A 121,896-nucleotide genomic window follows, 5' to 3' on the forward strand; every position below is an offset into this window, starting at 1 on the left:
ATTCTTTTTTCTTAAGTCCGATCACCAGCCTTACAGATAAATTCACATGCTTTAAAACTCCTCTCCCAAAACAGGTCATCTATAAGCACAGTGAAGGATAGGAAAAAAAATAATTTCCTCCACTTACATATTCTGTTTTCTGTGTAGCTTTTGTAATGTGCAAACCATTCAAGTGAAATAGTTTCTTGGATCAAACTGAGCTGAAAAAGCATTAGTGACTGCCTAAAGCAACATAAATAAAAGAACTAAGTGATGAGGTTTTATTCAGTGTTTGACTTTTGTTCTTGTTTTCTTTTCCATTGCTGAACCACACTTCTCAGCAAAAAAAAAGACACTGAATGTTTGCAGGTCGCTTACATAATTTCACCTGGGGACTGCAAGCTTTAGTTCTCCAAAATCTACTCCAAACACAGTCGAAAACACAAACAAAAAGATCAACCACTTATAAGCACTAGGAAGCTTCCAATTTTGAATTCTGCTGTACAGAAAATAAAAATTTCAGCATATAGACATAAAGTCAACACCCTTGCAAATAAGTCTTTGAGACACCCATATCCTCAGATAAACACACAAGACTGCAATCATAAGGGAGAAGTAACGTGAGGAGACACGTGAGGAGGTAGCAGACTTTTAAGAGCAGGGACTTCTCAGCTAAGTTCTTTACACTGCCTATACACATACATCACCTGTAGCGCTCATGAAACAGAGGGATTTACAGATAATTTACAGGTCACTCATCTGAAAGTATGGTAGTGATTACCTGTCACCGCTTGCCAAGCAACAAGCAGACCACATTAGCAAGTTTGATTTTCATTTTCATCAGTGTAACCTCGAGCATGCCCTAGACCTGTGTAAACAGACATTCTGTTAAGTGTTATAATTCTTATTTAAATGAAGTGAAAAAGTAATAATTCCACACATTGCAAAGCAAAGTTAGTGATCTTATTGTCCCGTTGTGTTGCGTGCGTATTTGTTTATCGGCATGAAGCAGCTGCTTATCTCTTTTCCAAGCCCAAGGCAAACAAAGTTAACATTTAATTAGAAACCTCAGTTTCTAAACTTATCGACGTTGCTGCCTTACAGTGATCTCCCTGCTCACTGACAAACACCCAAACAGCACGACTTTCTAAACGCTTGTATCTACTGATGTGGGAGAAGTTGGTGTTAATATCGCTGATTACCTGTTCCTATGCAGACTGCTTTATTTAGGTGTTATCTGAAGAACCATTGAGCAGACCAGTGTCAATGGTTTAACCTGATAAACTAGCCACTAGTGGTTTAGCCCTGTGAATACATATGCAAATGGATGATGATGACTTTAATGGAAATTTTGCCTACATAAACATTGCCAACATTGCCGTCTAATGAGGGAGGGGGAACAAGAGTGACTCAGAATTTATATTTGGATCCTGTGGTTCATAAGCCTTTAAAAGGAACAGGCTTTATTGTGCTTTTATGTACTACTTTGATTAACCTTCCATCGCTTCGCAGAAATTGAGGCTTCAGGGATCTTCAGATCATGTAGGTTGATTTCCTGGATATCACAGACCATTTATTTTCACCCGGCAACCTTTTTATTAATACAAACAAAAAAAACCCCAAAACCAACTGTTTTATGTTAATGCATTTTGCCCCACAGAAGCTGGGGCTGTTGCACAAGCAGGGAAGCAGAGAAACTCAGGGTACAGCAGCACTTCAGGGCCCCAAAATAGCAGAGAACTAAACAGAGGATATACGCCCCAATAATCCTGCAGGTGCTCTCCGCTTCAGGTTGCCAAGGAGAAAAAAAAAGGAGGAACTCTGCAGCCCTGTGAATCTGAATGGCAAGAATATTTCTTTCCAACTCCAGCACTGACAGTTGTTCAGGCTATATTTTTCTGAGCACAAATGGTTGTTTTATTCCCCAGACAGGTGACGTGGTCCACTTCAGGGCACTGCCTTACGCTGTCTTGGTCACCTCTGAGGTAAGAGAGCTGAAAGCAAAAAAAAAAAATAATATATATATATATATGAAAACAAAATAGCTGCTTGATTGTGCCTAGAGGAAAACTTTCCTTCAAACCCTGGAGAAAATATTAGTATTGGTATTTTATAATCCATTTTGTCCAAATGCTGAGCTGCACTTCTTTGGGCAATATGAATGCTATCAGAAGGTGAATTAAAGCTTTTTGCTTTTATTTTTTTTTTTTTTTACTATCCAAACTCTGAACTATGGTGATTCCATCACCTCCCCAGTGTTTAATTACATGCACTGCAGGTCAAACTCATCTTACCTTAAGGCTGATTTTGTCTAACATTGACTTCCAGTCATTGAGGCCTGTTTTGACTTTTTCTAGGAATGGTAGAAAGTTTCCACACATCATATTCACTTATACATGAAATGATCTTTCAGCCTGCTTTTCAGTAAGCTCAATAGGTTGAGCACCTTAAGCTTCACACTGTTTTGCAATTCATAGATCATTTTGAGCGTCTTCCTTCAAGCTGTTACCATACAACCCCCTTAAATTACGGAAGCAGATGCAGTGGATTATCATTTCATCCTTGACAGTAGTGTGGCCAGAGGCAAGCTCATGACCCTGTTTCTACTGTTTACCTATACAAGGATCACATTAGCTCTTTTTGCCTCCAGCATTACACTGTGGAGGACATAGGGAGCTGGCTATTCCTGGTATCTTGAAACCCTATTTTCCAGGATTTACATTCTCCTCCTGTAGACTGTCTGTATTTCTTACCTAAACTAACTTATTTTTCCACATTAAAGTGCATTTTGTTGGCATCCGACCACTTACCTTGGCGATTTATATCCCTATATAAGAATACGCAGTCCACATTGACTATTCTTCCATCAATAGTCATGTCATGTCTGGATTTGCCTGGTAAGTTGCTTCACCATCATAAAGAAAATTGCTATATAAATAAATACTAAAATGTTAGTCCAAGGAAAGACTTCAGTTATTTGCAACAAATGAACAGTAAATCTAGAGATTTGCAGTAGACAAGCCTTTAACTCATCTGATTGAGTTCCTGTTATTTCTATAGGTCAAACTTTTTAATTAGTATGACATTGGATGGAATCATAGAATAGAATCATAGAATGATTTGGGTTGGAATAGACCTTAAAGACTACCTAGTTCCTACCCTTTCACTAGACCAGGTTGCTCAAAGCCCCATCCAGCCTGGCCTTGAACACTTCTCGGGATGGAGCATCGACAACTTCTCTGGGCAATTTGTTCCAGTGTCACCACCCTCATAGTGAAGTATTTCTTCCTTGTATCTAATCTAAATCTCCCCTCTTCCAGTTTAAAGCCATTACACCTCATCCTATCACTACATGCCCTTGGAAAAAGTCCCTTTCCGTGGTACCATAGTACACCACACAATCACCAATATAAATATACATAGTCCATCCAAAAGCAGTTCTTACTATGTGGTTATAATTATATTTTTAGACACTAAAATTCTTCACTAAGTTCCAAACCCAAATCATTTTTTTCTGAGGATCAATGTCCAGAAACTGTTCCAATTTATTTTTTTTAACTCTAAAAATCAGTCACAGCCATCCATTTCTTTCGAAGTTCCAATATTAATTGAAGCAATACTTTAATTAGTTAAAGAAACCTCCTTAAATAGTTCCTTTAATATTCTCACATTCAATATCTATCCCCATTGCTGTTGTTACAAACTTTTAATATCTATTCTACTGAGTACAAGGTGCTTCTTTTTAACTCATTTTAATACAAAACTTTCCAAATATATTAATTTTTCTTTTGTTATATCACTACTGGTGGTTTTATTATCTGCTATCAGATGAAGGTATGGTTTTAGAAAAGTCTATTCTGAAGATGTATCTAAATCCAAACAGTTGATATTCAAGGATTACCTTCTCCAAACTCAAGAACAGTCTATCCCAACCAAGCAAAGGCAGCAGAAGGTCTGCATGGAATTAAGAGATGCTGTCTGATTGTGCAGAAGTGGGGTTAAGAAAGCCAACATCCACCTCCACAAACAAGCTGGAGAAACATAAGTCCATGGGGCTGGACAGGTTGCACCCACAAGGTGACTGGGAGTAGTTGACAAGGATCCAAGGATCAACTTGTCCCCAGGTTGACAAAGGGGAAATCGTGTTTACCCAACCTTCTAAAATGAGGTGATTAGCTTGGGGAAGGAGCGGTGAGCAGTGGATGTTGTTTATCTTGACTTTAGCAAGGCTTTTGACACTGTTTCCCGCAATATCATCATAGAAAAGCTGACAAAGTATGGGTTAGATAAGTGGATAGAGAGATGTATTGAAAACAGGCTGAACATCTAGGCCCAGAGTTGTGATCAGTAGCACAAAGTCCTGCTGGAGGCCAATAACTAGTGGTGTACCCCAGGGATTGGAACTGGAGCCAATACTGCTTCACATCTAACCTGAATTCTGGGACAGGGTGCACCTTCAGCAACTTCACAGATGATACAAAACTGGAAGCAGTAGCTCATACACCATATGGTTGTGCTACCATTCAGAGGGACCAGGACAGATTGAAGAATTGGGCAGCAAGGAATCTCATTAGGTTCAACAAGGGGAAGTGAAAAGTCATGCACCTGAGGAGGAACAACCCCGCGCACCAATACATACCGGGGCCAACTGGCTGGAAAGCAGCTCTGCAGAGATGGACTTTGGGGTCCTAGACAGCAATTCGACTATAAGCCAGCAATGTAGCCTTTCAGCAGAGAAGGCCAAGAGCATCCTAGTCTGCATTAGAAAGAGTGCTGCTAGCACATGATTGAGGTGATCCTCTCTACTCATCACTGGTGAAGCCACATCTGGATTGTCCAGTGCTGGACTCTGCAGTATAAGAAAGATATGGACATGCTGGACCAAGTCCGGCATAGAGCTGGGAAGATGATTAAGTGTTTGGAGCATCTGACATATAAGGAGCATTTGACCTATAAAGAGAGGCTGAGAGAGCCGGGACTGTTGAGAGAAGGTTCAGGGGGAATCTTATCATTCTGTTTAAATACACGATGGGAGGGAACAAAGAATCTTCTCAGTAGTGCTCACTGGTAGAAAGAGAAGCAATGGACACAAACTGAAACACCTGAGATTACATCTGAGCGCAGTAAAACACATTTTTACTGTGAGGGCTGTCAAACACCAGAACAGGTTGCCTGAGGAGGTCGTAGAGTCTCGATTCTTGGTTGTATTCAAAACCTAACTGGTCATGGTCCTGGATAACCTGCTCTGGCCCTGTTTGAGCAGAAGGCTTGGAGTAGATGGTCTCCAGAGGTCCCTTCCAACCTCAACCATTTTGTGCTTCTGTGATTCCATAAACATGTCACACTACTTTAGTAGTCTTCAGTCTATCAGACTCCAATATTTCATTGAGTCTTTCAGTTTCTCTTTTCAGCAAATGACAATAATAATACATAACTTACCCGAATTACTATATCTGCTCGATTTTTTGCAGAAGCTGACATGTTTGTTCAGACTGACTGAATACTGACAGGAGCAGGGGCCTGCCAGCAGCAGGGTGAAACGTTCAAGACTGAGGCGATGGAAAGAATATTTTCTCAAAAATCCACAGGATACTGTTTGAGATTTTTTCAAGAAAGCCACCAATAAAAACTAGACTGGAAAGAAGACTAGGGGAAGGCATCTGACAAGAAAGGACACAATGAGCAGGAGACAAGTTTTCAAGATTTCTAATTAATCAGGATAGCCTATCATATCTGATTTTACCCAGGTTTAAAATTTACCTTGTTCCAGTTTAGTAGACTCTTAAAGTACTGATTTCAAGCTTGGAATACACTGACACCTTTTGGTGCATTCACTCTGAAGTTCAGCTCTGATCTCAGTGCATCCCGACATACTTTCACCTGCAGTTGTACTACAGTGATTTCAGGATGACTGGCAAACACCAAAGCATTCAACTTTTACACTTTTCAATTTTTAGAACTGGAGTAGAAGTTCTTTCATACTGTACCCAGCATCTCAATGTCCTCAACAGAAATGCAAACAGGATACTCTCACAGCAAGTTTTAAGATAACTATGTACTGGGTTGGCGTGCCCAGGCGCTGGCAGTGGGGGCTGCAGGGTGGCCTCTCCCCTCGCAGAGCATGGCTGAGCCCCGCAGCCATGGTGGTGCTGCCTCGGGGAAAGCTTATTTAAGAAAGGGCAAAAACCACTGCAGAGGCTGCGAGGGGTGAGGAGAAAAGTGAGAAAAACAACCCTGCAAGCTGGACACAAGAGGAGAAGGAGGGGAGGAGGTGCTCCAGGAACCAGAATAGGTGTTCCCAAAGGGACTGCAGCCATGGAGGACCTGCACAGGAGCAGAGGGAAAGAGTGAGAAGGATGGAATGGCAGAAAATAAACCAAAACGTACACACCACAACCCCCACCCTGTGCCACCCTGTTCCTTCATGGAGGGGACAGAGTGTACCTGCTGCGATAACAAGGGGGAGGAGAAGTGTCTGTTGAGATGGAGAAAGGCAGAGGGGGGTGTTTTCCCTGACTGTTTGTCCTGTTTTGAGGTAAACCAGGAACAGTTTTGCTCAGTTTAGTTCCTTCTAAACGCATAAGTCTCTTTCTCCTCCTCTGCCTCTCTCTTTGAAGAAGGGTAGAGGGGAGCATCTTTCAGTCCCATCTGGCATCCCCCACATCCCCAGTAGCCAATTTGGCCTAAACCACAACACTGTTTTAATGTTCATTTCTTGGTTTTGCGGTTATTTCCAATATCCAAATTAGCAATTAACTATCTATATTAACTGGCAATAAATTAAGTTAATTTCCCCAAGTCGAGTCTGTTTTTTCCTACAATGCTAATCGGCAAATGATCTCCCTGTCATTATTTCAACCCATGAGTTTTCGCACTCTTGTTTTTTCCATTTCTCCCCCTGTCCCATTGAGGGGAGAGAGCGAGTGGCTGCACGTGGGCCTTGGCTGTCAGCCGAGGCCAACTCGCCACAGACCAGAGGCTTCTGACACCAAACTAGATTCTTGAAACCTCACATCTCTTGAGAGCTGCAATAAGGGCACACATGATTTGTGTATTCACTGCAAACAGAGTTTGTTGAGGATAGTATCAGTAACGCTGTTAGGAGGCAGTCATATTTTGGGTTGAGGGTTTTTTTGTTTGTTTCTCAATATAGAAAATTGGTTCTCAAAAGTGTAACAAAACTCCAGCTGATGTTGCCTTTTGATAACGCAGTGCACATTAGCATAAATAACCCACGGGAAAGGCCTTGGATGGTAGATGTCTAGCTTCTCCGGAAAAGTAGACACAGTGTGGGGGGTTCAACAAGCCTCCCCAAATTATAGCTTAGTTTATGTTTGTATTTTATCTATAAACATTGTCTCCTTTTCTTCTCACAATACCATTCTAAGGATCAGTCTTCTACTTTCAGCTAAGCAGATAATCATGGGATATAAAGGGCAGGAAACCAGGAACAAGAAATCTGCTGCTTGTCGCTTAGCACTGTGGCGCTTAATGTTTAAGGAGTGGGGCTGGATGACTTGGAGGCAAAGATTTGCCTTCGACCATGACCTTCCCATCATCTCCTTGAACTGCTGGCATGGGTTAAGCTCAGAGGTTCTTGCCGTAGATTGCCTGTGGGTCTGGGCTTAAAGCTGACCTTTAATTTGAGTGCAAGAATTAGTGCGCATTGAAGCCTCAGGAATGCTAAAGAACTTTCTGAAAAGATTATTTATTAAAGTACTGTCTAGGCGAATGGAACAGCTAGCCTTTTTTGTTTTGCAGTGCATTTACAGAGAAATCACTGTTGTTATTATTCTTTGCTTGTGTTTCATTGGCTTCCAGAAGGAGTATAATAATCTAGTCCTCTATTTTACACAGTGTTCCTATGGGACAGAAATATAACTGCAAAACCAGAGAGGTCTCAAAGGTCCCAAGACTTACTGTCTTCAAAAATATTAAGACTCCTTGCACAGAAACAGCTCTTTCAATGTTTATTGACAGCTGCTGATTCAGAAACACATTCAATAAAACAGCTAGTCAACTCAAGAAAGTGACAATAACAAAAAATGAACACTCCATTAGGAATGAGAACACCTGGTCATCTTAAGATGTGGGGTAAAAACTATAGCGCTTCAGGCCAAGTTCCCATTGTCTTCTGAATATTTTATCATAAACATCCAAATTTACCCAGCTTTTTCTGTAATTAATATCAAAGAAAGTATTTCACAGGGCTTCGTCACAAGGCAAAATCACATAAGCAGGAAAGTGCATTAAGAGTGTAATATATGACTGAAATAATGACTATAAACTAAAAGTGGTACAAGCTCAAATGAGAATAAATACCTGATAATCAGACCTGTCCAACATTCTTAGGAAACCTAAGAAGACAAACGTATGTTCTTTATTCAAAAGGCTCCTATAAAACCAGTACATTCTACCACAAAAATAACACTGTACCTATGATGTTGCTAAAAGCAGAAAAAATGAATCAGGAAATATTGTCATATATTTAAAAGCATTGTGAAAATACTGTGTAATTCTGTATTGCTTCTATGAGGTATAGTGACTTGGTTTACCTGTTTAATTTGATGCAGGGGGTGGGGCGGAAAATGTAAGGAAATAATTTGATTCAACAGAGACTCCTTGCAAGTGGCAAATAGCATACACATGTTCTGTGCATCATATCAGCATATCTGTTTAGGCTGAGTAGGCTGTGAGGATTTACACATTTTTGAATACACCTACTGCGTAAATAAACATACACAAGAGAAGTAAAGCAAATTATTCTGTTCTTGTCCAAACTTGATCAAAAGATTAAAAGCAGATGAGCTTTGGTAAAATTAAGCTATCAGGATATCATCCACCACACATATTGCATGTGTGTACTAACATAGTCTATTTCTCATTTGAGAAGATTAGCCTTCATTTAGCTCTGTGTTATGCTGCCAAACTGCTTCCGAGCAGTTTGTTTTATCTATTCTTAATCCCTCAATTTAGACATCCCATAGAAACTAAACACGAGTGCAGACTTTAAAACCACAAAATTGGAAAAGGAACTATAAGACCATACTCTTGTGGCAGCGAAAATTTGATTCTATTATTCAATCAGCTATGAATGAACAAACACAAGTGGACAAATAGAAAAAAAGAGGAGGAGTGGCACTCTGTGAGTTTATGACTGATAGAGAAGGCACATTTAGGAAAAAACACTCTGGAAGGCTCAGACCATATGCCGGAGATTATTTCTACATGTTGGGTATAATAAGCAACATGTATAGGTGGTTTATTTCTTGTAGCTGGACCTACATCTCATTTGTGCCATCAAACTAGAGTAGTTTTCCTATAAACCTTTTGGCAGTCCTTCTGTTTTGTGGTTGTACTACAGACTGACCATGAACAGATTTGTTTTATGACAGATACCCACACAGCAGCCAAGGTGAGCATTGGCACGAGGCAGTAGGGTAGCTGGATCACAAAACTGAAGTGCTATGAAATCAGAGCCTGCAGAGCATGACAATGAGACCAAAGCAAGGGAAAGTTATAGAACCCACTTTGACCACAGGAACCACAACAGTCCTCCATAGGGAGACTCAATTACAGCAGATTTGTAAACATCAGAAATTTGGGGGTTGAGACTTTTAAACAAATCTGCCTGGTTCTGTGAAGGTTAAGCTGTAGGGGCAAGAACGTGCAGTATACATTAGTGTATACAGATACACAGATACATAGAAAAAAATATTTCTGAAATTAAAACCCCAGGAAAATCAGTGCTCTGTGGATATCCTTAGCAATCACATGGTTTTGGTACAATGGCATTAAATACTGAGGAAAACAGACAGCGTTTATCTATGATGAGAAATCACAGCCCTAGCAGAGAGGAAAGCAGAGGACTGAGAGTTTAGCTTGCCGTGACTGATTAGAATCAGTATATAAAATTATGCAGGAGTCATCCTCATTACTGTATTATCTTTCTTCAATTACTCTTTAAAGCTTTCCTTTGCCACGATGGCTACAAGAACCTAAACCACATGGGACCTATTTGTGTGCAGAGCTAACCAGGATTCTCTCATTGTCTCCTACACACCCATCTATTCGTGTCTCTCTGCTGACTCCGAATTGTTGATTCTGCAGCGTAAGGTTGACTATTCTGTGCCTTATTTGCACGTAGCGTCTGTTTTCATGCATTTGATTCCTTTATATTACAATATAAATGTATTACAGTATGAAACTATTCTTGCTTTTTATATTATGGCATATTGCAAAGATTTTCGTCTGTAAAGGGATTCACAGAAGGTAGGCAAGGATATGTGTTATTGTCAGCTTATGACTATATTTCCTATACCTCTACTAATCTAAAAATTTACATTTGATATTGTTATAATTAAAATCTGGTTTGCCAACACCTACTTTTACTGTGGTAGATTTATCAGGCTTTATACCAGAATCCAACCCCTATGAAAACAATTGAGATGGAACCAGGCTGCTCGTAGGTTTATTTTACCTCTTCTAATCAGCTCCAGGGTGTACTCTCTTCTGAGCAATTGACAAAGATGCAGAATACTCAGCAAATCAGTTTAAAAAATTAAACTCCAGCAATTATTCCCCTTACCATATCAATACAGCCAACAAAAATACATAATCCTGTAAAGAACAGAGGAACTGGCTTTTTTTTAAAAGCAAGTATTATGTTTCACTAAACAAATTTTACCAAGGCAGCAATGTTGTATTAATATCTGAATTGAGCCTTGGAAGAATGATCGCATGCTTTCTTTAACTTCATTTTAGACATCTTTAATGAAGAGAAGAATTCAAATAATTTTAATTATCCTGTAGGAATAAAAAAAGTCTGCATGTGAGCTATAGTAAATTCCATTAAACTTTTAATACCTTTTGAATGTGTTATTAGCTACATCATTCAAAAACTGAAAAGAAAAAAAGAAGTGAAAAAGCCAGTTTTATTTTTACCACATTTATGTATGATCACTAGCTGTAACCCAAGGCTTTTTTATAATGTAGGATATTCTTTTAATTTGTCCTTCACCAGGAAAATGTAATTAATTGTGTATACTTATTTCTATAGCTGTGATAGGAATGCATGTCATGACTGCAGTTTTTTGAATATTTCTACACCCCTAGCAACAAGAAGCTGCTGAGATGGTGGTATTTTGTTCAGTAGAATAGTTTCACACATTTTTTAATTCCCAATCATTGGATCTGTTATTTACACACGCAGAATGTTTGAGGTTGAAACGGGCCTTAGGAGGTCACCTAAGAGAGTTGGTTGCCCAGGACCGTGTCTAAACGGCTTTTGTGTATCTCCAAGGTGGGAGATTCCACAGCCTCTCCAGGCTACCTGTGCTGGTGCTCAGTCCAAACTTACATATGGGTTTCTTCAATTATTTGTGATACATGTGCATGTCTTATGTATACGTAACTAATTCACACTCAGAAGACCTATAGGAGATAGACATTATTCAAGAGATCCCAAATTTTCAAAGGTAGTGGTGGACCTCACATGGAATTCCTCTTATGTAGCCTCAGACACTGATATCTACACTTCTGTCCAGGACACAAATCATCTTCTTACAGTTTTTCTCCACAGAAAAGATGATCACTTCACTTAATCTGAAGCCTGCAGCTCAGACGTCTACACTTGAGATAGTCACCTGAAGCACCCATTACAGTCAAAGTAAAGAAATTAGCACTTTTTAATGCGCAAGCCATTTGATTGATAGCTTTAAAAGCAATGAAAGAGTTTATGATTAGCACGTCACAATAAAGTCATGTTTGTAGTATGACTACTTGTTAATCACAAGTATCACTAATAATTAAATGGAATATATAGAAAAGATCTACAAAAGTTTTCTTAAACTATATTGATTTGCTCAGTTAAAACCTCCATGTTAGAGGTGTTGGTACCACTGACTATAAAAAAAAAAAAAAAGAAGAAAAAAGCAGTGTTTGCCTTCCTACAGTTAGTGCCAAACAAATGCAAAGACTTTTCTTCTTTCCTCATCTTTCACTGTTTCTAATTGTCTTCTACTCTACTTTTGGTTTTCTGGAAGAGGTCTCTTGGGGCTTCTTTCAGTATCTTTCTGCTGCATTTTTTTTCCTCGCTCCAGCTCATTATGCAATGCTGTCTCTGCTCCACAGTCTCTAGATTCAACATAACAGACTTATTGCACAGTGTTACATATGGTGCATGATGATGCCTGAACTTATTTGGTGGATACCAGGAATATAAGTTATTTGTAACAGAAACCAGTGTATGAAAAATGAAGTCTTGGTCAGATATTAAATATATACTCTTAAAAAATAAGGCAGACTTTCTGCTTTGGAAATAAATATGTTGTGGTGATTTGCTTGAGCCAATAGCCTGTGAACAGCTTTTCAGTGGTGGAGAGAATGAATTGGATAGAGAACCACTGCCCCTTTACCCTAACAGTGAGCAAAGCCCTTCTGCTTTGCAAATAGCATCTTGAATAACAGCAGCCATGCTAGGCTTGTGTGAGTGGGATGACACACATCACTCTAAGGGAATGAAAGGGAACATCAGCAGGCAGCCTAAATGGCAGTGTATTTACTTCTGCACTATTCATATATTCACACCAGCTGAGGATCTGGCTCCTGAAGCTCTCTTTCAGTCCAAGAAAGCAAAGTGCCTCATCACAGAGCAACAAACTGCTCACAGTTGGCGCCATTCAAGATGCAGTTTGCAAAAGCAGTAGTGCTTTGGAAAAGCTGGAAAAAAAAGAAAGGACAGTGGTTTCACATCCAGTTCACTGAAATACTTTCTTCCCAGATTCAGGTGAATCACCAAAGCACTGTAAGATTTACTGCCAGTTCATAAACTACTGAGGAAGCAAAAAACCTGAGTAGTTACTGATGCTTATGTTTGAAAATTAATAACTCTTCTGTTAACATTTATATTGTGTCATAAAAATCATAGAGAGTGGTTTGTGGATATGAGGTTTTCTTGTTTTCATAATTCAGGAAACTCCCTTTCTCAAGTAGGCAAACCACCCACTCAAGTAAATGTATAAATCCAAAAGAGGCAGATCCCTTTAAGATGAATATAGTTCAACAGTGCAGAAAATACGCTTTGTTACAGAAAAATAATTCTCTAGCAAGGTATAGGAATGAGTAAAGTAATGATATTGGATTTCTCCGTATTTCTTTATCAGGAATTGATTTAATTTACAAGCTAAGGCCAGAAAATGCCTACAGAATAACATTGTTCAATTATATACTGTTCAAATTATGCTGTTTATTATTTTTCAGGATGAGTGAATTTCTTTTCCCTCATTTTCTGTGCACTCTTAAGCATCATGGGCCTAATTCATGCTACAGAGGGGATTTTGAGACAGGTTAGATTTTGGAAAGATGGCACTGAACAGAGAGTGACTACTCAGCACTATAGCCCAACAGCAGTTTTGCTGGCCCAAAGAGCAGCTGTGTTTAAGTAACAGCCTACCTCTATACTACCTCTGCATGCTGTGTACATGTGGAAGAGGAAAATATGCAGAACAGGAGAGAGAAGTCTGGCTGTGGTAAGTCCACATTTCGGCAATCCTCTCCCTTCGTAGCAGGCCAGCACAGTATCAGTCAGCTGCAATATGTGCTGCTGTGACCTGTGCCAGAAAACATTTCCGAACAGCAAAAATGCAGAAAGCCACTGAGGCAGGTGGCCTGTGGGCCAGTGTTCGGTGACACTGAGAAACTTGCATTTGCCTGCATCTCCTTGCCTTCTAGGACATCTGTGTATAAGAATTTGCCCTTGATTTCTACCCAGTTCCTTGGAAAACTCCCCTATTTTGTTTAAGAAATAAGGAAAAAAAAAAGATAAATGGCATAAAGGACACTGGAGAAATGCAGAAAAAGACAAAGACAGAGAGCTTGTAGAAAGCAACTGAAAGAGAGAGAGGAATCATATTTAGCTTTTTCTAAGGTAAGTTAACACTCAGCTTGGCAAACTCTTTTTCTAAGTCACCATCTTTCAAATGAGGGGCTGGGGGGATGGAAACGGGAGTAAAGTTTTCCCCAAAATGGAGAGATGAGTAATTGGTCTGTGTTAAAAACAAGCACGAGCTACAACTTTTCTGCCCAGCTGTTTCTCTGGCACCCCCTCCTACCATTGGTAGGCCCAACTATAGATGTGAGCAGCCCAAGAGATTGCTCAAAACCCCATGTTCCTGGGCTCCTGAGCTTAACCCATTACCCTTCTCCTCCATCATACCACCTAACGTCTTCTGCAAGCAATTTTGTTCGATCCGTTTTCCCCTGGGTCTGCTTTCACAAAACTCCAGGCAAACTTGTCTTACGTTAACCTGCAGGCAAGCCATTTCTGCAGAGCAAATGGAAGCTGTTCCTATTTGAAGAAGCAGGTTGAAGTTCCAAAGCCTTCCCTGGTCGAGCCTGTGTCAGGGTCTGCTTGTGCATGGGAGTGGGGATTCAAACAGCAGACTTAAAAGAAGGCGGAAAAGCAGGAGCTGGGGGAATGGGCAGCCTTATGGGACTGGCTGTAGGAAACTGAGACTGGCTAGTTGGTTTTTTTGGAAGGCCATCCTGGGCCCTGACTTTGCATCTTACCTTGAGCCTAAAATTTACATGTCACCATTATCATTATGTTCTCTGCTCTGCACTGGAACCGCCAGTCTGGATACACTTTCAAAAGCCATCTGTAGACTGTCTAGGTGGTCAACGTGCTTTCTGCATGACCAACATCTGTTCTTTATCAGCTGTAAAGAGTGGAAATAAAAATGATTAAATACCGTGCACTTATCTTTGCAGCCAAAATAATACATCATTGCCTGTGCATAACCCTTGCATTCACACTTTAAGGTACCAGCACAAACACGAAAGATGAAAACTTTCCATGTTCCTTGTTGCCATATGTTCAAAGGATAAAAATCTAGACAGAATCAATCATCTTCTATATAACCCAAGTATTAATTGGAGTGAGACTAATTAGTTGTCTACCTTTGATGAGAAATGAGATATCCTCCTCCTCTCTTTTTTTAAAGTGAGATTTACTACTCAATTTTAATGGCATTTTAAACGTTTCCTTCTCTTTTAATCTGTGGTACTAATTTAATACAGATACCTCTGCAGCAGAAAAGCTCTCTGCAAATACATAAGGTGAAGCAAGATCATTTTTCAGTAAATTGTAGGAGTCAACAGTAAGCTGAATATGATGCTCTGCTGCTGAGCTAAATTAATAAATTTGGACTATGGATTTAAACTGTCAATAGCTGATGTAAATTCTAATAAATTATATTATAATTAGTCTCTCTGACTATAAAATCTCCATTCCAATCTCTTTTGAAAGCAAACAAACTAATATACGTCACGATTTAGTGTGCTGACCCAGTAAAGTCATGCTAATTACCATGCAGTAATGAATATATGTATCATCAACAGTTTCAGTGCCTTAAAACAGCTGTAGTTTATGTAAACTATATATTAATGGGAAAAAAAAGCCTTTCTAGAAACAATTTATTAAGTTCTGCTGAATGTAAAAGAAAGAATTTAGTCTTTCCAGTGTCTGAGATTTGATGAATGATACTCACTGTTCTCACTGCTCATGGTATTGGCAGCAATAGCATAGCTAATACCATGTGCTGAAAGTATAAAACACTCATTATGGGAGTATTCTACTTTGGTAGAAGTTGATTTAAATAAGAAAGCTGAACCTTCTGAAAACTTTTCTATCAAGGAAATAAATATACAACAGTTCTCCCTCAGATCTTGCTGGATTTGGGAGGTTCTAACATAGCTATAAGTCTGTCGGTACATCTATTTTATCAGTTAATAGTGTCTTGGTTTGGGCTGGACTGGCCACCGAGGTGAGCAACAGATGCTCTCCCCTACCTCTCTTTTCAAGGAGAGGAGGGAGAGAGAGAGACTTATGAGTTTAGAAGGAATTAAACTACTTTAATGAAAATATTAATAATAAAATGAAAAGAAATAATGAAATATATACAAAACCGTATCAAGCTCCCAGGATGACAATCAATCACATCACCGGCTGACACCAGGGAAGTCCCAGACTGGACTCAGTGGCAGATGGGAACTGGGTTCCAGAATGCACAGGATCAAAGGCAGACAAACAGACAGAGTCCTCCTCGGATGCTGGCCATAGAAGAAAGATTGATCCCTCAGCTTTTATACTGAGCATGAGGCAGATGGGATGGAATACCCTGTTGGTCAGTTTTGGGTCACCTGTCCTGTCCGCTCCTCCCTGCAGGTGTAACCCCAGTATGCTTTTCCGCTTCTGACCCACCAACGGGGCAAATAACAAAGTTATCTGGCCTTGGGGGTTATAGCAGTAAGTTTAAGCAGAAGCCTCTCTGCATACCATGCCTGGGCATCACCTATAAACATAGGTATCATCACTCTGAGAGCGAACATTTTCTGCACAATATGCTGTTAATTTCAGTAGTTAGAAGAGTTAGTAAAGTTACTGAACAGAAAATTTGTTCTGTTTTACTTCAAACCAGGACAAATGCATGACAAATTCAAGAGAAAAAGCTTAACGCTTTCAAGAGAAAAAGCTTAAAGCTTCATGGACTACTTCAAGTCTCCTGAGGCTTACACAGAACAATTCTAATCTTTCATAGCATGCTTTAGTAAACTGCACCGGTTCCATGCATTTCCAGCACACTATGATTTAACTTAGAAATCAAAATGGAGCGTCATTATTTTGGCTAACAATGTGGTAGATAGATAGAATTTTATCAGCAAAGATTTACCAGGATTCAAATGCATGCTAAGGACCGTAGCCTGAATACTGATTTTCTATTGAGGAATTCACTTTCCCTTAATAATACATTCAAAGGTCATCAACCCTTTGGGGAAAAGCTTTCCTTACATTTTATATTTACAAGCAACAAAAATAATAGCCTTTCTCAATTTGTGTCTTCATAGTATTATATTATAGATTTTGTATAAAAATGTGATTTTCCTTACACATAATTTTATTTAATTGGAAACTTTTACAATGTTACATATGGGATGAAAATACTTCACAGGAAAAAAGACTTCTGAAATAAAAAATTCTTTATGGTGCACAATTGGACCCTTCTGCATATAGTATGTTATTACAGATTAACAATAATGTTTCTTTGCATTGCAGCTTTGTCCATAATATCTATATTGTAATCTCTGAAATACTCTACCTAGTGTATATTACTACTTAGGGAAATATGGCAATGCTGAACTTTCTCAGAGAGTGTGATTTCAGTGGAAGCGCATGGTTCTGTGTTAGCTCCGGATCTGGGTCTACACTGTTTTCACAATGTCTAAGTATCGGCTGATTCATAATCAATGATCTAGCTGGTGCTGAGCCACCCTAAAATATTTGTTAAGGTTTTGCAATTTACTAACCTGATAAATGTCTGAGTTAGTATCCTAAGTTATTTCACAAATGAAGTTAATTTTTAAGTTATGTAGCGACATGACAAAACATAAATGAAATAGATAAAAAAACTGGGCTGTGGGAGTGCTTTATTCTGCTACTGTTACTAGCTTTGACTGCATTTGTTCCCACAAGAAATCACTTAATTTTCTGTGTCCTATTTCCCCATCTCCAAATCAAAGATGATAAAATGTACCTTGTACAGTTTGCAGGAAACTTGCAATTGACTCCTGCCTTACACAGCTGGGAGCCAAGCCCATGTTTCAGCATATGGAGATCACATGACAGAGAGGATCTGTAAATCTTCCATCTACTGGACAGAAAGTCGAGAGTAAGAAGCAAGTATTGTTTTGCCCTGGTAGTATTTTGCAGCTAGAACATGCCACCACACTGAGACTGCAAGAAACAACCCTCCTGCCAACCACCCCAACCATCTCCATCTCCTGTCATAGGCTCCATCCTCCCCTTTGCTCCATGTGACCCAAATCCCCTGCCTCCATTCTTCGTTAAGTGCCTTTCCTAATGGGAAAAAGCAGCATTGAGGGGAGAGAAAGAGAAGCCGGGGCAGAATTTACAAAGACTGCTTGTGCTAAGGGGAGTTGAAGACACTGGTAGACGCATCCCGTTCTCTGTCAGTCTTTCTTGCCTCTACTCCTTCACTGTCTTTCTTCCTGACAGCAATTCAGTAAAAGCCACATCCACCTTCAAACATTTGCTTCTAAATAAAAAAAAAACAATGTTGAAAGAGGAGTTGAGGGAGGATAAGCCTTGTGTGTAGATAGAAATCCAAATGGAAAAAACAGTTCATCGATTGCTGAGAAAAAGCTTTGCGTGATTAGCTATTTAGAATGAAAAAAAAAAAAAAAGTCATTTTGATATATCCCTACAATGTGAGTCTAATGCAGATTTATCACAAACCAAAGATATTTAAAATGTAAGTTACACTGAGGTCCAAAAAAAAACCCAGATCATGAGATGGTTAATGATGAAATAATTACAGTTATCAGAGTTTTGTTTATGGCTCTGATATAGAAGAGATCCATGAATGTCAAGCACTTCCCATCTTGCCGAAATCAAGGATGTAAGTAAATCCCTCAAGTAATACATCACATACTTTTTATAGAATCATGGAATGGTTTAGGTTGGAAAGGACCTTGAAGATCATCGAGTTCCAACCCCCCTGCCATAAGCAGGGACACCTCCCACTAGACCTCAACAACCTCTCTGGGCAACCTGTTCCAGTGCCTCACCACCCTCGAAGTGAAAAAATTCTTTGTAATGTTTAATCTGAACCTGCCCTCTTCCAGTTTAAAGCCATTCTCCCTCGTCCTATCGCTACAGGCCCAAGGAAAAAGTCCTTCCCCAGCTCTCCTGTAGGCCCCCTTTAGGTACTGGAAGGCTGCAATAAGATCTCCCCGGAGCCTTCTCTTCTCCAGGCTGAACAGCCCCAACTCTTTCAGCCTCTCCCCATAGGTGCTCCAGCCCTCGGATCATCCTCGTGGCTCTCCTCTGGACATGCTCCAGCAGGTCCATGTCCTTCTTATGTTGGGGACTCCAGAGCTGGATGCAGTACTCCTAAAATCTAAGCAGTGCTTGTTACATCTGTGCATTCCATGGGAGAATGTACTTCCATGGAAATTTCCACATGTACCCTCTCTTTTACAAACTATTCACTCCAATGCAAATGCATCCAAACTTATATTTACCCCTTCCTAACCCAGTGCGTACTGTTGAAACGGACAACAAATTCTTCTTTTCCCAAGAAAAAATGCACGTACAGTTCTGCACAGTGAGCCAGTAAAGTCTCTTGCTTAGGAACTGCTGAAATATCACCCCCTTAAATGACTACTGAATGACAGAGATCCAGATGGTGGCCCTTGCATCCATGCTGAATCCTGCCCTGCTCTGTCGAAAGTCCAGCTAAGGTGCAACTTGGTGAAAGGAGAGTCAGAGCTAGATTTATGGCTTAATTTACATGCAATCATTTTAAGAAAGGACAAATAAATTCTCATAAGTATCAGACGGTCTCAGAGCTCATCAGGAGCTTTTTAAATGGTAGCTGGGAGACTGACTAATGCAAACCAGAGGGCTGTGGTCAAGCAGACAGATTCAGAGAAAATGTTACACCTGAGTGGGCCTGCTAATACAGGAGAAGCTGAAAGCATTAGAGATGAAAAGAAACCCAGTTCAAAAAGGCTGTGATTGGTAACAGAAATCAAGCAACTTCAATTAGACTTGCCCCCAAGGAGATGTCTGAAGCTGCAATATGGGTACAAATTGCATTGCATTGAGAAAATACAGAAGCTGCCTCTTTCAGAACCACAAAATCTACTTTGAACAGACAATAGGCCTACTAGCATAGCAAGTGGAACAAATTAAAACTGTCAACATCGCAGCAACTGTTTTAAATTGGTAACTTAGCATGACCCTAAAGCGGAATAGAAATTAGATGTTCTGATAATGTTCAGAAAAGTGAAGGCAGAGATCAGCAGCCTCCTCTGGCAAACGGCAAAGTTGTAACATGCAGACCCCTTCCATGAAGCGTTGTTTCACCCACACAAAACATGGCTCTAGAAACTGTTATCGGCTGTGTGACGATCTCCAACAGAATAATCATCCAAGGAAAAGAAGTCATTAGTGGTAAGTAATCACCAGATGAGCCATTTATCACTAGTCTTCTAAATAATTGGTCATGGTGATTGTGAAAACTTCAGCTAATATTTTAAAAATGTTATGGAATCAATATATAATCTGTACTGTATTGCGATACATAATCAGTAAGATCATGAAGGGTCTAGTAGCATACGTCACTGCTCTCTCCCTAGTGCTGCTAGTGGTTAAAAAAAGTGTGTATGTATATATATATGTAAATTCAGGAAAACTAAGCACCTGTTCCTGGCATGCTTTTTCAAATTCTGTTGGCAAATTGACAATTTTTATAAATAGATTAGAAAATTCTTACTCCCAAAATATTCCCCATAAGCACAGCAACCAGTCACAATCAACAAAATATAGGATCCCACAAGAATTTAGGATTCAAAATGTTAAGCAGTGTGGTACCTAACCTTTAGGCGCCCCAACGCAGGACAGCTAAACCCACAAACAACGGTATACCAAGCACAGAGCAGCCTCAAGGGAAGTCCTGAACAGAGGTGCTGCATTGGGTTGGTGCCCCAGCACCACTAGGCAGCACAGTTTTCCATTTGGGATTTGCAACCTGGCAGCTTCTTAGACCCTTTTCCCTCTATCCTGAAAACAAAGAAGAAGAAGAAAAGAAAAAAAAAAAAAGGAGAAAAAAAAAAAAGAGGGCAGGAATTACTGCTTTCTTTCAAGGCACTGCTTTTTGTAGGAGGAAGTGTCTAAGACTCTAAGACTCGTCTCTGTAAATACTGGCTCGGGACACAGGAGGAAGAGGCAGCCTCAGATGCAAGCTTGTCCCAGGAGCTCCCTGGCCCCATCACAACTGAGGGGCTACCAGGTAACTTTAATGTTCTGTACGAGGTATTTAGCAAATGTAAATGGTGAGGATTAGATAGAAGCAGGGTGAGGGTTTGAGGATCAAGGTTATGGTGTTAGGTGTTTCCATCCAGTCTAAATCCCCCATCAGACACCGTGGCCTTTTTCTAATCTTTGAATGAACAGCTTTAGGATGGCCTACGAAAGCCGCCTCATTCATTCCAAGTCAAGGAAAACAAAGCATGGGGCTGCAGCTCATTTAATGCTGGCCAGATAAATGTAATAATGTGGTATTATGCTGAACTGCTATGCTTGACTGGTTGCTTGCTGACTGGCCCACAAAGTGCTGGAACTGCAGTCTGTGACCTTTCCGGGGTGAAAGTTGCTCCACGGCACTGACATTTACCCAGGCTTTGGGAGTTTCTGTCTCCTAATACAGTGACCGCTTTATGAGAATTCCTGGCATATTCCCGGAAAAAAGAATGAGAGGAGGGCAGTGCAGAAAGGACTTCAGCAGCCCAGGTTCCCAGCCATAAGGAAAGGAGAATGTAAGAAATCTAGACATGTGAGGCTGACTATTATCCCCAGGGAGTGGCAGCTCACCAAAAACCCCATTAATTTTACAGCTGTGGCATAAACTGCGTGGATTTTATTGCTCAGATGAACAACGGCTGTCCCCTGCTAGGTCTGTCCTAGTTCCACATGATTCAATTGCTACCTTCGAACTTCTGTTTGTCGGTGTCCCCGGCTGCAGGTGCTTCTCCCCGTTCTTCCACTACATTAATTCCTGTTAGTTTGTCTGTAACAATTATCTGCAGATGGTAAAACCTGAAGATCTTGAAATATATTCAGAAAACTGCAAAATATACAAGGCTCTGACCAAAAGCCCCTGCAATATAATAGATAATACTTATCACTAAAAAGCAGGCAGCAGAGCAGGCAGGCAGCTTTAACATGCACTAATATAATCACTCTCTGGAAACTGTGGAGAGGATGCTGTTGCACTGATGGATAATTTTGTCAATAATGTCGCTTTTCAGTTATCATTTTTTTACCCAGGTGAACAGCCTTTTGATACCATTAAAAGAATTTCCTTGGATCTCAGCTTTACGATTAAAGGAAAATTAGTGTCCACGCCATTACGATAGAATAGAATGTAAACCAGAAACAAATGCAAATCAAGGGAAAATATATTGCCTTAGCTTGTCCCTTGAGTTTAAGATGACTTACAGCATTTTACTGAATTAAAAGGGCCAGCAGCAATGGACAGGTTATTCAGGGTGGGGTGATTTTCTAGTGGGGCAGAAAAAACATAGCAGTTCCCATGCTACCTTCAACCCTACAGGCAGAGTAAAGGCAGAAAGGGAAGAGAAAAAAAGCCTGGCAGGGACTCAGCATGACCCTGGCAATCCATGGCTGCCACAACAGCCATTCAGGACCCCTCACAGCAGCAGTTAGAATATTGTAACTTATGCCGCCGGTCTGGTCTGATACACAGCTGGCCCAGGGTCATGGTAATGGCATCCAAAGTAATTTACAGCATCTGTGCACCTCCCCCAAGTTACACTGTGTGCCTCGCGGCTGCAGTGAAGAATTTGGATCATTAACTTTAGAGTCATTTAACTTATGCTTGCATTATGACTGCTGCCTGATGGCATCTTACTCCTCTATCTGTTCCTAGGTTGCCATGACAAACGAAAAATCTTGATGCAACGAGAAGTTAGTAAATCAGATGAGTTCCGTGACAATTTAGGAGATAGTAGCTCTACCTCCAATATCTTACCAGATAATCATTTCCATGGCCACTTGACAGTGGCAAGGGTTATGGCTTCTGCATACTGCCTCATTAACATTTCTAGGAATAAGCACTCTGCAAAGATGCTGCTGTTCTCTGATTCATGAACACTGCAGTACTGCACAGAGGCTACACATGGCCAAATATTCATTAACCCGTATTTAGGCACCTATGTACGTGACCTGCTTTTCATCATTATTGGGAACCTTTAAAACATCTCTTTGGCATCATTAGAGTGTTTCTACTCGTATTCTAATAAGAAATCAGCTCCTCTTTCTCCTCGTTGTCTTCACCCTGTCGTGGATGCAGTGATGCACTTCACTCATAGAGAGAAGAGCAGCGATGCATTTATTGCAATACAGGGATTTAAACAGGGATTTAACAAAGTTTGATGGTAAATATGACAATGTTTTAACAAGATTTGAGATGGCAATGCACACTTGGTTATTTACTGCATAGAGGACAGGGTCAGACAGAACTGTCAGGGAGACCCTCCCATTGAGCCATGAGGTTCAGAAAGGACCCCCCTGCTTTCTAAACTCCTTCTCAGAGAGGAGTCTGGGTGCAGCTGGATCCAGTCCTAGTCCCAGACTTGGTCAACGCTTTATGTCTAAAGGATTATATATGCACAATCAATCCTTTAAATCACTTAGCTAAGATTTCAAAGTTTAGCATGCTATTAGGAACTCACTGAGGATCTGTTGTGGCCAGGAATCTCTGAATCTTGAGGAGTAACCTTAAGCAGTGTCCCTACTCAAGGGGAGACCCTGGTGTGCAGCCCACTGCTGTACAGGAGAGCTCAAAGGGCTCTTGGGCTGTTCACTATTTATGGGGGTAAGATGATTGACCTATAGTTATATTTGCATATTGACCACAGTACCAGTATTGCTCAAGTTAGTCCTTGGCTATTGTGTTGTTATCTGCCTCCCCAAAACCACGTTGAGCCAGGTGCAGCCATCACAACTACGTGCACCCGTTATGATCACCACAGGTGCTTATTGCTTGGGTGGGGTTATGGGAGATAAAGATCAGTTCGGCGCCTGGGAGGGGAGCACACTGTCACACAACCTTAAGCTAAAAAAATATTTGTTTCATGAAGTTGTAAGTGATCATTTTAGATGTTGGTAAGTGGTTTTGGTTTTTTTTTTACCTGTGAGTGTGGGTTAAACTGGTTGATTTATATATCTTTTTAAAGTTCTATCCAGGACTAGGTATCTCCTAGACCTTTGTTTTCCCCTCTAAACAACAAATACTGAAGATCTGCTTTAATGTGAGTTCAATTCAGACTCATCTTCATTTTTATAAAAGGACCTCTAGAATATTTTTTTTTATTATTCAAAAAGTATGAAAAATATGGGCTTGTATTTCTCTTGTCAAGAGCAGAGCTATTATGTGACAATTATGTTAATAAGCATATAAAATTTGCTTTAGAGTCGCACAAGCTGCAACAATGAAAAGGACAGCACATTTGCTTGGATAAAGAAGCTTATTTATGAGTTTATGGTTAAAGATAACAGTTCTGTCATTAGAATCGTACATTGCATTATTGTATGCTGCAGTAAGTAGACTATTATGTGAATATGATCAACAAGGCTTCTTGCACAGACAAGCACATTGCTGTGCCTGGAAATCTGACTCCTGTACGAAGGAAAGCTTTGGGTTTGGTTTTAATCACAGAATCACAGAATTTTCAGAGTTGGAAGGGACCTCTAGAGATCATCTAGTCCAACTCTCCTGCTAAAGCAGGATTGCCAGAGCACATTACTCAGGACTGCATCCAGGCGCGTCCTGAAAATCTCCAGAGAAGGGGACTCCACAACCTCCCTGGGCAGCCTGTGCCAGTGCTCTGTCACCCTCACCGTAAAGAAGTTTTTCCGTGTATTTGAACGGAACTTCCTGTGTTCTAACTTGTGCCCGTTACCCCTCGTCCTGTCACTTGGAACCATTGAAAAGAGCCTGGCTCTATCCTCCTTCAACCCACCCTTGAGATACTTGTACGCCATAATAAGGTCTCCCCTCAGCCTTCTCTTCTCCAGGTTAGAGTCCCAGCTCTCTCAGCCTTTCCTCATAAGGCAGATGCTCCAAGCCCTTAATCATCTTAGTTGCCCTTCGCTGGACTCGCTCCAGCAGTTCCCTGTCCCTCTTGAACTGGGGAGCCCAAAACTGGACACAGTAGTCCAGTTGTGGCCTCACCAGTGCAGAGTAGAGGGGGAGAATGACCTCCCTCGACCTACTGGCCACACTCTTCCCTATGCAGCCCAGGATTCCATTGGCCTTTTTGGCAACAAGGGCACATTGCTGGGCCATGGATAATTTACTGTCTACTAGGACCCCCAGATCCTTCTCCTCAGAGCTACTTCCCAGCAGGTCCACCCCTAACCTGTACTGGTGCCTAGCATTCTTCCTCCCCAGGTGCAGGACCTTGCACTTGCTTTTGTTGAACCTCATTAGGTTCTTCTCTGCCCAGCTCTCCAGCCTGTCCAGGTCACGCTGGATGGCAGCACGGCCCTCTGGGGTGTCAGCCACCCCACCCAGTTTGGTATCATCAGCAAACTTGCTGAGGATACACTCTGTCCCCTCTTCCAGGTCATTAATGAATATATTAAACAAAATTGGACCGAGTATTGACCCCTGGGGGACACCACTGGTTACAGGCCTCCTTTAAGCAGGTTATTTTCCGATAAATATTGAACCTCAAACCATTTTAATTACAGGTGAAGGTAAAATTTGTCTCGCTGCGTTCATACAGAATTAACTATCACCCAAGCGCCTTCAGGTTTGCGATAACATTATAACCCAGGGATGCACAACTCGCACCCAGCAGGGCTTCATGTGGCCCATCAGAAAAAATAATCCAGCATGCAGTTGCTTTCAGCATCCCTCTCTCTTTAGGCAGTTCAGCAGCAACCAAGAGTAGGGATTAAGCCTAATAAATGGATTTGCTTCCATCATGTCATGAGGGAAGGATCACAAGAAAAAGTGGTGATGAGAGCAGGCTGCATTGTAGCAAGGACAGTGTATGTGGCCTGAGGAGAGCTTTCCCTACTCCATACTACCCCCAAGGAAGGAGGCTCCATAGCAGATAGCTCCCCAGGCTGCTCCTGTGGCAGCTGGCCGCTCCTGGATGCTCTTCTTTGGGTGCATGTGGGGAGGCCGCACTTGTGAATGATGTGGTTAAAGTGGGCAGAATAAGACCAGTTCTCTTGGGAAGCGTTAAACGCACCTGGCTTCCCCACCTCCCCAGTCCCTGAAGGGTAAATTCTTTTATTTGCTGCCTTCTCATTTTTCCAACCTTTTCTAGTGTGTGTTCTCAAGCTTTTCTGCACCACCACCAGATTAGAGATGCATTCTTATGTTTTAAATTAAAGCTTAGATACTCACATCAGTCTAGGACTTTGAGTCTAAATTATGAGGTGGTGCAGCAGAAATTGCAGCCATTGGCAACGTTATATCTCATTGATGGACCTGGGGCTTTTTGTACAACTTCTAGCACCATTCAGCCGTGATTTTTTAGCAGAAATTTGAATGTTATTGTAATAAAAATGTTGAACACATATATTTAGTATGATTGTTGGACAGCTTCTTTTATCTGTCCTGTATCACAAACGCCACTTGAAAGATAAACCATCCTACTACTGAAATGCAAAATAATTTAATGAGATACACTACTGTAAACTCTCTCTTATTCTCCTCAGCCTTTTTCATTATCAAGGGAGTGCAATATCAAATTAGTTTAATTTCTTGACTCAGAAGAGAACACAAAGAGCTCACAAATTAAGATTCTTCTGCAAGATTTTTTTTTAGCATCAGGATTAAATGTGAATGAACAGCTGATTGATAAGCAGAATTAGCACGGGTGAACAAAGTCCTTGGGGGCCAAATCTTCCCAGTGCCCAAGAACATGTCACTTAGTATGACCCCATTTATTTCAGTAATATGACAAGCTTATGAATCAAAATTTCAGCCTGATAATATACAAGATGTTGCACCCAACTCAAGATCATTAGTGATCCCTATTTCTGAATTAAAAGACAGATCTGTCCTGTCGTATAACTTTTACACTGGGAAAAGCTTCGTCTGTCCTCTCCAGTAAGGGAGGAGATGTCTCACAGAAACATTTAGTTGCACTTGTCCTTTTGGTTACTTCTTATTTTTATTGAGTTGCACACCCTTCATGATGACAGAGTCACTTATTCTTTTGTTCAAGACCTTGCCCCTAAATCCATGAGCCGAAGAAAGAATTAAGGTTTCACTTAATGTCATAAGATTATATGGGACTACTGCAATTGCTTTATAGATTTTTAAGGCAGGAAGAAAATAATTGACCAACCTGAACAGAAAAAAGACCCAAACTAAGTTGACCAACAATTATTAAATAACTTGTGATTTAACTAACATGTTACTACTCAGAAAGACTCTCTATCTTAATTGCTATTGAAAACTACGCCTCATGATAATTGATTCTCACTGTTAAAAATTAGTTACTTGCTTCCAATTTGGATTCTGCTAGCCTCAAGGAGGGTTATTTCCTCCTAATACCTGTTTTTTAATGTTTATCAGTTAGTCATGTTTCAAGCAACAGAATGAGGGCTGGACTTCAGTATTGCCGATATTTTTACACATTGCTTTTTTTTTTTTTTTGCGTGCTTTCATGAATGCTGCGTCATAGAAGACACAGAATCATCTAGTTGTTTCTAGAGGTGTAGGTGCTGTGGTCCCTATGAAGAACTTATCCCACGAGGGAAGGATATCCCAGAGAGAAATTGAGAATTTATGGTGGATCAGTCACTGTGAGAAGTGCTCAACTTCTTTAATTTCTTTCCTTTAATTTCTTCTTTAATTTTTAACAGGTGGGACAAGCTAAAAAACATCTATTTTTATCAGGTTCTGTTGTCAGAGCTGCCTGCGTTCCCACTTGCTAATTTTACTCCATCTCATGACTTCAATTTTCTCAAGAAAGTCTCACTGGCCCGTGCTATTTCTTTCATGAATTTCTTTCTTATGCCTGAAGAGCTCTACCTTTTCTCTGCTATCCTGTCCTTATAATTTTGTTTTTCTGGGAAGACTTTAAGCAGTGGTCTGTAAAAGATTTTTCGCTATAAAATGTACTTTCAGTAAATGATAGCTAAGATGTTGCCATTATGGGTTGAAAAGGGATATTGCAGCAGTTGTTATCAAGCTTCTCAAATGCGATTCATACTGTATAAGTGTTTATGCACTCAATCAAATCCTTGTAAAAAAGGGATTTGATACTCATGTCCCATCTGGGATTAGCCACCAAAATAAAATATAAAAAAAAAAAGCAAAATAAGAGCTACATGAAGTAGCTTCCATTTGTCTTCCAAATTAGGCATAGGTTCATCATTGAAGCATTTATTTTTATTCAGGAAAATAAAGAAGTCTAACAGGGCAGGCTTAAAAATCAGGAAATGGCAGTTAAAATATACAATTTTTTTTTCTGCAAAGGCAGTGCTGCAACTCTTCACAAAATACCTTATGGTCACAATGGCAAGGTAATGAAAACAAAAGAAAAACTTGAAGACAAAGTACTTCTACAAGTGAGAAAAATATATGCTACATTCTTGGGGGTTGTTTTGTACCATGCCGTAAGAGCAAGAGAGTCATAAACATTAAGGTTATGGCCACAATGTGTCGCTGGAGCTGGGTACAGAGGACCAGGGACACATCAGTGAAACCGGCAGGCCACTGTATCTCTTATTATTTTTTCTATTAAAGATTTTGGCTTTGTAAAACCGAAGCAGAAAGCTGTATGCAGCTTGACAGATGAAATCACTGCAGAGAGAATACTGATAGCTGTGCAGTTCCTGCTCTGCCCTGTTTGAGATCCATCCTGCCGCCAGTCAACCAGAAAAGAACATTTAATCAGGTTGTGCAGCCCAAACATAAACTTTCTTTTGTCGGTCATTTTTTTATTAGTATTTGGACAGCTGGTAAGGAGAAGAAACTCCCCAAATTAAAGAATTGCCTATCAGCATCTCCTCGGATAGAAGAGCGTCCTACTTCTCATCATGAATAACATATTCAGATCACTCTATGTATTAAGCTTAGCAGGTCCAGTGCTGTACCAAGACCCCAAGAAGGTGACAGGTTTAACTACCAGAGTTTCAGATTGAGATTTTGCAAGTTTGTCTTCAGGATTCGGTCACAGACTTTCATTTATTTACTTAGAATCATGTAGCTGAGTCCCTTAGTGAGCTTGGTATTCTTCACATGTAGAAGATCAGAGCTTTGCAGGGACATATCTGTCGCAACTAAAAGAACAACTGGTACATTCATCTGACTAGCTTGAACCTTCTTGTGCAGCTCAGTCACACATCTCTGCTTCTGATGCCAGTGTCTTCTGCCGCCTAACACTTTCAGCAAACTGAAATTCTGACACTCCCACTGCAGATATCCTCATATAGCCATGAATATACCCACTATCAATCTCCTTCTCAGCTTGCAAGCTCGGTTGAATGTTTAATTTCTGTCTTCCCCGCGTACTCTGGTTGGTGTTATTGCCTAGGCTTGCTTTAGTATGTCGGGGTTGGTACCTTTCCATATCACTTTGGCTTGTGGTCTGACGTGGTCTTCCCCAGTCACAGCAGCATCTTTCCCTCAGTTTCTCAGCAGTGTCTCTCTTCCTGTCGCTCTATCCTACTGCTTAGATCTTTTGATTCTCCTGAATTTCAGCCCTGTTACCCCACTCACATGCCATGCATGGCTCCCTTAGAAGCTGCCACCGATAGTAATTTTGGCTCTTCAACAACAGTTTTCATAAAATCTATTAATCGAAGATACACAGGGTTGTCCATGATCTCAGGTTCCGGAGAGCCATACGTGTCATCCAGCTTATGCTTTTGTCCTTGGTGCTTTTGTGCCTTCTTATACAGCCATATTCTATCTCACTATTGCCTCTTCCACACACATATCTGGGTACTCATCTCAGCCCAACTGCCCATCCACTTCATTGCAGTGTCCTTCCCCTCTAGCATGTGCTCCCCCTTGTAGTTTCAAAACTCTCCTCTCTCCCTGCTAGTGTCTGTTTTCACAGCCAGGCCAGTATCCCCACGATGAGATGTGCTGTGAAGCTGTCCTGTTCACTCGCTCTATCAGCTGCCCCCCAGCATCTCCGTGGTCCCCCTTCCCCTCTCCTCCCTGGGGTCCCCATGGTCCTAGGCTTCCCACAACCACCTCCCCTCGCCTGCTCCGCGCCAGCATCAGCCAGCTCCCTCTTCCTACCCTGTCTGAATCCCACAGGGAAGCAGGAGGAAGAAAAGAGATGCTCATCGCTGCGGTATGTAGTTAGGAGGAGAGCAGGCACTGCCTCTGGCATCCCAGAAGAGTCATCTCAGGGAAAGGGCAAGCTGCTGCCGGCTGGAGCTTGACCTGTGTGCACAGAACCATCAGAGACTTTTACCTCTAGGAAATCTCTACTCATGTGCAAACTACAGTTTACCAACTTGGCCAAATTTAGACAGGTTTTCAAGAGGATAGTAAGAGGCAATTTTCTTCTGCAGATCCCCTCTCCTGCTCCTCTCCGTTCAATCTCAAGACAAATTTCAAGGCTATGTCCCAAATGTCTGGCAGATAGAAAGTAAAGGGTTTTAAGAGTGCTTTAGTCTTCATAAAATGGTTAATAAACACATTTTGCAGATATACTTTATACAATATGTAACATATATGCACATATGTGCATACATTACATGTGTGCATGTGTAATGTACTTCACGTAATGCCTCCTGACTTCACACATAGGAACAGCTGATATGTTTTCAAAGAAATTGCCATTTTCCTCCCAAAATAAAATAATAAAATAATAAAATAATAAAATAGAAGCATTCTGAGGCAGAGATACATCATAAAGAATTTCAGAAAAAAAAAAAATAGTTAGTCAAACATATGAGGAACTGCAAACAGGATTTTTAAAAAAGAATTGCTGGTGAGCTTTCATATGTACTATCTTTAGTCAGTGGGAATGCCGATTTCAAAGAGAAATAAATATGCTTAAGTTTATTCACATAAGTAGATCAGTGAAAGAGAAATTTTCTCTTGCACAGTGTTGCTACTTAAAGTCACTTCAAAAAGTGTTAAGATCATTAAACTTGGCTTTTAGTGTGCATTTTATTGCATTGCAGGTAGGATCAGAATGGCAATATTCAAACAACGAGGGAAGGGACTATTACCAGTTAGCACAAATACTGTACATACTGTATGCTTTTGTGTTTGTGTGGTTCCATGTGTGTTTTCTATCTTATTCTCCTTAATAAAATTAGAACATGTAGTGGAAAATACAAATTAAGAATTGCACAAAAGACACAATTGAAGCATTAGCAACAATAAAAATAACAGAGGTTTGTGGATTTTTTCATAAAATACATGTATTGCCTATATATATTATAATAACACCACAGACTATTGTGCATGAAGAACTGAAAGAAGAGATATTTTTTTTTCCCTTTCTCTTGTTTCAGGCAATGAATATAGACCAACCAATTTGTATTCTGTTTGTCTGTGTTTCTAGTCAGTTCTAGTTTCTTTGGCACAAACCCAGTTTTGCACTATTTGAGTTGCAAACACTGCAGAGATCTGTTTATCTGTTGATCCAAAATACCTGAACGCATTGGGAATGTTCAGAGAATGAGAATGTTACCAGTGGTCTTAGATTTTGCAGACTTTATAGAAACATTATTACAAAACACTTATTTCAGGCACGTTTGATATGAACAGAATCAGAGTTTCTTCAGTGTTGTTTTAGACTGAGTTTTCATTTCCTGTACTTCTTTGATTAGGAATTTGAAATTAAAATCTTCTGCATGTGAATTTTCTATTTGACAGCTGCTTATTCACAATAGCTTGCCCTGAATGTAAATAGCACAGAGATGTTTAGGACATGAGTGCTCCCACTCTGTCTGCTACCCCATCTTTCCATTTCCTTAAAAGGGGGATGGAGAAGGGCAAGAATTATGTGCATTAAAATAGTGTAGGCAGCAGAGTATAGGTAAAGAATTAGACTATATTCTGTAAAAAAAATAGAAAATTAAGTTAGTCCTTGGTCCATATCAGGGCAGTAATTTTCCTGCTAATTTTTTTTTTTTTCTTTGGACAATGTATGGCCTAAATCAAGCCTCCAGAAATCCATGAATCCCTCCATCGAATTCAGCGACTCTGCTTGCTACTGCCTGTGAGGGAACTGAGTTGTATCCTGCTTTCCTTCACCCTCTAACAGATCCATGGGGTTCTCTGCTCTTGTCCTGGATTTTCAGGGAGCTGTTCAAGCATGGGAACTGTGATAATCCACCGTGATAACTGATGGCTATCATTTGTGATTCAGCAAAGGAGATGTTCAAGGAAAGACTGAATATGTGTGAAAAGAAAAAGCACTTGAAATAACAAGAAAATTGAATAGGAAATCAACTGAGGCTAGGGAATGTTTGAAAAGTTTAGGTGTGAGATCAATGTAGGTGACTTAAAGTCAAGCGTGCAATACGAATCAAAGCCCTCCAACAAGTAAAAGCTTTTATTTTTATTGGCAATGAAACCATGTGGTCTTTCTATGCCATATATTCCCTTTTTTCAGTTATCTGGCCCTAGAGAACCCCTGCTTAAAGGGAATAAACACAACGGGATGCCCATGCGCCAAGATTTTTGCTGTCCCAAATAATTTTTATAGACTATGTTGAAAAAAGGTTCGTGCTATAAAATTAGAATAATTCCAAAATAAGTGTTGGGAACAAATGTTCTTTCTACAGTCAGCACTTACCAACTCTTCTACATCTCTGAATAGATCCTCAGGAACTGAGAGCCTTCAAGGAAATGTCTAGACATGTACAGGTGCCGAAAGCAGTTTTTTCTACATTTTGCACTTTCATATCAGATGTTTGTGAAGCTGAGGAATAGGTAAGAAACCATGATGTAACAACCAGAACATCAAAATACAAGATCATCTGAAAGAATAAAGATGAATATTACCAAGCTGCCAAGCCTGACACGCCTGTGGAGCATCTGTAATTACAGCCCAAGGCCTCAGGAGGAGACGTGGGAGCACAGTTACTGCAAAGTCATTGGCCCATGGCATTTTCAATTAAAGCCTGTCAGGCCCTAAGGAACTGTGCTCAAATGGACGAGGAATTACTGGCTGTGCTCTTCAGAATGGAACAGCCATATCAGTTCCCATTTTGGCATGGGATGGACATGAGGCCTGACTAGAGCCCATCAGAAAGTATTACGCAGAGCTCTCAAAGTTATGTTTGAGTCTTCGGTACTATGAGGTAAGGATAAGGTTCTATGAAGGGAAATTGTGGGTAATCAAATTGACTACAATACAGGTGACTTGATGATGCAGGAGACAGAGAGGTCTGCAAGAGATATTCTTTGATTTGCGATGGGACATTTCAGGCAGTCACGACAGGGTGGGGCACAGACTTACTTCAGATGGGTAAGCCTGAAAAGAATAAGATCCATAGGAATTTAGCTGCCTGAAAGCAGTGAAAGGAGAGCTGTGCATGTAAAACATAATTGTGTTTAAAGGGAACACAAAAGCAGGTTTAAGGCCCGATGACAAAGTGAAACAGGTCCACGTGTCACACTTGGACAAAAAAGACACATCTGAGGCAACTTGGAAGCCCATTGACCAGGCGTAAAGGCCAAACAGACTGGAGAGGCAGGGGGTATGCACTAAGATAAGGAGAAAGGTCTCACGAGAGCCCAACCTGTTCCTGAAAGGTCAGAACACAACCTTTAACAGCAAAAGCTGCCACAGGTGTTTTCTGTACGTGACCTGCAGGTCTAACCAAGAAGAAAATCTTCTGGTCAGCCAAGAAGAAAATAAGGATGTTCAAGGTCTAAGCCTGCAAAGTAATGTATACATTACAGAGGAGTTCAAGGACTAATGTGCCAGTTAATCATAACCCATTTTTTACCCCAAGTGGATGGATGCTGATAAAAAGACATCATGAACAGGTAAGGGTTAACATCCAGAAATGCTGGGTTCAGCTTCCAACAGCACAGAGACACACAGGCTGCTGAACCAAACATTTCATTTTCGTTAGGATAGGCTTGCTTGCTGCAAGTGCTTATGAGACCAGCAGGCCACGTAGGCTCAATTATTTACTTACGGACAGGACACTAAGTCCTGATGCTATCACATACACATTTCATATGGCTGCTGGTGGTTGGACACTTCAGTTACAACCTCTGCTAGTAAATTAACCAGTGCTAAGGCATCAGCACTGAGCTTAATTAGCTAGTACTTTTATTTGTTTAGCCTGACCGCAGCAAAGTTTTGGTGCAGGTCAGTTCACACACTCCTAAATACCTCCCGATCTGAAGTTAGGTTGGGTAAGTACTGTCTCCAGTGGGCAATTCAGATGACGTTACACTTTGGGGTGGATGCTAGAAGAGGTTACTGTGATGTGTACAGGGTGTTGGCCTAAGGACTAGATAATCAAGCCTGGCACTGGTTTATTTACTGGTACAGATTCTGCCATTAAAGCAGTACTGAAAGACAGCAGACTGAAAGACAGAGGAACACAGATCATACTGAGAAACCACCAAGTATAGAGAACAACAGAGCTGAACAGAAAAATAACTAGGAACTAGTAGGAGACAACCAGAAGACAAGAGCAGACAAGTTCAAGCCCAGGACCAGGAGGATTCAGAGCTTTGGCCAGTTACTGAGCTGCCTTAGGCACACTGGAAGAAGTTTGGCATATGAGAACCACAGAATCATGCTTTTCCAGCCAGAGGGTCTGCCTGGCCAGCACGACCAAGAAACTGCACAAGGCATATCTTACGGGCTTAGCAAAAGGAAACTAATTGACCATGAAAGGCTTCTGGCATCTATTGATTGAGATATTGCCACAAAGCGATGATACTGAGAGGAGCAAAGGCTGAAACAAGTGCCACACTAGCAGAAGCATCATAGCCAATCAAAAACTGGGACGAAGACTTATATATTCAAAAGAAGGCCTAACCCAATGTTTTGATAAGGGCCAAATCACAAGAGTCAGCTATGACTTGGGTCCAAGCGGCTGCTGGAAGCCAGCAAGTGATTGTGCAGAGATTTCAAAATAACATGGATATCAGAGAAGGCAGGAAAGACTTCAAAATACAAGAGTGTTCAGTAGAGGAAGCTAGCCTGTAAAAACATAGCAAAATTCCAGCTACTACGAAGCCTCTTTGTAAATAGATTTTTCAGCTCAAGAGCTAATTACATTGGAGAACAATGCTTGCAGAATTTGTCACACTTAACTTCGAACATCAGCCATGTAGGTGTCTCGCATCCAACCTGGTTATGCTAAGCTGCCTTTACAGTCAGTGGAAAGAATGGACATGATTCATCTCACTCTTTTGAGACACCTGCTTTAGAATGGCATGACTTGTGCCCTACTAGTACTTGTTTCTCTCCATTTTCTAAGAAGGGAGTTTCAGTGATTAGCTCAGACGGAGACATCTGCATGTGGCCTCATAATTCCCAGCCAGGGAGTCGTCTTGTGTTTTACCTCCCATTAAGCACCACGCAGGAGGTTGATTGCCATTTTCATATGTGGAAGGCGTTTTTTCCCAGACAGCAAAAGTGGCACACGACTATGTGGGGTTCTTTTTCACATATTATTTCTTGCAATCAGGAGGGCTGACTTTGGGGTTGATTTACAATTGTTGGACTGGCTTTTAGTGCACTTGTTCATTCAGAATCATCCAGTGCAGGTCACTAAGTCAGCAGACTAAAACTTTGATCATCATTTTTACCATGATTTAAAATGGTAAAGAGCTACACTGGCTCTGTCTCTAACAGAACTTGTAGCTCTTTCCATCTGCCTCTTTTCTACATGCTGCGTGCACCAACGTCATCGGATGGATAATGGCTTCCTGCAGAGGCCCTCAGCGGGGTGGAGGGCAAATTTCCTCTTGGGGGACACTGGTCCTCAGCGAAATCTGCGTGGGACAACCATGCTGGATGGTTTAGGATACCATGGGAAAGGCTTTAGCTGCAGCTATTAACCATATTACTTCTAACTGCAGTAGGGTGTCTCAGTCTTTTTTTTTTCCATCAGACTCTCAGCTGTACAATATGAATGTAACAGAGGAGCAACAATAACAGAAAATGAAGTTACATTAACTTAAAAAATGAGACAAGTTTATTACAAGTTAACAGTCCTTTAGCGCACCCATACAAAGTTCAAAAGTTCATAAAGGAAATGATGTGAGGTCAAATGTGCTATTTTTAAAATATAACAATCTGATAAACCTTGAGCTAATACCCAAGGACAAAGCTGGTGCTAAGTTACTGCACATTCCAATGAGAAATGAAATATTAATATAGAAGGCTACTGGTAGTTTCTTACAGGTCTTGACACCACTGAATCTTGCAGTGGCAGCACTGAGAGCCAGACCCTGCGCTCTTTGCTCCCAGACCTCCTGTTAATTTCAAATGGAATCATCCCTCTGTAAAGACTGAACAAAAATTGCAGGACATGGGCCTCGCAGTATTAGGAAAAGTGTTTTGAAAATCCACAGAAGCTGCCAAGTCCGAGAGGTTTGCCTTTAGAGCTGAATTCAAATCTCCCTTCGTAAATGCAGTCAATACACTGCAGTTTTCATATCCTAAGGTGAAACTTGATGTAACATGAGTCTTGCAATATTTTACAAGGCATGCTTAACCTCTTAATGTGCGTCATGCAAAGATTAAGAGGCAGCGTTATTGCTTGCAAAATCACCTGCTATTTCCGGGAAACAGTCATTTGCCGGACCTGTCCTTGTCACTGGCATAAGTATAATGCTTTTAATAATCTCCCATTCCCTAAGTGATGTGTTTGCATCAAAATGATGGATATGCTATAGCTGGCAGAATTTTTTAAGATCTGCTCATTTCTACCTTGTTCTTCTGGTGCCATCTAGAGGTTTTATTCTTAGTTCTACAAAACAGAAAATAAAGTGCTTTATTATAATTCAAAAGTTTCCTTTAAAAACTGGCTGTGCATTAACATCACTTAGGGTGCTGTTATCACTGAGCCTCCGTCTCCATACATGAGCAGATTAATGAAGTGTGCACAAGTTTTTGAGCTGTGGGATGCAAGTGAGCCTTATGGGCTGGGGAAAGATTTACACTAGAGGTAAATAGTGTCATAAAAAAAAAAAAAAAATCTTTTCCTCATGAAAAGCACCTGTAAATTGGCCTTAGGAGGAATTTTCATGGAACTTGTTTTCAAGAAAATAAACAGTAACGTATCAAAGCTGATTCAAAGGAAGCAGGTGCTTGGAGAAAAGGCAGCTCTGCCAGCCTTGTAGCGGAATGCCAACATGACAGACACAGCCACGACTTTGGCCCATCAGCACAACTGGCTGACATCTTATCTGCCTCCCGTGACAAGTCAACGATGCTCCATTTCACGCTCACACTGCCTAGAAAAACGCAACATGAAACTCAGGCAACACAAAACTCACCAGTGTGACAGAAAACAATTCTAACAGAAGCATTTCTTCTTAATGGTAACCGAAATAGCTAATTCACTGCAAAGGGCCCCTGGATTTGTAAAAATAACAGGCTAGATTGACATCCAGTATAAAAGAGTCAATATTCCTTGACCTTGGTGTGGGCAGGCTCATTTGGCATCAGACCTTCTCCAGCAAATCTTACTTTCTGCTCTTCCCCTTTCAAAAGGTTTATTAATTAAACTAATGCTGACACCAAGTCTGGGAAGGGTGTGTGCAAATGCTAATACGCCTCATCATGTATTCCATCTGACTCGATTACCAGAGCATCCTATTTGTCCCTCTAATATCCACCCAATTTTATTGCCCCTCCAGGCAACTAGATGCACATTCATTCTGAAAAGACAGTCCCTTTTAAATAGAGTTGACCCGATTCATTGCCTAGCACTGATAACAAGATTTTTAAATGTGTACAAAAGAATCAAAGGTACACTGAACACTGAAAAATGTGAAACAGTTTATAGGAAGTCCTTAGCCTTTTGAATACAATGTTCCTCTGAATGATAATTTCTGTACTTCAGCAGAGGATTAACTGTCATAATAAATTATTTCTGTTTGCCTGGAAGGAAATAAGCGAAGCTTGCTTAACTAAGAAGGCCAGCTAAAGGTACAACCAAGATGAGACTAACCTTGTCTCCTGTGCCCAAGGATACCTCAGAAAAGCTGCCATAACATGCAATAATTTGATAGTCTCAGCTAAAATTAACCTATGTACTGTAGAAGGAGATAAGAATAATATTAAATTCTTGCTGATACTCACTTTGTGTGCTACAGAGACTGGCTCTGATGTTTTGTGAGCCTGCATAGTAAGATTTTGAAAACCTTGAAGGCTTTTAATAATAAATTAGAATAGAAAAGAAGAAAATTCGAGTTATTTTGTGATATTATATTTGTGATGGCAGATTCATATCAAAATATATTTTCTTATTTTGATACATATTTGGAGAATAAATCCTTGCTTTGCTTTGTGCCCTAAAATCTCTTAATTAAACTATCTCACAGCAATATCATGTTCTTGGGTTTTTAACCCTCTCAGACACCTTCATTCAATGACCAGACACAGAATATTGTCCCAAAGCCACAAGAATTTTTCACTCAAATGAAACATCTTTCATCACTGTCCAGTGTAATTCCTGGCTGTTTATACTGCACTTAAATATAAACTTACTGTTCATTGGCTCTAAGTACACAAATCTTTCAAAAAGCTGTTTATTTAAAATCAGAGTATTTTTTAATACATTGTGATTAAAGACTATTTCCTTTCCAGAGCTGTTCTATTGGGTTTTATCACGACTATTCAGAGATATCAATGAGTTGCAAAGGAAGCTTGCAGGTTTTTTTACCTGAGGAATTTGAAACTACAATGAATCCATCCTCATCTTCCTTGTTATTTGTTCAAACCAGCAGGTTCTTAAATAGCATACAGTACCACACCGCGATCCCTTCTTCATACCAAAAACCAAGATAAAGTATAAGAAATGGAGAAAACCTCTCAAATCTAGCATTTAACATGCCCCTGTGAGAGGCAGACTGCCTAGGTCTAGTCTCTTTTTCAGTGTCTGTTTACCTAGTTAGACAAAGCAAAAAAGGATAAAGAGGAGCAGCACTTCCAAATACAGGGAAAACGGGATTAGTGCACTACCCTTGGTGGTCTGACATACAGGTCAAAATCCCCATGGATGGAGAGAAGGGGGAATTAGAATGCTGCTCTCCTGTCTCCCAGATGACTGTTCCAACCTACTGTATCTGACAGCTTGTAAATTGACTTCTCATTTCCTTTGCTTTTCATCTGTCTCAAAAATAAAACATTTTTTGAATCAAGTGAAATATTTGTTTGCCATACAAAACAATGGAAGGCCTATGTCACTTAGATAAGGAAAAAAAAAAAATGCAAAAAGCCCTGAGATTCAATTTATTCTGAAATTGTTCACTTTCCTGTTTTTTCAGTTTGTCTGCTGGGGGGAGCGAAGCCAGAACAATTATTTTCATATTTGCCATACTCAGAGGCTGTCAGAGATTCAGCATTGGCTTTCAGCCATGACACCAAACACAAGCAACAGTCCTGTACTCGTGCCAAACACTTCAGTCTGGTTTCTCCAGTGAAGCGTGTGCAGAGTGCCATTTCTCCAGGCCACCCCTCATCCAAGCTCCCGTCTCCCACAATGCTCTCTTTTCCTTGCATTTATTGTAGAGACTGGGAGAAGTCACAAGAGGGAGAAGTCACAAGAGGGGAGGGCTGCATCCAGGGTGTTTGTATCACCAGTGTTACTTACCAATAGAAGAAATCTTTGCTGGAAGCTGCTTAAAAAATTATAAAGGTTCATCTAGGTAGAAAAATGGACTTTTATTAAACAGGGAACCTGATGCAAAAAAGCCAGCACTGCAAACACTCAATCATGGATTGTATGACAGATATGTGAGTAATCTCACAGAAGCCCATTCTATTTGAATATTTCATGATGAGCGACATGGACAGTGGGGTCAAGTGCACCCTCAGCAAGTTTGCTGATGATACCAAGCTGTTTGGCGAGGTAGACATGCTGGAGGGGAGGGATGCCATCCACAGGGACCTGGACAGGCTGGAGAGGTGGGGCCAAGCCAACCTCATGCAGTTCAACTTGGTTCATGCAACTTGGCTCATGCCAAGTGCAAGGTCTTACATCTGGGTCGGGGCAATCCCAAGCACAAATACAGGCTTGGCAGGGAATGGCTGGAGAGCAGGCCTGAGAAGGACCTGGGGGTCCCGATTGACGAAAAGCTCAACATGAGCCAGCAACATGCGATCGCAGTCCAGAAGGCCAACCGTATCCTGGGCTGCATCAGAAGTGTGGCCAGCAGGTCAAAGGAGGTGACTCTGCCCCTCTACTCCACTCTTGTGAGACCCCACCTGGAGTACTGCATCCAGCTCTGGAGTCCCCAGTATAAGAAGGACATGGACCTGCTGGAGTGTGTCCAGAGGAGAGTCACGAGGATGATCCGAGAGCTAGAGCACCTCTCCTATGAGGATGAGCTGAAAGAGTTGGGACTGTTCAGTCTGGAGAAGAGAAGGCTCCAGGGAGATCTTATTGTGGCCTTCCAGTACCGAAAGGGGGCCTACAGGAGAGCTGGGGAAGGACTTTTTCCTCGGGCATGTAGCAATAGGACGAGGGGGAATGGCTTTAAACTGGAAGAGGGCAGGTTCAGATTAAACATTAGGAAGAAGTTTTTCACTTTGAGGGTAGTCAGGCACTGGAACAGGTTGCCCAGAGAGGTTGTTGAGGCCCCATCCCTGAAAGTGTTCAAGGCCAGGCTGGACGTGGCCTTGGGCAACCTGGTCTAGTGGGAGGTGTCCCTGCTTATGGCAGGGGGGTTGGAACTCGATGATCTTCAAGGCCCTTTCCAACCTAAACTATTCTATGATTCTATGATATATTGAAATCTTTGACTAACAGAACATTGCTTCACCCATGGAAGGGTTTTGTTCATTTTGGATGGAGGAGAATCAGAGGCATAATTATCTTAAGTGACTGAATAGTACACATCTTGTGGTACCAGTTTAGGCTTGCATCTTGACCTGTATTGTAAAGAGTAAAATTAATGTCACAAGTGCCACCCAGTGACTGTGATTAACCATAATTTGCATTCTTTATTGAAAGTCGATAGTCTGCATGCTACCAGCTGTGAAATTGTGCAATAAGCAATAATTAAACAATGAAAGAGAGTAAACAGAACTAGTTAGGTGTGATTTGGAGCAGTGAGTACCAAAGGCAACTTTTGAAGTTTTATTAGCACAAAGCAAGAAAAACAAAATACAACCATGTGACCCATGTGACCTATGCTTCAATGAGTAAACAGTGAACATTTGTAAAAGTGTACTAAAGATAGTGTCACACTATAAAAGAATAGTATCACTACTAAATAGAACTATCCACCAGACTTACAGGATCAGAGGCTTCAAAGCCAAAGGGGCTGTGTGTGGAACAAAGCAGGAACTACCTCTGAACATGTATCTAACTGCAGTTCACTAACTTTACTGATTGGACATTTGTTTTCAGAGGGTTGTTGGTTTGGTTGCTTTTTTGCAAGCGGGTTGGGGAGCGTAGAAATGGAAGATTACTGTTGGTTTGGGCAACTTGCCATTGCATACAGGAACCCCTGGTAAGCATTTGGCTTTCTGCTATTTGCAAGTCCTACCCTATTACATGTACTCAAAATGAGACTGTGGCAGATGTGTACAGCACCATTGCACAGATATCTCCCTAAAGCAAACTCCTAAAAACTCAGTTTCCCCTTGAACATTACCAATTAGTCATGTGTGAGAATACCTCAACTACAGCTCCTGTATTCTATTTTGTTTGTCAAATATCATGTCAAGCTTTACTTATTGGATTTTGCCTTGTCCTCAGGTTTGAGGACTTCTTCTGATGGTGGTATGGGCCTGGGTTTAGCAAGCTGGCCAGGCTTAATTTCAGGCATTTTTTCACCATGTCTGTACACACTTACAGTGACATCCACTGTTTCCCCACCATATTTGTTCTTGACATGGATGCTATATTTGCCTGAGTCTTCTGAGGTAACTCCCTTGATTGTTAAACTGGCATATTTCCCTTGTTCCAGCGAAAATGCATAGTGCTCATCACGTTCAAAAGCCTTGTCATTCTTGAACCAAACCACTTCGGGGTCAGGATTTCCAAATACAGTACAGGTCAAATTCAGTGTCTGAGGGAGGAAAAAAGAGGGAATTTTGAGGATCAGTCAGATTTGTTTAACCAGAATATTCTCAGTATTGCTTTCAGGCACTTCTTATTCCTAGTTAATTAAAGTAAAACAGGTATCATGTTCTTGAGGACTGAGAAGTAGAGTTCCTAACATTTTTTTTTTCTTTGATTCAGTCTTTCCACCATCTCACCAGTGACTGTGATGCAGCAATAGCCTCAGGATAACAGTGGCTGAAGATGGCAAGTTGGACTGTCATTGCAGTCCTGCCTGCAGGAGACTCCTGACAACCCACTAGTCTGACATGAGGTTCAGGCTTAAAAACATCCTTGAAGTTCCCCTGTACACAGCAAGGAGGAGAACTGAGTAAATCTTTTCTGACCAAGACCTCCTGAGGTTATTGCTTGAGATGATAAAAAAAAAAAAAAGTCACTTAAAAATAGAGTACATAATATGAATCATTGGACATTGATTCCAGGTGCTGCTGACTAGTAAAATGGAAATATTTCACAAAGAATAAATAACACATTAATGTTGTAAAAGTGTTACATGCATGTATACTGTATTCATGGAATAGCTGAAATGACCTAGTGGGCTGTCCTGACAGTTCAGGGATTTTCTAAGAACTGAGCTGAGATTGAAGAAGTTCATAAAATTTTCATGGTCATTCTTCCAAATTTTTACATAGTTACTGCTGAACCCCATTTTGACCACCATATACATATGTATGTAAACATATTAGGTATTATGTGTTCAGGTACAGCAATGACAGAATATGTAAACATATTATGTATGTAAACATATTAGGTATTATATGTTCAGGTACAGCAATGACAGAATAAATGAAAGAATTATTTGAGAAGTTGCATTAGTTAGTCCCTACTTTGTCCATCTTTGCTTGAAAGTCATTCTGCCCAAAATCCTGCCCTAGGTAATTAAAAGTCACCTTAAGAATTTCATATATGCGGCATTGTATTAGGGGGGGAAAAATGAAGAAAAAACAAACAAACAAACAAACAATGATCAACCCCAAACTGATGGTTTCTACCAGAATGCTTCATTATATTCCCTCCCCTCCATATTCCCCTTCAGGTTTCACCAAATCCTGACCCAGATAAAATAAAATGCAAATAAAAGCAGTCTTGCATACTAAAAGCCTCCAAAGTCAGAGAGGAATGTTGAAGGAAGATTTACATGCTCTGCGTACAACCTAGTGACAACTTAAGTGTGTAAGTACTCTTAAAGAAGGGATATCATGTAGGATGTAAAGTTAAATAATAGCCTTTAGGAACTAGCCCTACTGTAAAACATTTAAAGGAGTAATGATGCAAACACAAAAATAAAACTTTGGTAAACCAAACTAATCTCTAATAGCATAAGTTTAAATCTTACTGTCCTTTTTGTAACTCAGGCAACATTTCATGACTATTGTCCTCAAAAGTGACCTCATTTAAGAGCAATAAATAATTAATTCATAGCAATTAATCAAGTCTTAATAAGTTAATATTAAAAACTTACCAGAGAACAGATATTTTCTATGGTCATTTTAGATCATTTGGGCCTGTTCTAATTTATTAAATTACAGATGTGACCTAAAATCATTTATACTCTCTTAAGAACTAGTAAAGCTTTGTCTTGTGTCCATATATTTGTGTAGTTATATCATTCCATTGCATGAGGAAAACCCTCTGCTCTTTTGTTTTTGGGTTTTTTTTGTGTAGTTACTTCCCACACTTCTACTTACACAACTCTTTCATGGTACATGTTCGAATTTAATTTAGAGGCGATTTCAAAGTTTCACTTCTTTGTGACCCATTTTGTTTTGCCTGATTTCAGGAATCAGAGATTTTCTCTTCACACATTCAGTTATTTAATCCTCACATGATTAACTTTCTTTTGAAGCCTTTTACTTCTGGAAATGCACTGTGTAGCATTTCCTTCATTTAAGGTTGTAGTTTTTAGGGCATTGTTGTATGAGGAAACTGCAGCTAGTCTGTGCAGTCAGGGATGCCATTTCCTTACTGAGCCTTCCTTCACTGAGCCATTTCCTTACAGTTAGACTGTTTTAAGATGTTGGTCGTAGAATGGCTTACACCTAACCCCCTAAAAGACTAGCTTTCTTACTGTGAGGTGCCTCTGTGTACCACAAAAAGAAGGCATCTCATGGGAACCCCCATTAGAGACATAGGAAGGAAGGCACCAAGAGGAAAATCAGCTCTCTCTGGTCCAGACTTGAGCAGCTTTCAGCACCCACTTCAAGGACCACGTGTTCTCCCATCTTTCCAAAGAGACAGCTCCTGGTTATCCAGAAAATGGCCAAGTACACAGAAAGTTGGAAGAGTTGTGTGCAACCTCTTACTTGGGTGATAAGAAAGACAATTTCCACACAAAGTAACACAGCTGTAGTCTCTGAAGATGCACTTCATACAAGAGATGTAAACAGCCTGATCAACATGCTCTTGATAGCAAGCAGATGGTAAGAGTCACATTGGCTCATGAACAGACATGCTATAGTCAGTCGGAATAAAAGTCCATCTAGCTCTGTTAGAGGTCAAAAGTAACCGCTTAAGAAAGTATACAAAAATACAGAGTATGAACAGTGCAATCCTATTCTCAGTATACCTTCCTTGTTTCCACAATTTGGTGGTTATAGGCACAAGCTGTATCAAGAACATTGTATTTAATGGCCCCTGCTGGACTTCCTTTCATGATATTGCCTATTTTCGTTTTTGGACCCAAATCTATTTTCACCTAAAGGTACTAAGGCACAAATTAATTATGAACCACTTGAAAAAAATACTTCCTTTTGATTCTTTAAAGCCTATAATGACCATGTAATTAGGCATTCCCTCATTCTTGTTCTGTGAGAAGTGCTGGATAATCATTTCCAAGTACCTTCTCTGCACCATGCCCAATACTGCAAATTCTTTTTTCTTTTTACTCTGTTCTCTTTCAGTAATTTTTCTTCCCAGATTAAAGACCTAGTTTCTTCCCACAGGGAAGGACAGGGCACCCAGTAGAGGAAGATTTCCTTCAGGAGAAAGAGGCAAGAACTAGCTGTCTGTGTGGGAAGGATGAAAAGAGTTTGTCTTTCCTGGACTGAAGGCTTGGGTGTCTGGTTTAAATTTTCCTACTTCTGCTTTTAGCCTCTATGAAATCATCTGCATTCCCTCCCCTTTTGCCATCAAATCAAACCTCTCACCAGTCAACATGACTGACAGAATCTGTCCTTACCTTCCCATCCATTATAGTGACAACATCAGGCAAACCACCAATGACTTTACCACGATCTAGGAGTTGAAGAAAAATACATGAGCCATGTGAAGTTCAGACCTCAAAATTACTCATTTGTTAATGATTTTATAGCTTGGTGCCATATTAGTCACAGCTTTTGTTTGGATTTATCTTTAAAAAAGTGGAATCCCTGGTTAATTAAAAAAAAATACAATTTTTTTGATATTTTGTGTTATGTCTTTTTAATGTATTTTATGGTCCCCTCAGATTTTTTGGCAGAGATCGTGCTATAGTATTCTAAATGGATACACGTAACCACCTTGAAGCTACTGCTGAGCTTGACGGTTTGTGCTTTGGACACAGAGCAAAGCAAGGAGGGTGCTTTTAGCATCTTGGTGGTATCTAAGATCTAAGGAAAATTTGTTCTGCCACTCTCTTTGTGGGCAGAAGCATCCTGTCGTTACCAGGGGAATTGATATCAAAGTACCAGAATTTCTACAGCCCCTAACAGTAACAATCTTCCCCACTGTCTGTGTCTCAGCAAACACTGCTCAACAGGCATTAGCAAGTAATTTTTACTTGATAGGTTGAACCCAATATTCAGTATCAGCAGCAGCTTTCAGAGTCAACACCTCCTTGTATGACACCCAGAAGCTCACACCTCACAAAACCTCGGCAGACACAAGAAGATACAGTGGAGGCTTGCAAAATGTGTAAAACTTTTAGTGGGTTTTCATTGGAATTAAAAACAAATAGACCCACAAATTACTGTTATTATTGCAGTATTATGTGCTAACAGGGAACTTCTGCAGCCACAGAACTCTGAAAGCTATGGCAGCATGTCATGATGGATGCCTTAAAGAGAACACTAGATTACATTGTAGAACACCTTTGATAAAATGTAAAATAAACTTACTCTTCTCAGCAAAAGCAGCAGCCCTAAAATTGTTGAGGAAGAGAGGAAGAGAAATATGTAATGTTATTAATGAAATTAATAAAATATTTTTTCTGTAAAGACACTTGTCACAGCATTAAAATGCAAAAGAGGTAGCACTTACTTGAGTCGCTGGAATTCTGCACATGCATCATCAAAGGCTGCAACAAAACAATTGAGAGAGTTATTGCTCATGAACATAACTTGCACATGTGGTTCAGTATAAACACTTAAACACATACCCATATTAAAGCTCTTTTAAATACAACACAGGATTACACAAATGGGAAACCAAACCCCTGAAACCCAATGCACCGGTAGTGAAAAACACATGTAAGACTAAAATGGTCAGAACAGTTATGCAACTAAACTACAACTGGTTTTGACCAAAGGCTTTCTGGTCTTACAGTCATTCCTCTGATTATTTCCAGTAATTTCTGCTTAATCCGTGAAAAGTTCCCATATAAGTACAGTCTTATAAATATACCTTGCCCAGACAGATCAAGTGTGCGTTTGTAGGATTCCTTGTCACCAAAGATTTCAAAGGTGTAGTTCCCCTTATCCTTTTCAGTGGGTTCACTTATCTGCAGCCAGGCAACATCCTCTCCACCTCCGATCTTCATCTTTTCACCTGAAGAAATCTTAGATTCCCTGGAAAAAAAGAATAGAAATGAGTTTGAACATTCTTTTCATGTATGTTCTCCATAGGAGATCATCTATAAAAAGTTACAAAAGATAAAATACTATTCCTAAACTACAGATAAATTGCAACAAATGGGAGCAATTTCCCAGAAGATTCTTTTCTTCCTAGTGGGGGTATGAAACATTTTGGAACAACCAGTTTGAGCTTTCATTCCAAAGATTAATTTGCTCACTCTCTTCTCATTTTCCTTCTCTCCACGTACACAATCATCTGTGTTTATATCTATATGCACATACCTGTCTGTATGCAAAAATGGTGCGTGAATTTAGAGTTCTGTACACTTCATACACACTAACATAAAATACATCAGAATAGTAAACTAGAGGCAAATAACGTTTTCTGATGGGGAAAAAAATCTTTATCTTTCATTAACTTGAAAAATCAATTAAGAAAACAATAAGATTTGCATATAATTTATTATTCTTGCATCAAATCACAATATACCTTTGCACCTTTGTTTTATTTTTAACAACAAGACAAGAAGCAAATTTTCTAACTGCAGATAATTAATAAAGAGGTCTTAAAAAAACAGTGGCACTATATTGATTTATCATCACTTCCTAAGCTAAGAATATAAGAAATGACCTACTGATTCAAATCGGGGGTTCTTCTGGTCCATAATCTGTCATGAAGAGTGGAAATAGAAGCAGCTATTTAATGACAGCATGGAAACCAGTCTGCTTTCAATGGTTTGAAGAGAAGTTTCCTCTTTCACTCATTAACTAAGGAAGTATTTCTTTCCATCCTTCCTCCCTTAGCATCTTTAACTGGAATTTTTAATAGATGATGTCAGCATCAGCTTCTCTTTGATCAGTTATTTTATTTGCCTAGACAAGGCTGATCTGATTTCATAGCTAGAGTTACTTTGATGGGGGAAAGGAATTTTTACTATTTCTCTTTCTGTAAGATGACTACATTGAGTTCAGTGTACCAAATTAGATACCTGGATAGAAACTACTATATATTAGAAAATACTACACATAATATTTCCCACAGTGCCATGAGTGGATGATGTATGCTGGCTTTAGGGCTTGTATTATGTTCCCTGATAGGCAGTATAGTGGATAATTCAAAGCTAGCTTGAAATTTACATGGTATGTTTCATGATGTGCAGACAAGAGTAAAAATACATGGACAGACTAGCCTTTCTTTTTTTCCAAGAAAAAAATTGTTAGAACCCCATTTAAAAGAGCAGGCAGGTTTGTAGAGAATGGTGGAGGTTAGTTTGTTTGTTTGTTTGTTTTAGTCTTTGGTTTAGCTTTAACAGCTCCGGTTCACAATCATTATGTTCATGGAAGAATTGAAATTTTATTTTTTCAAAATCTATGTTCAATGATCTTCAAGATAATCAATGTATAAGGCACGATAACATCTGAAATACTGGAGGGGTGTATGTATGTAAATATAAGTATGCATGCTGATATTTCCCTATTAGCAATGTAGCATTCTCGAGTTTTATGTTTTTATGAACGGGATGGTGGAATGGTTCAAGTCAGTTTTAAAACTCAAGCAGATACAATAAAAGGTAGAGGCAAATAATATTTTTCTTTCCCTTTCCATCATGTTAGTATCACATTTGCTGAAAGGAGCAGAACTTACTGAATAGAAAGCTTGAGTTATGAGTACAGCTGCACACGCTTGCAGAAGTGTTCTTGAGCTCCCTGAACCTGAACCACACTTTTCTTGTGTTCCTGTCTTCATAGAAATCAAGGGTTGGACAGCATTGCAAAACTAGGACAACATACTGATAAACCAGCCTCTTCCTGTCCAAGTCAGACCAGTTCACTGTGTGTCATCTTTGTAGGCCATCAGGGAATATCAAGAAGATATTGAAGAGTTTTTAAATCCTTCCAAAACTTACCTGCGGTTTCAAACAAATGAGGGCCTGACATAGCAAAACATTTTAACGCTCATTTAACTGTAAATATACAGATGAATAGAGTACGTCCAAAGTCAAAGATTAATGTAACATGAGGGTGGAGAACTATTTGGAAATTCAAAGCTCATAGCTGGTCATATTTTCAGCTCTGAAGGCTATTCTCAAAGTATTCTGTGCTCCATTGAGTATCTTTTCAAAGAAGAGGAACAGAATTAAAATATTTTGGGTTACTTAAGTAAGTTACTTATTAGTTTGAAAAAAAAATTCTTTCTTAATACAGGCTTTTATTAAACTGTGAGAGCAGATCCTTGGTGTTCACCTAGTACTGGAGGATAATCTCATCCATTTAAAGAAAAGAGCAGCCCTAAATAGAAAACTATGTTTGGATATTTTGACGTCTTTGAACCAATCAGATAATACAGTGGAAGACATACAGACTTGTGTTCAATAAGAGGCTGGAATATTGTAGATTCTTTTTTTCCTGACTGTTACAGCCCTCCTGATAGGTGTTGGACAAATCTGTTAACATTTCTTTAACTGTATGTACTATCTATGTGAAAAGAGAGTATGAAGTGCTGGAAAGAGAAATTCATTAATGTGGTCCAGTTACTAAATGAATGCCACAGAATAATAAATAGTAAATCATAAAGACAGTATTTTTTCCTCAAATAAAACTGAAAAAATATTCTCATCTACCTGTGAGACCAGTTGACTTTCATTTCTTCATTGTAGTACTTCAAGAAACACTGGAGCCTTATTCCTTCCTCAGTGCAAAGGACCTTCAATGGAGAGGCTGTCTTACCTAAGTAAAATAGAATATATGCAGATCAGACATGATAGTGGAACGAACAGGAAACAGTCAAATGGATTACTTGTACTGCCAGAACAAAAAAAAAAAAAAAAAGAAAAAATTCAAGATCTGGGCCATGATTCTCAACTACCTCAAAGAGACAATGATTCATGCCTCTCAAAGGAGATCTGCTGATTTTATATCAGATGAAAGTCCAGCATGAGTTTATGGTTTTATTGTCATATACAAGCATTATGACTAGCAAGATCCACTGTGAAATAATAAGCTAGTCACATAATTGCCATGAAACAGTAGTGTCATGATTCTACCTGCACCAAAATTTTATTCCTGTGCAGCCCCTGTTCTTTCAGTGGGATGACTCCCAACTTCTCACTGGGAGCAGGATCAGAATTTCTTTCTCTCTGTATCAAGGTTCACTTACTAATGGGAAGTAGGAAGAAAATTATTGCTATGGCATTGTCACAGTATCTAAACCAAACAAGCCAAGTGGAATAATACTCTATTCCCTTTTAATGTTGTCAATTAGCAAGGCCAACTGCCTATTCAGAAACTTAATAACATGTCTATAATAATATAAGCATCGTGACTCTCGGAGATTTCCAACTTACAACAAAAATTGTCTGCCTCGGGCTCAGATGACTTAAACATAAAAAAACTACATGAAAATCCAAGACAGCATTTACTTACCACTGACTCCGCTCAATGCCAGAATTATATCATCATATACTGAAAAGAAAAAAAAAAAGAGAAAAAAAAAAAAGAAAATGTACCATCAAAATTCAAACAGAATACAGCTTTGTTATGTTTGGTTTAATTAAAGCAACATGGGAAACTTTCACATCCTCAGGCAAACCATTAAAATTCCAACAGGTGTATGGGAAAAATTGGAGACTGAGTACAGCATATGAATTTTGTGCAGTGTCACTGAGTATCTCTGCTATGTGTGGAGTCAGCTGTCTGCTGTCAAATCTTTGTTTTAACATCCCTCAGGCCAGAAACAATAAAAGGTCACTAAAACTGGATAGTTCACATTCAAAGGAGAGTGCAGGGGAAAGAAATTATCGCATTCTAGGTGAAAATAGTTTTCACCTGCTCCCTGTAGGATGGCATTTGACAAATGTAAACTCCTTCAACAGCAAGTGAAAAAAAACAGGTATCATATCAAGCTTTTGAAATATCACAAAGCTGATGCATTTGCAGGAGGGGAGAATCCTGGGGACAAGGGCCGAAGAGTGGGGAACTCTTTCATAGCAGAAGAAACCTATTCACTGTCACTGTGTAAGATGGAAAGAGAGAAAGAAAGAGGCACCATAGTCTGAAGGATGCATATTGAAGGCTGAAGAATTTTTATGAATAGGGAAGACAGCGAAATGTATGAGGTTCAGAAAACACTACTTGTATATTTGGTCTGTATCAATCTCTATCTGCACATCTTTTGTCTCTGCTGAAGTAAGTCGTGATTCTATCCCATAAGCCTCTGCAAACTCCAGTATGCTTCTACTGGCATGTTGACAAGAGGACATGAATTACACTATATATATGTATTACATTACAGACATCTGGGGAAGTGGGGTTATATTGCCTATACTGTTCTAAATGAGATGTTTTACTGAAAGAAGGGTGGACAGAGTTTATGCAGAGAAAAAATGTCTGAGAGATCAAGAGATGATACAGCCTTTTGAGATAAACTGCAGCTTAAGATCTCAGTCTAATATTCATCTTTTCCCCTTACTTTAGGTATTTCTCCAACCTGCTGAAAATAAATGTTAAGATGCTTGGTGAACTGAATTAATTTTTGAATGTGTCTTTCTCCCTCTATTAGGACCTGGCAGAAAATATTCATTATTTGAGACAAATGACTACAGGCAGGTGGGGTGAATCCATATCCACTTTGGCCTAGTTGGTGGGACCTAAGTAGAAAAGCACAGGGAAGCCATACCAAACTTGAGTAAAATTCATTCATGCTGGCACTAGATCAGTCTTTGCTATAGACTCAGAAGTAAACAAATATTTATTTTACCACACAAATTTAAATAGACATAAAATTACAGTAGCTCACTGTGATACCTGATAACAGACAAAACCTTATTTAAAAGTTTATCATTGATGCATTTTAGACTAGATTCTCTTACCCTTATTTGCATTTATCTTCATTTGAATAGATATGGACCCTGAACTCAAACTAGCCCGCCCTATACAATATGCAGTCTTCCAGGGCTCTGTTCATGCTAAACTTCTCTGTTGTTTCTTTGTTCTTCTAACTTCTCTGTTAGCCTTTCAAGGCTAAATCCACCATTTAGGACACCCACTGTTTGGTTTAACACACCAATTCTTGTGGGTTTGCTCGCTGACATTTTCAAAGCCTCCTGGACCCACAGAATTTGTATTCTCAAAATAAGCATTTCACTGCCTACGTTTCCAGCATAGCACAGTCTTGCCATACCTGAAGTAGAGTCTCTGGAAGGACCCGTGACCATAAGATGGAGAACTACGGTACCTTTTGTTCATTCCAGGGGTCAGGATACCCCTTACTTGAAAATCCATAGACGAAGGGAATGATATTTGTGTATATGTCAAAGGACAGGAAAGGAGGAGGTGGCTAGACAGGATGTATTGGATAGTGTGGGACCCGAGCATGACATAAATGGCATGGAAAAAAGGGTAGAAATTGTACTGGTTTTGTCTGGGATTGAGATAAATTTATTCATAGCAGCTTGCATGCTGCTGTATTTTGGATTTGGCTCTGAAACAGTGTTGATAACACAGGGATGTTTTAGCTATTGCTGAGCAGTGCTTGCACAGTGTGAAGGTCTTTTATTTCTGCTCCTCATACCGCCCCACCAGCAAGTAGGCTGGGGGTGCACAAGAAGCTGGGAGGGGACACAGCTGGGACATCTGACCCCAACTGACCAAAGGGATATCCCACACCATATGATATCATGCCTAGCAATAAAAGCTGGGGGAAGAAGGAAAGAATATTTGGAGTTATGTCATTTGTCTTCCCAAGTCACAGTTACACATGATGGAGCCTTGCTTTCCTGGAGATGGCTGAACACCTGCCTGCCAATGGGAGGCAGCGAATGAATCCCTTATTTTGCTTTGCCTGCATGCACAGCTTTTGCTTTACCTATTGAACTGTCTTTATTTCAACCCACGAGTTTTCTCTCTTTTCCCCTTCCAATTCTCTCCCCCATCCCACTGAAGGGGAGTGAGTGAGTGGCTGTGTGGGACTGAGCTGCCTACTGGAGCTAACCCACAAAACAGCTTTGCTATTTTACAGTAAAAATAACTCCTTCCCCACTGAGAGGCCCACCTCAACATATTCAGTACTTTGAATGTCTTGGTGCTTTAGAGGCTTTTGTAGACATTAAAGATTAACAAATTTGAGAGAGAGAGCTCTCTACAAAAGATCTCACATAAAAGGGGGTGTCAGCCTCATCAGAAACTTGCTTCATTTTTTTCCTGTCAGGGTACTAGAGATTAATCATTACAATGCCCAGTGTCACCCCTCCTAAACTGGTGATCTGCAGTTCAGGCCTCTGTAACATAAGAAGAGAATGGAAATACAAAGGACCACAAAACTGTTTGCTAACTTGCCATTTGCAAGGATAGATCTTTGACAGCTCTTGGAGATCATTATTTCAATATATTAAACTTAATGTTACCTTTTCCTGACAATTCAAGAGTAGATACATCATGACCTCTGTCATCTGATAGTGTCGCCTTATAAACTCCTTCATCTTTGCGAGACAGCTACAAGGAAAGCACAAGATGTTTACTGGCAAACTTGATGATAGTACAACATTTGCTGAACCCCTTTATGATTTTCTAATCATAAAATCATCTAGGTTGGAAGGGACCTTTAAGATTATCGAGTCCAATGACCAATTGCCAAAACCACCACTAAATCATGTGGCACCACGTCCACCGATCTTTTAAATACCTCCAGGGATGGCGATTCCACCACTTCCCTGGGCAGCCTGTTCCAATGTTTGATAGCCCTTTTGGTGAAGAAATTTTTCCTAATATCCAATCTAAACCTCCCCTGGTGCAACCTGAGGCCATTTCCTCTTGTCGTATTGCTTGTTACTAGCGAGAAGATGTCGATCCCCACCTCTCTCCAACCTCCTTTCAGGTAGTTGTAGAGAGTAACAAGGTCTCCTCTCAGCCTCCTTTTCTCCAGACTAAACAACCCTAGTTCCCTTAGCTGGTCCTCAAAAGACTTGTTCTCTAGACACCTCACCAGCTTCATTGCCCTTCTCTGGAAATGCTCCAGCATCTCAGTGTCTGTCTTGTAGTGAGGGGCCCCAAACTGAACACAGTACTCGAGGTGGGGCCTCACTAGTGCTGAGAACATGGACACAACCACTTCGCTAGTCCTTCTGGCCACACTATTTCTGATACAAGCCAGGATGCTCTTGGCCTTCTTTGCCACCTGGGCACACTGCTGGCTCATATTCAGACAGCTGTTGGTCCTTTTCCACCAGACAGCTTTCCAGCCAGTCTTCCCAAGCCTGTATGGCTGCATGGGGTTCTTGGGACCCAAGTGCAGGACCCAGCACTTGGCATTAAACTTCATACCATTGGCCTTGGCCCATCGATCAAATAGCATATACTGTACCGTATTCTGGTTAAATAATCTTACCAGAGATAAGATAGAAACTATCAATTGTTTAAGTATGCTTTTTTTATGGAACTGTAGCTAGTCCTTAAGCCTAAAACATATTCAGATTTCAGTTCAATTGCCTTGAGAAACTGTGTTTTGTCTCTTGTTCCAAAAAGACAAACAAGATTGATCCTTGTCAGTAGAAATTACAAGGAGCACAGTAAGATGTAACAGAGAGTAACTTCAACCCACACAAACTGAACTGAAACTATTACTTTTTTTCATCAATCTGTGTAAATCATAGCAACAGATCTATCTTCTTTAACTGTCCAAATATGAACTCAGTGGCTTTCATTTAAGCAACAACTGTAGTCAAATTATATCTATGCTAAGTAAATAATAAATTCATTACCCTTAGAGAATTTACATTCTAAAATCTAACATAGTGATACTGCATTAAAGTTAATAGGAGTTTTTATTTTAATATATTTTAAAACCTGAAGGAAAATATATAAATAATTATATAGAGATTGGAGGTCATTTAATTGAATCTTAGATTTATACGAGTCCAGAAGCAAGTAAATAATAATAAAAGCATCATATAACTGAATGACAAGTAACAAGAGCAATTCAAGAAAAGCAGAAACCACCGTCCCCAAAAAAATCTACTAAAGAAAAATGAAGCCACCAGAAAGCCAGTATTCTCTTGCAAGTGAAATGAAGGACATAAATTAGAAGAATATGAAGCCAATCAATAAAATAAATAAGTCAATTAAATGGATGCGCATTTATGAAAACAGAAAACCTTGATTCAGGGAGGTTTTAGCACTTGACGAAGACAGCAATTATGCAAGCTAAGTTTCAGAGAAAAAGTTAGTTTATCCTGTTTGCATAAAGATAAATCTTAAGCAGTATACCTCAAACCTATTCATTTTAGGCAATAAAACTGAGGCACTGTCAGAAATGAGGTGCTTGAACAAATTGAAATATTAAGGAGCAATAAGAAAGAACGAGATACAGTTCACCTAAGGACGCTGAAGCAACTTAAGCGTGAACTGTCTAAGCAGATAACAAAAATAGATGCTCTTTTACTAGTATTAGTTACTCACTAGCTAATTGAAAGGTAGCAAATATCCTTTTCTTAAAACGGTTCACAGAAATACCTGGTTTAGTGCTCTGCCTGGCAAACCTATAGCATGTCAAGCAGAAGCTGTCATTTCTAATCAGTAGATGATACTGTACCCTGGGAATACTGAGGTGACATTCTCCCTTCTGCAGATCAGGCACCTCATCAACATCAATCCCAGAACCATCCTTATACCACTTGAAAACAGTCTCCTTCTTTGTGTTTGCAACCTGTACAACAGAAAAGGCACATAAGCCTGGTTATGTCCTGAAGAAAGGTATCCCACTGTAGGCAGTCACGCAGGTACTTTCAACATAACAAACCAGCATTTTTGTAACACATGTAAAATAAATCCAAGTAAAAAAGCATTTTCAACCAAGTCCTACTAAGCAAGTCTTAGTCCTACGGTATTTGTTTGTGGCACAAAACTAGTCAGAAGCATACAGCTTAGAGCTTCAGAGCCCTGTCAAATCCTTAAAAGCAATCCTGTCAATCTCTTCCCTTAAAGGGTTTTGCACCCTTGCTATGTGGTTGTGGTTTGTCTAGAGTTATCTGTGAGAAGTATCTTTGAAATTAGAGTTGCTGAACTCTCCTTTATTTTTTTGTGTTTGCCATGTATCTCCAGAGAGCTGTAATGCAGAACTTAGGCCCTATCTTAGAGAGTTTTCAGCCAATTTGCAGATTTATCCCAGCTACCTAAGCAATTTCTTTCAGGGCTAAACTGCAGAGAGCAACTGAAATTACTATTCTGAAAGCATTTGAGACTTCAAAATTGCGAGCTGCACCAGAAATCCTTTTTTTCTACTACATTGGGTCCTATGGGAAGTACAAAGATTTGAAGAGTCCTACAAATTGCAGTCTCTCCCAACACAAAGGGGCTTAACAATGTAGTGCAAATGCAGAGAAGTTGCTTGAAAGCCAGAATTTTGCTGTAGTAGCAGCAGCTCATCTAAGCAATGCATAAGTAGACTATAGCTATACCTCAAGTACTGTTATAATTTTGAAATATAAATTGTGAATTGGTGATGCTTAAAATATTGTTGGATGAATGACCTCCAACTGTGAATTCATAGAAGCTAAAAGCCCAGCTCCTTTTAGAAACCCTGGCAAAAGATTTTTTTTTTCCCCTTTCAGAAGCATTACAGCTTATTTGACATCACTATCCCCATACCCTTCTGAAAATCACAAAAATGCAATTGTATTTCCATGCACAGCCTGAATTCCCAGTCAGCGTGGCTTTGGTAGAAGGACAGAGCTGGCAGGACATTTCTCAGTCCTCAGGCAGTTGCTTTAAAAAGCCTCCTTAAAAAAGAACTGAACAAATGGATAGAAGGCAGCCCAGAAGTTAATACAGAACTGCAATAGTTTTCAAGTGGCTTGCTTGGAGGAAAAAACACACACCAATTTCTAACCCTTTCACATTAGAGACATCATTCCATAGATGAACAGCTCTATGAAAGCTCTCTGTAGAGGTGACTGAACAAATAGGAGGGCCTCCTATACTGATTCCTGGACATCTCTGTAAAACCTGCTCAAATTAATCACATATATTGCTGCTTAATAACCAGTGTGGTTGCTATGGATCTCTGACAGAGTATTTGAGATCACAACCTGGCCCAAAGCAATGCCTTGCTTGAGAAAAGCGAGCAGCATTTTACCTTTACCAGTAACTACAAAGTGGCTATTCCTGTAGTCATATGACGTGAGAGGCAATTTTATTTGAACAGAGCCTGAAGGAACAAGCCTTTAATGCTTCTCAACAATTTTTCATCAAAGACTGTTAGCACTCAATCTGACAATAAATAGACCGAGTTTCAGACACATGCAATTTGCAGTGCCGAAGTTATTTCATGTTGACATTTACTATGAAAAGTTACCTTTTTCGCTGTTTAGCCACACACCAAAAATCTTGCTTTTAACAGACACAGTACAAATAGGGTCAAAGTTATGCAAAAGCAGGTAGCTTCTGAATGTTCTGAAATTTAGGAGTACTTGAAGAAAAATTATAGTAGATGCTGGTATATGAAGAAAAATAAACACACAATAAAAAGTAACCATCAAATTATCATTCAGATGGGCAAATGTCCCACTGGCATGCAGATGCTACAATACCAAGAACAAGGTCCTCAATCCCAGTTATTTCAGAATTAAATACTAAGTGAATCAAAAGTCAATCACATCCAATCACATAGAAAATAAGGGGTACGTCAGGTAACGTGTGTTACTTTTGATTTACTCTTTTATAACACAATCATATTTGCTCATTGTTACTGTTACAGACCTGGATCACACAGTCAGTCCTCTGCCCTACACCAGCTTCCAGCTGGCCTGAGTTCCTAACTCCCCTATTTCATGTATTTGAGAAAGTAAAGGCAAAAAGCCCTCTCTTACAGGTACTTCCTTCACATCATCCCAGGCTCTTTCAAGACTTAAAAACACCCACGACAATTATTTTTGCACAGGAGCACTAAACAGACCATAGAAGAGACCTGGGCCAAGTGCTATGATATGGCCTTGGGAGGCAGAGATTGTTCCTTGCATGTTTTTATTACCACAGAAATAGCCCAGAGCAGCCACACTTCTAACTTGAATGTCAGGTATCTGAAGTTCATAGGACAAATCCGGGCTTTATTGTTCAAACTCTTCCTATGTACAAATATCAATTAAACAGGCATCGACAGCAGTACCATGTGAACCTAATGGCCAGTCACATACAAACAGTGACAAACATTATAAGGTCAATGGCATAGTTAAAATGATGAGTGTGAAAACAGCCCACATCCTAGATTTCACTTACATAAAATGTTCTGACCTTTTGAACAAGAAGTACGCTGATGAAAAGCATATAATCAGAAGCTCAGCCTTTCATAGTTTCAGTGGTATAAACAGACTCGACAGTCAATGAAAAGAAGGATAATTTCAGATTAATTTGTAGAGAACTAACACTGGTATAAATGGTTCGGCAACATTTAATTCCCCGTGTGAATGAAATGATAAGCAGGGTTCATGCCTGAGGCAAATGCATGTTGAGATTATAAAGCACTCGAGCTATGCAGCTCAGTAGCAGCAACGGTACCATGTTAGCTAATGAGTGTTGAGCCCTAAAATGGGGGCACGCAGAATGGCAGCTTCACCACCCAGGTCAGTTCCACTGGGAATGAGTTGAGGTTAAAGGTCTCCTAATTAGTGAGCAGAAAAAAAGAAGGGAAAAAAAATCCCACAAATGTACATGTAAATAGCTCATAATGAATGATTCAAGTTAGCCTAATTAAAAGCCGAAAACTTATTCATAAGTGGAGAAAATTAATACAAAAGAGTCCACATTACAGGAAAAGGCAATGAAGAAGAGTTTGATGCCTGTTGAATTCAATTAACTTAGTTATTCAGACCTCTAATTAGTCATTCTAGAAGAGCGACAAAAATGAAAATATATCAGTTTAGAATGGCATATAAAGATGTTAATGCAGAAGTTACTCTGAATTCCATGCACATTAGCATTAGTTAAGACTCAAAAGTCATTAACTAAATACAATAAAAATCATGTTTTATAACTTTAATTCTAGAAGCCTTTGTTGCATGTTTGGTTACAGTTGATTAAAGAATAGATGCTTTGGTAGAGGAATCTCCAAATCAGAAAACGGTGAAGAAAGAGTTCGAACTGTGGCTTTTTGTGGCTATTTTTTGAGGAAGGAAGAAGGACCATTGAGAGATTAATATTTTGTTTAAATTATTTTTATGGCTCACAATTATTATAAGGAATTAGATCACCTAACACATTTAGAAATGTCCTGTAATTTTTTTTGTTTTAACTGCTTAAGAGCAGTAAGTCAGAAATTTTTATTTTAAATATTTCTAAATAATAAAAAAGTTTTCATATGAAAATTTAAATTTTAAAATTATAAAAATATTTCCTCACACTTTCCTAGATAATTTTGTAGTTTAATTCTTTAACACAGTCTAAAAAAAAATATTTCAAGTGTATTTCCTCACCTTACAAGCAAGTAAAACTTCACATTCCTCTGTAACTTTCCAGTACAAAAACTCCGAGAAGTGAGGACCTAAGAAACAAAATTGTCTTAAAGCATATGTTGTAGAATGAAGAGTATCAGACAGATCCAGTGAAATAAAGAAAAAAGATGATAACTATATTATAATATTCCTACAGCAGAGTGATGAGAGGGAACTCCTGAAATATCTATCCACTAGAAGGAAAATCCTGCAGTAAATTTTTATCATATTGATGCAGGCACGTACTGCACAGCTTAGAAACCTGAGGCTCATCTCTGTACGGTAAACATGTAGTACTCCAAAATGTAAAATAGTGAATGAGACAAATTAATTTACTAAATACATTTATACCCAATTGCCAACTAAGCATAGGAAAGAAACAGAGTAGCTACAAACAAGTGTACAGATAATGTATTTAACATAAAGGGAAACAGAGAATAAACAAATGTATCCATACACCCAATTAAATGTTCAAAGCAAAAATTGTATGACAGATAGTATTTGTCCAAATTATATAAAGTTAAAAAATGTATTAAATATTACAAGCAAAACAGGAAGTATTCCTTTTCTCCACTGAGGTTCCAATCCTGCAAACATGTATATCTTTAAGTAAATTCACTGACATACATAGCTTTTTTAAAGTTATTGTGCTTACTCATGTCAGTAAATTTATGCTTTACTGTCTGTGGGATCAGGGCCCAAAATTGCAATATCCAGACCTGGGAGGTGGAAAAGTCCCAGACTTTCACTTAAATCATTGAGAAATGAAAGATTTTGTGAGTTTATGCTGTAAGTGGTGTAATTCCTTTCCTAAGTCTATTTAAAAAAAAAAAAAATCCGCCCCCCCCAAGAAAATGGAAAATAATATAATTACATTGCTTATGAAGAGCAGCTTACCTAACCTATTTAGAATAAATGTTTTTAATTGTTATTGTTACTTTGATCCTAAAAGCCATGTGCTTGCCAAGTGAATATTACAAACTAGAACTCAAACTCAGTTTTTTAAGGATTTCACAGAGATATAATCTTGAATTAGTTATCCAATATTAATTCTTACTTTCAGCTGCAAACAGTATTGATAACAAGTATATAACAAACTCTGCAACTGTATAGCTACTATGCAACAAATATACATTTGGTTCCTGGATGTTTGCCTGGACAGAAACCACAGGATCAGGTTTTTAATCTTCCTTGTCTGACACTATGCTGTCTACTTTTCTGTCGATTATATTGAAGGGACAATTTGTATGCTTAAAACTAAACATGCTGAAATGTTTTGTTGGATCAGAGCCTACAGTAGGCACACATGAATATTGGTCAAAGATAATCTCTTGTAAGAACTCCCACTTTACTTCTCTACTTAGTGAAAGTTCTGTCACAACTTTCCCCATCATTAAACGCTCTTAAGGTTCATCTGGACAGGGTGCTGGGCCATCTTGTCTAGGCTGTGCTTTTGCCAAGAAGGTTAGACCAGATGATCCTTAAGGTCCCTTCCAACCTGGTATTCTATGATTCTATGAACTTGCATGTATCATATTATAATGTTGGAAAATAAGATCCACCAAGGGTGGATCCACAGTGCCTACTCAAACTGTGCAATATACTCATCTTCTATTGAAATCAATGCAAGTTGGAAGCACCATGGATGCATCATTAGCTGCAAACTGGGCTTAGAGTCACCAATCTACTCTGCCTTACCTTGCTTCCTGAGAAATTCCTTCCGCTGGAGCTCAGACTCAGCCAGTACTGCCTTGAATGCTAAATTTTAGAAGATGTGAATGAAAAATGAGTTAGTCACAAAATTACTCAAAGGATAATTGAAGTTAATTTCTTCATCAGAGTCAAAGTTTCAATGTTTCAGTGAACATACCGTCTCCAATGAGAACTAATGAAGACTGGTTCTTGGCCTTTCCATCTTGAATCTGTACTGTGTAGGTACCTTCATTGTCAATTGTAAATCTGTCCATCACCATTTCTATAATGCCATTTGAACGGTCACAATTTATTTTATGCCTCTGAAATAAACAAGTAATAATTTTAGTGTAGTCTAAATTACTTATTATTCCCTACAGAATTAATCCTGGTTTATATCCCTGCCTCCATACACAATCTTTTCACAGCCTTTTAATCGTAAACTATGGAAACAGGGCTGTGCTTGCATTTACTTTTGTACAAGATCCCAGTCGTGACAGAAACCTCTGTGCGCAATTGCATTTGGAATCCTAGAGTCATCATCATAGAGCTGGTTTGGATTTAAAAATAATGGTTTATGGCACTATGCATGTTTGAAGAAGAGCCTACACAATCAGTCTTTAGCTACATTACAGCTTCCAGTTCAACAGTGGGTTTTGGTAGGCTGAAACACTATTCCTAGCAGAGTCCAGAAAAAGCTGAAAGTATTATGTTTGTAGACACAAATGTGGATCTCCAGATAAATCCATCACTACAAATCCAAAAGGTCATCACTACTAAATACCTCTGAGACATATGTGGCAGCTTAATACTGGAACTTATTTTCTCCCTAAAAAAATTTTATTTAGGAAGGTATAATGATTCGCTCATCTAATGCTAAGTATTCTTTTCGAAGAACGCTAAAGTGTAAGACCATGAGAACAGTAACTTTTTCAAAACCAACAAAGCTTCTGGAAACTAAAAAGATCGGCCAAGTCCAGCAAAAGAGAATTAGAATTCTGTCGAAACTTCTAGTTACGGACTAAAGTGCTTGCAGAATACCCAAAACACTAAACTTTTATTTGAATTCAAAGTTAAATATTTGTTTTCTATTAAATATTCCAGAAGGATAAACTATTGGCAGGCATCATCAAGGAAACAGAAAATTGCAAGCAAATATTGGACAATACTTGCAAAATATGTGTTTTGAATTTGCCGGTACTATTTTAGACACAACTACCTTTTACAAAGTAATATCCTCTTTCATTCAGTGAGTAACAACCATGAGGACTGTGTGTCCCACTAACAGTGATGTTGTTTGAATCTCAACTTACGAATTCCTAAAGCAAAGCACAAATAATCCACAGAAGTTACTTCGTGAATACTTTTAGGTAACCAATGCGGCCAAGGGTGTTACACACTAACTGTTCCATTCATGATGCGACAGAAAAGTAAATGTCACCATCTAGAAGCAGTTCTATGCATTAAATTACTATAGACCCTGTTACTGTTAAAAGAAAACAATATGTCCTATAAACACAACATTTTCATTAAGGTTTTTATTGGACTCCAAAACTAGGAAAAGGTACCTAAAGCCATAGGTAGATAAAGTTTAGGAAAGGGAAGAAACTTTCTGGGAGACTTCCGTAAGTGGAAGAACCTTTAAGTACTGATCCATAATTAGTAGGAATGACCCCACAAGTATATCTGCTTCAGCTTTGAGGGACACCTCCTAACCAGCCTCAAAAACAGGTTCACTGTTATATGGACAACAGGTCTGGAAGAATAGTGTAGACATAGTCAAGATGTTTAGCATTCATTACCAGTACTTTCAAATGTACAAATAGTACTAGTTTAAATCTTAATGGGGTAACTGAAGAATTAAGAAAGAGAAAAGATAATGGAATTAACAAAGCAGTAGCTAACAGATTGATTGGCACAAAAATTTATTAAATAAATGATTTAGACGAAAGAGACGGAGGTATAAAATTTATATAAAATAACAGGGAAAAATGCTTATATAATTTGGATGTGCACTTTCCCATATATAGTTCAAAGAAAGATATACTGTCAAAGAATAAGACAAGATTTAATTAATAAGGAAATTAAGTAGAAAAATTACTTATGTAAGAGTCACCTGTAAGAGTGACAGGTAGGTCAAAAAGAGAAGTTATAAACTTCACCAAACTAACAGAAAGTGCAAATTCAAATTCTAGCTTACAGTCTCTTGACCCACAGAGGTTGAGGGCAACACTTGCATCCATTTCATGAGTTCTCAGGGAGAATGTTAAATTGAGATTGGCCAGAAGCAGAAAAAGAAGAGCAAGACATATGTTTTAATCTGATCTTTTATCACATTTCTAGATTTTTTTTTATTTCTGGCTTTTAGGTAAAGGATAAAAAATTTAAAAGATTAAAATGACAGCTGATTAAATGGGGATCAATTCATTCCATCCTCAGATTATTTTGAAGTCTTACCGAAACCATTCCCCGTTAGGACCTAAAAGGAAAAATTTATCACTTCAGCCAATGTCAAGAATCAGACTACAATTCACCAGCATAACGGTCTATTGAACATGTTCAGTGACTGTAGCCCGGTCTCCAGGCAGGTTTTAGAGTGTAATTAGGCTTCTAACTATTGCCATTATGCAGCAAGATGAAGTTCAATGATTTTATGGGCTCCATAAATACTAGGCTTTTATGTGACTTTCCACAAAAATATCATCAGTCTCCAAACGTAAATGTCACCTGTGGGTTACTAATTAAAGAGGTGAAATAATACAGCTCCACTTCAAGACTCTCTCTGATGTCAACACTTCCAAAACATATGTGAACTAAAAATAGCTCATTCTGTTCCACTTACATTGCCAAGACAGAATATTGTCATTTCAATACATCCTAGTCACTAATATTCAGGTTTTAAGTGTTATAGTTTATTACTTCTTAAAGAAAGACAAACAGAAAAGTATTTTACTCAGAAACGCTTTTTCTTCCGCTTGTCAATATGTAATTAAAGTAAATGCTTTTTGCTGTTCTATGGTATAAAAATGCTGATAAGCTTCTCCAGCCAAAACCAGGCTTTACATCCTCAGGAATAAACTGAACCTTTCAAACTGCTGCACTGGAAATGGATTCCTCATAGGAAAAGATATTCCCATTTCTGTACTTCATGCCCAGTAGATGAACCACACTCCACCCCTGCAAAGGCATGACTTTGCTTTCTTTTCAGCCCAATCTGACAACATTTTTCTGCTGTTTTCTATGAAAGGGTCTTCCTAGAGCTATAAAAATGCAGGGAGCTGGTGGCCTGCCCTTTCATCTCTGTGTAGCTATTCAATGCCCATTTAGTGTCTATGACAAAATTTCCAAAAAAATAAAAAAAAAGAAAGTGTCACCGCCTGAAAATTTTATATCTATGACCATTGTTACATTGCCAAGTGCCTCCCACGTTACATGTAAAACTGGTAGCAGTAGCCTCAGAGGGTCTCTGGGAACAGCATGTCTTGCTGGTTTGGAGTCCAAAACTGTACAAAACTGTACTTGAAGCAGCTTTTTTGTCTTGAGCTATTCTCCTAAAATATTTGTGCACTACTTTTAATCAGAAGTGTTTAATACTGGTCTGTGTCTAATTTCTCCTTCTCTTTGGCTGTTGGTTGTTTAGCTACCCAAGATGCATATAGACTTCTGAGGGTTAAACTTTGCTCTTTTTTTTTTTCATATATATGAAAAGGCTTACCCTGCAACAGAAATTGTAAAAAATATTCAAGTTAAAGAGTGACATTCCTTTCAGGTATCATCAGACCTGAATAACATGGTTTTAAGCAACTATAAAAATAGAATACCTATTAATACGTAAAGGTTTATTAAACAAAATCACATATATATAGTACTCAATCTATACTTACATCATTGTTTTCGACTTCCTTATCATTAATAACAAATCTGAAGTTAGAATGTGGTGATAAGCTTTCAGCCTGAATCCAGAAACGAACTTCTCCTTTCTCAAGAACCTCATAAGCTAATTCTGATTTCAGTGGTATTGCTGCAGAAAGAAAAGCAATCAAAAGTCAATAATGCATGAATCCTTGTGACACAAAAGACTATTGTAGTAAAATATTAGTATCTCCCTATTATTTACTGAATGCTGGATATAGAATAAATTTGCAGGGAAAAGACATCTAATGCAGTCTTTGGCTGATTTTTACTTTCTCAAAGGGAGGAAAGAATTTACAGTTTATAGTTTGCACACTATTTAACAAATTTGCTAATAGCAACCTATAGTCTTTTCTCAAAGTTAAACTTCAAGAAACTTTTAGGCAATGATAATCTTATTCAGTGCAAACTAATATTCTTCTAAATGAATGGAAAGATAAGGAAGCAAATTGTTCCATGAAAAATGAATCTGCCGTTGTCTTAGGAAGAACCTTTTTGGAACTCCAGTCATTACTATGTAATTATATTTTTTCTAGAAGTAACAAATAGATTCAGATCTTCAACTTACTTGGATTCTTTATTTCATTGCTTAATGCCATCAGACGTTCAAACTCTGAAATTAAGAAAAATACTCACGTTTCAATTTATTCTGAAAAATACAGTCAGAAAGTGAGTATTAAAGAAGGTACATATCAACATCAACAGACAGTCTCCTTAAGTCTTATATGGGAAATACTCAACTCTCTTCAGAAAATGATGATTAAAAAATAAGATTTAAGAAACTTAAAGTTCTGATTTAGTGAGTGTTCCTATTTCACGCATTTTCATGCCCACTCTCTTATGCAAAAGAATCTAAACATTTTAAGTTCTCTATAGGATTTAAAAGAAAGATTGGAGACAGTAGTTTCGGAGCAATATATGAGGCTCCTTTATTTGCTGACTTCCTTTCTGACACTGTACCTGAAAATCTTGTTTTACTGTGGCAGGAAACAAGATTGAGTGCAGGTTATTCTGAAAAAGGTATAGAAAGTTCTATTTAATGCACAAACTCCTCATGAAGGCTGTGTAAGAATCTAGAAATCACTATGTTAGATTTTCATACTAACCCTATTTATCATATTCATTACTAAAAAAGGTTTGGAAGTTGAATATTACTGCCAATTCCAAATTTACAGGTAATGTAAAGACCAGAGGAAGTTAGGAAGGATTTATGACGTGGTCGAAGATTTAGCAAAATTGCAGATTTTATAGCATTTGAGGAAGTAACTGGTCAGTGAAATGATGGTTTTCAGTGCTAAGATACAAAATCTGACACTTGTGCAGGGATCTAGTACAAATAAAATTGTAGTTTTGAGTGACAGATATGACTAGGGAAGACATGGGCTAAGCATGGGATGGGAAACACTTTCAGTGCCCTTCTACAAGAAAACCTTTGAAGGTAGGACTGACGGTGACAAAACCTACAGACATGTTTCAGAGTGATGCTTCAAAACTAAGCCAAAGAGAAGTTCTCATGATCAAATGCATATCTTCTACATTCCTGGAGAACCATATTTTTTCCAGCTGCACATGGATTTCTTTCCAATGCCTACTTTAAATGGAAGTTTTGATGCAGTTCACACTCCGATAAAAGTCCTGCCTACAATCAGACTCACACTCAGTCTCATCTCTCCTTAAAAGAAGGTAAGTAGAGGGATTTTCATGCTTAAGGAACCGGGCATAGCAATTACAGCCTGTGGACTGGGAAAACACCAAAGAAATTTTTGTGCTATTTAAAAACAGCAAAGTCCCCCCCTTCGCCTTTCACCTCAGCACCTCTCAATGGTAAATCAAAGTCAGACTGAAGCAAATTCATTGCAACTCCAATGAAACAAAATAGCAAATAAAGCAAAACTAACCTAAATTTAAGCCAAAGGATAATTTAACCCAATGTAGTCAGATCTTGTTAAAGCAACATCCTTTTTCTCACTTTCTTCTCACTAGTTCTCTGCATCACAGTTATATGAAATTGTATCTAGAACCTCAAGGTCTGTCTCTATATTAGGCTCTTTGGTCAGCAGAGATCTGACAGTAGTTTTACAGCTAAGAAAGAACCGATTATTATAAGGTATGAAAGGCTACAAAGTCAAAGCACATCAAAAGTGACATACTAAAGAGATTCACAAAACAGTGCAAAAAGCAACATTTTCAGACATTTAACTGAAAGATATTTGCAAACAGTATTATAGTCCCAGCATAATTCTAATTGGGCATATTCTTTGTCTTTTTTTTTCTAAAGAAAAAATTGTCTTAAGTTAACCCAACTTTCATTATTGTGATAATAAGAAAAAAAAGTAATTACACAGAGCCCGTTGTGTGGTCTTTTTTGTTTTTCCTCAATGCATAGGATAGAATATGAGAGTTGTGAATTTCTTTTTCTTTCTTGGACAATTTTTAGTGCAGTCGAGGTGATAAAATGAAGAAAGTCTTGGGATGGCAAAGATCTTACCTTCGTCATCCATAACGAAGCTGGATGAAACCCCATCTGTGTCACTAACTGAGATAGAATAAGTTCCCAAGTCTGATTTATCAGGATTTTTGAAGTACAGCTTAGAACTAAAATCATCAATAAAAAAGGATATAATTAGTGGAGTTTCTCATGTTATTGAGATTTTTAACAGGACAAACTTCTAATAATTTGATAGACTGGAATGACTTACTGGTTTCCTTCTGTTTCAATCTTAAACTTATCAGAATCATCAATCTCCTCGTATGATTTACCCCATGCAAAATGAGATGCATCTGTAGCTTCTTTGCACTCAAAAGCCAGGTAAATATTACCATCATCATCCACACCTGAAAAGATTTCTTTTGTTCCTGCAAAAGAGGAATCAACTCACATGTCAAAGCTGCATTTTTCTTTTGAGCTGCAATTCAGAAAATACTAAAGCCCATGCAAATTTTGTCCACCTTTACTAACCGGTACTGATCTTACTTGAAGATCTTAAAGAATGTTTATGTCATATGCTGACTCAGCATCACATACTAGCAAGATTCTTACTCTACATGAAAAAAAAGGAATACTTAAAATAATAAATGCTTATTGATAAACAAATCTATAAAATGAAACTGAATATGAGAAGATATCAACAGTTTAAGTAAATTAATTTTATTATCACTCTTGAAGCTTTAATAGATGTGTTTCCATACTTTTTTGCTCACAGCAAGTACCACCTTTGTTTATGAGAATAAAAACTAAAATAGCTGATTATTAAGTATTTCCTGCAGTAAGTAAAGCAAAAAGTCTTGACAGTACCTCTGTATCCACACTATTTTTTCCTTAAGTTTTAAGGCTAAGAGCTCCTTAACTCTTGAAATACTTATCTGTGCTACAAAATCAAATCAGAGTGATTAAATTCACTTCTGAGTATTTCAATATTTTAGATGCAAAGGAGATAAAACACTTCATTACCTGGCCGTGCCTCGACAAGCACTGGTTCAGATATCTCAGATGACTTGCCTACCCCATCATCATTCACTGCACGAACTTTGAAAACATAGGTATGACCCTCATGTAAATCAGTGACCTTGGACAAGATAAAAAGCAAAGACAATTTAAAAAACAATCTAAACTCTTTTGTTTGCTTATATGAAGATGTTAGCAGAAGCCCAAGTTCAAATACACCTTTCCTGTAATCAATCAGATGCTTTTAGAATTCAGTTTTGAATTAACACTAACTAATGAAAACATTACCTTAAAATAGCGCTTTGAAGTAGGTTTTTCATTAGCAGTGATCCAGTCTTCTGTACCTACTTCCTTATAGTCCACTAAATAACCAGTAATAGGACTTTTGCCTTCATACACAGGAGCTTTCCACAGAAGAACCAGTGATGTATTTCTAACTTCACAAATTGTGAGATCATAGGCAGGACCTAAAATATTTCAAATATTCAAAGTTCACTTTAATATAATAAAGTTTTGCAAACTGGCCCTGTAGAGGCCGAAATGCATCATCACTTTCATTTTGTATTGACTGTGTTTGCTTTCAAAAATCTCATCCTTTGCAATAAACTTGGTGTATGTGCTATTTAGGTCATTTTCCCCTCATGGCTGTATACAATAGTACCTGCTTCGTGCAGTGAGTGACTTTAGCATTCTGTAGTATTCTGAAGCATACATTAGATTTCAGTAACTTTACTTTAAGGGAAAACTCTTCATGTGGAAAATCCATGCAGTTTAAAATTTTCCAACAAGTAACAGAGGTTTCTTGTCTATTATTTAATTCACCAGCCCCACATCAAAGTTGTTTCACTGAGCTTGACTCAGGTTCATAATTTAGCATCCAAATTTTTATTTTTTGTAGCTATAGATGAACTATGATCCTTCAGACTAATTCAAAACCCACTGGCACCAGTGGATTTTGGATCAGGCTTCTCATTCTTTGACAGAAGATTTTTTCATTGTGAAGTGTATAACGATAGCCAAGAACTTCTCAAGAGGATATCTGTCAGGAGAGCTGTTTACACCAAAAACATCCTGGTGTTCTATGAATAAGTGAGAGTTATGATGCAAAGTGATACCTTTGCAGCCATCAGGTTATGTTCTCCCTCCTATACTTTCCTTCTCCTTCGCTTAACTGTTCTGATGCCATTCAGTTTACCTTGTAGCATTTATTTTTTCCTACACTCTTGATATTTATTTATACCTAGACTATAAGGGCATAATCATATCAGTTTCCTACCATGGTGAAAAATTCCGTGACAGAATACTGATATTCAGCCAAATAATGTTGCTGGAACCTTGCTTCTTGTGCTTAAATTTAGAGTAAGGAAACTTGAAAGTACCTGAGATTCAGGGATTTTCTCAGTGTTGTCAGTTTGGTCTAATTCAAGATTTTGCTTTTCCCTACAACACATCTCACCGTTTAAAATAAAGAAGAGAAGAAAAACCTTACAAATAAACCTGATTGTCGTTCCAGCCTACATGATGTTAACCAGTGATGAATGAACAGGAAATTTGCGAAGGATGATGTTCACCAAATATACAGCAAAAAACAGTAGAAATTTGTTTCTTCACAGTGGATAAGCACATTTCAGAAAAGAAACATGTTGCAGATCTTATGAGGATAAATACCAGATTTCTCATGAAAAGACTGCAATTTTCAAGGAGCCTAAAGCCTTCTCTAAGGGCTCTTTAAAAATCCCAACTTAAATGTCTATATATCCACAGATAATTAAAATTCCACTGGCAGATGCACCTGCTAGAAATCCAGACAGTAGAAGAAAATGTGTAATGAAATATGTTCTATTCTAAGGATTTTGAGACCACAGACGTTTCATTTTTTTAAAGTCATGTAAAATAATTCATTAGCTATCATTGCTAACTCACAGAGGCTCTCAGAGATACCTAAGACTAGAGTTCTGCAGAAGGATGAAATAATTATGAGCTCTGGGCAAGGAATCCATCACTCACACTGGAAATCTTGCAAGGGACTTTGGCCTTTCTAAGGAAACCTTCCTTCCATATAACAAGCTGGAAGAATATTTCGTTGACACTGGGAGTATTTGCAGTCACATTACATTAGTCTTCAATATCTTTAGTAGGACAGGGAAGAGGGTCAGCCTCTTTCTCCCAGTCTTAAATCTCAATTATTTCTTTTCATTATTGTTAAGCCATTGTTTAAAAACTTATTTTAAAAAAAGAATTGTGAAATATTTTAACAGGTTTGGCGATTTGGAGGGGATGAGGGGGTTGTTTGTTTGTGGTGGGTTTTTTTTTTTAAGCAGAAAGAATGCAATACTCTCTTCAGCTAGTTTCATAATGAGAACAATGTAATCAGCCAAGGAGTAGAAAGGTCAAATTGTTCGGTATGAAAATGGAAATTTCACTCTCTTTATTTCCTGAAAGTACCTTTTATTTTTTTTCTTTATATATAATTTAAAATGAAGGATAATCTTCACTTGTTTACACACTAGGCCATTTCACTGACGTTGTGAAAACACTGTAGAGAGTATAAATCACAGATCCTTTCTTTAAGGAAAATAATTGTTCCATCGACAATGCATTTATACCAAATATTACAAAATGACAAGAAAATATAATTAACATAAAGGGAGTTAAGGTCAGGAAATTAAACATTTTGTTATTGACAGCTTTGCCATGTCATTAAATCCAGAAGGTAAGATTTATGAACTCAGAAGAATTTAGCTGGAAAGTATGGAGAACAACTCTCTGACAAGCAGTTTTACAGAAAAGAATCTGGGCATTAAAAAGAAGTAAACTTGGAACTCAGCATAACAGTGTAATTTTTTTTTAATATTTGTAGGAGGTGTGGAGTTACCACTTCTCTGCTCAGCATTGAAAAAACTTGATTTGAAATAATGTCCCCAGTCATTCAAAAAAGACATCAACCCACTAGGAAAAGTTCAAAGAATAGCAAAAAAATGTTTATTTAGAGATAGGGAGTGCATGATCCATGGGGAAAGGTTGCATGAACTGTGTTTTGTCAACTTAAGGGGAAAGCTAAGGGTCTGATAAAGTCTTTAAACACATAGAAAAGCTATTGCAAAGAGGAAAACAATAATCTCTTCTTCATGTCTTTGGTGGATAGGACAAGAAACAAACTTGCTTAAATTGTAGGAAGAAAGATTCAGGAGTACAAGAAAAACTTTTAAACTGTAAACATAGTAAGATTAGGAGCACATCCTGTCCAGAGAAACTGGACTTTCTTACAGGCAGAAGTCTTTAAGGATAGATTAGACAAGCCTCTGTCAACGAGATGGGTATAGCTGATCCTGCACGTGGGCAAGCAGTTGAATTAGATGACATTTGAGTGTCTTTCCTAGTAAATGATTCCATAACCTTACTGAATTGTTTCTTGTTCCAGACAAGGACTACTTTTTATGTATAACAGAAAAGAAAAATGAAATTTTCTTGCCCTTTTATGTTAATTATACATTTTTGAAATCACTAAAAATTCCAATAGTTTTACAAAACCAGATTTAAGGGATGGATTTTTTTTTCTTTACTGATAAAAAAAAAAACTGCATGAACCTTTAGATATGAAACAGATGTGTGTAGGTGTCAGACAGCTCCTGATAACATAAACAAGTATTAGAATGGATCCTTAATTGCATATCAAAACTCAATGTCATAAATAGAATTTGATTTAACAACACAGCAGTGTTTTCTGGCATTTTGGGGAAAAGGAGGTAGAACTATATAAAAGTGATAGGTGCCTGTGTTTTCATTAGGGGCTGTACTGTGACACTTTTTGTTTAGGCAAATCAGTACCAGACATTAGAAACAGCTTCAGCAAAAGTGTTGCTCGGTACGAGTGAGGGTGTTATAAAATAAGCAGTTGGACCTTCAAAAACTTTTTCATAGATTATTTACAGAACTTGAGCATTACTGAGGGGAACCAATTCCCTAGTTGTCTAACATTTAGGCAAAAAATGTATATGTTCACATTAGGTAGACTAAAGTTTAACTTTCTTTTGCGGGTGGTCCTGAATTCACAGTGCTTCTTATTTGAATTTTTTCACAGAGTTAGCATTGCAATTAACAGTCTTCAGTTATGTCTACACTGCTAAACTACAGACAACCTAAACGCATGTTTGAGTACTAGCATACAGTCATTCTTACCATGTGTTTGTTAGCACATTTGTTCTAACGCCTAGCTAATAATAATCTCTCAGGTAACACCTAGGTACAACCTAGGGGAAACACATGAATAAGGGCACACTAGTTGAGACTGGGAGACTTTAGCTGTAAAGTGTGAGCTATATTGTGCTAGTTGCCTCTCTCAAGAAACGTGCCCCTGTTGTGTCACATTTATGACCAAAACCTAGTTTTGGAGTCTGTAACTCCAGAACTATTTTTAATAGACTGCAATGATGGTGCAGAGATGCCTATATGTTGTACAGGTGGTGGGAGTGAAGTGGAACTTGTAGAGCTGGGGTGAAGAGCTGAGAGACACAAAAACATAGACTAAAAGACTTTCTGCTCTGAGCTAATGTGGGCAGTGAAAGAAGGAGACACTCAGCAAGCTAAGTAAAGGTCATCTGCTTCTCAGGACATTCAGTGTCATCAGTGGGGATGTGGAGGTAGCTTTTAACAGGAGATCTCAGAAACAATGGCATTCTCAACAGGTAAAATGGCAGAAATTAACCCAAAGTCATCCAGCAGAGTTTGGCTGGAACATTGCACTGACTGTGTTTTAAGGAGCTTATACTGAATTGAAATTCATGAGGAACTAATAGACTTACCAGGTTCTGGCATAGTCCAAGCTTTACACTTAAAATGCTCACTAGGATCTGAAGATTGACCTATTCCAACCAGATTTGCAGCAGCAACTTTGAATTCATAGAAGGCATCTTCTGTCAAATCCTCTACCTTTTTTGAGAAAATAATTCAATATATCAAAAGCCATGATTTATATTATTTTAATAAATCAAATACTTAAGCATTCTGACATTGGTTAATTAATTATCAGGACTTACTGATGTGCTGGAGTACTGGAAGGATCTAATTTGAAGATTTTACTCTTAAACCAAACACATCGCAGATATCTACATTGTACTTCCATGTTTCAGCCACATCATCCTAGGAATAACAGCATCCAATATACTGGTGTGAGATGCCGTAAAAGATTAGAGGAGAAGTCCAGGGAGCCCACTCGATTAATGACCATTCACAGATACTTATGGGTGAGTGTTCTAATATGAAATTCATTGCTTCTTGCATTGCTTATGAATGGCTATTCATAAGCCATTCACTTAAGCAAGAGTTCAAATGGTGTTTGGTCTAAAGAGGTCATAGTGCACTGGCCAGGGAAGAAAGGAAAACAACAGGAAACTAAAGGAAAAACGAATCCAATTAGTTCCATAGTGTGCTGATATAACTCTGGGAAAGATTCTCTCAGTAATTTTTTCTGGCTTATATGCATCTTTCTCTTAATATTACCTAGCATTACAAAGTGAGGAAGTAAGCAATCGAAAAGGTATGACCAGAATCCATGCTTTGTCTCTGCAAACATCCCTGCTAAATGAACCCTGACTTATCTGATGTGTTCATCACCACATCACATCAGATTTTGAGGTCAAGGTAGACCAGTTATAAGGCATGAGCTTCTTGATACCCATGGTAGCACACCTCTTGCATCCTTCCTCTTCCAGACCACATAAATACAATAAAAAAATCTATACTTCAGTCCTCTGCATAATTTTCCCAAAGTTATATTTAATTGTATGTCTCAAGAGAAGTGGAGACACTGAACAGTTTGAGATTTTCATGAGTAAATAAATTATAACTATAATCTCTGGGAAAATGAGAGATAAAAAAAAAGGATTTTGCTGTGATTTTTTTAATGGTATGGTAACAAACATATGATGGGACAGTAAAAAACAAATGATGGGGTAGCATCAAATGCGTGACCAAAGCAAGCAAGGTAAGCTAGGAAAAGTCAGGCACTAACACAATTTAGATGGAATTTCCTGAAGATAGAGAGCTATATAGTGAGACTCACAAGAGAGAATAATAGCTCAGGCTGTAAAAATGGTTTTAAGACCCCAGGTTATTAAAGGAAAGAGTATTTGTGGGGTTCCCAGAGAATTATTTAATCAGAGAGGGTTAAACCTTTACTGATTTCCCGGTGCTGTACTGTACTGTATATATCAGAGCCTTCTCTGCTTGCAGTATGTCATAAAATATTCTGTGCTACTAAAAGCTGTCTTGCTTTTATTTACCATTAGTATTTCAGATTCCAGTCATTCAAACTAGTATATGAAGATGCAACTCCAAGCATAAACACAGTTATTGGCAGGACTGAGACTTAAATATCCAATTAATTAAACTCTGAATTGTTTTCCCTAATTTACATTACTCATTTGTTTACAAATGCATGAAAAAATGAAAATATATGGAAAGCATTGCTTAGTATTGCCCTTTCATGCCTATCTTACCCGCCCTTTTTCATCTCTCAACATCCGTGCTCCATCTCCTATGTCAGAGATGCCAGTTATAAACTCACTTACAAGTATACATAAACCTGAGTATTGCTGGCTGCCTTCTGTGCATTCTTCCTGAGCTCTCTGCAGCATTAATTTCTACTTTAGTGTTAAATGTCTGCTAAAGACTTATTTCTGCCCTGAGGTTTATAGGAAAGTTGCTGACTTGCAGAAATAATTTTAAGAAGTATTTGGGAATAAAATCTGATTGTTTAATTTAATTTAACAAGTGTCAGATTGGTTAATTACTTGCTATATCCTATCTTCCTAACCTTTCTTCATGGAAGTTCACATCAAAATTTTCTTCTTTTAAGAAATGTTGAATACATTGTAAGCACAACCAGAAATAATTTATTTCAAAACTAAAATTGTCACTCTGGTACTCTGGAAAGGAGGTGATGAGGCATAATGCTAGGTTTATTAATATACTTCCCTTTCCAGCTGAAGCCAGATTCTGAGAGTAAGAACAGGGACAGTTACATTTGTTCTCAGCCCATCTCCATTTCATTTACAGACAGCACGGTCATCTGTCCTGCTAAATGCTCCCATCCTTTCTCTGCATGTTATTACAGTGGTGATACGTATAGAGCTCATTAATGAATATAGTTTATGAAGCATTTTATAGCTCATCTTGTTCTTTGTGAAAAATGTGCTTCACAACTTTTTACTCAAAAGTTTCCTCATCTGAATGGCCTTATTTGTCTTAGAATTTCATAGCAGAGAATGTCACTGATTCTCTATCCCAGTTTTTTGGCTTGTTGCACTCCAAGGGCCTGTTTTTGTTGTACTAAGTATTTAAAGAATTTCTCTGCAAGGAAGTAGAACTCTGCCAAAAGCAAAGAAATAGTACAAATCAACTACAGAAAGATAAGGATTAAAAAGTACCAACCGTATAAATCGTACGGGTAATAAGGGAAGAATTGACTTCATGCCAGTTTTCATGGTTAGCTTCCCGTTTATCCAGATAATAACCAAGGATTGGTGAACCTCCACTGTACCTCGGTGCTTTCCAGCCAAGGGTCATTGAATGACCATCACAGTTCAGAAGAGTGATACCATGAGGATATGATGGACAAGCTATAAGGAAATAAGCATCCTGAGAGTTAGGACAGAGCCTAAAACACTGCAGAGTACAAGTTGTTTAGCTTTTTTATATTGCTTTTGTTTTCTGCAGTGTACTGCTATCAGTTGCATATCAGTAACAAAGTAGTTGTAAAGCTGTTAATCAACATTAATCTTATCTCCAAACATAAACAGGTAAACGTTTTAAACATCTGCCTAATGTGCTGCCCTCTCAGGAAGTAGCAAGAATGAACAGATGATCTTTGGAATGGAAACGGTAATGCCAGCAAAAGTGTCTCCAGACCAAATATTATGCTAGAAGATTGAAATCAGTCAGAAGATTTTTTCCTGCTAAGAACCAAATAAGCTGTTCAAGTACTTTTAGAATACAGAACTTGAATGAAATGAAGTCATATGGCTTTCTGATCTATGGACTTCATGGTTTTGCTCCCCTATCCCCATATTCTATGCCTACTTCAGACTGAGAGTGCTTTCTGCTCTATAAGGAATAGAAAATAATTAGGTTTTCACTATCTTAACCTATGTTGAGGCAGAAAAGACATTTCCTTCATGAGTTTACCTGCATGAGTTTACTCCCATCTGTAGCAAAAGCAGAAATCTCACCCAGACATCTTCTTGGAGATGAAGAAAACTCTTTTCCTGAGCTTTTTACACCCCTACTACTAGCAAACACCTTTTCCAGCAAGTACTGTTTTGTATTTTCCATCTGTGCATGAAAGTTTGCCCAAACATACCCCTTTCTTGACATTGTTGTGCTGCAGACAGTATAGGCTAAGCTCCTTCCCCTAAAGCTCATCTGATGTTTTCAGTTGAATTACCAGTATAACTTGAGAGAATGGGACTTACCTCATTCAGAAGAGAATGTTAGAAGAAGCCCTTAATACAGTCCCTGATTTTGTAGGTGTACTAGTGATCAGCATGAAAACAGATAGTAATCAGCAGAATTGTCCTTTTGTTCTTTTTTTCAAATGTGTGTTACACTCAGAGGCCACAAAACATGACCTTTGCAATTATTACCACTTCTTGGTAAATAAGAATGACCATAGCAAACTCCTATAAATGTCCTTAAAACAATATTGCAGAAAGATTCTGTCCATGCTAATGTAAGTCACCTATAAATAGTCCTGCTAAATTCCTGTTAAGGTTACTGAAATGGGTAAAAGCCATCCACATCTCATAAGTGTAAGATCCATGTGCTCTGTGTTCGGTGACATAAACCATGCAACTCTCATCTTCAAAACACACAGTGACAAAATAAAAGGTGCAAGTGCATTTACAACACAGGGGTGATATGAAAGTGTGCATAACCTACCCATATGAGACACGCTTTGTCCTAAAAACATCAAATAGAGTTGTAAATCAGTAACATCTCATCCAAATTTATCTTCTAATAGCCATTCTGAATTCTAAATCTTTTAGAGGATTATTTCTGACAAGTATGCCTGTTGGTCGTCTTCTCCAAGAGTTGGAGGCCATTCAGGTGGGGGAAAGGTGTTCTATTTTAAAATTTTCAGTAGGAAACTGAAACTGTCTAGAAATGAAAATTGGACCATAGTAGCTCAGATCTGTGTGCTTTTTGCTCTAAATTATCTAGCTCTCCACTCAGTATGTATCATTCCTACTGAAGGTTGCACAATGGATTGTTCTTACACCGAAATTTTGCTTGCAGGGTACCAGAGGATGTAGATTGTGCTCCAACCTGGAGTAGCCAAAGGGAATTTTCTGCTTGGTCCAGCCGCACAGTAATGAAGTTTCCTGAAACTTCTCTAAACTGAGCAGATTCTACGCTGATTTGTACCACTCAAAATCACCTATAAGCTACTTGTCAAACTTAATCAAGATTTACAGCTTCTTTGTCACAACTGAGGAGCAGAAGGCGTCCTGGACATTATAGTGAATCTGTCCCAATATTTCTATCAGATATTATGAATGTTTGGGGTTTTTTTTTTGACAATGTCTTTTCTCTTTAGAACAGCCACATGCCAGAGCATAAACTTCACCAAGGGGATGTGCTTGATAGCTGCTAAATGTACCATTATAGCAAATCAGACCAAAGGAGTTGATTGCTGAAGATATGTAACTCATTCAAGAAACAAGAAGCTGAGTTGCACAGAATCATACTTACTAAGGGCTGCCTGTACTGTTATAGCCTCCGACTCCTGTGAGTTTTCACTGAACCCTACAGCATTCACAGCTTTCACACGGAAGACATACTGCTCTCCAGTTTCCAAACCATGAACAACAAACCTGGGTTAAATAAAAATATCATGTATTAGTATTTATTTTACAGGAACCATTTGGTGCTGTAGCATGAAATCTTGACGATAATAAGAAAGCTCAACTCCATGAGCACTTCACAAAGGAAAATATTTCCAAGAGGGAAACCGTAATACAATGGCACAGTGTAGTACAATATAATCGGATGGGACACTGAAATCAAAGTTACAGTACTCATTAAATTGCTAGTGCTGATCTACCATGTAAAATCAGATAAACTATAATATATTCTCTCTGAACTTTGGCTTGCTAAATTCTAATTTATTCTGGGAAGGGACTATGTTTTTCACTGTTTTTTCATAGTCACTATCAAGAATAGCTTTCAGTTTTGATCTGAGGTACTAAGTAATTATTGTAGTAGATAGTATAGTCAAAACCTATTGTAGGATATGTTCACACATGAACAAATGAAATGTTTTTCTTATTTTTGTACTATCCCAATCCTTTGACCAAGAATTAGTCTTTACTTTTTCTTTGATCAAATTCCTTACTACTTGATCAAAGGATTCAGCAGAATACAGTCACTCAAAATTAACTGACAAAATACAATAAACAACATAATGTGCTTTTATATGCCCATAAGAAAATATAAATTACACATCTCAACCTTGCATTTGGTGAGTGATTCCAATAAAAGTAAACATGATTTTCACAAAGAAAATTACTTGAAAAATCACACAATGAGGTGTGATATATTCAGGAGGGAGTAAATAAACATCAGAAATAGACAGGGCTAGCATCATGACAGGGGAACTAGAAACAGAAGCTACTGCCCTTTACCCATAGATGTAGCAGGTCAGCGTGCCCTAATGTTTCTGGGATGGGACACTTGGATTTCCTGCACAGCAGTGTCAGCAGCAGAAGTACTTTCCTTATCATGTTTATAGCAGATACCTCTTGCCATTTGGCCCTGATGTCCATGGACTATGGGCTCCAGGAAGAAACACCCTGGAAGGCTTTTGAGTTCCCTCTTCTTGTCATGCTCTTCCTCATGTGCATCAGGTCTGTTTACCCCATAACACAATTCAGACTTTAAGAAAGGCTTCTATTTTATGCTTACTCATGTCCACAACATACAGAATAATGTCTCCAGAACCTGCTTTTATAACTCAAAATCATGGAATATACAAAAGATACTTCTCTTTGGAGAAAAAAAAAAAAAAAAAAAAGGCAGGGTGAGAAAGTCTGCCCTGCAATCTGAAAAGCTTAGCTCTGAGAGTCTGCAGACTGTTTTTCATCGCATTCATTCAACATTCACCTTCTGGGATAACACTGTTGCTTAGCATGTAAATTGGCTTAAAACTATCCTTATAGTTTTCAAACCTCCCCAAAGTACAGAAATATTGTCAATACCGGTTATATTTAATAGGTTTATGGTTACTAGGTTCCCAGCGATTTGATCCCACCACAGAATAGTCAATGTAGTAGCCGTACAAGTCCTCTTCGTGTTTTGGTTTATCCCATTGAACTACAACTGATGTTTTCGTATTCCTTGTGGCCACTACTTGACCAGGTGTAGATGGGGCAACTAAGAAAAAGAGAGAAAACATGTACTATTATGAAATAGATAAAAATAAAAGTACATTGAGGTAGATGCAACACTATGCTTTTATCATATTTAATCACTACAGCTATGACTTCTTATATTACCATGTTAATAATGTTGTGATATTTGTTTTAGTATATTTTTTTCACTTGCCTGGATACTTCTATACCTGTGTGTATAAATATATTTATTTTTCTATTTGCTTACTTAGAATAAACTTACTCTAAGCTATAAGTCTCCTTACATGTCTGATTTTATATAGATTTTCTGAGTGATTTACAGGAGAACATATTTTCAAATATCAGTGTGGATAATGGCATACAGATATGAAAATGTTCTCTCTCAAAAATTCTCTTTCAAATAAGAGGCTTATGTATAGCCCCTGTAGCACTACTGCATGAGTAAGAAATGTACATAAACTGTAAAGGTATAATATCATAAGAGTTATGAAATGCTACCTTCCAGTCAAATATTGACAATCCCAAATCAGAAAAGGACAGCTTTTCAGGACAACTTTAAGCACATGTTTGGATGCTAAGTGTTTAGCTAAACTTAGCTGGATGGATTTCATAGAAGCATAGAAATGGTGATTGGAAAGGATCTCTGGGGATCATCTAGTCCAACCTGTCACTGAGAGTGGGATTATTACCAACACTAAACTGGATTGTCAGTCACGATTTTGTCAAAGTCTTGAAAACTCCTAACAATGGAGATTTCACAGCTTCCTTGCACAGCTTCCTATTCCAGAACTGAACTTTTTCACTAAGAGCAAAATGTCCAAGCTGAGTCTTCTAAACTACAATTTGTGGCTGTTGCCTCTTTTTTTTGTCATCTGGCACCGCTGAGAACAGTTCAGCACCATCATCTTTCTAAGTCACTAGACTAAACAAGCCCAGCTATCCCCAGCTCCCTTCATAGATCAAAGCCTCTAGGCCCCTGGACATCTTGGTTGCCATCCAGTGGACTTCTCCAGTTTCTCTACACCCATGCCTCTGAACTAAGGGAGCCAGAACTGGAACCAATATTCTGGAATCAACCTTGGCAGCACAAAGCAGAAATGGATAAAGCTTCCTTCAGTCTGTTGACCACAGTTCTCCTGATGTAGCATAGTACACAGTTCACTTTACATTCAATGAAAGTTCACTGTTGGTTTATATTGATCTAAACACCCTGAATGTCCATAAACAGAATCAGAAACATCAAAATCTAAATAGAAAAAAAAAATCTTAGATAGTAAGGGTCAACACACAATCTGTACACTGTAAAGTATCTACCTGAGCTTTCATAACATAAGGAACTGAGGCAGTGTCTCAGCCTTTCATGATAGTTTAGGAGAAGCATCCAGCACTTGCCTATTGAAGCCATTTTAATTTCCTCAGATTGATATATTTCAGAGAACTACAAGCAGCATAAAACAAAAGAAAGGCAACATTTCTTTGATTTGGTCTTTCGATCTCAAAATACAAAAGAATACTTACACAGTATTGTACTTTATGCAGTAAGTCTGTAATACGAAATGGATTTACTTTGAGATAAAGGTATCTACATTTAGGAGTTTATGTGTAAGTGTCTACAAGCACACGTTCTTAAGCTGCCATTATAGTCAAAGGGCTTAATTCAGTTACTCAAACAAATTGATTTAGTGCCATTTTAGAGCATCTGAGACTTATTCATGGAGCTGGCAAATATGACTCAGGAGATAGTAAATACCTACAACCCTCTGAAATGGCAAACTGAAAACATTTCAAAAGGTACTATTTCTCTGTTTGGCCAATTAAACCAAGCATCTGATCAGTGGTTGGTAGAGTCCTGAAAATGGTTCATCTCACCCCAATGTAGACACTCCATAGCTGGGTGCCATGCAGCAATTTATGGCAATATCAGACAACTTACCCTTCAGGCTCTAATTGCCAGAGTGAGAGCAGAGACATCTAGGGCACCTGCAGATGCCTACATGGAAACACCTAAATTTAGATGTTAATCTCAAACTGCATACTCCTTTAACGCTCAATTCAATTGTATAATATTGGGTGTCATTTGGGATGGCCTAGGATACCCCATCTGTCCTCTAGCTTCTGCTCAAGAGAGAAAGCTACCCATAATTCGTGTGTAACATTTGCCAGCCCCATGAAGTTGTCTCAGCTACCCTCAGGAATGTCAAATGGTGCTATGTGCAGGCAACTAAACAGAGCCATGTGTGTGATGTATTTCAGCTCAGGTGGTAAACTCCATCTCTGAAAATACTCCTGCAGTTTCTCTTTAAAATAGAATCTTCTGCTTTCTGCTTTCAACTATAGCTATGATTTATTCAGAACATCTTGTGTTAACCCCTAAGGAATAGCCTATTTTCTGTAGTAAGTAAATAAATACTGTATTTTTCTTCCGTACCTTGGGGAATGTTGAATGGTTTAAATAATTTATGTGTATTAAAGAGACATCAAATCAAGAATTTATAAAAGCAAAAAATGTTTTTATGTCATCATGTATAGTTACAGATCAAGCTAAAGGTGATGGATTATATTTTTAAAAATTATAGTATACATTAAGAAGGCTGTATCTATCAACATATACTGAACTATGGTAATCAGATACTGCAAATATTTCTTATATTTCTAGCAAGTGTACTAGTAAGACATGTCCTTTTAAGGTGACAACTTTCAATACAGGGGGCTGTTATATGTGACATCTGCAAAACTGCAAGAACAAACCAAATATTTGAGCAACAAGATGAATGACCATTCCCTAAATTTTCCCATTTTTTTTTTAATGTGGCCCCAAGATAAACACTTCATATTCATTTCGAAAGTTAACACACTGACTATGTAAATGTGCCTTCCCCTATCCCTGAAATCTGCTCATCTGCATGCTACAGGAATTCTGCACCAGCAGTAATTTGCAACTTAGAATACTAAGAAAGAAATGAAAGGCTACCTTATCTAGCTAAAACTATAGGGAATTAGGTAGTATATAATTACCTGAGCCAGACAATATAATTATTTAAGTTAGCAATTAATGTGTATTATCCTATTTTTTGACAAGTCACATTAATAGAGCACTCTGAAGAATGAATAACTATAACTAAAATTACTTTACCTTTTTAACAATTATTGGTCTCAGCAAGGAGACTTGTGATGATTAGCAACATTTTGGAATGTTTCTAAAATTTAGCATCTTGGTCTCTTTTAAATCCTTCTCAGTATTGAACATAAATCGATTTGATTACTATTATTGTAATTATACTAATCTAATTATAATGAGAGTTGTCTACTCCATTTTGTAAAATATCAATCATATTTAATATTAACGCCTTACAATTAAATCCTTACCAATGGTATCTTGTGGTTGAATCGGTTCTGTGATTTCAGATGGATCACTGATGCCATGCTTGTTTGCTGACAAGACTCGGAAAACATATGATTTTCCTTCTGCAAGGTCAAACACTGCATAGCGAGGAGATTTTACTGCAACCTGTGCATTGACTCTTTGCCAGCTTCCACTGCCAACCATGGACTAAAAAATAAAAAGAAAAAGCTGCGAATCATTTCTGTGAACTGTCAAAAAATGAACATATTGCTGTATTGCAACCTGTCATGAATTTATTTAAGAGCTAAAGGAGAAGGATCATTCTCAAATGCCTCATTTTAACATATGCAAATTCTCATAGCTCATGCATTCAATTACTCTACAGAAAGCTCTGAATACCTCACTGTCTCCCTGCCTGTCTAGACTTCAATATATGTACACTTGTACATACAGCTAGCCTTCAGTTAGGGCCATGACTGTCAACTGTGATTGGTCCCGAAAGAATTACTCTCATGTCCTGCAAAACTCACTTGAACACCCGAAGGTTTGGTATAAAGCACGCAAATCCTAATCCAAATTCTGCCGAAGGATGATGTTACTTTCCTCATTGCCATAGGGGATATGAAGGGGGGTGTTACTTTCCTCATTGCTATATCTTTATGTATTCTGTTGAGTAAGGTCATGTCCCTAAAAGTGTTCATCAAACAAAATAATTACTTTTGAATATTCTCAGTGCAGCAGCTGAGCTAATCATCCTCACAATTGCAAATGGAAGACAGCCAGCAAACCAGCACTCTCAGAGAAGTCTGCTGTCCATTAGGTTCCACAGATAAACTGTTGACCCAACCCAAAAGTTAGTCATGGAGTCCATCAGCAATTTTAGTAAAACTCAAGCGCTCAGTAAATAGCTTAACTAAAATTTCCTTCAAGCACAGAAAGGTGCATACAAATTAAATGTTTATAAAATTTTGGAACAGAGAGTCTGTGAACAAAATCCAATAGACTGTGAATTTCCTAGAGGAGGAACAGTGCGTCATGAGTGCTTGGAAACTACCCTGTATATGTTGAGGCCAACTACAGACAAATCATAACAAGGTAAACAGCTGAAGCCCATCAAAACCTTTTTTATCTTTTACTGAACCCACCTAGTGTTCTCAGAAAGAAAAATAAAATAGATCCATTTTCTTCATAAGAAAAAGATGGAAAATATGCAATAAACAGTATTTTGACATGTATTTTCCTTTTTGCATGAAAAGCATTAATTGTTGTATTTCATTTTCACAGAGGAAAGAATCAACATCACATTTTATTTTGTAGTTTGATTTGATTTATCTGATTTTAAGGCAACATTGCTATGCAGCATGGAGAACAAACTCCCATTTTGTGTTTCTTGAAGTCTTTAAAAATTAATTTTTATTCTTCAGGACTAAGCTCTTTATTTGAAATAAATTAATTAGAAATTTTGCTTTCCTAACCTAACAGATGGTAATGAAAAACAAAAAACAAATATTCACCTATGAACTGACTGAAAGGCTATTCATATATATGTTATTTATAGGGAAAAAAATTAGATTCAGGTATTAATTAGTACAACAAACAATTATTTATCTAATAATAGCTTTTCAGTCCTCATTCTCACTTTCCCTTAGTAAGTTTGGCATTTAATTAAGACTTGTTTGTTCATCATTATCATTGCTCTATGCTGTTTCTGGGGCTATATATAGCTATTTCGGTAAAACATGCAGATACAGATATGTTCCAATTCATACTTAGAAAGAAATTCAGCTAACCAAGTGTAGGTGTCCACTCAATAGAAAACTACTTCTGAGATTTTTACCTGGGCTATTTCTGCATATTCTGGAAATAACTACGTATTTTCATGCCAAGAGCTGGTTCAAAATCCTTAAGTCAGTATGCTTGACATTTATAGGTAAGAGCGGATGTATACAACTGGGAATAATTACAAGGAAGACATGATATTGTATTGCATAGAAAGAAAACTAGATACTTATTTCCATGGAAATTTTCATTACTTTTCTTGAATGTGAAAGGCAGAGTGGGAGAAAACATGGACATGCTTGCTGGAAAATCTAAGTAGTGACTGGGCTTCACTTTACACCTATTGTTTCAACATCCAGCAGGTAATGGATGATAAAGGATGTAGAGATGGCTGTAAAGGGCTTTCAAATTGGAGATTTTGATGTGACTGAGAAGTAAAAGGCAAGATGGAGGCTGCAAAAAGAGAAGTGATGTAAACAGAATGATTGGCTGGGAAATGAACTTCGGAGGAATGTGCTGAACAGATGAGAAAAGCTAAAAAAAAAGAATGCATGATAAGGGCCTGAGAAAAGGCTGTCACAATATTCAAGATGTAAATTGAATGTGTGGCAGCTTTATGGATAGTTTTAGTGTTTGTGGATCATTAAGAGGGTGCATATGTTAGAGGCATAATTCATAAAAACTAAGTATAGCTTGGCATGTAAGAGTTTTAGAGGTCAGGCATGAAGCCAAATTTACCTATTGAAGTAATGGGGAAACTCTGACGCAAGGAGGAAGGATTATGACCTCTGGCTGTAATCCAACATACCTAATTTAGACACCTGGCTCAGGGACAGATATATCCACATTTTAGTAGCCTAGATAGGAGAAGAACAAACCTCCCCTACTGTGATGACTGAAGTCCCCTGTCAAGTCAAAGGGAAGAGGAAGGCAGCCATGAAGACTACCAGGGAGCACTGAACCCAAGACAGACATCTGCCTCTCTTGACCCTACAGGGAATAAATTGGAAATGTCAGGGTAGAGCAGAGGGTGCCATAAGCCTGCAAAAAGAAAAGTGAGCAGCAAATTTTGAGTCGTTGTTTATTCCTTGTTCTACCACAGGACTACCAGAAGATTCCCTTTAGTACGGTTAGACTGCAAACTTCCAGTCTTGTCTGTAGGACTACGAAATCTTAGGAAGTTTCTTTTTCATTAAACTGATACACATGTAGTTTGTTCTCATTTTAGACAGAAGTAAGCAAATAACACAGGGGCATCCTTTTCCCTGGACCTTGAATTTCAATGCTCATTAAATCATGTAATAAGACATTTGATTGTCCATGTTTCTCTAACATCCCATTACCAAATCCTGCAAGACCTCTGAAAGTGTTAGTTTTATTGTTCATTCTACAGTTCTAAAAATTAGTTGACTGTAATTGTACACAGCAATGAAATGCCTTACAGCTGAATGCCAGTGTACAGTACAGTACCTTCTCAATGAAATACGTCAGTGGCTCCCTGCCACGGGGAACAGGTGGATCCCAGCTGATTACAACATACGTTTTGCTGATTTCTGAAGCATGTACATTGGTGGGAGGGCCTGGAATCTGAATATCTCCTGGAAGAGTAATAAACGTAGCGAGTGTTAAACAGCAGATTAACCCCGGGGTCAGTAATTATGCTACAGCTCATCTTTCTGAACTCCCACCCTGCAGTGCAATGCTCAGCTATAGGGCTATGATATCATTTGTGCAGTTCACTTGCTCACTTCGATTAAATTTTAAGAAATAAAGTATCAATATTAAAAGCCAGTGATTTTCAGGAAAAGTTAAATATGCCCCTGAAAACCTGTGCATTTGTTACATTTTTTTTCTTTGATCACATTTGAATTACTTCTATCTACTGGGCAGAATACCTTGGAAAAAAACCTACTCACTATATGCAAACAAGAGATGTTTTATGATCAAAGGCAGAAGTCTAAAGTGTTATTACAAAAAAATTAGACCAGAAGAAGATATCTGGAAGGGAAGTAGAGTAAGGAGAAAAGCAGCTTAAAACAAAGTAGAAAGCAGAAAAGGAACCAGAACCTATTAGCAACATATCCTATAACATAATTGTGTTACCACCTGTATAGTCTAAAGCAGATCTAAAAACCGTGGATCAGAGACATAAAAATATGTCACCAGCCCTCTGGTGACTCCACCAGTTGGACTGGCCTGATCAGATCCCGCTGCACACTCACCCTGCAGGGTTACCAGGAATGAGAGGCAGAACCTGGGCCAGGCTGGAGGAAATCAGTATGGCCCTTTGTGGTCATTCTCACCCACTGCAGTGTGAGAAGGAGCTGGTTTCACTGTCTGAGGAATTACAATGGTGTAAAAGCACTAGATAGGAGAGGCTCAGACTTATGACGGACTGCTTCAGGCATAGCTACACAGCTCTGAAAAAGCTTCCTCTTGGTAATAGGTCAGAAATAGCAACCAGCAGATACCTCCAAATATTTTGCAATAGAAAAAGCAAAAAGTTGTGTTCTTTTAAGGTACATTTTGCCACTTCTCAGGCTAGCAAGGAGCATATATCCCCTAAATGCTTAGTATTTGACATTAAAAAAGAGAAAAATGTTTCACTAATAATCTCTAAATCATGGTAGTGATGTTTTAACAGTTTATAAACATCTGTAGAACCAACCAGGTTCAAAATATACACTGAAGTTGTTTCATCTTACACATTTCCCAATCAAAACCAGACTTTTTTTAAGCCAAACTGACATATTCAAAGAAAATTTATTTTCTCTCAATGCTCTCTATACTTGATTTCCTACAAATACACTTTTTCTTTAAGAAAGGCACATGGATCAACTGAGTTTAAGACAAAATTTTCAACATACAGTCAAGAAAATTACAACAATCCTTCACAGCATGATGCATAAAGTCAAACAGTTTCCAATTGGTTTCACATAACTAAATCTCAACATGTTTTCTTACATCCTCAAAAACCCCAAAGCTGACATAATTTGTAAAGATATGACAGTACAGCCTGCTCTTGCAGAATGGAAGGTCGTCCAGCGCTAAAAAGGAAATCCATTTGTGATCTATGAGATCAGTTTTTCAGAAATGGTCTCCAATCTTGCAGGTGAAAGTAATGATGGTATCTGGATATTCATACTCCTTTATTAAATGTGCACATTCATTTTGCAGATATCTGAATATCATTATGTTTATTCCAGCGTGGCCATTTAACACCTTTGATCATTCTCAGGCAATCCTGAGAGCAGGAGTACATTCTTTGAAGCCAAGCAAGTAAGACAAACATATTCTGAACCCACAATGTGATTCTGATCCTATAATACCCATATCAATTCCTTTAGGGTACCATTGTAAAAATAGAGAGACTTCATCTGTACTGCTCATACACTGGGGAAACCATTTAATGTCCAATCCTCCTTCAAACTACACCTGTTCTCAGGTGGTTTCTCTTTTACTGTTATTATTGGAGTTACAGCTTTATAACATTTGTGGAAGAGAGTAGACAGACTTTTTTTTTTTTTACTACTGAGCCATTATAGTTAACATTTTTGACAGTTTAAGTGAAAAGATCATTATCCAAGCCTAAAAAAAAGAAATCACCACATGTAGAAACAACCAAAGAAAGAAAATTCAGGCTTTATCTCAAAAGTTGGAAGTGATCTCTTCAGTTCTACTGAGGAAAAACAATATTTAGTGTAGAACCTTAGCCTTAAGAACAACCTCTCTATTCAGATAGGTACATTAATTACAGAATTGGGATGGACTGCATAAGTTTTATGAAAATGGGAACAACTTGCTCAGATCATCAAATTCAGTCTAAAAAAGTGATATTTAGCTCCCAGAAGGATAGGAGGAAGGGAAATATGGGCAATCAATGGCAATGTTCAGCTGTTTAAACTCAGCTTGGCACTAGCCAAAGCAAAAAGTTGCGGAGATGCTGTCAGCACATAATGAAAGTAGTGCTGTTGAGAGTATGATGTTCTGTCCTTTTAGACCTCATCTTTCACTTGTGTTCTCTCAGCCTTGAAAGCCAGAATATCTGTCATTATTTATTATTATAAAGAGTTTACTCACTAGGTGGATTTCTTTTCAAGCTATGTTTCTACTTATAATGCTAAATTCCTGGAATATGAACACATAGACTGAAATCATAGAAGTGTTACATACCTTCAAGGTCATCCTTACTGATCACAATCTTTCGCCCTTCATCCACATGGATAGCTGTTAATCAAAATATTCAATTAGTTTCTTGAACCAGTTTAATATATTTACAAATTTTGCAAATTCTTGTTTGTCACCTGTTCAAAAGCTCATATACCTCTATTTCTATAGCTCTCTTATTAAATCTTTCCCCAGATGGAGTCAACTCAAAGTCATATACACTGGTTCATTCACTTTCATGGGAAAACAGAGCATGACAAGACAGTATTATTTAAAGATGTGCTAAAAAGCAAGAATCATAGTCACAGTAGATGGATTCAATTATGTGGCAGATTAGTAAACAATTATACCATGAATTGGACTTTTGTAGGAATTAATCACAAAGCTAATGGACACACAGCATATTCAACTCAGATTTTACAGGCAACACTGCGGCGCTGCTTTGCAGTCTTCGTAATGAGGTTAATTCCCTTCTGAGTAAAAGGAGCATACAGAACAGAAGGTGTGCAAGTCAACGATACACAGAATCTGCACAGGGGTTTAGGACAAGGCTAAATCAATAAAACTACTCCCCAGAGCAAGCCAGCTTACTCTATTCGTAAAGAAGCTCTCATAAGGCTCCTTTGAAGTCTGCAGTGGCCTTGAGCACAAGACCAGCTTTCAGACAGAGCTTCTTTATTAGATTGACTTTTTCCATCTGCCAGAAAACTCATAATAGCAGAGGCTCTCCAACGTGTAACATGGGGCCTTTGTGCCAGTACTGGTGCTTCACTGAGAAAAAAAGTTATGGACAAATACAGCAGTCTGCGGGCCAGTGAATTCACATGACAATTTTTATTTTTTCTTTAACTAAACCAGATATATTCAACAGCTTTGTCAAAAGTTACTACTAGCAAATAAAGAGGTTTATGGGATCTGAGGGCCCATCTCCCAGTGGAAATGATCCAAGGCTCTAGGGCATATTAGCTCTTTTGAAAACATTGCTCCTTGTGACAATGAGTGTCTATATTTAAAGCTAAGCAAAACCAGCCATAATTGAGGTGGAATCCCCAGGTCCTACCAAATTTTCTGTATGGACCTTGCCATACCAACTACATCCCCCACCTTGAAATTAGTGAGATATTCAGTCAAAGGAAGAAATAAACTCTGCTCCTTAGGTTAAATAAGCAAACAGAATCTGAATAAAAATAAGATCAAATATTCAACATCTGTTTCAGCCTTGTATAACCTACTTTGTGTTCTCTCCAGGTCAACGGGGTCAAGAGCTGCAACTGGTTCAGAGGCTCGAGAAGGCCTGCTAATGCCAGCACTGTTCACTGCTCTCACACGGAATATGTAAGACCGTCCCTCATAAAGACCAGTCACGGGATACTTGCAGATTTTTACAGGAGCATCATTGCACTGGACCCAGTTTTCCAAACCTACTTCACATCTTGGAGTAGCAAAAGAGAAGATTTATCAGTATTATTCCACAATAAATATACACCATCCTACACACACCACCAGAATCACAGAAGTCATCCTCACCAAGTTGAGGAAGTAAACCATGCACCTCATTAATGAAAGTCACACATTTTATACACTCTTTCCTTTGATCAGACAACCAGTTTTCACCTTGCTCATATTTATTCATAATGCAATTGCAAAGGTCATTTTTCTTGCATGGTTTTTGGCCTTTTCAACTCTCTCTGCTTCCTTACATTTGATTCTCTTCCTTGTCACCTAAAGAACAAGTTATTCACTTTTATTTTTAACATGCATCTCCACAGAATATGCTAAAACTGCAACATTCACTGAGTCTTTTCCATCTTTTTCTTGTCATGTTTTTAAGCAAGCATCTTTGTGCTTTTCCCTCCAACAATGGTTGGGCCACAGAGTGTAGGAGTCATCAAGAAGCAGAATGACATCTTCATACTGGCTCCTTTGTGTGCACACATCTATTTTGTGTCCTACTACTATAAACTTTTGTGGAGAAGACTGCCTTTTGCCCAGACAGTACCAGGAGAAATAGGGCACAGTCAAGGGCTTCTTGTTGCTGCAGTAATCCAAGCAAAAAGTCAAAAGGCACAGCTGACTAGATTATACACAAATTAGGTGAAATACTCTCATGATCACTGCGCAAATTGGATATAAATGGTAGAGTCCGCAGGACTTAAGTTAATTTCTTCATACTGACTGCCATTCATAAGCCGACATTTTCCAGCAATTCCCAGACAGTTGTCTCTGAACTAGACCAAATTATGGGGTAGCAAATAGCAATGAGCTGCAAATGTTGCTTTTAAGTGCAGAGTAGTATACGTTATGAAATCATTTCAGTAATGTCTTTGCTGACTGACAGTTTCAGACACTAAGTGTCAGATGTTCTGCTCTGGCTACAAGGGGCAAGCATGAACTTCAGGCAAAATAGCGTTTAGATCCCCTGACCCTGGGCTGCCTGCACTGAGCTGAATGCCCAGCAAAGTCCAAAGCAGACTGGAGCAGAGAGGATTGCCATTGTGATTTAAACTACCAGCTCATGCTGGTAGGAGCCCATGCCTTGAGGTCCTGGTGTATCACAGTTAAGACAGAAATATAAAGATAATGCATTAATTCCAAGATTTCAGCCTTTGCTGTATACAAATTAAGGAGACTAAATCTAATTCAAGATGCCCATGGATTCTGGCTTCTGTAAATTAAAAATTGCCAGGGCTCATTCTCTGATTTGGCCACATCAATACTATCGAACATTTTTAGTGTCTGATAAAGTGTGGCTGCCTGCAAATGATTACTGGGAACGGCCCCCGGCCCTTGCTAACTCCCAGACTGTGCCCAGAATTGCCTGGGAAGGTACTAGATCATCAGGGCTAAAAGTTTGCCAGCGAATAATCTGGTAATTTAAGACAGTAGGCAACTGAGCTCCAGTGCCTAGGGTCTGTAAAAATATATCTAAAGAACCCACATATTGCAGGATATAATGTTTGGGTTTTTTTCTTCAGTATATACATGGTTTTGGCAATGAACAAAATTAAATAAATCCTAATGTTTACATACTTGTCAACAAAATAGCCAATGACTGGACTCTCACTGGTTGTGTTTGGTGGTTTCCAGGTAACAATAACATAGTCTCTGTTAGCATCTTGGCATTTAACATCCATTGGTGCCCCTGGTGCTCCCGCGATCAATGCATCAGCATCTGGACCACAAATAAAAATAAGTCACTTTTGACCCTGACTCCTCGGAAATGTACCACAAAGACAAAAGGGAAGATTTCCAGTTCACTGTGCTGTTTGTTTATATGAATGGGAGCCCAAAGGTTTCATTACATAGTAATTCACTGCACTAATGAATCAGGCCCATAATGTCTACATCTCCACACAAATAAAAATGCTCAGGGATATCTTGGGGGGCAGAAAATTAGTTTAGGCATCAAATACCCATTACTTTTCACAAGAATTAAAAGCCCAACTACCCCATATGTTTTTGACGCTCTTTCGCACTGAAAGCCGTAGCTCAGTGGGTTACTGACCAGACCAAGGTACTCAGTAAAGAAGTAGTTTCCTCGTGTTTGAGGAAAATAAATCTCTTAAGTAATAAAAAATTTTCAGAGTCCTGGTATATTCTAAGGCTACTTTTTATTTAAAGTCTTATAATACCAACACGCGTAAGTAATCAATGTTCCACCATTAAAATACCCTACTGCAGCTTCATTTTGAGAGGTGCTGACTGATGTGGACCCACAACTCCTAATGAAGTCTCCTAGCAGGTAAATTTATCTCCCTTCAAAGAAAGGTTTCTATAACACAAAAAACGTCCTGTAGAGAGTCTAAATTTATAAAGTCTAATCGCAATCACTTGTGAGGTGGCTGGTGCTCAGTGTCAGATCACAGTCTACATGAAAAAAGGCAAGAGGAAGGCCAACTAGAGACTCCAGGGGACATAGCTGAAGTCCAGGGTCCTGTGCATGCAAAGGGGTCAGACATAGTATAAAATGGACAATAGAGGTACCTAAAAGTGACCCACCACTACAATAAAAACTTCTAGGAAAGCTATTATACATTAGTGGGCCTTTTTCACCTGGGTACTTTCTTTCTTAGAAGGTAATTGGGAAATAGAAAGCTGTAGCAAAATTGTTTCAATGAGATCAAGGTGGCAGAGTGGCTCATTCAGGACATGTTGCAAAGCTGATGAAGCTGTTGCACTAGTCCTATGAGGAAGATAGAACTCAGCCCCCTGCAAAAAGCACTCATGTCCCTCCACCCCACACAAACTGTCTGGACAACACTTCTGCAAGACATATATATTCCAATACATTTCCAAAAAGAACAAGTTTTAATATCACAGCTCCATTGGCTTCAATGGGACTGCTCCAGTTTGCCACCATCAAGGATGCTGTCCAAGGTATTTAAGAGAGTAAAAGAACTGCTCAGCCAGAGATTTTTTCATCTTTCAATGAAAAAATAAAAAAGTGAAAACTAAGTTCTGCTCACAGGTGCATATAGAAACTCATTCTCACTTCACTGAGAGTTGTGTATGCAAATGTGAGGGAAAATTCTAACCCTTATTCTATTTTAATACGTTTACCTCCTTTTATCTATGTCCCTTGTGAAAACTATTGCTTCAGTGACCTGATTTCTTACTTTGCTTCTTTTCTCTGATTATAGAGATGACTGTGACTGATAAAGTGGTGGGAATATTTCTTTTTCTTTCTCCTGTGCCCCCTCCTAAGGCCAGGCACAGGGTATAGGACCCCTGAACAAGACATTCCCAGTTGGCAATCTCCAGAGCTAAAGCTACAGTGTGGAATGGTAGCATGCAAAGATGTTTATTTACTACCAGGAAAGAGGATGTCAAAGAAAGAAACAAGCTGTTTCTTCACAAAAATTATTTCTCTTGTTCTTCAGAAAAAAAAATGTCCTCAGGAGCATGCTCCTCTTGAAGCTCCCCATTCACGTAAGGTCACTGTTTTTTCTAGCACAAACTACTATATAAATCAAATGACTATGAAATACCACAAGGCTGAATTTCTTTTGTACTTCAGTCATTACATGGGATTGTTTAATAAACCTAATTTTTCTGCTGCTCTTTTTAATTTATCCCCAAGAAAGATGAAAAGTTTACCTCTGACAAACAGGTATGCACTATATTCGCTCACTCCACCTTTTGTAACCATGCGCAGGGTGTATAAACCTTCATCATCTTTGTTCAGATGGGTAAAGGACAGAGCTGCTTGGCCTTCTCCAAAATACAGCTTCGTCCACTTGGAGTCCTTTATCAGCACATCTGGAAGAGAAGACAAGTCAGACATGTTACTATGCTGGCCAGAACGACCTGTGTCCTAGTGCAGCTCTGTGCTAATCAGGGACACAAACTAACCTTTATACCAGCTTTATTCAGAGTGATGGTGCTTTGATGCTATGAAAACTCTACAGAGTAAGCTGTGTCTCTCTGAATTTATTCCATCAGTGAATTTTAGAGAATATGAAGTCTCAGGCTACCCTATGCAGTGCCAACAACAGAATTCCCATCACTATAGTTTTTAATATACTGTCAGAGAAAAATATTTTCCACATTTGGAAAAAATGACATGAAAAGCTGCCATACCCTGTAATGAATGCAGGATGGAACTTTGTTTCATTTTTGATAAGTTTTGCTACCTGTTCAGGTCAAATGTCAGATTACTTAATTTCTTCCTCCAAGTTTAAAAACCAGATTTCAGTTTAATCTGAGGACTGCTATAAATGTACACTAAATTTAAATCTTTGAGGCATGCCTGTTGAGCAGTGAATAAAATTAAATGAATCTCTCACAGGTGAGAGGTGATGACCCATGATTAATGCAAATTAATCTGATTGCCTAGTGAAACTAGAGCAAAAGAATGAGCAGGATATTTTATGCTAGACAAGGGACTTTCTCATATCACCCTTTTTAATAATTGATTGGATTATTTTTTATTTTTAACTCCTCAAGACTTATTGCATACTAATTTATTGTAATCAATGCAGCAGAACTGTATTTAAAGGAGCTGAATATCTATAAATGTTTATTATTCTATTGCTTAAATACACTTTGAAGCAGACACTTAAACAATTGCAAAGGAATCAGTTTTCCCACCTACAAGCTGAATTGCATAAGAAGGTATAAAAAAATTACACATATTCAGATAATAAAGCAACTGGAAGACACACACCACTAAAATTTACAGCAGTAAATTACATAACCACCTAAGCACACAGTTGTTTTCTGAGAAGCATATAAAGTAAATTCAGTTACTTTCCTTCCCATACTTAATCATGAGATCCTCACCTAGAAAATCTGCGTGTCCCCTTTCTGTCATGCATGTCACAATGGTACTAAGACTTTGTGTAGAGAGACATGAAGTACTTTAAATGAAATCAGAAAATGTCTTCACCTAGAATCTGTAACTAATACTAGAGTTCTGTGGAAAATCTTGAAGAAAAAAAAAAATGAAGTTGAGCGACCAGCACCTCTGAAAAGCAGGTCACTTATTTAGACTCCAAGCTTGAGTGAAATGGTAGACACCCTAGTTTGAATATAGAGAAACTGTAGGCAAGCTTTTATTTTTTATTAAGGCTAGAATCATCCATTTCTGCCTTTTATGTGTACCTGAGACCAGAAACTGTGGAGGCATTCATGTTTGGTAAGAGCAGAAAAACTTGTCTCCTTCACACAAGGCCAAAGACCCACCAGATCCTCTAAGAAAGCAGGAGCTCTCTTTAATGCTGTCTGGATGGATGACTTTCTAGACAAGCCAAGAAGAAGAATAAATTTTGGAGGCCACGAAAACATTCAAAAGTTCTAATAGAGCAGATATTCATGCACCTGCCATCACAATAATATTACAATTACAGGGTCTTACCACTGCACGCAAATTCCCAGTATATTCACGTGTTGTGCTCTGTCACCTCTTCCAGCACTTACCAAGAAACAAACCTGCAGGAGACTAACCCTTGGGGACAGTGTGACTCAAGCCTCACATGCTGTTTTCAGTACATGAGATATTTTTCCTAAAATATTACTCTGCTGAAAAGTCATATAAAGAGCAGGGACTTACTGTATACTGAAGCTTCTTTTCATCATGTATTTTCATTGCTGAAATTTCAGCTAAATTATGCACTCCATGATTTTTCCCTCTGAATTCAATTATTTTATTCTAGATTACAGTATAAATGGCTGCAGAATGCTGGTACCTATACCTTTATAATATTTATATTACAGTAGAGTTCAATAACAGAAAGGTCCTGTTACCAGCCAAACTCATATCCACACTCAATACACATTCATAAAGTATTATTTTTATGTAGTTCTTCCAGTATCTTAAATTGTTCTAAGTGGACCATGAATTATAGACATCGTGTTCATGTTTGTCAAATCCCAAACCATTTCAGAGGATTTGATTCAATTTACTTATATGCCCCTAGGAGTCTAGTAGACATCCTCAATAAGGTTCACTCACGTGAAGCTTATTAATGCTGGATAAACACATATTCCTCTTGTGTATAATTATTAGAAGCAAATCATATGTATCCATCTCAGGGCTTTAGTTGTTATTATTTGATTAACACAAACTGAAAAATTTTAGGAAAAACACAGTTTGTCTTTATGCAAGAGTAAAATTAACTATTACTTCTTGAAAAAAAACCAAAACTTCTAAAGCACATGATGTTGAACGAATTATTATTCTTCTCATTGTTTACATTTATGCATTGCCTCCAGCTTTCAAGAGACTGAACACAGGGAGTTGTAGCACATAGCAAAGTTTCATAGTGCATGAATTCCTGTTATGTTTGGGAACAAGTTCTTCCAGTTGATTTACCTGTACACCTCTTGGAAATACTGTGACCCATGTATATGCAATGAAAGACAAATCTAAGCTTATTCGTATCTCCCTATTTCTCGCAATGTAAGTAGGTTAATGGGATGAAGGCCTTTCTGACTCACTAACAAACACCTGTTGGCTTCAAAGAGACCAAGTTTTCATCTCAGGTTTTCAAAAGGATGGTAAAATAAGTCAAATAAGGGGGGGGGGGGGGGGGGGGGGGGGGGGGGGGAAGAGCATAATATTGTTACATATCAAGAGAGAATTATCTTGGCATCATGAAAGGTTAAACTGAAAGGGACGTAGGCTTTTGTTCAGCTATCCATAGCGCAAGAACAATTCATGTTGGATGAAAAGTGGAACAATATGGGGCAGTCCTTGAAAATTAACAGTTCCTTATGGCTGCAGTTCCAAACCCAAAATTTCAGAGGTTTGGCACCTCAAGAAACCAGGCCCAGTAGGACACAAAGTAAAGGTACCATTGAAACTGATGGCTCACCTCAAAGTGACATGAGCAATTATTTATAGTGATTACAAATCCCTATACACTTCAGTGGGAACAGAATCTGGATTCAAGGATGAACCTTAGATTTTAGGTTATTCACCAAACAAAAAAGCTATTTTTGTTTTAGTAACATCTAATAGTTCCATCACAATGAAGTATCCACAATGACAGACAAGGAATAAAACAGTAAGTTGCAGCCCGTTCTCTAAAGGATCAGATGTGAATCTATGTAAAAGTGTGATGTACATGAAACAAAAGGCACAACTAACAGCAATAAAAGACTTCTGATTTTCCTAATCTTGAATTTTCTTGACTGACTTCTTAACATTACTGTCTCTTTTTCATTTATGCACCACATTTTGTCAGCTATGAAAATTTCTACCAGCTTGTCTGGGACTAGTCCAAACATCAATCATGAGAGTCTGCCATTATTAAATGTCGTTCCTTGGAGAAAGGTCTGACCATTCACAAGAAACCAAGGCTTTCCTTAAATCCTTAGGCAGAATATTTACTTTAGAATCCTACGCAGACCTTGTGGTTGGTGAAAGGTGGTGAGTTAAATACCTACAATAGCCTGCCATCTGTTAAACTTTAAGTAGTTATTTTTACGTTTCAAGACATTTTTTTTGTGGAATGAACAAACTCTATTCATGCAGAGCTTGTGTATTATCCACCAGAGTGTATGATATGCTTCAGTGATGTTATTTTCTGTACTTCCAGTTAAGACCACTTCACTTAGAATAGCATAGTTTTTCACTGACAAAAGAGGCAAGGAAAGCAACCTACCAACATGACACTTACACAGCAGAGCAAAAGCATATGTTTCAGGCCTGGCTCCTACGAGTATTTCTGAACCATATATTAAATTGATTTAAATAAAATAATTTACAATGAATAATAGAACAAGATGGAAATGGATGCCCACACCTCAGTGCTTCTAACTTTAATTTACTGCTCTGTGAGTACCCTTCAGCTCAGCAGTCACAGCAATCAATTATAAAACACTGTCAAACCTAGGAAGGGATTTTGGATCTCCACCTAATCAGTAAATGTTCTAACTATTGTGTTATTAGATAATATGAGATTGCCTCCTGTTACTATAAATGTGTGCTCAAGAAAAGGTTGAACAAGCCATTTAATTGAAAGGGAATGCAGGTCTATAAATTCTAACTGGAGATATTTGTTTGCTCTACTCCAAATTTAATTCTGAGAATCTCACGTTCTAAGCTTGATCTCTCTCTTCAGTGTTTCCTGCAGCATTTTCCAGGTAGCTTCTATTCAATGTACTAACTTACCATCTCTATACCACTCAGCACGAGGTCTCAGTCTTTTCAGGTCTGGGGTGATCAACATAGAACACTTCAGGGTCAGTGTTTCACCTTCGGTTGCAAAGGTGACTCCAAACTTCTCCAGAAACTGGACATCAATATGGGTGAAGCAAACATCATACGACAGGGGCACTATGCATGAGAAAATGAAAACATTCTTGAGTACAAGTAAATTGTTCGTGGCACAGTCAGATTACTGTCTGATCTGAACAGGAGATAGAGCTCTGTTATACTGTATGCTGATCTAGAAATGCAACTGGGAAAACAAAAGCATCTGGACCACTCCTATTGTAACTGAATGCTTAGAAAGCAAAGCCAGTAGAAGCAAGCTGTATCCAATTTTCTCATCTGTAAAACATTACTCTGATAGGAGTACATAAAATATCTAAGGAAAAAGAAAAAAAATGCTTACAGTGGAAGGGCATTATCCCAGCTGGGTGAGGCTCTTCATCCTCTCTGAACCCTACAAATAAACATACAATAAACATTCAATGGCATGAGTGTGATATTTATTTCTTATTTTAAACATGAAGTAGGACTTACTTCGCACAATCACAGCACAATTAGTTGATGCCTGCCCATGGACATTTGTTGCAACTGCTGAATAGGTAGCAGAATCATCAAAATCAGCTCTGAAAAGGGGAAGGAGGAAAAAAGATGATTCTACACAAATACAAACTCTCTTAACGATTGACATTACAAACTAAGCTACGTCAACCCCAAGGAAAATGTATAAAGCTCTTTGCTGGTGTCACACAGTGCAAAACGTTAATGAAAGACAATCAGAAAACTGGTACTGTTTTTTACTGCAGTTTTATCACAGCTTAGTGTGCAGGCTGCATTAACTTGAGAAGACTGGAAATGACCTTTAGAGAATGATCAAAAGGAGATAGGTGGAGGATGCCAGTCTGGCTATTCCCTTCCCACATGTAACCTTCTTCCTTAATCTGTCTTGCCCTTCTGCCACATATTTTAAGAGACATGGAAGAAAAGTACATGTGATGCTTGCAGAAATTCCTCCTTCTATGGCTATTCCCAGCAGGCAGATACTGGCATTTTTTTGCCTCTCTCATATCTCTTAGGCAGTCCAGGGGAAATGATACAAACCCAGGGAAACTGTCTGAAATCATTTATGGGCATAAATGTTTTGGGTTGATATATTTTTCAGTGAGAAAAGGTATTTATTATGCAAGGACAATATAATGAAAAATAAAGCAAGAAATAGTTACTTCATGTATTTACTACATACTTCCTTAAAGAAAAAGCTACATTAGCAGATACAATGACCAGATGTTAAGATATAGGTACAAGCTTTGATGTCCCAGTCGTTTTCTTATTTAAAATAGGGTCAGTCGGGAGAAGAACTACTGACATAAAATTGAAGTAAAGGGACGGAAACAAAACTATGTGCAAATATGTATTTTTGGTGTAATTACTCAAATTTACAGTTGAAATAAGCTTATTTGTTATGTTCCTAATAAATATAAATATAAGTGACTACTGACTAGAAAAAGTTTAAAATATTTTGGACTAGTTTTTGGTAAAATGTAGATTTGGGTAGAACTAGATTTCCTCAATTTTGCTGGAAGAACTTAGTCTGGATGAAGAAACAATTTTGAAAAATGTAGACTATTTAATTTTTATATATTTAATTAACAATTTAATTGGGAAAAAAAAATCAGCATTTGTTTCTGCTTTGTTTTCAGAAACATACTAAATACTCTAATATGAAATAAAATATTTTGGTTTTGAATGAAAAAAAACTTTTTATTTGGTCCAATTCAATATTTTTTCTTGAACTTTTCATTAGTCAAGTATTTTATAATACGTCTGTCAAACAAAATTGTTGATTCTTTTTATTTCTTGGAATTTCATAGAATCATAGAACCCTCTAGGTTGGAAGGACCTTTAAGATCATTGAGCCCAACCATTTCTATTAGGGTAAGCCATCAGCTGATCATAGTACTCTCTGAAACACACACAATTAAATCCTGCTTCTGTGTAGTTCCTTTAGTAATGCATTTAATGGAGGGCATCTGCAATTTCCAGTTATGAGATACGACATTCTGCATATACGCACTTAGTTTCCTCTCAGAAGAACAAATTTGTATCTTCTTGGCAACTGCCAGATGAAAGGGATGAAATTCTGGTTGCACTTGTCTTCTAAGAGGTCATATATCCCAGGTGTGAGAGAAGAAATAATATGTAAAAGTGTTTGATGTAAATTGTATAAGAGGATGCCAATTTGGGGGTATGTAGCACCTGTGACAGGCACATCAGACACCTATTTTTCAGCTCTTGCATATAATCTGGACAGTGTCAAATCACAAAAATGATACTATCTGCACTGTGATGTCTAAAACACAACTTGATGAAAGCTCTATTAAATTGAGATTTATCTCTCTAAACATACAGGACTAACAGCTCCTCCTGGAGGCTAATCTTCAGCCACACATTTCACAAAACAAAGAGGTAAAATACAAAGTTTTTCGTACAATTAATTATCAAAGCCAGAGGGGTAAATCCTAAGATTAGGCTTCTTAACCAAAAAGCCCTTGAGCACCCTACTACAGTCTGGACAGGAAAAATAAGTCTGAAAAACAATCTAAAAGAATTGAAATACTAGGCTGAATATTATTCTTTGTTTTGTTTTCAGGAAGGATTTAAAAAAACGCCAATACCTGTTCACAGATCTATATAAAGCTTAACTGATTTTGGACGTGCCTGAAAGCTGTCAGACTTGGTGACAGTTCTTTGCACTAACTTCTTAAAAACAAGGACTTTTTACTATCCCAGTTTTACACTATTTAACATTTTGGTGATAAAATGCCAAAAGCAAGGTAAAACTGCAGTAAAACTGCAGACTTCTTTCCTAAGTCATGTTATAATATCTCTATACTGAAATGCATATAATTCAGACATTTCTCACAGCCCAGTATAGTGTCTTGCAGTAATGAAACAAGCTAAGATCAAATGAGGCATCTCAAAAATTTCTTACAAGAAGCAGCATTGCAGAACTGACTGTGCTGGAACCGTAAGGTATTCCCGTCACTCTGCACTACATCCCTACTTTAAGGAGGTATATAGAGTATACAGGAAACAGAACATAGTACACATTATATTTAATAACATATATTAAGTATTAATAAATTAAACAGTGTTAGGTAACATCCTCAGAAACTGGATCTTGATCACCCTAGTGCTGATGTGTTAGAACAGCCCTTGGCATGCCTTGGTGTGTGCCAGCTCGCCAAAAGGATTCCCAGACACAGGTCAGGAGATAGCAAGGGTCCATCCCCAGAAAATAATCTGGGCTTAGCTGCCCTGCCCTGAAGGACAAGACCATTAGTCGATCCCATGCCAGGAGGCCACTGTGGCAGCTGATGTGTTTAATTTACTATGGCAAGCAGATTTCAGAAGTGCAATTCCTAGCCACTAGTGGCAGGTATATGACAGACCCTCCAGGAGGATGGTGCACACTTACATCTGACAGGACACGTGCTGAGGGAGACATGCTGCAATTGCTGATGAGTGCTGATCCACCCCTGGGCTTGACACAATTTAGGCAGATTACAGCACCCATATCATAACCGAGTGATGAATCCTACCTCACCATTGATGTGTTAGGCTGTTCCCTCACGTAAGCAAAGAATTACTTCAGGATGTTTCGCTTCTGTCAAATCCAACTTAACTGCTCTTTAACATTTTGTTGTTGTTAAAGAGCATTGACAAGGATAAAACAACAGTATAACTTAACTGAGGTTAACTCTGATTATCACTTTAAAATAGTCACCATCTGCTATCAGTGTTGGCTTCATTTTCCATCAAAACAACAGATAGAACAGTCAATAGGAATTCATTTCTGTAAGAATTACACAGGATTCAGGATCTAAAGAGTGATTTAGCATTAACCACAAGGTGGTGAAAAATAATCCAGACATTATAGAAGCATGTATTCTGAACAAAAGGGAGGCTCCAGTCTGTGCGTGACCAGTCAAAGCATCAGAAATTTAGGGGTGTAAGAACTGCAAAGTCATCTCCCTACAATGAAGAAACAGAATGGCAGACACCCGATTAACTTTCCAGATGGATATGTATCCGCACTCTTCTCATCCCCATAGCCTTGCTCTCTCATAAACAGCAAAATACATCTCTTGATGAGATTTTCCTCTTTGGGAGGGTCTCCAAGGTAGACAAAACAGAATACGATTCTAAAAGTCTCTAGAACAGACAGGAAATTCACAAACAGGTTGTTTCTTTAACCCCAAAACTTCAATGTCTGAAAGCAACTGTTTGACAGAAGATAGTAAGGATTAATTTTCTCAGGAAGAGCAAAAGAAGTTACTGACGAAATGACTGACCACACTCTTACATCATCCTTTGGTTTTAAGCAGAGAAACAAAGTACTTACAGTTATTATGAACATAGAGGTAGTACTTCCTCAGTCAAGCCACTTTCAGCTATTTAAAAGGCCCTAACAACTCTGTCCATTTTCTGGAAGTCACTGCTTTGAAAGCATTTTACAGTTCCGTGCTATGATTTCTAACCTGACCCTCCAGGAGATAAATCAAACCAGCTTCAGTAGCCAAGTACTCAATGGACTGCCTTCAAATCTGGTATTGGAAGTGTACGGGGTTAGATGGTAAGAGCTACAGAGCACGTTTGTTTAATACCTACTTTGAAGAAAGTTGGGCAGGATGGTAAGTCACATAAGGTCCTGAGTCTCCTTTTGTACCAGGTAATACTGAGACTGAGGATTATCCTGGAAACTACCTACTTCCCTGTATGCTAAAAAGCCTTGATTTCCTAAATTGCCCTTTAAAGTGCATGGAGTCAAGACTTCAAGTATTTGAAGTATCCGGGAGGCAAGGTGTGGTCTCTCCAACAGTTATTCTTGCATCATGATGGAGAGCGTGTTTTCCAACCTTTACAAAGGTCAGATAAAATATGCATAGAGTACATTTAGATAGCATGTAGAGTGAGTGCAGAGCTGTATCTGTCCCAAGGTAGTAATACTTCTTGTGAAAATTAAATTGCCCTGAATCCACATGAGGTTCTGAAGTGCTAATGTTTGTGCGGGGAATATTCCCCAGGCAGATACATCTGCTTAAAATGCATATATTCAGCCATCTGCCTAGTGTAGATTTAAACACAGGAGTTAAGAGTGAAATAACATTTTTGCCTGAATTGGAACACAATTCAGTGCATGTCAAAAACAGGAAGCAGAACGTAGTAAATTACACAAGTTAAAATTGCCTCTTTTGAATTCAAATGACATGATTTTCAGTGTTATTGCTATATGACACGAAAACGTGGAAGTACTCTCCGGGATTTCCATCTCATGTGATGATTCTCCAGTCAGACTGAATCTGACTGATCCTTTTTGTTAGTTTGGGATTTGTTTTCTACGAAGAGGGGACCTCTGTCATGCAGCAGCCACTTCCTCAGGCTCCCAGTGACTGCAGCGTATGGGGGACAGAAGCTGGCAGGCCCGAAGATCACAGACCATTTCATTTGGGGAGATGCTGTTTGCATTTCAGCAAGGAAAAAAGAGCAGAAGTACACCATACGTGCTGCCTACACGCTCAATGGTACCTGCGAAACGCTGGGAGCTGCAGTTTATCACCCCATCAACCCTCTACAGCTCCAAGGCTCTGCCAGAGGACTGCCTGTGCCGCAGTGCCTCCGGTCTGCCCAGCTTCCACCTGCAGCGGCAGAAAGGGCAGGCCGCGCTCTCCTTCTCTCCCGATTAAATCACCTCTTGTGCCTAATCAAACTAAAATAGCGCTGTCCTGGCTGCACAGTGTCATTTGTTAAATGAGAATAGTGAGAAAAGAAGGTTCGTTCAATTTTTTAAGCTTTATTTTTTTTCCCCGAGCGCCGGTGGTGGTGCTGAGGAGGCCGCTGAGGGGGCCAGCCCTGCCGGCCGGCAGCAGGGCGCACACTGCACTCTGCTGGATCTGCCACACATTTTTGCTGATGCGACCGCAAACCTTTTCTGCTGCTATTACAAATGCTTCTTAAGAAACGACTTAAAGAAACAGGAGAGGGCCTGAATAATAAAAGGCAAATTAATGACAAACTTCGAGCCTTATATAGGCGAGACCGTGCAGCCCCATCACACTGATGGAGCTCTGGAAAATCAACCTTCCTTCCCTGCTCCTTCCACTATCCAGCCCCCATTATGTCCCCTGGCTGAGTCGGGGTCGGAAGCACCCTCTGTCACCAGAATACTGCCGACCCCTCCATGCCGCAGCCAACCTATCAGGAAATGTAATATAGTCATGCACAGTCGCATAAAGCTAAGTGATTTATCTAAGGAGGCATCACAGTAAACAAACAAACAAAACACCCACCCAAAATCTGTTGCTAAACAAGTAGCAGCAACTAAGAAATTCAAAATGTTATTTTTAATTACTAAGATACACACTAAAGCAGAAAATATTTTGCAGCTAGGCTATAAAGCAACAAGGCACCCTCATCTTGACTACCTCTGATATAGGAATCTTTTCTTGTGTTATGTGACTATCCATAGTTGAATTAGGTGGGATAAAGAAATACATTTCAAACAAACCCTCACATTCTCAGACATGTATCAATCACTTCAACTACCGGCATCTTTCCCTCAGAGGATTCCTTACAGTCTCCTCTGAATCATCTATCAGAAGTGAAATGAAAGATGAGATGAGATGAGATGAGATGAACCACTACCCCAGCACAGGCTGGCAATGTCTCTTCTCCTATAATTATGAGATGTGTAAAAAATGTAATGAAATTCCAAACCCCTTTTCTTTACAGCTCAAGGGAGACCTTGAGCTCAAGCTCCCAACTGAAGAAGCCTAAAGGGAGAAAGAAAGCGGCGCTATACGATAACGATAGCACTGAATGCATGCAGAAAATGTGGTAAATTGAACACAGAGCATCATGAAAATCTGAGGAAGAGAAATGAAAATGATCTGGTTACTGTATAGTCTTATGGTCCCTGGAAGACAGCAAACAGTGGTGGATGAAATTGTGTCCAGTTACTACTTTAAGATGACAAGGTGACGTTCTGGTTTTGGTGCCTCAAGAATTTTTCCACTGGGATCAAGGAATACTCACAGGAATAAATATCACACTTGCATTAGAAGGAAAAGTTCACTCCCCAAGCTTCACTGAAGTGCTAGAAAGGTAGCCAAGAAATGCCAAGGCTGTTCTGAGCGGCTGCAGATCAGATGACATGCAGCTCAGCAGTTTGGTATGAACAGCTGAGAAGAGCACAGAAGTGGATAGGTAGAAAATCCCAATGGTTCTACTTCTCAGAAAAGAAAATAATACTCCAAATATATGTGCACAAAGATATGTATGGAAGATCCAGAGTTAATTGATACATGTTTGTATAAAAACATTAATAATATGTGTATTTTAACCACCACCTATACATCCTTTGTTTTCAATACAAGAAACTCTTAGTAGTAGTAATGCATTATCAAAACATTATTCCATTTCCTGCATGGTGATTTTCTGTCTTTTGGGACAGAAAATATGGCTGATGGTTAAGTTTTGAAATGAAATAGATTAGTAATAAAAAAAATAAATTTAAAGTTATAAATTTTAATCTCATAAACTATATAAATCTGTGGTAAATAAATCATAACTCTTGCTCTACAATCCCCCGATATTCTTTTAAGTGGAGAAGGGAAACTTGTGAGAGAGCAGCCAGGCATCTTTAGGTGGCAAAAAGACCACAGTGCCAGACAGAATGAAAAAGAAACGGAGCAACAGTCTCTGAAGATAGCAGCTTGGTTGAACATAAGGGAGTCTACATGAACACGTACAGGTCTGGGACTAGTAAACAGTGGGTGATGGTGGGTAGGTGTGGGAACCTGAGTGGGTGCCAATAAATGATTCTGTGGTATGTCTGAATAAATATGGCTGGGTCTGAACACTCCCAAACCCAATTGTGGATGGTGTCTACATGACTGATAAACAGCACACAAAAGAGAAAAAAAAAACCACCAAGGGGATGTAAGTCATTAGTACCCTTCAGCCTGATGGTTACAGATGCTCAGAAAGCAGCATCAACACTGATTCTCATTTCTTCAAAAAGCCATTTACTCCCAAAATGTCGCAAAAGGAAACTGTGTACTGCATATCCAGCATCTGGACTCACCAAGCAGCTGCTTATGGACACTAACCAAGGGAAATAAACACAGTCATAGTCATTCACTGGCAGGAAGTCACCAAAGTTTCATCTCCTGACTGTCACTCATACATATCCAGACAAAGGAGAGTGTTTTCCATTTTCCCTGCTGCAAGGGGGAGTATTGCAAGAGAACAACCTGTTTTTATCTTTTAACTTCCTGCTCCTATCTCCAAAAGTAATGTTGGTGGGAAGAAACAGCTGTGTTGAGACATATCACAGATACAGACAGCAGTCAGCAAGTTATCCATGGGCCTGGGGATAGAGACTATGAGTATCTTAGAAGTACTCGTAAGTACTGCTGCTCCTTGAGAAGCATCCCTTAAGAAGCAACGACATAATGATTCTTGCTGCCAGATTCTGTACAGGGATATGTTTCTCCCATCCTGAGCTATGAAAAGCTGAACAGTTGGGCTGGACTTTACTGCAGGATGACAAAAGCAAGTAGTCCTTCCCAAAAGCAGAAGGAATGATGCACTTATTTTCTGTACTAATGCCATAAAGCTATACTCAGAGCTGCTTCCACTGCTGACAGATGGACACAGGGTAGAAGATGAAACGTTTGGCTAGCGAAGTGTTAGCCACAAATATTACAGCTGTTTCAGCACAGCTGATGCTCATGTTCTGGAGATAGTAAAAGGCGGGTTTTGTGTCTCTGCTCTAGATATTAATTTTCTTTTTAAAGACCATAGTCATGTCCTCATTTATCTTTGGGGTTTTATATTTTTTAAAAAAGCTTGTACCAAGTCACATGTAACATGCAATATTTCAATTGTTTAGGACAGTATGGGATTAGTTTTGGGAAACTGTTCTACCCAGGCATTTTCAATACCACAAGGTTAACATCATTTTGAAAAATAAAATTAATTAAATTAGAATATTTAAAAAAAAAAATACAGAATCACAGAATCACAGAATTATCAGAGTTGGAAGGGACCTCTAGAGATCATCTAGTCCAACTCCCCTGCCAAAGCAGGATTGCCAGAGCACATTACTCAGGACTGCATCCAGGCGGGTCTTGAAAATCTCCAGGGAAGGGGACTCCACAGCCTCCCTGGGCAGCCTGTGCCAGTGCTCTGTCACCCTCACCGTAAAGAACTGTTTCCGTGTATTTGAACAGAACTTCCTGTGTTCTAACTTGTGCCCATTGCCCCTCATCCTGTCACTGGGAACCATTGAAAAGAGCCTGGCTCCATCCTCCTTCAACCCACCCTTTAGATACTTGTATGCCATAATATGGTCTCCCCTCAGCCTTCTCTTCTCCAGGCTAAAGAGTCCCAGCTCTCTCAGCCTTTCCTCATAAGGCAGATGCTCCAAGCCCTTAATCATCTTAGTTGCCCTTCGCTGGACTCGCTCCAGCAGTTCCCTGTCCCTCTTGAACTGGGGAGCCCAAAACTGGACACAGTATTCCAGTTGTGGCCTCACCAGTGCCAGTTCCTTACTTTTTGGAACACAAAAAAAGTGAGATCAAAAAGTAAACAGAACCTAAAATATAATAAAACAAATACTGGCAATTGGGCATCCATGCCCTGATCAGCTAAATCTTTGTTTACCTTAAAGAGCTTCATCACAGCAAGAACATAACATACACAATTTTCCACTTTGAATGCTGAGGAGATATAATTCTAATAAAAAAGAAACCACCATTCTTTATGCTACTTACCTCTTCTTTTCTGTCTTCTTGGAGATTGCTGGAGTTAGATAATAGAAATATCTAATTTTTAATTTCATTTTAACAATCTAATATGCAGCCACTTAGTGAACTTTCTCTAGCCTAAATGTGAGTACCAACAGAGAATTATGCTGAATTTAACGACTCTCTTGCAGCCTTCGTGTAAATTTTTAATTGTATTTGATATAAAATACTTGCTGTAGAGTATAAAAAACTGTTGTATTCCCCAAAACAATCTACCTGTTTATATGCAACACATGTACTCCATATTTGCTTTCAATTCTATACTTTGTTGGATCACTTGCGGGGGTAATCAATTCCTCGTTTTTGTACCTGACAAACAAGAAAAAATTAATTCATTAATATCAGCTAATGCAGTGAATAGTAATGTTTTAGATTTTTACATCCAGATATCATTTACTATCATCTGAGCTCTTTCTATAAATCTTCTCTACCTGTATAGAGTGTTTTCCAGTATGTATGGATAGATACACATTGGGCCATGAAGGCAAAGGGGGACCATCACTGCAGCAAGAAAGTGGAAAGAGAAGAGCAAACGCAAACCAGAAGAGCAGGCAGTGAAGTAGAGAGAAGATGCTATGTGACTTGCACTTTCTGGACCAGTAGCCCTGACACAAGATGGTAAGCAAATTTTGTCTTGGCTCACAATAAAGCACTTCAGCACAAACAAAGGAAGCAGCAACAGGATTGTGCCTCAGGTTAGATCCTCACAGTCCAGCCTGGGGCTCTCACATACACAGGACAGCACTTGTCTGGAGAGGAGGGCAGCTTCAGGAACGTTACATTCATGTCCATCTCAACAGAGGCTGATACAAAATGAACACGGATACAGCCCATGGAAACAATGGTACTGTACAAGTTTACCCAGGCTTAGCAAGTAGCCTGTGAGCTCTGTGTATTTTGCCATGTGCTACTTCATCACCAGGGAACTTAATGGCCAGAGCGACTGGAATGCCTTCCACAGTCTGCCTTCTGAAATACTCCAGTTTGCTTCTCACACTGCACAGGGACATTCAGCAAGCTGTCCTCCCACTCCGTCCACTGCAGTATCAACTGCTACAATCCAGCACATCTATGAGGATTATAAAGGGAGTTTAACATAGCCATTATGTATGTGACACTTATCAAGTTATGCCATAACTTCCAAATGAAAAAAGCTTAACAACATTTTAGAGGGCTAAGAAAGGCCAATCTCTTACCATTGTACAGCAGGGGTGGGAAATCCTTGTACAGTGAAGCAAAGGCTCACAGACATCTTTTCCCAGACAGTGTGAGATCTCAGGCGCACTAGAATTTCAGGAGCTCGACTTATGCTTTCCTCAACAGCATGTCTTTCCAGAGCCATATTTTCTTCTACCTATTAAACACAGGAAAAGAAAAGAAGCATCTAGCACCAGGCTCAAATAGGGTAGAAGATCTAATCTTAAATCCACAAAGTTTAAAGATGTTAAATCACTATCGGTATTTGAAACACAGGCCTGAATTTCAGTATAACTTATAATTCTGCTTGGACAGGAACAAAAAGATTCAGCACTGTACCATCCTTTGTATAGCAAGTCTATCCAGATGTTCTCTAGCACGGTGCCTGGCTGTGTGAATCTCTTTTTCCAAAGCAGACAACTCACTGGCAAACCGGATCCTTTTCTCTTCACTTGCATGAGACTTTTGTTCATGAGTCCTGTAGGACAAGAGAAAATATCAGGTAAGAGTAACCAATATGAAGTTTTAAGATTGTCATTCATACACATTAGGCAACTGAGGGCTCTGAAACCATATCAGCAAGATGCAAAATGTATTTTAGGAATTATTCTTAGAGTCTATCTGCCTATCCTAATGAGCATGTGAAACGCATATGAATTTTCCTTCATCTCCTTTCCCCTGTGGTGCCATAGCTTCAGGTCTTAAAAGCTGTCACAGTCACGTTGACATGGTACCCCACAGTCTTAAATCTTCCAATAATCAATATCAAGAACCTGCCTGACTTCCCTCTGGCTCCCAATTTTCCTTCCTATGGACACAAGAAGGCAGGGGAGTGAAGGCATCTTTGGTGCCTGTTCACACCCTGGTAAGAAGTGGACCTTGATTATGGTGTGCCTTTGGCTCTAGCACCTGGGAAGCTCTGCTGTCTCCATGGGCTGCATCAGCTGACCTCACCTGAAAGGTACAGGCCAATGAGTTCACAAGGATTTGATGAACCACTACATGCAAAACAGCTGTGTTTGGAGAAGGATGAGTGGGAAGTATTATAGAAACTACCAGAAAAAGACAACCTTTTAAGAAATATGTGGGTTGTTCCCTGACAATCTGACTCCATAGATTTTGCAGAATTCCTTAAAAAAAAGAATCATAAATATTTTTAGGCGGAGCTAGCTCAAGCTTCTGTGTGCATGCTGATTCAGTAAGCAGCCTATGCTACTCTTTGCCTTGCCAACAGGACAAAAGAAGGGAGCTGAATATCAGAAATTTCTAACATGGCTGTCATTATAGAATATGGCAAGACTCTTAAAGCATAACCCACCATGCGATGAAGCAAATGAGAAGACTTGCATGAAATTCAGTGAACAGTAAATCAAGACATTATTTGTCTGGTATTTTAAAAATATTTATTTGTACCATTCAAAATACTTTAAATACCAGCCTCATCCTGCCGTGTATTTTTTTTATATTGGTAAAATTTAAGACCATTTAAAAAAAATAGAGTATACAAATGGGGTTGATTTCCCTACGACATTCTGTTTCTAGGTTATGTATTTCAAAACAATCGAAGTACCAGAACCATACAGATGTATATGATTTTTGCAACACGATTTCTGCAAACAAGGCAGAATTGATTCTTGTAATGTAAATTCTCTATGTCTTTGGTTCAGTCACTGTAGAGCATGGCAGAGCAGAAACAGTCATATTCACTAACAGGAATCTTGCTGTCAGCACGTTTACTATAGGACTTCCTATCAAGGCTATTACTGAGATGTGACAGAAAGCCCTCCTGATATTAAGGAAAGAACTCAAAATGTTTAAATTGATCCAAACCAGAAATTCAGGAATAGTGGAGTAGGTCTGTTCAAAACCAAGTTTTGGATCCCAGGCAGATTCTAATTTATTTTGGTTTTAAAGCTGTTTTCAAGGGTCAGAGTGGGGATTAGGAGAACAACTCTGGGTTGAAATATGAGACTGAAAGTGACACCCAGTCATTTAGTATTCCAGCCAAAATAGATTAGTGAAGAACAGTGACAGAGAAGCCTGCACTCTTGTCAACTTTGGAAAGAGCCCTGGTGAAAGAGTAATAGTCAATGGGACCAGAGCCACTACACAGGTCAGGTGGGACCAACAGAGCTTTACCTTTTCCTGGATTCTTGTATCGCTTCATGAGCCAAGGTGCGTGCCCTCCTGGCACAGAGTCTACATGTCGTTTTTCCCAAGCCAGGTGATTCATAATAAGCAGCTTGTCTGGAAGCAGCCCTTCAAATATAAGAGACATTGTTATAACCCAGCAATTCTGTTAAAACATGAACTCACAAAAGTCAATGAAATTACTTTAAATCAGCTGAATACCATGACAGCACTGTTCAGTGAGAAACCTACTTTGCATTCCTCACTAACTGCACTAGGGTGCTGATTCTCACTTGTCTTTCAAGGGCTTAATGCCCGTCATCTGTCATTGGGGATCATTAGGCATTTTACTTCATTCAGTTCTGTTAAATTTATACTTATCTCAGTCTCCAATCATTCAAGTGCTATGACAGCACTTCAGTGAACCACGAGGCTACCAGCCTGTCCAATACACAAATCACACAGAATCTCTGTAACATTATCAATTTCTAAATATCCCCGCCTTTCTACACTTCACATAACCTTCTGCATAAACCCCCCTCTTTCATAAGGGAAGCTGGACAAGCTAGACAGCTAGCTAGACTAGCTAGGCCTCTTAATTACTAAGGAAGGACAGTGATTCTTAAGCAACTAAGACTCAAATCTCCAGGCTTTGACATACAAAGATCATGCATCTTGTGGCTAAAACCCTGAGATTTCACATAAGATGAGTTAAAACTTTATTTAATTTTTAAAAAGGAAATCAAATGACAAAAGCTATAATTGGGAATAGCCAACTTCAGGAGAAGGAATAGCCTCATGCCATATGGAAGAACGGATAAAAAACTGTTCCTATGATTTACAATAAATTTCATGGCAATTTCTCTTAAGTCAGAATTTCAACTGGAGCCTAAAAGGAAGAATTCCCAACTTGGAGGTAGTAAATACGACAGATCCTGAGCTAAAAAGTCTGCGTAGGTGAGTTGTAACGCAGCTAGAAAGTCTAGCTATGCTGGTGGGAGACTATAGACAAGGAGCATCCCAATGGAAGGAAGTGGAAAACTACTGTTCTGAATCAAGTCCAATTTTAGAGGGCGGAGTGGAAAGCTAAATATCTTGATTCTAAGACCTGATTACCCAAAATAGAATCCTCTCTATGTTCCGTATGTGAAATACATGTTACTTACTTTCTTGCTGCATATTCCTCAAGTACATATCTTGTCTGAATGTTGCGATAGGACTGATCAAAATGCTTGTGCCTTCTCTGGTAAAATGGCACCGCTACTGACGACATACTTCAGTGTGTTACAATCAATTCCTGCAGAGAGTGAAATAACATTTAGCCCTATATTGCAGGCATTTAGGTTCAATACTTTTATATACACACACATATGTGTATACGTGTACAAATGTATAAAATTCCATCAATTTATGACAAATGGAGCCATCAGTGATGTACAGGGGCACCTCAGGATGTATTCTATCAGTCACGCAGTGAGCCATTGAATCATAGATGATAAAGCTAGAAGAGAATTTGTTGGATCATTTTCCCCTTCTTTGCAGATGTCATTTAACACGATAGAAATTTCTGGGGATGGAAATTGGACACCTTTGGGGGTATTTTTAGGTGTTTCAGCTCTCCGCTCTTCAAACCTTTTACTTTGTCCCTTGTAATTAATGCTTGCTGTTTCCTGTCCAACTCACCATGAAAACAAAAAACAGACTGTATTCACCCACTTTTGCAGCAGCCTGTGAAGATTTTGTTCGCATCTCCTTTCAGCTCTCTTGTTTAAACTAAAAAAAAATCTGGTTCATCCAGTCTTTTCTCATGGGTTGTTTTTTCTAAACCTCCAATCATTCTGGTTGCCCTCCTGTGGACTTTCTCCAAAGCATAGCATAGTTTGATTAGTATTAGATAGGAGGTTCTCAGGAATGTTCAGGGAGCTCCCAGAAGCAGTGTGGGTTGGAAGAATATGTTTACCACTGACTTGACTTGGAGTTGAGCAAATTCCCAACCACGGCAATAAAAAAACCCGGAGGTGCCCACATCCCTTTAGGTTCATTATAAATATGATGACAACTTCTTGCAACAGTGGGGAATGTTACCAGCTGTGTCCTGAGTAGGGGCCAGCTTATGTAACTACAGTCTGCTGAATAAGTCCCATTTACAGTCTCGGCTGGATGTGGTGCTCTTTACTCCTGGGCCACTTGGCCTAAATGATGATGAGAGATTCCAGGGGGCAACTGAACAGCCAACATGATCCCCAAGAGATGGCTGCACCTCGGTGACAAAGGAAGCAATTTCCCAATACAATATCTGTAAAGCAGCTTTGGCTAAATCCTGAAGTTTTTAGTCAGGCAACATCTAATTTCCTCCTGAGAGGTAAGGGGGACGCCCCCGTTGTTGTACTCCCATGCAGGGTGCAGCCTATCAGCTGCACTCCAGAAGCTGGGGCATGGGCAGAGGCAAGGTCTGGGACCCACCTCGGGGCTACCCACGGGAAATGAAGCAACACTAGCTCATCCAGGGGCCATGTTAAGAGGGTGTCAGGGTCCTGAGGGCAGCAATGGACCTGACTGGCCCTGCTCAGCCTCCTCCAGGTCTCCCCCCACCCTGCTCATGGCCCAGGACCCCATTTCAGCCCCCAGGGCCATCAGTCCTGCCCCAGCAACACTACAGCAGGGATGGTCTCCAGCTCTCCACAGCCCAGCCCTGCCTAGCCATGGGTCCCAACAAGAAGAACCTGCCCATGATGGAAATCCTCAGACTCACACTAAAAGTCTGCATTTGTTACAAGAAGTCCCATAAGTCCCCTCATGACACATATAAAAAGAAAGCTCAAAGGGATTTGAATAGAAATCTTATAAACTCATTTAGTTACAACATGAGCTCCTCTTATTTAATTTCAAAGGCACTGGCCAGTTTTAGGCCGTGTTGTCTTTCCTATCAAATATATGGAGATATGTGCTTCAGGGACAAAAATGAACAATACACACATTAAAATTCAATTAATAACTGTTGCAGGAAAAAAAGTGCTTTCTGGTAAAATGAGATCTAGTTCAAAATTGAAGAAATTCAGTCACTACTTCATTGTCAACTTTCAAATTCCATGTAATTTTTTTGGTTTCATTAATCTTTTTACTGTGTGAAAAATACGTGCAACCAGTGTAGTTTAATAAAATATTTCTGAAAATAGGCTTTTAAATGTTTATTACTTATTTTGAAAGCAATTATATTTTCTGTCACATAATGGAATTTTTATTAGTGTGTCATGTTTTGAAAAAACATTTTGCAAAATCCCCATTTGAGAATGGAAAGCAATGATAAAATTGTTGAAAAATTACAGATACCATGAAGATTTTTGCATGATTTTTTAATGTGTGACTTGTTGACTTTTTTGTAATTGTATTCCTACCTAGATTGTATATGCAGTAAAAATCATTTTCTACATTTCATTAAGCAATTTATTCTTGAAAAATGATAGCTAGGTTTCGTATACAACACGTTATATTTTTAGAAAGAAGAATGTAAAATGATTCAATGAAACACTGTAATTCTTAGTTTAGCAAGTCGCTTCATTTTCTGTGTTTGTTTGGCAACTTTGCCTGAACTGTATAAAAATAAACCCAAATTAATTAAAAAACAAACAAACAAAAAAACATGTTTTATAGGCTAAGACATTGAACATTTAAACATGGTAAAATACCTATAAATACCATATTTCCAGCATATAGCATTTACCAACAAAAGGAAATGCTAGTTATTGATTAAGTAGTGTAGTAAATTTAAGCTGTGTCTGATTGTTGGTTTCAGGTATTCAAAAGCTGAGTCAGATGCCACCAAGTCATGACTTTCTCACATCAGCTACTTTTACTTTTCCAAGAAAAAGGGCTCTGCAGGAGAAGACAGTAGATATATTTGCTATTTAATGGCAAATACATCCTATTAAAAAAAGTTGTGAGACCTAAAGAGATGAGTTTTTACAATTTATCACCTGATAGCTGCATCTTCTGCATAACCTATAGTTACCTTTTCAATCCTTTTTCAAGAGATATGAGAATGACAAGTCACACGTTCAGGAATGAAAGCTTTATGCAAAATACCAGACACTGCAAGACAAAAATAAAAATGTTTGCGTTACTATGGGACATTAAAGAAATATATTACCACATTTCTAGAGAAATAAGAAAGTTAACATGACCTAAGTTAGTACAGAGATGCTAGCTTAGTTATGCGCCCTGATGTAATGCTGAGCTGACGTGCACCTATTAACTCATCATAGGACACATTGTCTTCGTTACATGAACACAGTTACGCAGACCCGTGAGCAGCCTTGGCTTCTCCCAGATTCGTTATCTGTATGTGACATTATGTGATACCTGCAGACATCAAATACTGGTTCTCTTCCTCCTGTCTATCTGTGTGACTATTGTGCATATGACATTTGACTTCCCCCTTAGTTCGTACATTAACTGGACAGTTAATGGTATAATGTTCCCTCTTTTCTATTTTTAATTAGCCCTTTCACTTAAATGAAGGTGCAAAGGGCAAACCCATAGATTAAGCTGACTCAGCTGTTAAGTGCTACTCATGTTTACATGTGGCCCAGTTAATAATTCTATGAATTTATCAACATGCAATTTATGTGTTGCTATGTATATAACTCCAACTGAGATCTGAATATAAGGGTTGCAGAGTAATGCCCATGTGTCTGGATGGATCACAGTCTGGATTATTTTCATTTTTGAGATAGGAGAAAACATCTTTGCCATTTACAGTTCAGCCTTTTCCCCGAATGTAAAAGTTACATTTTAATTACCATATTTTCTTCTATTAATCAGCGCCCAGGGTTTCTCAAAATTTGGGTTCAGTTATTTTTGACATTTACCCAAACACCCTTAGAATAGAAAGTGTAGCCATTCACTTCCAGCCTCCACACAAGCAATTAACCGAGCTTGTTAGCAGCCAGACTCATTTTACCTTCTGTTAACGCAGAGGGGAGCTGCCTGGCAACAATTCCAAATGTAATAATCATCATCAGTTAATTAGAATGATGCTTACAGAGTATGTATTTAATACTTAATAGTGCTGCAAAGATGAGTATCTGAAGAGCAAAATCACAGCCCGACTGTAAAACCAACTTCAGCAGAGTCTGCAGAGCATGTAGGGTATCTTGAGTTCATGATAAGAGAAGTTTTTATTGTCTTTCTATGAACGCGTGGACTGTTTTCTCAGTTTTCCACTGATACAGATTTATGTGAGATGTTTGAAATATATACTAATATTTAGTCAACCTACCACTAACAGAGTTAGATAACATGATCTGCAGATGACAGCTTAGCCCCACTGAAGTTATCAATTTAGGTGAACTAAGATTTTATTACCAGCAGTGGGTGAAGACCTAATTATACCAGCATGTCAGGTGGTGGAACTGACCCAACAGCGAGATGCAGGCAGTGATCTGGCAGAGGCATTGGGGAAAATAAACTTTTCCCAATGGAAAATTAAAAAGTCAACAAAACACGCATAAATAGGAGAAGAGAAAGACAAATTAATTTTCTGGTGAATTATAACAAATTAAAAAGCAAATCTTAAGTTTTATTCACCAAGTTCTACTGGCATGTGACTACAAGAGTCACAGAGCACTTGCTGAAATATTTGGCCTGTGTGTAAAAAAAAAACCCTTGAACTTCATCCATGCAGATCCTATTAACTTCCCTGGATTTCAAGAAAAAGACCTAGAGTTACAGGACAAGATGGTCCTAAACCACTTCATTTCTCATCTAACCTTTACTTCTTTGGTGGAACATAGCACAATTGTACTTCTTCATTATTGTACAGCTTCAGTAGTAGTAGTAGTAGTAGTAGTAGTAGTAGTAGTAGTAGTAGTAGTAGTAGTAGTAGTAGTGTTATTCCTGTTTAGTTCTATGCCTGTAAATGCTGGGGACATCAGCAGGACTTAAACGGCACTAGTCTATGTTCTGTATGAACCACTCAGAAGACTATTAAACCCAAACAAAAATATTAAGTCATCCAATATATCAGTAAGGATTAATGATATAAAACACAAATGAATTAAACTATTCAAATCAGCTTACAAAAATCTACATTTTCATATGCTTAGTGGCATGTATATATCAATTTATACTGGCTCATGAGTAACAGGCAGGGTTCCCAGGCCAGGATATGCATAGTTTCATGCCATAGTAATACTGATCTGAATAGAAAGCAATAATCTAGGACCATGTGATAAGGGGCCACATTCCTGAGCAGAGAAGCCAAGGGTCTGATATAGGCATTGTTAGTTTGATAAGTGAGTTAATTTAAGATTTAAAGGACAGGCAGTAAATTCTAACATGATCATTCACATAGCCTCAGAGAGCAGGCACACAACCAAATAAATTGATGGATGGGATTGACAAATGCCATGGGAAGGAGAACATGGTTGTGTTCACCATACATAGACAACTTGCATTCCTGGACTCAGGAGGTTCCTGTCATGAGCAATGCACTATACAGCATGTACTTTCTCTGCCTGACCTGTCAATGCTATACCATGCAACATGCACTTTCTTTGCTCATCTCTGTCCTTGTCCATCTGCAGAAGTGCCAAAAATGATTTGCGGGTTCTTGGCTGCCCTCATGTAGCCTATCCTCCCCGTTCTGGCTGAAAGATCAGTATGTCCTCCTCCTACATGCATATCCTCATTCTCAGTCTTCCTCTGTATCTCATCTTTCTTAAATATCTTTGGCCATTTGTATTGACTTGAGGGTTTGTCCTGTTTTTCCCACAGCGTAGGCATTGTTTCCTCTGCCTGTCTATAGTTTTGCTTGTTGTTCTCCACATTGTTCAAAGTTAAGTGTTTTTAGGAAGCCCTGTTTTGCCAGCTTTTATTTCCATGGTACTTTAAAGTCCATGATATTTAACTGATAAAATATATTTAATTCCATACCACCTATATACCACAATGAAAGATAAAAGGGAAAAAAAAAAAAAAAAAAAAACACAAAACAAACCACCTTCTAGTCATCAGTTGCTTCTAATGACCAGTTAAAGAACTACCATATTGCCTCAGAAAACATGTGGTCCTTTCCAGATAGTTATATCAATCCTGTAGAAATTGCAGTAGATAATAACACAGGAACATTTTCCCCCAGGAAACTTACTTTGGTGGAAAAATTGTAAAACCAGCATGAATCATTATGCAGCTCATAGACGCTGCAGTCTAAACCAGAATGAGATGTAGAGGTTCTGGTAACATCTTCCCCATTTTGGAAATAAACTTTTAAAACGCTAATATGTCTTTCCAGCCTTTTATCACTGCCTACATGTGCATATTTAGATTTTACACAGAAAATAATGTTCTGTGTATGAAAAAGGATGAACTTGAAAAACCACACAATCTACTGTCATTTTAAGATGCTTCTGTCTTTCCAATTGAAGAGTTTTTTCCTTCTGCATAATAAGAATTCAGTTTTAACATTTTTGACAACATAATACAAATGCTTCTGATATTAAAAAATATATGGATTTCCCATTTCCTTAGACCATACGGAATTCCAGACATTACTCAGCAAGTTTTGAGATTCCTTGTCTTTTCTTTCCTGACATCTTTAGCTACATCATAGCTGGTCTTACCTTTTACTGATTGTACCTCCTTTGTATGGGAATAGCATTATCCTAGTTTCACAAACTGGTTTTAAACAGAAATCAATCAGATTCAATCCGGTTCAGATCATCCCCAGAAGTACATGAATCACTCTTCTCATTAAACCTAAAAATGGAGTTCTCTCATCAATTTGTAGTCATCTGAATGTCCAGCAAAGCAGCATTTATAAGCAGCTGATGATGCTGGCCATAACAGAGGTGTCTATTCTTTATTCATAATTTTGTATGTTTTGAATGAGTAGACTTCTAACTTTTCATCACATTAAATGATTCTGCTTGCAAAGACATACAGGTAGATTAAGCAGTTTAATGTAATCATTTGGCTACAGCACATATATTATTAGTTAGAATGCACACCTCGACCTCATAATAGTCCCTGAATGGTTTTCTTCACCCTCTAGCCTTAACACTTAGCGAGGAGGCAATTTGGAATATACCATGGGTGGTCAAGGTCATGGTCATAGCCACAATCCTTGATGGAGCTAACCACCAGCTATGCTCTCCAGCAAATAGGTATGAGGCAGAGCAATAAGTAACCTTCCCTCAAGTGAGGTCATTATTGTGGAGGGGAGCACCTGTTCCTGCATTGTTGTGAGTTTAAGAAATTTAATTTTGGCTTTTCTATGACTCCATGATGGGAGGGAGTCGAAGCCCCCAGTTTGACTTCTCTCACCGTATCCTTGTTACAAGCTAAACTGTATACATCCAGAGAGAGCACTTCTGTAGACACTTTCTTATGAATTCATGATCTTACATGACTGGGGATTAAATTAGGCTGAATTTGGCCACATTGACTTGAAACCTTGCCATCCTAACACTCCAAAAGCACAAAAAGTCATAACATATTCCCATAAAGTTTTAAGATTTCCCTTCACTTGGCGAGCGTACTACATCCCTTCAACTGGATAGCAAGGAACGTGAGAGAGTGAGATAGTGAAAGTCAGTCACTTCCCATCATCCCAACCTTCATTATCCTTCATTACGATACTTTCATTGGCTCACAGGTATTATCAACACACAAGAGTAGTTTCAAGAGCCTGAACATGACTTCCCAAGACTCTATCAGTGGTATTTAGCTGGAATTTTCATGTGGCACGGAACACATCATGTAGCCCAGAGTAATACAGACACCAGAAACATGTCTTCTGAAGACATGTACTTCAAAGTACGGGAGACAAAAAATAAAAGTAGAAATTTTTGTCCTAGTTATATCCTATTCTTCAGCATGTCAAATAGTTTTGCCAGCTACTATAGGATTTTATGCTTCATTATTTACACGCATACTTCAGAAAAATCATATTTTGTCTCTTTATACTGTATAAGAACACAAGAAAGTGGTATTGCCAATATATGTGCATTTGGAGAAGCACCTATACCAATAGAGCTATGGATTGGTATAATGTAGTTTTTTATATGCAGAAAGAAATAGAGGAAATGCAATACACAATAAAATCAAGCTGACTATGCACAGAATAAAACAATTCTACTTTTTTTTTGTCTTTTCATAAATCAATCTGTGTCTTGCTTATTTTTTGTTTTCCCTGAGGAAGGTAATTTATTTTTTTACATTAAAGCACCCAACACCCTCCCACAATCACTCCCATTTGTTCTGAACAAGAGAAATCTAGATGAAAAATGGACTTACCAAGGAATATAGAAAAATTGCAAAGCAGAGAGGAAGAACAGCCTTTCCCAGCTTAGTAAACTCTGGCTGAGGAAAATAAAAATAATTCCCCTCTCTAAAGGCTACTGCCCCTTCACTCCCATTTAAGGGCAGATGCAATGCTATATTTAGAACTAACCAAGTGATTCTCCCAAAACTGAGGTCAGCCTAATAGGCAATAAGGGTGTGATATAAAGGCAGACAAAAAGCCCTAGCCCATACACACGTTTATACTATATTTTAATAAAAGATAGACTTCATTCCTAAATAAAAGCAGTTGTTTATGTTAAAAGTGGGATTTCTTTTCCCAGCAAAGTCAAGCACGTGGGAAACAGTTCAATGTCAGAGAACAGTTTAAGCTTTTTATTTAGAAATTATTGAAGTTTTAAAATGATCAGTAACTTAGAAGACCAGTGAGGACACGTGAACTCCAGAATCTTATTAGTAGAGACGTGAGATTCCCTCGGTGCCTCAGGCTGTAAAATGAGCCTCCCTGTTGCCTCCTTAAGAGCTCCCTGGATTTGAGAACATGGCTGCAGTATGTTAAGACATAGCAACTATATAAAAAGCATATTAACATGGATTTAAAGAAGGTCCAGTTCCCAATTTCTATTTCCAGCTACATAATATCACCAGTCAACCTGAGAGAGATTTCTCTGTGTTTTGTAGGTAAAGGAGGAGGAATTAATACACACAGAGTCATGTACAGGCAGAGGAAAAAACACAGCCAAAGTACTCGATTCTGTGAGACCCTGATGGTCCCTGATTACTACCAACTACAATGGAGGTTTGGTGCCTGTTGGGTCCCTAGATTTCTGTCCAGAAGCTCCAAGGCACTGTTGTGGTGGCCCTGACATGTCCAGATGTGAC

At 38.6% G+C, this 121,896-nt stretch overlaps 1 protein-coding gene across 1 annotated transcript; it reads right to left on the reverse strand.

Annotated features, from left to right (window-relative positions):
• Window positions 1–40,718: 40,718 nt before the first annotated feature.
• On the reverse strand, window positions 40,719–121,088 carry MYOM2 (myomesin 2). Its single transcript, XM_082481805.1, has 38 exons — window positions 121,009–121,088; window positions 115,724–115,803; window positions 112,881–113,011; window positions 111,724–111,843; window positions 109,924–110,062; window positions 109,584–109,741; window positions 108,604–108,696; window positions 99,053–99,141; window positions 98,922–98,972; window positions 98,477–98,641; window positions 93,958–94,119; window positions 91,891–92,032; window positions 90,093–90,292; window positions 88,867–88,920; window positions 86,164–86,291; window positions 82,938–83,121; window positions 79,419–79,593; window positions 77,914–78,035; window positions 75,595–75,782; window positions 72,966–73,092; window positions 68,452–68,630; window positions 68,170–68,284; window positions 67,418–67,574; window positions 67,207–67,313; window positions 65,287–65,331; window positions 64,691–64,827; window positions 60,985–61,129; window positions 60,813–60,872; window positions 59,097–59,164; window positions 55,223–55,336; window positions 53,040–53,127; window positions 50,062–50,100; window positions 49,260–49,365; window positions 46,469–46,632; window positions 46,106–46,142; window positions 45,964–45,986; window positions 45,048–45,103; window positions 40,719–41,816 (listed from the first exon to the last, which is right to left on the reverse strand). Exons 3-38 carry the CDS (start codon window positions 112,985–112,987, stop codon window positions 41,475–41,477), a joined length of 4,386 nt encoding a protein of 1,461 aa, XP_082337931.1. The 5' UTR covers window positions 112,988–113,011; window positions 115,724–115,803; window positions 121,009–121,088; the 3' UTR covers window positions 40,719–41,474.
• Between the last annotated feature and the right edge of the window lie 808 nt (window positions 121,089–121,896).

This window comes from Vanellus vanellus (assembly GCF_965231255.1).
Source record: "Vanellus vanellus genome assembly, chromosome: 3".
In the NCBI taxonomy this organism is placed as follows: domain Eukaryota; kingdom Metazoa; phylum Chordata; class Aves; order Charadriiformes; family Charadriidae; genus Vanellus; species Vanellus vanellus.

Coding starts and splice junctions, on each gene's coding strand:
- MYOM2 (XM_082481805.1), bottom strand. CDS start 112,987: ATGTCGTCAGTAGCGGTGCCATTTTACCAGAGAAGGCACAAGCATTTT. Junction 111,844..112,880: donor GAGGAATATGCAGCAAGAAA/GTAAGTAACATG, acceptor TTATATTTGAAG/GGCTGCTTCCAGACAAGCTG. Junction 88,921..90,092: donor TGACCTGGAGAGAACACAAA/GTAGGTTATACA, acceptor TTTGATTAACAG/CTATCCATGTGGATGAAGGG.